This window comes from Chionomys nivalis, chromosome 9, assembly GCF_950005125.1.
Source record: "Chionomys nivalis chromosome 9, mChiNiv1.1, whole genome shotgun sequence".
NCBI classification, from domain to species: Eukaryota; Metazoa; Chordata; class Mammalia; order Rodentia; family Cricetidae; genus Chionomys; species Chionomys nivalis.
In genome coordinates, this window is record NC_080094.1 from 46,061,280 (window position 1) to 46,183,685 (window position 122,406).

The 122,406-nt window shown below is 44.9% G+C and overlaps 1 protein-coding gene across 1 annotated transcript; it reads right to left on the reverse strand.

Moving 5' to 3' along the window:
- Nucleotides 1–10,750: 10,750 nt before the first annotated feature.
- Nucleotides 10,751–112,528, reverse strand: Mertk (MER proto-oncogene, tyrosine kinase). The gene is made up of 19 exons (XM_057781866.1): nucleotides 112,347–112,528; nucleotides 89,038–89,425; nucleotides 82,671–82,771; nucleotides 80,756–80,929; nucleotides 65,701–65,787; nucleotides 64,011–64,126; nucleotides 55,879–56,062; nucleotides 49,459–49,610; nucleotides 40,844–40,997; nucleotides 38,225–38,378; nucleotides 35,929–36,014; nucleotides 34,238–34,333; nucleotides 33,445–33,525; nucleotides 30,913–31,005; nucleotides 29,256–29,374; nucleotides 23,722–23,831; nucleotides 21,145–21,304; nucleotides 19,609–19,745; nucleotides 10,751–12,943 (listed from the first exon to the last, which is right to left on the reverse strand). Exons 1-19 carry the CDS (start codon nucleotides 112,399–112,401, stop codon nucleotides 12,430–12,432), a joined length of 2,961 nt encoding a protein of 986 aa, XP_057637849.1. The 5' UTR covers nucleotides 112,402–112,528; the 3' UTR covers nucleotides 10,751–12,429.
- Nucleotides 112,529–122,406: the final 9,878 nt, after the last annotated feature.

Consider the following 122,406-nt stretch of genomic DNA (forward strand, 5'->3'; position numbering starts at 1 on the left):
CCACACCTGGTTTATTTAGCCCCGGGGTTTGAACCCGGGGCTTTACGTGTGCTAGGCAATCATTCTACCAACTGAGCTACATCCCGAATCTAATTTCTATGGTTTGGGTGGAATATTTTAATCTGTTCACATTTAGTGACGTGGACATCATTTGCTTTAAAAACAAAAAAGGAAATGTGTAAACTTTCTGGACTTGGAAAATGCATTTAGTAAGCCACAAACAGATCCATCCGCAAAGTGTGGAGCTCTCATTGGCTTAATAATTTAAGTTCATCGTCAACCAGTTGTCATCTCAGTGCTAAGCTATGCTGACCCAGTGCTGCCTTGTAGAACGCCTGGTGTCTGCCTGCCACCCCGCTCCATCCACCTACCCCCCTCCACCCCCTTCCAGGCCAGTGGAAGACAGGCACAGCCCCACCCGGTGTCCCCGAGGTCAGGGTGGGCTGTTGCTGCTATGACGAACAGGACTGTGGTGGAGAAATGAGAGAGAAGTGGAATGGTTTGTGCGCTGGGGAGAGAAGCGGAACTGAAGATGTGACCGGAGATGAGGAACAGGTTCATTTAGGTGACTATGCTGCTATCTGGAGCCGTGTGATGTCTGTGCTGCGGCCGAGGGTCATGTCTGGGTCCATGGCTCTACCGCAGCTGGGGTCTGTGTTGAAGTCCATGGCTCATGTTACCACAAAAGGTCATATTGACGCCCGTGGGCTGAGCCCCTCTCTGAGGCCACGTTGATGCCCGAGGGCCAAAGCTGCCACCAGGATCATACTAGTCTGGGTTGCCTATGCTGCTGACTGGGATCGTGGTGATGTCACAGCTCGAGCTACAGCTGAAGGCCGTATCTGGGTCCATGGTCCTACCACAGTGGGGTCTATGTTGAAGTCCGTGGCCTGTGTTACCACTGGGGCTCAAGGGAGAACTGACTCCAGTGGCTTGGGCACCAGAGAGCTGGTCCCATCACTGAATGGAAGAGCTGCCGCCCTCCCCTACCAGGAGAACGGCCGCTGAATTGGGAGAACTGACTCTGCGCCCCCACCCCTCACCATTTGTGGGGGGAGAGCTGACCCCAGACTCTCGCCTGAGGGTGGCCATCCCAGTGGCCCAGACTAACTCAACTCAGCTAACACCCAGGCCCACATTCAGGGTATCTCATCTATGACCTGATGGAGCACATGAAGGGCTGGGTCTTGCAGAACCGTAGCTACAGGATCTCATGACCCGGGGCAACAGCGGAATATCTGAGAAGAGTTTTGGTGAAGGCTCAGTGTTCGTGATGTGCCAGAGACCTCGGACCAGACCAATGACTCACTGCAATGAACGTTTGCAAGTAAAACTGTTTGAGCAAAAGGATATACTTAACTGTGTGACACACTGCAGCTCCCAAGGCCACATGACAAGTGACTACGTGATGGAGAGGCAGGAAAGAAAGAAGAGGAAAGTGGCTTTTAAAAAAAATTCTTTTTACTTATTATCTTTTTTGGGGAGGTTACAAGGGTGGAGGGCAGAAATGGAAGGACTGAGAAATAAGTGGGATTGGGGTGCATGATGTGAAATTCCCAAAGACTCAAAAAAAGTCAATAAATGTAAAGGCAAACATAATTTTTGAGCAGAGATATCAGTCCCACACTGCAGAAAACAAATAGCAAACAAGCAAAAAACAACAACAAAAAGCCAACAAGAATTGACCCAGGAAAGTCATCAAACAAACACCAATAATTCCCACCTCTAAAAGAAGGGCACACTGGAATCCAGAATTTCTGTAATAATATAATGAGAAACATTCAGTTAAAAAAAATACAAAACACAGGTAGGCAGTGGTAGTGTATGCCTTTAATCCCAGCACTTGGGAGACAGAGGCAGGCGGATCTCCATGGGCCCGAGGCCAGCCAGGTCTACAGAGTTAGTTCCAGGACAGCCAAAGCTACACAGAGAAACCCAATCTCGACACACACCCCAAACAAAACAAAACCCACAAGTAACTGATATTAACCTATACAGGAGAAAAAGGAAGTCAGTGGAATCTGTCTCCCCCCCCCCCGCCACACACACACACACACATTTGGCCTAGAAAGAAGAAATTAAACCTTTAAAAATGCCTTCAGCAAATTCAGGGGTGGGCAGTAGGCCACCTGCCTCTAAGCTGCTCAGGCTGCGGGTGCAGTGAAGCTAGTGTGCTTTCCAGACCTCAACTGATGATCCTTTCGCTGTAAGCCAAAGGGGCAAGACCTTAGAGCTTGCTTGGGAAGCTGATCTGTTTCTAGTTCAAAGGTTTCTTAATCGTTCAACAACACAAGTTGACCAGACCCCTTCGCTGTGAGCGCTGATGGATACAGTGAACCCTGCAAAGGAGAGCATTCTGAGGGACAGCCTGTAGGAACGGACTCTTCTGAAGCCGTCCGTTACTGTCTCTGGCTACTACACAGCAAGGTCTAGACCCAGTCCTAGAGCTGGGCTCCTCCTCTCTGTCTGTGACTAGATGAGTTCATTGTATGTGACCCATATCCACTGCATGAAAACACTTCCTTGGACAGACTTATGGTTGTGTTCTCTGAACAAAACAAGGGAAATTTATCACATCTTTAAGGAGTGGTAAGGGCTAATTCTTAAATTTAAGAATACTCTTAAATTTTAGATAATTCTAAAATCTAAAAAAAAATTAAATTTATTTCAGATAATTCTTTTTTAAAATTACTTCTATTTTATGTACAAGTGCTCTGCTTGTATGACTGCGGACCAGAAGAGGGCATCAGATGCTGTTGTGGATGGGTGTGAGTCACCATGTGGTTGCTGGAAATTGAACTCAGGGCCTCTGGAAGAAGAGTCAGTGCTCTGGACCACTGAGCCATCTCTTCAGCCCTAAGATCGTTCTTAAATTTCTCCTTTAAATATCTATATGTAGAATCCACATGACCTCTCCACGCTCTCTCTCTTTAAAACTTTTTAATTTTTGTTCATTTTGTTCATTAAGATTTTATTTTAATAATATTTCCATAATAAGTAATCATCAAGTTCTTCAATGTTAGGTCTCACGTAGCTCTTCTGCCTCTACTTCCCAAGAGTTGGGATGGCAGGTGTGTGGCACCTTGCTTATTCTATGGAGTGGTGGGGATGCACCATCCGCTTGTGAATCCTACGCAAACATGCTACCAACTGAGCTTCACCTCCAGCCCCTCAAGTCCCATTTTAACAAAATGTGCTGTCCATGAAAGAATTCTAAAGCAGTGGGTTACAGTTTCTAGAAATAATCACTGCATTAAATAGGCGAAATAAGTACTTGGACAAACTTTGTGTCAAACACAATAGTGGTTTTGCAGATTTTTTTTTTTTTTGCAAAAAGAGGAAATAAAATCTAAATCTAAATAAAATCTAAATCTAAGCATGTTCATTAGAGCCCCCCCCCCCCCCCCCCCCCCGGTTTCTCATTTATCCTCCGAAGTAAGGAAAGGTCTCTAGAGAAGTGGGAGCTGCTGTCGTGCAGGTTTTCTGCAAGGCTGGCTGCTTTTCCACTGAGTCAGCACAAGTCCCATTGCTTACGCCATTCATGGGGAGAAGTTACAACATCTTGACTTTGTGAATGAGGACGGCCAGACATTTCTAAGATAAGTAATGGTGCTGTGGTCATTTCCCACGGGGAACTTCTGCTTGGTCTGGTGGACTCAGACACACACACACACACACACACACACACACACACACAGACCTTACATTCTGATCCACCTTGTGTCCTATATCCTTTAGGTAAAGGGGAAGGGAGTTCAAGACTCACATGGTCAGTAACTAGTCAGGACCAGATTTGTGCAAAGGAAGCAACTTGTAGGCACCAGAGCCCAACACTTTGCTTGAGGTGAGAAGTGGAGTCATCCTTTATTCTGCACTTCCTCAATAATACAACAGTGCGTCTCTCTCTCTCTCAATTTAACACATTAAGGAAAATATTTCTTCTTAAAGACTATTTTTATTCACTCTTTAATAACTTCATGTATGTATACAATATATTATATCATACTCATCCCCTCCCCTTCCCATCCCATCCCTCCAGCACATCTTCCTTCCTTCTTGTCCTCTCCTTAAAAAAAAAAAAAAAAAAAAGAACAAGAGTCCCAGTTAGTGCTGCCTGTGCGTGCATTGGCATGGGGCCACCCACCAGAGTGTGGGCAACCTACTGATGGCCACATCGCTGAAGAAAAGTGGCGCCCCCTCCTCCAGCAGCCCAACTGCCAGCAGCTCCTCCTCAACAAGGGGCGGGGCCTCATGAGCCCCTCACCATCCATGCTGGAATGTTGACTGACTTGCTCCTGTGTAAGTGACCACAGCGGTTGGGGTTGGGAGTTTGCGAGGTCAGTAGCCACATCCTGTTTAGAAGACAGCATTTCACAGCAACCCCACCCCAATCCTCAGCTCTTGCACTTTTCCACCCTAGGGTGTTCCCTGAGTCTTCACGCAGCTGATAGAAATGTTCCCGTAGGAGCCAGCGTTCCACAGTCATTCTCAGCTCTTTAGCAGTCCCGTATCACTGCATTGATAGCTGGCTAGCGTGAAAAGAGTTTCCCTGAGCAAGGTCGAGAGCAGCGCTAATCTGTGGGTCTAAGTACTTAGAAGGCAACTTGACAGTATGTCAGGGGTGGGGTTTCTGCTATGACAAATGGCCACAAACTGTATGGTGAATGAAGCCTCAAATTAGGAAGAACCTCAAGCCAATTTGCAAGGATGGATGGAGTTCTTTCAAAGACTGCCGCATCCTCTTCCTATGCGGGGTCTGTAATAGGAGGTACTGGTGTCTTGCCCACGGAAACCTGACATGAATGGCCTTGAGACAGCCCTTTCTTCTGACCACATGGGCCAGCACTTTATCCAGCCCCCTCCCCAAAAAGGCTCTTACATCTCTCATTAAGAAAGGGAAGAGCTAGAGTAAGAAAAAAATGAAATGAAAAGAAAAGAAAAGAAAGAAAGAAAGAAAGAAAGAAAGAAAGAAAGAAAGAAAGAAAGAAAGCCAGCCAGACAAGCCTCACCCTACAGATCACAATGTTTCTGGTGTTTGTTTCCCTATCCTCTTGACCTCCCAGCCCTAATCTGAGCTAAGCAGAAGACAATGACCCGGCTTGTTTCCTCTCTAGGTTTTCACCATAGCAGCCACTTTGGAAAGGGACCTGAGCGTACACACAGACAACAGGAAAGCTCTGTGGTTGATGCAGAAGACAGTATGGGAGTTTGGGAAAGTTAGCGGTCTCTGCTAACGGTCAAGACTAGTGTTCAAGGCTATGGCTGAGAACCCCACAGACCCTGGGTTCTCAGGGAGGAGGTTTAAGTGTGCTGAGTTATGGTAGTGAAGGAGGAAGTATAATAACATTGATTACATACGCATTACTAACAAACTTACTTGGAAAATAATGTTGTTACATAGAAATAAGGAATTTAGCTAATGGGGTCTGCCTTAATTGTTACTCAGATATAACTTTGAACTGGTAGCTACTAACAGTCTTTGTCTAGAAAATTTAGAAAACTAAAATAAGTAGAGTTGTGTTTCTGATTTTATCAGAATTTATGTTTGCTGAGGCTGTATCTTTTGAAACCCTCTTATTAGGGCTCCTTACTCATTAAACCCCCTTTTCCTGATAGACTCCCTCTAGGAATGACCCTGGTTGCCAGCTTCCCAGAGAAAGAATCCTGTTTGCTTTAAGATAACTGAAAGTACATCTGTTTACTTCATAGAGTGTACCTTTAATTTTAAGATTTATTTATTTTATATGTTCAGTCTTCTTGTATGTCTATGTGCCAGATGTGTGCAGTCCCTGTGAAGGCCAGAAGAGGGCATCAGAGCCTGCGGAACTGGAATTACAGATAGTTGTGAGCCACCATGTGGATGCTGGGAATCCAGCTCTGGTCTTCTGGAAAAGCGACCAGTGCTCTTAATGCTGATCCCTTTTGCCAGCCCCAGAAGTGTAACCATTGCTGTAAACATAGTTCTTTGAGTCTATAAAACTCACTTGATTGCTCAGGAAATGTAATTTGGGAGTGTGTGTGTGTGTGGGGGGGGTACTTAACAGCCACGTGCATATTAAAGCTTACACAGGACTACGTAAACTGTGAGAGTTCTTTTTTTTTTTTTTTTTGTGAGAGGTTTTTGAACAGGGTCAAAACCTCCTTGAATAATAGCTAGCAATTAGGTCTGGGTGCTAAAATAGTTTTACCTTTTCAGTATATGGACTGACTTTTTTTTATTTTCTTTCCCAAGACGTATTTTCTCTGTGTGGTCCTGGCTGTCTGGAACTTACTCTGTAGACCGGGCTGGACTCAAACCCACAGAGATCTACCTGCCTCTGCCTCCCTGAGTGTTGGGATTAAAGGACTTCTTGCTGGAAGTGGTCCAGCTTCATCCACGACAACACATCACTTTGGAACACTACCAAGGCCTTGGCTGTGTAGCTGCATGGATCAAACATCTCTGCTGTGTTTGCTGATCTCTCAAGAAAAGCCAGAAGCCCTGGCTTGCTCACCCCTGACATCACTACGGCAGAACAGAGTCACCTGGGTAGATTTGGGGTGTGACAGGGCATTTGATTAACTACTCATTATATACGTTTTACAGCATACTGTTAAAAAATGTAAAATCCAAGGTATAATAGCTTAGATACTTAATATTAAATTTATAGGAAACTTTCCGACAGATATGTACATCCCTTTCTTAGTATGTTTTTGTTGTTTAAACTAGCCATTCTTTTTTTTTTTGGTTTTTCGAGACAGGGTTTCTCTGTGGTTTTTTGGAGCCTGTCCTGGAACTAGCTCTTGTAGACCAGGCTGGTCTCGAACTCACAGAGATCCGCCTGCCTCTGCCTCCCGAGTGCTGGGATTAAAGGCGTGCGCCACCACCGCCCGGCATAAACTAGCCATTCTTGATCCCGAATCAAGGCTTCAATAAAAAACTGTTTTAATGGTGTGTCTGATACCAGCAAAAACTTTGGATCCCTTGGAGCTGGGGTTGGCAATGGCTGTGAGCCACCATGTGGATGTAGGGGCTGAACTCAGGTCCTGTGCAAGGGCAGCCACTGTTCTCCACCGAGGACTCATCTTTCTAACGCTCTTCAAACTCTTTAACAGTGTTGATTACTATGTGTGTGTGCCTGGACATGCACACACATGTGTACAAATGTGTGCATGCGTGTTTGGATCTCTGTATGAGCATGTGCCACTGCCCTTATGCAGAGGTCAGGGGACAAGTCACAGGGTCAGTTCTTCCTTTGTACCCTGCAGATTTGGGGCCTTCGGATTGAACTCAGGTAGCCAGGTTTGGTGGCAAGCACCTTTGCCCCTGAACCATCTCACTGGCCCAAATTCGTCACACTCTATTGATACCATCAACAAGAGATTTTGCACAACTGTTAAAAGGTGTTTTTATTAGCTGGGCAGTGGTGGAGCACACCGTTAATCCCAGCACTCAGCAGGCAGAGGTAGGCAGATCTCTGTGAGTTTGAGGCAAAGGGAGTCCCAGGACAGCCAAGGCTATTAAACAGGTAAATGCTGTCTTGAAAAGCAAAACAAACAAAAATGTGTTTTATTCATTTTTAAAACCAGTCACAAAATTCCAGTAATACATATGTAAAAATATTTTTAAAACATGAACCTTTAAGATTTATTTATATTTTTTGGAGCCGGGCGGTGGTGGCGCACGCCTTTAATCCCAGCACTCGGGAGGCAGAGGCAGGCGGATCTCTGTGAGTTCGAGGCCAGCCTGGTCTACAAAGGGAGTTCCAGGACAGGCTCCAAAGCTACAGAGAAACTCTGTCTCGAAACAACCAAAAAAAAAAAAGATTTTTTTTTTGGGGGGGGGGTTCGAGACAGGGTTTCTTTGTAGCTTTGGTACCTGTCCCTGAACTAGCTCTTGTAGACCAGGCTGGCCTCGATAAGATTTATTTTTATTGGTGTGTGTGTATATGTGCGTAAAACTGCATTCAGATGCTACTGGAGGCCAGGGAGTTAGATTCCCCTAGAGCTGGAGTTGCAGGCAGTTATGAGATGCTTGGCATGGGTGCTGAGAATGGATCTCAGGTCTTCTGCAAGAGCAGCAAGCTCTCTAACTACTTAGCCAGCTCTTCATCTCTTAAATGATTCTAAAATATTTGTGTGTTTTCACTTATGTGTATGAGAATTGGGTTTTGTGTGTGTGTGTTTGTCTGCATATACCTATGCATACTATGTGTTTGTCTGGTGTTCACTCTCCATAGGAGAGTGTCAAGTCGGAAGCAGATGCAGAGATCCACAGCCAAGCACTGGGCTGAGCTCTGGGAGTCCCGCTGAAGAAAGGGAAGAGGGATTGAATCAGAGGGGGTTAGGGTCATGACAAGGAAACCACAGAGACAACTGACCTGAGCTATGATTTCCTGTTTTTCTTTTCACTAATAAAATGTGATGTTGTCATGTGACAAGGGTGCAGATTCATCTAAGCTCCTCAGAACCTTTGGAGAGTGGCAGAGGAGTCACACTGGAGATGGGGATCCTGGCCTGGCCGCTGGAGCCAGGACTCGGCTTTGGAAGACTGTAGCCCTGAACCCCGGGTACTCTGAAGGCTACTGCAGCCCTGAACCCTGTGTACTCTGAAGGCTGCTGCAGCCTGAGTGAGCTCACTCTCAAGTCTGAAGCCAACAGTTCTGATGATGCCAAGGGCCCTGAATCTGCCAGTGTTTTCATGGATGGCATTAGTTTACTGCCCCCAATCAGTCAGTTTCTTCTAGCCTCAGCCTGCTCACCTGTGGAGCAGGAATAGCGTAGTACCTACCATGAAATTAAATGAGTGCCATGCCTGGCATGCAGCGAATGACATTTGTATATATTAAATAAAATGTCTAAGCCAGGTGGTGGTGGTGCACACCTTTAATCCCAATACTCGGCAGGCAGAGGCAGGTGGATCTCTGCAAGTTTGAGGCCAGTCTGGTTTACAAGAGCTAGTTCCAGGACAGGCTCTAAAGCTATAGATTTGTGCTGTGATTTGGGTGAGTGTTCCCCAGGGGGTTCCTATAGTTTTTTGTTTTGTTTTGTTTTTCTCATCACCCAGCTCCCACATAAATACAGAGACTTACTCTTACTAAGAATGCCTGGCCTTCGCTTGGCATGTTTCTAGCCAGCTTTTCTAATTTAAATTATCCCATTTCACTTTAACTACATTTTGTCTCTGGACTGTTTAACCTTCCTTTATTCTAAATATCTTTTCTTACTCTGTGGCTGGCTGTGCGGTTGGGTGGATGACACCTGGCGTTTTCATCTTTTTTTCTCTCTCCTGCCTAGCTACTGGCTGTTCAGCTCTTTATTAGACCAATCAGGTGTTTTAGGCAGGCAAAGTAACACAGCTTCACAGAGTTAAACAAATGCAACTTAAAGAATGCAACACATCTTTACATCATTAAACAAATACTCCACTTCATAAATGAATGTAACACATCTTAAATATTTCGCAACAGTTCCCAGGGAGGTGGGATCTTGTGGAGGTCCTTCAGTGTTTGAAAGAGTACTCCCAAAGGTAATTGTGGGACCCTGACCTCTGCTTCCTGGCTAATGGTTAGCACACAGGCATGTGTTTCTTCAACCTTTACCATCCGCCATCCTCACCAAAGGCAGAGCCAAGGGGCTGCCTGTCTAGGATTGTAATTTTCAAATTGTGTGTTAATTAAACCTTTATCCTTTCTTTCTTTCTTTCTTTCTTTCTTTCTTTCTTTCTTTCTTTCTTTTCTTTCTCTCTCTCTCTCTTTCTTTCTTTCTTTTTTTTCTTTCTTTCTTATTTCTTAAAGTTAATTGCCTCTAGTGCAGTAATTCTCAACCTTCCTAATGCTGTAACTTTTTAATACAGTTCTTCATGTTGTGGTGACCTCCAACCATAAAATTGTTGTTGCTACCTCATAACTGTAATTTTGCTACTGTTATGAATCATTTTTTTTTGTTTATTTTCAGACAGGATTTCACTGTAGCTTTGAAGCCTGTCCTGGAACTAGCTCTTGTAGACCAGGCTGACCTTGAACTCACAGAGATCCGCCTGTCTCTGCCTCCCGAGTGCTGGGATTAAAGGCGTGCGCCACCACCGCCTGGCCCACCACTCGTTACGAATCATAATAGGTGACCCCTGTGAAAGGGTTGTTTGACCCCCAAAGGGGTCATGAGCCAAAGGTTGAGAACCACTGCCCCAGTGTTTTGTTGCAATATGAAACTTACTAGTACAGCCCCTAAACCATGTGCTCATTTGAATGTTCTAAATTCTGGTTCTCACAGTTTCTAGACATGGCCATAAGCAAGTTATTCAGTCTTCCCAAGCCTTGGTGCCCTGGTCTAGACGACTCTGGAACCCATGGTGTAAGGACACACAGGAAAGGGAGCGGACATACGCGGGGCTGGGAACAAGGCAAGTGCTCCACAAGTGATGGCGAAGGCAGAACTCTGCAGCCTGTGCCCTGGTCCTCCTGCCCACCTCCTGTGAGTGACACTCCCCAACCGAAACACGACTAACCTGTCAAACTCTTCCACAGGTGGTTTAAAATCTTCTCAAGATAAATCATCTTGAATCCTTTATTATTTTTCTCATTTATGTACTCTTTAAAAAAAAATCACATTTATTTATTTATTTATTTATTTAGTGGGTATATGTGTGGGTGTCTATGTGGAGGTCAGAAGACACCTTTGTTGGTTTTCTTTCCACTATGTCAGTCCTGGGGATCAAATTCAGGACATCAGCCTTGACAACAAGTACCTTTATCAACTGAGCCTTCTTGCCAGCCATTCATCTATAGACTTCTGAGATGGTTTTTCCATTTCTCTCAGAGGCAATACTAAGAATGGGCATAGGAACTGTGGTGAGGGACAGCCACTAAAGGAGCTCCTTTGCAGAGGTATCAGGACTGCTGCTGATGGCTGTCTTTCTGAGTCGGAAGCATCCTTCCTGATTTGTATTTTATTAGGAAGTCATATCAGATGATCAGTTATAAAACCTTAAACATTAAATAAATCATTTTATCAGACACACAATTCATGGAGGCATACCAGGTTTCTCATGAAGGTCAAATATGAAGTCAAGTCTGGCATTTCATTTTACAAACACTTTTACATTTAATACTGTGGAAAAGAAAACGACTTTTAAAAAGCATCATTGATTCTGTACAAAGGTTAACACTGAGGAATATAGTTTAAGATTTGCAAGGTCAGTGAAATAAGTCATCTTTTATTAAAATATAATACCCTTGTCTCTTTCCACCATATACATATATGTTCACTCTTTAAATAAATATATTATGATTTTATTTATATTTTCTTGTGTGTACATGCTTATGAATGTTCTGGTGTGTGTGTGTGTGTGTGTGTGTGTGTGTGTGTGTGTGGAGGTCAAAGGACAGCATCAAGTATCACTCCTCAGGTGCTGTCCACCGTTTTTCTTTGAGACAGGGTCTCACTTGGGCTGAAACTCACCTAGGCAGGCTGCCCTGTGAGTGTCAGAAATCCACCAGACCCCACTTTTTCCCAGCACTGAGATTACATGTATGTGCCACACACCCAACTTTTTTGTTCTGTGGGCTCTGGGGAACAAACTGACATCCTCGTGCTTATAAGTCAAGGCCTTTACCAACGCAGCTTTCCCCCCGCCTCTGTATTTTTATTTTGTACTGTTTGGAGGCCCTGGGATGGAACACAGGGCAGCCCACAGGTGGAGCACACACTTAGCTGCGGAGCCACACTCCAAGCCTTGCTGCTTATCTTTACGTTTATTTTGACTTACACGTGACTGTCGGTCTCATGTATGCAGGTGCCCTCAGAGGCCGGAAGCGAGCACGAGATCGGGAGTTACAGGTGGTCGTGAGCCACCTGATTTAGTTACTGGCAACTCAACTTAGGTCCTTTGCAAGAACAGCAGGCACTCTTAGCCCGTGAGCGGTCTCTCTAGGCCCTGGTTATGTGTTTATAGTGAAAACTGTCTTGACAGAATTCACCTGGTGCTGTGAGGCCATGGACTTTATGAGTAAGTAAGAAAAACAAATACCAAAACATCAGGTATAACCAGTGTGGCGTTTTGAATTGGAATGGCTCCATAGGTTTGCAGGTTTGAATAGAACTTGAATAAACAAGTTGGTAGACTTGTTTGGGAAGGATTAGGAGGAATGGCCTTATTGAAGGAGGTTTGTCACTGGCTTTGACGTTTCAAAAGAGCGGTGCCATTTCCCAGAGTACTTCCTATCTCTTGCTCGCCACTCAAGATGTAAGCACTTAGCTGTTTTCTGTCACCATGCCTTCCTTCTACAAGCATGGATTCAAACCTCTGAAACTGTAAACCTAATTAAACCCTTTCTCTTCTAGGTTGCCTTGGTCATGGTGTTTCATTACAGCAATAAGAAAGTAGCTAAGGCAACCAGGTCCCACGCAGCAGTATTTGCTTGGTCCTGTCACGCCTCCACCCAGTTGGCCTCACATTGGGACTTCAGAGTCGTCAGAGGACTCATCTGCAAACAGAAGTTCATCTGGTGGTGGGCTCCCCAAGGGGAGCGTGCTGCTGTGAGACCAGGAGATCCCATTTTTGCTGAGTTTGTCCTCTGGCGAGACAGCATCCTTTCCAGGGTGGACTGTAGCAAAAGGACCGGAGGCCACATCTTCCCATTCTTCACCGACCCCGTTCAAGATGTATCTTTCCTCCTGGAGGTTGTTCTCATGAACTTCGGCTGTGACCACGCTGATGGTGGCACTGGGAGTGCAAGAGGCAATGATGGAGTCAGGATCAATGTTCATGTCCAGCCCAGCGAGGGAGGGCCCGTTGGCCAGGCCCTCGCAGCTCTCTAGCAACTGGGTATTGATGTAGATGATGGACTCTTTGTCCTGCGCATCAGGCAGACTCTCGGAGAGCTTTTCCAGCTGCAGTCTCAACGTTGAGAAGGTGGGTCGGTCCAAGGGGTCGGCACTCCAACAAGCGTACATGATGTCATACCTGAAGATGACAGATGAGTGAGTGCCACCTGGGACAGACCCAGATCATCCCTTCCTCCTCACCTAGGCTTTAACTCCATTCTGTTTTAATCAGCATTCATTCCACCTTTTATGGAAATAAACGAGTTTTGGTTTGTGTGAAGAGAAATGGTGGGCTGGAGAGATGGCTCAGAGGTTAAGAGCACTGACTGCTCTTCCAGAGGTCCTGAGTTCAATTCCCAGCAACCACATGATGGCTCACAACCATCTGTAATGAGATCTGGCGCCCTCTTCTGGTGTGTGGGAAGCAGAATGTTGTACACATAATAAATTAAAAAAAAAAATTCCACACCCACCATTTATTAAAAAAAAAAAGAGAGAAATGGTTATTCAACTTTTTGAATGTTTCGTGTGTGTGTGGATATATTTGTGCATGTGTATATAGAGGCTGCTCTATCCCCTCTCTACTTCATTCCTTTCAGAGAGGGTCTTTCATTGAACCAGGAGCTTACTGTTTTGGCTAGACTGGCTGTCCAGCGAGCCCCAGGAATCCATGTGTCTCTACCCCTCACTGCTCTGAGGTTACAGGTGGACCATAGCCATACCATGCTTCTTACATGGGTGCTGGGCAAGTACTCTTCCCTACAAAGTCATCTCCTCAGCCCCTTGTCAAAAACTGATAATTCTGTTTCTAAAAATAGAAGATGCACCTCACAATTATACCTACTTTTGCAAATAAAAGGGCTAATGTCCATCAAACTAATCATCTTCTCTGTAAATAAAGTTTTATTAGAACACAGCTATGCCTAGTCATGTGCTGCTGTCTGTGACTGCTTTTGCTACAATTGTAGCACTGAGTGGGGGCTACAAAGGCCCTCAAAGCCACAATTATTTACTATTTGTATTTTACTATGGTGATTCAAATGAAAGTGGCCCCCACCCGCTTATCTATTTGAATGTTTTAGTCTGCAGCTGGTAGACTAAAGGGAAGGACTAGGAGGTGTGGCCTTGATAGAGGAAGTGTCCTTGGGGGTAGGCTTAGAGACTCAAAGTCCAGTTTCAAGTCTCTCTCTCTCTCTCTCTCTCTCTCTCTCTCTCTCTCTCTCTCTCTCTCTGCCTTATGCTTTTGGACGGTCATGGACTCATCTCTAAAACTGTAAGCAAGTCTCCAATTAAATGTTTTCTTTTGTAAGTTGCCTTCGTCATTGTGTCTCTTCACAGCAATAGAAAAGTAGCTAAGACACTTAACAAACAAGTTTGCTAATCCCCATCTATACCATTAAACTGGGTTGTGACCAAGAACACTGATTTAGTTGGAGCAGGGAACTAAGTAAGAAGACCCAGAGCTAGAGTGTGGCACACGAGTGGTAACTGAGTGGTGTGCAGTGTGTGTCACTCCCTTCTGATCTTCCTGACAGCTCTGCCACTGCACTTTATAAATGAAATCACTGGCCCGGGGCTCATAGGTAGCAGAGGGAAGCAGAAGAATAAGGATCGGATTAGGTGAGCCCATCACCCAAGTGTTCCTCAAGACCATTCTACTGAGTTCTCCAGGGGATGCTCCTCTCTGCCAGGCAACGTCACCCCCAAAGGTCTATTATTATTAAGGATTACAATCGAGGGACGTGGGAAGGATATGACAACTGGAAATTACTGGGCTGTGAAAGAGTCATGCCAGCACTTCATTTTGATCCTTCCTGCTTTGGGAAATTGATATTAATATCACTGAACAAGCAAACTGAGCTGAAGGCCCGAGGGATGGTTTAGAGGTTAAGAGCACTGTCTGCTCTTCCAGAGGTCCTGAGTTCAACTCCTAGCACCCAAATGGCAGCTCATAACCATCTGTAGTCCCATGGGATCTTATGCCCTCTTTTGAATACGTAAAATACACACATAAATAAATCTTTAAAAAGAAAAAAAGAAAACTGACCCAAATCTAAATTATCTAATTCATGCCGATTACTGGTTTCTCAGGAACAGAAACGTGCTATTCCCATTTTTACATTTACATATAATCTATAGATCTTGGGTTAATCCTAGAAAGTGTTAGTCCTCACACACAGCACACAGATCTCATCCGTGTACACATGACCTTTCATTGGTCTAGTTTAACCTTATTTACCAGGACTGTTACTTGCTTCTGGAATGTGGAAACTTCCAGAGTGGGACCTCGACCCAGAACTCCACCCTGACACCCGTCTCCCTCACAGTCCTGTTCCATCTTTGCCTCAGGAGTTCCTTTTAGTCTCCCTCTCAACCTTTGCTCCTGTGTTTGAGGTTTTCACACCATTGGTCAGTTTGCATGCCTCCAATTTTGCAGAGGGCCTTACTTGTTTGCTCAGCTGGGCTTTGAGAAATTCAGTCCTTAGGGACGTAACATCCTTTTCATTACTGTTCCCATGCTGGCTAATTCCTTTACTCTTACTCCATGCCTTAGAAGAAAGCTCTAAGTGACCTATCTTTATAGAGAAAAGTAGCAGTGCTATCTTGAAATTTGTTTTCCTTTTCACGTCTAATACTTTATGAGAATATAAGTGTGATATAGTACATATATATGTACATATGATCTATGAGAAGGACCTTGTTGTATAGCCAGGGCTGGCCTCAAACTTTTGACCTTCTTGCACAGCATACCTCACCATGCCCATCTTAAATATGACTTTCAAAGATATGATAAGGGGCTAGGAAACCACAGGAAGATGGTATCCAGAAGCAATCCATGACCAGATTATAATTGTAATTATCTGTCTGTGTACTTGAGATGGTACCAGGGCCTGTGCATACCAGGCAAGTTCTCTACCACAGAGGTACCCCAGCTTGTGATTATAATATTTGAGAATCTCTTTGGTTGCTGTCTAAGCAATGGAGGAGAACCCTTGGGGAAGGGGATGAAGGTTCTGCCCCGTACACTGTATTTATGTTATGATGTCATCATGATGGGACTGAAATCCCTGGTTTCTGTGATGTCGGTGTCAGCAATGGGAGAGGAAGGAGATGGGGATGCTTGTTTGTTTTTTAAAGTTTTATTTATTCTCACTTTATATGTATAACATTTGGGTGTTTTTTCCTAAATGAATGTCTGTGTACTGTATGCATGCACTGCCCACAAAAGCCAGAAAAGGGTGTCAGATGCCCTGAAACTGGAGTTACAGACTGTTGTTAACTGCCATGTGGGTGCTGGGAATTGAACCCAGGTCCCCTTGAAGAATAAACAGTTTTGTTCTGTAATAACCAGTGTAATTGGTGAGAGATACCTCTTCAGCCCTGCTTCGTTTCCTTCCTTCCTTCCTTCCTTCCTTCCTTCCTTCCTTCCTTCCTTCCTTCTTTTTTTTTGTTTCTTTCTTTTCCTCCCTCCCTCCCTCCCTCCCTCCCTCCCTCCCTCCCTCCCTCCCTCTTTCCTTCCTTCTTTTTTTTCCAAGACAGGTTCTTGTAATGTAGTACTTGGATCTTGAAACTTACTATATAGACCAGGCTCACCTCAAACTCAGAGACCAGCCTGCCTCTGCTAGGATTAAAAGTGTGAGCTACCATGCCCAGTGAGGAAAGGAATTCTAAATTCTGAAGAATAACTGCTGGCCAATGGGATCCTGTGGGGAACAAGACTGCCAGAGGATGAAGGAAGGTTCTCGTGCCATGGACCACTGTAGACAGCTGGTGAGGAAGGCTCTGAGGATGCCAGGGAGGTCATAAAAAGCTCAGCTTAGGGAAATGTCTACAGAAGTTGATCGAAGCATAACAGAAAGAGGCATCCTGGATAGCAGGAAGCAAGAGTGACAGTCTGGTCCTTCCATGATAGGAGTGATACTGTGAGGAGAGGCGACCCTCTGAGGAGCAGGCTTGGAGAGCAGGGACCAAGGGCTCTGTGACTGAGATCTGCCTACCCCCACGCCTGCTTCTCCTTCCTTTCCTGGATCTTTTCCTCACTCTCTTATCTCTTTATTTTACAGTACTGGAGACTGAGCATAAGAACTTGTGCAAGCTAGGCGAGCTCCCTCACCACTGAGCTACATTCCCAGTTGATGTAGCTACATTTCGGACAGCTCAAAGAAGCCAAAGAGTAGCTGCACACAGGAGTGCATTCATCCCAGCCAGGCTCAGACTCTGAGAAGTTCAGAATATTCATTTTGTGTTTTCTTTTTAAAAAAGAATGTCCCAGAACAGGAAGCACAGAGGCCTCTTTGGGAGTTGCTGTTGCTTGCCGGCATACACTTAAGACTCAGGAATAAAGCCTGCTTCACCAGACTGCTGACCACAGCTCATCTGCAAGCCCGGGGCATGCAGCCATCAGGAACATGGGGACTGTAGCCTGCCTACAACCACCTGGGTCCCCCCGCCATAGGAGGGGAGCTGACTCTGTCTCTGCCACCTAAAAGTGTTCTCAGAGAACACCAGCTCAGCAGTCTCTTGTTTTAGTCTGAAGTGAAACACTTAAAAACCACAGTGTGACACAGCTTAGACCTCACTCAGACCCAGACTGACCTTTGCTAATGTCAGCTTCTGCTGGTGCAGGGGGATGGCTCAGAAAGAAACCACAACAAAACTTCCTGGGCAGTGTGGCTACACAGGAAAGCTTCCTCATTTCCAGAAGCCAACATTTCATTAACACAGGCCTTTATAAACTACCGTGAAACCCTAGAACGAATCGAATCAGGACTTTAAGATGTTTTCAAGAGACTTACAGCCTTTGTTTCTGCTCAGTATTAGATTTCTTCAACCACAAAGCGGGCTGTGGCTGGGAACAAAACAATCTTCCTTGTGTTTGGTTTAGAGTCTGAGCCATAGATGGACCTAGGGTGTTGTGTATAAGGTGATCTAGCCCTGTGTGCAGAATGAGGCAGCAGGGACAGAGCTTGGGATGGGCCTGAGGGTCTTGCATATACGCGCTGGCACCAGCATCCCACATGCTGCTCCACGACAGAGCAACTTCAGGCCTATGTTTTTATAATGTTCTTACTAAATATGATGAGAATATCCCAAGGCGGTAGTGGTGCATGCCTTTAATCCCAGCACTCAGGAGGCAGAGGCAGGCCAATCTCTGTGAGTTTGAGGCCAGCCTGGTCTACAAGAGTTAGTTCCAGGACAGGCTCTAAAAGTACAGTGAAACCCTGTCTCGAAAAAACAAAACAAAACAACAAAAACAAAACAAAACAAAAACAACAACAACAACAACAACAACAAAATCTGTATGTCACCACTGCAAGACACTGTCTTGAAAAGCTCAGAGTGCTTGGGGAGATCAAACTGGAATGACGAGGCTAGGAAGACGGTTCAGTGGATAAAACACTTGCGTCACAGGCCTGAGGACCAGAATTTGGATCCTCAGCATGCATACAGTTAAAGTGGCTCACCTACATTCCCAGTCATCAGAATGTGAGAAGTCAGGATGCTTGGGGACAAGCCAGCTTGCTAGACAAGTCAAATCCATGAGCCCCAGGTTCAGCCAGAGACTCTGCCTCAGTAGATAAAAGTGGAGATCAATTGAGGAGGACACCAATCTCAGTCTCCACATATGCGCATGTGTATGACACACAGGTATACACCCCACACATGCAAACGCACCATGATGGTTAGTGTTATCAACTTGTCAGACTCCATATCATCTGGGAGATGAGCCTAGGAGCATGGCTGTGAGAGATGATATCGATTACCTTAACCTACATGGGATGATTCGTCTTAACTATGGGCGGAACTGTTCCCTAGGCTGGTGATCCTGGACTGTATGAGAAAGGGGGCTGAGGAACAGCAAGAATTCCCTACTCTCTGTTCCCTATTGTGGATGTGATGTGACCAGCTGTGTCAAGGTCCTGTCGCCTTGACCTCCCTGCCTCGATGGACAGTACCTTGAACTGTGAGCTGAGATAAACCCCTCCCCACTTTGGTTGCTTTTGTCAAGAGCCACAGTTCTCCGAAGAACATACATTATGTTGCTCATGATACAAGGGACAGAGAGGTTAAGCCAGTTTCCGTGGCCATACATGTGTGTCCGGCCAACACCTGGGTCTCCTTCTATGATGCATAGCACTGAAGATTGAGAGGTCTGTCTTGATCGGCTGTGCTTTGTGGTAGGAGTTGGGACAGTTCGCACCTGAACAAGCACAGGTCTCCAGGGAACATTTTAAACGTAGGATTTCTAGGTCCACTTTGTGCCAATAGCACCGCAGCCTCTAGGCACAGGGCTAAGCAATTGCATTGGCAGAATCCTTCCCAAGCCATTCCAAGAGCCAGTTTGCTCTCAAAGGCTCTGGTCCAGGTTCCTGAGTGTGATCAGTATGTTTGAAAGCACAGAGAAAAAGGAGGACTGGGTTCAAAGTGAGTAAGGGATAAAGGATCCCAGTACCTCATATACTATAAAGCAAGCCTACTTATTGGCAGCATCTACTTCCTTGTGGTTCTTAGGTTGTTGTTTGGAAACATATCCTGGTACCTTGTTTTGACTGTGCCCATTGATGGAGGTTGACTTCTGGATAAGTGAGCCACAGTGGGCTCACAGAGCTGGGCATACACTACCACCTGCATCAGTAATGCCTGCTGGCCCGAGGCTTCCGTGAGCGGCACTCTCTGTACAGGCTCTCCTGGCTAACAGCGGGCCCCACTCGCCCTAGCCATGCCTGTGGCTCCCAGGTCACTGCACAGTCAGGTAGCCGCCCCCCACGCAGAAAGCCCGGTGACACACGGATGCTCACTTACAGTTCATCCAGGCAGTCCTCCGGCTGCTTCAGCCTGTGGCCATGGAGAAGGTAATCATACATCTCGTGGTTCTGGACTCCAGGGTAGGGAGTCATTCCCCGTGTGGCTATTTCCCACATAGTCACGCCAAAAGCCCACTGAGAACAAAGCCACAAGAAGTTAGGACAGAAGTCTTTCCACAAAGGCTGAATAGATGTTTTCATGGGGAAAGGTCATTTCCTTAAAGCTCTGGTGACGAAGTACAAAGCTGGTAATTATGCCTGAGGTCCACTGTTCTCCCAACACAACACAGGGGGGTGAAGCCCCGTAGTTCCCCATTTGTACCAATGCTATTTGGGAAACTTGGCTAAAGGCAGATAGAACCCCATCCCTTATCAACACTGCTCGTTTTGCTGTTATCCTCTCGCTGAGGAGTGCTTTCTTCCCCCAAGCTTGGATCAAGGGAATAACTATACAGCATCTTCTATAGAGCAGATGGGTTCCAAAGGCCGCCAAATAAACTCATTCAATCTAATGTGACAATCTTAGTTATGGGCAACAAGTCATTCATTTGTAGGAAAGAAACAGGGCAATCTCTGCGGGTCATATGCGGAGCATAGGTTTCTGGATGTGGGCACTTCACCACAATCTATTGTGCTGGAATTAAAGCTTCTACAAGATCTAAGAGTCAGGTTTAATGGTGCACATTTGTAATCCCAGCTGCTGAGGAGGCTGAAGCAGGAGGATGGGGAGTTCAAGGACTTTCTAGGTTACATAGATAGATCCTGCTTTTAAAAAAAAAAAAAAAGGCATAGAGGACTGTAGAAGTGGCTCAGTGATTATGATCACTGTCTGCTCTTCTAGAGGACCTGGGTTCAATTTCCAGCACCCGCATGGGGGTTCACAACCATCGGTAATTCCAGTTCCAGGGGGTCCGGCAGTCTTCTGCCTCCATGGGCACTAGGCACACACATGATGCACAGGTATACACATAGGCCAAACATCCATACACATAAAAATTAGTAAAAAGGCAGGGAGGAGGTGGAAATTTTTAATAAAAAAATAAAATAAAATTTAAAAAAATTAATAAAAAGTAAAGGGGGCTGGAGAGATGGCTCGGTGGTTAAGAGCACTTTCTGCTCTTACAGAGGACCCAGGTTTGGTTCCTAGCATCCCTTTTGACTCATAATCACCTGTGATTGGCTCAGGCTCCAGGGGATCTGATACCTCTGGCCTCTGAGAACACCTGCATACATGTGGATATATCCATGTACAGATATACATACTTATACACATAATTAAAATAAAATTAAGTCTTAAAAGTATGGAAGAGCGAGGTTGAGAAATTATATTAGAAAGTTCTCGTAGCATGTGCGAGGTCCTAGGGTCAATTCCAGGGCCACAGAAAGCAAACAAATGAGTAAATGAGTTAAATTAAAGCATGGCCTGAGCATGTTGCCAACCCTCAATTTATCAGAGCGTCATTCTCTGCGTCATCACTCCCAGCCATTGCTTTCAGTGTGTCCCCACCTTTGTCAAATAAAGTTGTATACACACCACGTCACTTTTGCTTGTGTAGACTCGGTCAGCCAGGCTCTCTATGGCGATCCACTTCACAGGCATTTTGGCAATGCGGCCTTGGCGGTAATAATCACCACTGTAAATCTTCTTGGAGAGGCCAAAGTCTGCTACACAGACTGTCATGTCATCTCGTAACCTGTGACGAACGAATTCAGGTCCTCAGCAACCTCAGGAGGAGAGCACTTAATGCCAGGTCTGCATCAAATGCATGAAAAGCAACTAAAGACATAGGGAAGTTATAGATGCGGATCAGTTCTAACTGTGCTTGCTTTGCTTCCCAGCACAGCATAAATGGGAATGGTGGTGCATGCTTTTACTCCTAGCGCTTGGGAGGTGGAGGCAGGAAGAGAGAAGGCTCGATGTCATCCTCAGCTGCTTGGCAAGTTCAAGGCCTGCCTGGGATTCGTGAAGAGGAGAGGAAGGGAAGGAACAAGAAGAGAGAAGGAAAGGAGGGAGGGAGGGAGGGAGGGAGGGAGGGAGGGAGGGAGGGAGGGAAGGAGAAGAAGACATGAAGCCCATGAGTTTAGAGTAAGGGGCTGCTTTAAGATCAAAGACACAGCAAATAATAGGGACCAGGCATCTCTGTATTCCATCACTCTGGTCTGTGTGGGGCTGGTCCAGCAAAGGCACAGAGGCACAGAGGCTGGAAGCACTAGGGTGGGGACAGAGAAGTGGCAGAACAGTGGTAGAAGAAGCGTCATCTCCTCCTGGTCCTTTGGTGGATGGCATCATGCCATGGCCATCCTGCCTCGTGTCTGGAAGCAGCACTGGCCTTGTGGACTAAGCAAGGCTTCGTGGAGGGGAGGCACAAGAGGAGGTGAAGCCTGGGAGGTGTGGGAAGCACACAATGAAAGATGCGGCTGAAGGATTTCTTGCTAATGTGGCCAACTGTTGGAGGAACAAACTGGAAAACTGAAGGGAAATAAATTGCAACCATAACTCAAGCTAGTAAAACAGGTCCTAGACAAGCAGGAAGAGAAGGAAAGAGAGAAGACAGCGAGGAGACAGGGAAGGGAGGAGACTGAGCTGCTTGTTTGCCTGACATTAACTTTGTTATTTTTAATGACAGAGTATCATGTAGCCCAGGTTGGCCTGGATGTGTCGTGCAGTTGAGGATGACTGAACTGTGGATCTCCCATCTCCATCTTCTGAGTGTGGGGAGTGCAGGTATGCACACCCTAAAGTCCCACACTTTCAGTTCAGGGCAAACTAGACAAGCGGTCCTCCTGCGTGGCAGGAAAAACATGAAGGAAATATTAAAAGAAAACTAACATCTCATGATTCTCTAGCCACAGTTGAAAAGCAGTAACAACCTCCAAAATCCCCTGGAGTTTTCAAAACTGAAGTAAAAGGGGAAGGGGATGCGGTTGAGAAGTGTGAGTGGCCATCTCTACTGTCAAATCTATGACCAAGAAACACACACATGGGTCACTCCCTCTTCTCACAACGGGGAAGTTAAAATCAAGAAACAGTTATGGTGTTTAAAGATTGCCATCAGGTGATGGCTCTGTTGAAGCATAGTAAAGAAATGGAGAGAATTCAAGTCCAGAGTTCTTATGTAAATTCTTATTATCTGTCATCTGCTGTGACAGAAAAGCTGCTAGGTATCCAAGGCACCAATTTTATCACAGGTGTGGGGTAGATGTGACTGCAAGTTCCTGGAAAGAAACTGCGCCTCACGTCGACTCTTCTAGAAGGCTGATTATCTAGCTAGAAGCTCAGTGATTGCAGAGGGCTTGGAATGCTGCAGGGCAGGGTCTAGCTACAATATATCTCGAGCTATCTCTAGCTCACTAAATTGCCATTCTCTGCCCACCTCTGTGTCTGACCTAACGTCCTGCAATTATCAGACCAAACCTCTGGATGTATTAACTTAGCAAACAGCTTTCCACCAACCAACGCCAAAAATCTCATCTGATAGCATCCGAGGTCTATAGCAGAAGTTCATCTACGTGGCTGTAACCCACCTACCTGATGCTTCCAACGTGTCTGAAAGTGTGTTGATTTATGCTTCTCTTTGTCATGCTAATGTAAAAACCTGAAAACAGCTATCACTTTGGAATATGATATCGGAGGCAGTGGAATCTGTATTCTCAGGCCATGGTCACTCATATTTAGGTCTAGCATCTACTATCTCTTGCTCTCTGGGAGGAAAGAGCTTTGTGTGTCAGGAAAGGCTTGATGAAACAGCCTTTAGGATGTCCATTATTGTCACTCAAGTTAAACTATGGCTAGCTGGCTTAGATATTATTGTAGGTTCAAAGCCAGCTGATGGCCTTTGGAAAAGACCACAAAGATCATGCCTAGTGCACCAGGATGAATGACAAGAAGAAACACACTAATTATAAGACAGTTTTGAATGCTAGCCAGCTCTTCAAGACAGAGCCATAGAAAAACCCCAATGAAGAGCCCAGTCAAAATCAGAGTGATAGAAATTCCATCCAAAGTGAGGCACTCCATCCCATCCCCAAGTCGTCTGCCCTCCATAATCTATGAAACTCAAGGTCACGAAGTCTAATGACCCTGCCTCCCCAGGATGGTCTAGGTTCTTACATGCAGTTTCGAGCTGCTAAATCCCGATGAAGAAAATTCCTGTTGCTCAGATACTCCATCCCCTGAGCGATGTCCACCATGAACTTCAGCAGTGTCTGCAGGGGGATGTGCTAACGGGAGAAAACAAAAAGAGACATTATGGCTTAGAAGGAAAAGTGGGCAAGTTACTCTCACCCAGGTGGGAAACGGTGATGCATTTATTTTTATTTTATGTGTATAAGCATTTTTCCTGAATGCATATATGTGCACCATGTGTGTGCTTAGTACCCAAGGAGGTCAGAAGAGGGTGTCAGATCCTCTAGAACTGGAATTACAGCTGGTCGTTAGCTGTCATGTGGGTGCTGGGAACCCAACCTGGGTCTTCTGCAGGAACTGTCTCTGCAGTCCTGGAAATGGTGTTCTTATTCCCTAAGCTAGCATGGTGGTACAGGGAAAAAGATTTTTCCTCTCTGTAGCGTTAATTTTTAAAAATGGATATTCTGTTTTGAGAAAAGGTCTCTCTATATAGCTCAGGTAGGATTACAACTCAAGATCCTCCTGCCTCAGCGTCCCTAGTGTGGAAATGACAGACAGACACCAAACCTGGCTCAGAAATAGTGCAAGCAGTGCTTCAAAAGAGGGATAAAGAGGAAACCTTCTGAAACTTCTTGAAAAACACTACAATCTCTTGGCTATTAAAAGCATTTCAGATGGAAAACATTTTGTATCTTTTCACTGATCCTGAGGCCAAAGGGGAGCCAAAGAGGAGCCTTTACATCCTGAGAGGCACTGGGACAAAGGCCCAGGCCAGGAAGAGAGGAAGACGGCCTCATTGTTTGTTTTGAATTTTCTTTTACGTCTACCTATTTACTTTGTATGTGTGAAGGAGGGAGGGGTCACTTGTGCCACCACAGACATTTGGAGGCCAGAGGACAAGCTGTGACAGTCAGTTGTCTCCATCCACCATGTGGGTCCCAGGGAATGAACCCAGGTTGTCCTTGGTAGGAAGGAACTTCGCCTGCTGAGCCATCTCACTGGCTCAAGTGCCTGGATCTAACGAGGGAAGAGGAGATATTCTGGGAAAGGGTCAGATGTTTGAGAGGGAAAAAAAATCCAACTTAACAGGAACTGTTTTTAATTCTGTATTCTCGATATCATTTCTTATTCTTCCTTCCTCTCTCCCTCTCTTTTCCTTCTCCTCCTCTTTTTTCTATTTGTTGATCTCTGGGCCTCACACAGGCTAAGACAGCCCATTTTTCTTTGAGATGTTTTGAAACACAATATTATTCTTCTAGACAGCAACAATCAGGCAAGTCTTCACACCTTGTATTTGCAGAAAAATATAAGTATGCGTTCAGAAATTTTATTTATTTTATTTTTTCTCTAGAACCTTTCTAGAGTGTCAGCTGTCTAATGTTTCCTCTGTGGACGCTGCTCAGTGGTAGAGGATTCATGCAGCATACAACCCTACAACTCTGGGTTTACTCCCCAGCACTACCACCCCCACCACACACATGCAGAGAGAGAGAGAGAGAGAGATTTTTTTTTTTTTTTAAAAAAAAAACCATGTGTTGGTGCTCATTCCTTTTATACAGCACTTGAGAAGTCGAGACAGGAAAATTTCTAAGAATTCAAGGCCAGCCTGGGATACAAAATAAGATCCTGTCTCAAACAACAACAACAACAACAACAAAATTCCTAAAAGAAACCAAGGAAAGCAAGGAGACAGGGAGGAAAGCAGGGAAGAAGAGTGCCTTCCAGGCATTTAGATTGGTTATAAGGATGACCAATGAAGATCTCCAAGCAGTAATTTAATGCTTTATGCAGTCGCGGCAGTAAAGAAAGGCTGACTAAAAGTTCCTAGCAATCATGAATCATGAGTGGCTTGCCCGAGGTCCCCGCTTCCACCCCACCACCCCATCGCGTGGCATCAGATTTGTCACGGCTCCTTCTCCAGGGACCGTCAGTTTTCGAAAATGGTATTCACAAGGGCACTGCATTTTGTTTGGTTTGGTTTTGTTTTTCCAGTGGTACTGGGGGTGGAACTCGGGGCCTTGTGTTTGACAGGTTCTCTACTATTCAGCTACAAGCTTGAACATTATGCTTTTAAAGACCTGTTTCTTAGCCATGACATATGCCAATTATATAGCACACATGAAACCAAAATGCCATCCTCCCCACTGTAGTGTCTGTCCATCCTCCCTGCTGTAGTGTCTGTCCATCCTCCTCTGCTGTAGTGTCTGTCCATCTTCCCCTCCTGTAGTGTCTGTCCATCCTCCCCACTGTAGTGTCTGTCCATCCTCCCCACTGTAGTGTCTGTCCATCCTCCCCACTGTAGTGTCTGTCCATCCTCCTCTGCTGTAGTGTCTGTCCATCCTCCCCACTGTAGTGTCTGTCCATCCTCCTCTGCTGTAGTGTCTGTCCATCCTCCCCACTGTAGTGTCTGTCCATCCTCCCCACTGTAGTGTCTGTCCATCCTCCCCACTGTAGTGTCTGTCCATCCTCCCCACTGTAGTGTCTGTCCATCCTCCTCTGCTGTAGTGTCTGTCCATCTTCCCCACTGTAGTGTCTGTCCATCTTCCCCTCCTGTAGTGTCTGTCCATCCTCCCCTGCTGTAGTGTCTGTCCATCCTTCCCACTGTAGTGTCTGTCCATCTTCCCCACTGTAGTCTCTGTCCATCCTCCCCGCTGTAGTGTCTGTCCATCCTCCCCTGCTGTAGTCTCTCTGTCTTCCTCTGCTTTGCCCTTGCCCCTGGAGAAAACTTGCAGTCTCTATAATTGTCTCTAGAGAGAACCTGAGGTTCCAACATACGTGCTCCCTGGTCTCTCGCCCCCATCCTGGTTGCACGCTTCCCTGCCCTGTTTCATTTCCACCATGCCAGTGTGTTCTTCTCCGGTCAGAACTCCTTCCTTCCCCAAGGCTCTAGCAGATGCACATTTCTGCTTGATGCGTGTCATCCCAGCTGCCATCCTCTGGGAGATGCTGAGGTGGTGTTTATCATCTGCCTGTCTGTCCTGCCAACCTCCAGGGACACTGTCCATGCTGAGGACAGTGACACTTGGAGCCCAGAGTCCAGGCCCTGTTCAGAAGCTCACTGACAAGCCCTGAGACTTAATCTCGGATGACGGTAGTTGGAACAAAAGGTCTTTATGCCTCGGGAACTGACTGCGCAGGAAGCAAAGAAGCAGCCTGAATAAAAGCTCGGTGTTCCAGCTACTCTGTGAACTCTGTGTCTTCCATCGTTATCGCAGGCTACAAAATATCAAAATGTAAAAATATATTCCTGTTATCTCTGTGAGGCTGGGGAGTTATTCCCCACCACAGAGGGTACCCTTGTGCTTTTCAAAGGGAAATAACCAGTCAAGAAAATACTCTGCGCTTGCTTTCCTTGCCTGTTATTTCTCTTGTTTAAAAGATTAAAAGATTGTTACTGCAGAACTTTAGCCAGATGAAGTAAAACTGTTGTTGGTGTGGGGTGGGGGATGGGAGTGGGGGGGATTGCCGGGGTGGAAGAGAAAGCAGGATGGCAGGGAAGAAGCACACTCTACAGGGTTAAAACCTACAGAAAAGTTGCAGTATCCAAGACAATGTGGTGCAATAGAGGATCAACAGATAGGGTTTGTTTGTTTGTTTTTTGAGGCAAGGTTTCTTTGTGTAACAGCCCTGGCTGTCCTGGAACTCACTCTGTAGATCAGGCTGGTCTTGAACTCATAGAGATCTGCCTACCTTTGCCTCCTGAGTGCTGGGATTAAAAGAATGTGTGCCACCACCACCTGGCTTTGAACAGATAATTTAATAGAACCGATGGAGGACTCAGAAATAGACCCATAGTGTATAGCCTGTCAAGTTTTTGATAGAGGTGTCAAAGCAATTCAGCAGATTAAATGTGGCCTTTTCATAAATGTTAAACAGTTATATATAAAACCAATCAACCAAAAAGGAATCTTAGCGTAAGGATGTAGCTTGGTTGGTAGAGTGTTTATAAAGCATGCAAGTGGCCCTGGGCTCGATCCTCGGCACCACAGGAAGCGGACATGGTGGTAGGAGCCTGTAATCCAGAACTCCAGAGACAGAGACAGAGACAGGAGGCTCAGAAGTTAAAGGACATCCTTAGCTAGATAGTGAATTTGATGCCAGCGCTCAGGCTACAAGATTTTCTGGACGAAAGAGAGAGAGAGAGAGAGAGAGAAAGAGAGAGAGAGAGAGAGAGAGAGAGAGAGAGAGAGAGAGAGAGAAGCCTTGAACTGAATTTTCAGGCTTTCTATAGAAATTGACTCAAAATGGATTGAGATTCAAACAGATAGTGTAAAACTAAACAGGTTTAGAAAGTAACAGGAAAAAAAATTAAATCAGGGGTTAGTAAAGAGTTGTCACATACAACAGTCAAAACATGAAACACGAAAGAGAAAATTGACACACATGCCTATAATTGCACTCACCAGAATCCTGCTGTTAGTGGCAGCTAAGGGGACAGAGGTGCCTGTGTTAGAGAATGCCCAGGTATTTTAGTGATTGTTTCAGTTCCTTCCTGCAGCCTGCACTTTTTGGCAGCAATGACTTAGGGCATTGTTGGCCCACAGCAAATCCTGTCCTAACATAGGGTGATTCCTGACAGAAATCAGTCCCATGTTTTTCCACTGTGGGTGTCCTGCAGTAATGCTGCCATCTTAGACAGAGAAGTGATAGAGAGCAGCGAGGACCAGCCTGACAACGCCAGGAACACAAACCACAGCTCCGACTCCATAGGCACGGGTCTTCCCTGGGAGGGGACACGGTGCTCACTTCACAAGGAGGCCCACAGCAATGTCTCCATCATAGGATCCCCAAATCTACAATTTTGACGTCCAAAGTAAAAACTGACCCCAAAGAGGACAAGCTTTTAAATTCATATTTTCAAACCTCTGAGATGATTCATCACTAGCTTTCTGGGTATAACCCCAACTGCCAAGGCTGTGCAGTCAGTCAGTCCCCAGGGCATAAGGCAGTAATAAAGTATAAGGATGGTGGCTGAGCCTCTCACCTCACTCACCGTATCTTCCCACAACCCATCTTAGCGAGGATCACGAGATGATGCATTCACAATTGAATATTTCATACCTCAAAGGCTGAAACTCATGACTCCAAGGAGGGCTCTGGAAGATTTACTTCCAGATTTACACCAGCTGGAGCTGGGTATGGTGGCACAAATGTGTGATCCCTGCCCTCAGGAGGCTCACCCGGGTTATAATGTGAACTTATCTCAAATAAACAAAACACATCTTTTAGGATGTGTTCTTTACCAGCCTGCAATGAGTAAAGGCACACATAGGCTGCAGTCAAGGAGACTTTGGCCCAAGATTGTGGGACCACCTGGCCTCCTCCCACCATGAACAGGGATAAAAGACTCACTCATAGGCCTGGTGAGGGGATGGAAAGCATAGTTCACCCCTGGGTGCACACAGAACTTTGAAAACCAAGACCAGTGTCCTCCTCTGCATTTTCAGAGACTCATAGGTTGTCCCAGTTGTCATAAAAGCTTCAGGAACAGTTAAGAGGCAGCACAAGTGGCCTGTTACCTTTGGTCTTGATTCTATCCGGGAATATAGCAGGAACGTATGCAGGTCTCCGTATTTCATGAAGGGTAAAACCACCATGGGCTTTGGGATGCCTTGAGAGCTCATTTCTATACACACGCCTGAAATTGAAAACAGGACTGGTTACAAAGAGCCCTTGTTAGGTATGAACACGTAAGCCCTGGAGGCCACTGGCCAAATTGGAGCCATGTGCTACCAGGTCAAGAGGTGAAAAATCAAAAGTTCGGAACTCTCACAGTGGATTCTATCATATGGAACACCTGCAGGCTGCAGGACACTCTCTCTCTCTCTCTCTCTCTCTCTCTCTCTCTCTCTCTCTCTCTCTCTCTCCCTCCCTTCCTCCTTCCCTCCCCCCCTCTCTCCCCCTTTCCCTGTCTCTCTCTCTCTCCCTCCCTCCCTCCTTCCCCCCCCTCTCCCCCTTTCCCTGTCTCTCTCTCTCTCTCTCTCTCTCTCTCTCTCTCTCTCTCTCTCTCTCTCTCTCTCTCTCTTCTCTCCTTCCCTCCCTCCCCTTTTATCCTTCCTTTCTTTCAGGTTAGGCTAGCGTTTGCAAGAGAACTCTCAAAACTTGACCTGTTACAAGAACAGACAACTTGAAACCAAGGAATTTTGTGTTCTGCTTTTGTTAGACTAAATCACTGAGGGGTACAGGCCTCAGAGAATCTGAGGGCAAATTAGTTAAATACTCCTATGAAAAGGTCTACTGTAACCAGATGCTTAAAGTTATTAAGTACTTTTGAGGGCCTGTAGGTAAAACCCCTCTTTCTGAACTTTCGGTGATTGAAGCTACAATGCCTTAGCATGGAATTCTCGAATGAGCTGGTCACCTGATCCTAGGCTTACAAAATGTAGTGTATCAAGCAAAGTTTAATGTCTCTCCAAGTCTGTCTGGTAAAGCCACTAACTGCAAACAATAGCTACTTCTTTGACATTCGATTTTATCCAAACCTTAGCTTTCACATCTCTACAGTGTCAGCCATAGAGAACATTGAAAGATCACTAAGAGATTTATTATGAACCCGGGCAAAGGGCAGGGAAGAAAAAGGCCAGTATTTCTAGATTGTTTCTCTATTTCAGAATAGTGTCCCTTGCACATCATGTACTGATACCTATGTGTATTTTTTAACATTGATATAAAACCAAATTTCCTTAAATTGTGTCTATGAAATCGTCAATATGCCATATTCACAATTGGCTCATAAATTATTTCTCAAAGACTGAAATGTCTAGGTTCATAGCATTACTTCACTGGTTTTCAATTCACAGACAGCCTCCACCCCACAAAGACTATCACGTTACTAGCTCTGGTGTCTTGCCTTTGGGTCACCGGGGGTTATTTTAACTGACAGTCTTCTAATTCCTTGGATACTCTCGCTATCTCTAATTCTGCCAGCATCCAGAAAACACAAACCCATTTTTACTCTCAGCCTTAGGAGGCAGGATGAACCCAGGGTTGTGATTTTGATATAAACCTCTCTACACCAGAACTTTTCCTTTTCTTCTTCAGCATTCAGTGGGCCAGCAAAGCTCCTCCCAGCCTCGCTCTGGTATCCCCCTCCCCAGGCAAACCACTCCCAGCCTTGCTCTGCCAACCCCCTGAGGTAAACCCTCCCAACCTCGCTCTGGCATCTCCCTGAGGTACCTAGGAGACAGATGACGTTTGGGTGGTTGAAGTCTTTCATGCACGCTGCTTCACTGAGAAACTCCTCGATCTCCCGGTGAGAAAAGTTGTCCACTAGAGGAGCAAATGGAAAATGCAAGGCATGATCAACATTCCCAATTTAGAGGAGGGGCCAGAAACGGCACTTTTGTTCAGTAAAACCAAAATCCACACCTGGCTTCACGGTGCACTTTTTTTTTTTTTTTCGAGACAGGGTTTCTCTGTGGTTTTGGAGCCTATCCTGGAACTAGCTCTTGTAGACCAGGCTGGTCTCGAACTCACAGAGATCCGCCTGCCGCTGCCTCCCAAGTGCTGGGATTAAAGGCGTGCGCCACCACTCTTAACTCTGAGGGAAGCTGAGGTGGGAAGACTCAGAGGCCAGCCTGAGCTAGATAGCAAGACCCCCGTCTCTAAAAACAAAACAAAACAAATCCCCCCTCTCAAACAAAAATAAAAACTCCTAAAATCAGGAAAAGGCAAAACTATAGAGACAGGCAAGAGTCCTCGTAGTGTTTGGGGGCTGGGAGAAGAGAAGAGAGAAGCCAAAGGGAAAACCTGAGGGAATTTTAGGTCATGCAACTCTTCCGTATAATGTCATATGGGGATCATAGATCACTCATGCACTTGTCAGACCCATAGAACTATACAAGACCAGCAGTAAACACTAGCAAAAACAAAGAACTTCAGTCAATGATACGTCAGCTTGAGCCCAGCAATTGTACGATATGCTAATGAACTATGGTTGCTTATTACACTAAAGAGAAGTTGTGTGTGTGAGGGATGGGGACACAGGGTGACTGTACAGTTGTTCTGCAAACCTAAAACTGGTCTTAAAATGCTCATTTAGTAGACTTTTCATTTTAATATTAAAGGAAAAAAAATCTCCCCAAATCTAAAGTGATTTCCAACTGGTCTGTCCCAATTACCTTTGCCTTCTCCTTGCTATGGATATACGCCCAAGTTCATGATGACTAATTGTTAAATCACACCTGTGAGCCGGGTGCACGTCATACCAAAATTTTGAAATATAACCAATTTAAGAGAACTATTTACGATTTAATATTGGCCCATCAAGACAGCTTGGTGGATAAAGGGCTTGCCCCAGAAGTTTGATGACCTGAATTTGATCCCTGGGAATGTACAAGTTATTCTCTTGTCTCTGCTCATGTGCTGTGGTCCAAGTGTGTGTGTGCGTGCACACACACAAATAAATAATTTAAAATAAAATTTAAAAAAATAAAATTCAATATTAGGCTATATAAAACAAGCCAGTCCCGAGAGAATAAATCCTATTTGATTTTCGGGCAGTGCTTAGAGTGACAAAGCCAGACAGGAAGTAGAATGGCTATTTCCTGGGTAGGGCAGGGGAGTGGGGAGTATAGAATTTCTGTCTGAAAAGAGGGAAAGTTTAAGAACTGGATGGTGGTGCTGGGTCCATGGCAACATGAAGGTCCTACATGCCATTGGCCTACACATTTAAAAATGGTTAAGATGGCAAATTTTATTTTGTGTATATCTTACTATAATTAAGAACAGACAAAACATAAGGCCAGACATGTCTTGAGGGATTTCTTTACCAGGGTGTAACTAGTGACTTAAACGGCCTGAGAGTGCCTAGCCAGGGTCAGTCTGTGCAATTCTAAGGGTTTACTATATATTTATCTCATCCAGGTACAGAAAACTTAGAACCTTTACATTTATAAGAGATCTGTCACCTTCCTCATCTCCGCCTCCCTTTGCTACAGAGCTTCAGGGGACCCAACAGCGGGTGGGGACAGAGGTCTGCCTGTCAACCCTAGGCAAATGGCGACTCAGGAGTCTTGCTTTTTTTTTTTTTTGTAAGTTTGAACATATTTACTTTCCCACATCATCAAAATTATGTCCCCTCCAGAAAACAGTACTCGTGAGTGACTATGTCACCCCGTGGACAATGTCAATCTTTGGTCACAATGTCAAGAGCTCTTGGCTAAGAGTCTAATAAGCTCTCTTTAACATGCCCTGGTTTTTATTTTATCTTCCACAGTGCTTGAGATCGAACTCAGGGCCTAGTGCAGGCTAGCTGAATGAGTACTCTACCACTGAATTATATGGAGAATCTGAAGCCAGAGGCTAGCCTTATAATTTTAGATAACCAGCATGATATAATTCATGAGGGAGCTATTCTGAGAAGTGGCCCCACTTCAGACCAATCCCTAGAGTCAGATACTACCATCCCCCTGCCTCAGGAATTCACGCTTTTCTTGGGGATCATTAGCTGTACTAACTAATGGAGGAGGATGAGGGAGAGAAGTAATAGAGTTGGTGGAAGTGACAGTTGCTGCTTCGAGCATGAAGAGTACACCAGGCATGTGCACACAGAGAGCGCATCACGTGCTTCTGAGGTGACCATGCTCCCACATTGCCTGGTGGCCCATCAGCAACTGAGCCCAGAGCACAACCCCTGTTCTACCTGGGGCACCGGATATGGAGGTAACAGCCCACCCTGGAAGCATGGGTCCCATGCCGGAAACTCACACTTCATGGTCTTCACCGCCACCTTCTGAGACGTCCCATCTTCCTGCTTCAGATTGCCTTCCATTACAGACCCAAACTCTCCTGTGAAGTGAAGCAACGTCCATGTGATGCTGGGCAGACGCCCCTCCTGACCACAGGAATGCAGAGCTGTGTGGTCCTGGAGCGACTCAGCCGCAGACACCGGGCAGGGCCTGCTCAGACACTCGCACAGCAGGGTGAGCACTGGTGTCCTGAGTTTCAGTGGTCAGACTTCGCTTAGCTTGCCCCTTCACCAATCACCACAACTGACCCAGGAAACTTACAGGGAAACATGGCTAGAGACGGAGCTCTCAGGACTTTGTGCATGTTGGGGGCACCCTACCACAGAGCTACATTCCCAGCCCAAAGCATAGACTCTGTAAATAATACCATCATTCATGCTAAAAGCAGTTTTAAAATTTAGGTACATATTTTTCATCTACCAAAGAGGATCAGTACTTTAAAGTGTGTAGAACTCTGACCAATCAATAGATGATAATAATAAACAATAATTAATGAATCACACACTCTGCAACAAAAGAAGGGAATTCATACTTCCAAAGCTTACTCCGTGCCAGGGACTACAGGTGCCTCTTACATATTTCACATCTGAGTTTCAAAAATGCTCCCCTTTTAAGCTCCAAAGAAGAATTCTTTGTATTATAACTCCAAGTAATAAAATCAGTATCTTAGTCAATGAATACACATTAAAAAACAAAACCCTCAACTGCTCCTTGACTCAAATTTTAAAAAGAAACGCTTTGAAGTTGCTTACCTTCACCCAGAATTTTCCCAAGAATTAGAAGGTTTCTGTCAATCACGACATCTTCTAGTTTATTTTGCAGCTCCTCGCTCACCCCCAAGCTGTGCACTACAAACGAGCGATGGTGTAGAATCAGCAGGGTGCTCTCTTCATTAAAACAAGCAGACGTATATGCGAAGTCCTATACATAGCTACACATTTTCCCTGCTTTGTACTCATGTTAAAAAGTCTACACTCCGTTCTACTGTGATTGGGTGAATAAATTAATCCTTCAAGACGAGATCATCTACAAACAGCTATAAAAATGAGAGCCACACTTCCCTTCCCTTTTCGCAAGTCCACACTGAGATTTGTGCAGAAGTCCGCTTTTGACTTTAGAGAGGTTAGGGAAGCATACCGACAGGCACAGGCTGGTGGATAATGTATCCCTATTTATGATATAGAAAAGAGCCATCAGGACATCTCCCCTACCCTCGCATGCCAGCCAAGGAAGATTTAAAAAAAACACAGGAAATATCCAGAGAAAAAACTGTACTTGTATATGTGGTATGTGCCATCTCAATCTAAGAAACCAGGCTAAATTGAATACTTCAGGGGTTTGGTGAATAAGATCGTCTGCAGCAAGTAGGTAGAATATAATCAGGTGTGCAGTACCCGGGAGGGAGAACCATTTAATGACCACTGGCAGAATATTCAGCCTGGACTACAGCTGAGGCGTGAGCAACCTTTGAAAGAGATGAGCCTTAAGATTGGAAGGGAGATGTTCACTCTTATAAAAAAATTACTTAATTTGTTCTCCAATAGAAGGACAAACTGTCTAAATGAATAATTTTCAAATGCAAGAACAGGGACATCTAAAGATTGCAAAACGTTGGTTAAAAAGTAATTAATACTGCTGCACACCAAATAAGTTTTGATTCACAGTAGCCTGTATTCCGTCAGGCAATGTCCTGTTTTCCTTTGTATTATTTAGTTTTGCCAAGTAGCATGGATTTGACAATGTTTGCATTCTTTGTACATTGTTCCTGAAATTGTATCTGTTTACCCTCCCCCCTCAAAAAATCAGAACCCCCCACTCCCACTCATCAGAGGTCAAAACTTGCAATAGCTCGGCAGACTGTCCTTTGAGTTAGTGGCCAGGACAACAGGAAGTGAGGCTGAAAATTATATCCACTGTTTTGTGGCTTCCTTCAAACCTCTGCCTTCTGCCCCATCTCCCACCACCCACAAGGTTTTCCCTCTCCTTCTTGTTCCATGGGATTCTGGATCCTTAATTTGTTTCTTAATACCAGATTTACTTCTAATTTCCAGTAGCCTGATACGGCAACATTTGGTCATCTCCTTGCTAGTTTCTGAATGTTAAAACTATCCACCCCACCCAGTATAGTGACCAATGACTATAAACTCAGCACTCAGGATCCAGCTGAGGCAGGAGGATCATGAGTTTGAGGCCAGCGTGAACTACAAAGCAAGACCGTATCTCAGAAGAACAAAACAAAACAAAACAAAAAACCCATATATAACATATATATGTGCACACACAAATATGTACACACACATATATATCTATATCTTGGAAAATATATACATAAACATATTTTTTTCTTTCTTTCCCATTCTCTTCTCTTAGCTTTCATTAGAAACTTATCTTGGCTCTCCACTATTTTAACTTTTGCCAAAAAGTGAAAGGAAAGTCAGCTTACGGGTAAGCTCGATGGCTCGCCGACAGAAGGACTTCTTTGCTATGTAATTTACGACTAATTGGGAATCCTCCTCAGAGAATGCACCCCTGCACAAAAACAAAGATATCCAACCGTAAAGACAGGCAACGGACTCATGTGCCGCCACCGCAAGGTTGTCACGGTGTCGCCCGTGTGTATAGAGGGTTCTTCTGCTGTCAGAACATTTCCCTGCTGGGGATGCAGCTTGCATAGCTGGTGAGAGGCCTTGGGTTTGATTCCGAGTACTACAGGGGAAGAAGTCATAAAAACCATTTCCTACTGGGAAAAATAGACTGCTTTTCTCGAATCTATCTTAGCTCTACCAGGTAATAGCAAATTGTCTCTGACCAGATATCATGAAGGACATATAAAAGGGTTGGGTATCAATGCAAGTATGCTTGCCTACCATGGCCATGGCCCTGGATTCAAGCCCTATACCATACTTACATGCAGACATGATTATACATGTAAATATCTTATGAAAAAAGAATAACTAATACATTTTTAAAGATATTTACTTACTTTTCTGTGTATAATTGTTTTGCCTGCATGTGCACCATTGCTCCAGCCCCAGCAAGCCTTTGTCTTAAGGTTCATGTTTTGATTATTTAAAAAGTATTATGTAGATATGGTGTATCTATGTGAGTACCCGAGGATGTCAGAAGAGGACATAAGACCCTCTGGAGCTGTAGTTACAGGCGGTTGTCATGGCGCTTAGAACTGAACCCAGGTCCTCAGCAAGAGCAACAAGTGCTCGTAACTGTAGAGCCATCTCTTCATCCTGACTCAGCATCTCAGCTGACAGAACCTAATATTTTTAACTCAGGCTTACAACAGTTAGAATTGGTAATGACCTTGGAGTCCACTGAGAGACGGATAATAGCGAGGAAGTTGGGCGACGTTAAAAGGCTTGTCTAAAGTGACAGAACTGGGGCTGGAGAAGGAAAAGAGGGTTTTAAATTGGAATGTTCGGATACAAAATGGTTTCTATTTGAAATAGCCAAGGAAGGGAAAGGAGGGAGGGAAGGAAGAAGGATAAAACAGAAGACATGAAAAGCAAGAGTCAAGCCACCTTCAGCCACCCAGGGACGCCGATACCTCGGCAACTGTCCCTAAGTCCCCTCTACATACACGTCGGGCATCTTTCTCTGAAATGACTGGACCAGGAGTTTCAGGCCTTTTTCAGACTCTGGAATCTTGGAACCAAATCTAAACATGAAGCTCATTCCAATTTCACATCTACTTCACACACAGCATGAGGTAGATCATGCTTGTAATCACACAGCATGAAGGTAGATCATGCATGAAACAAAATTTCCAAATATGGCATCCTGTTGACACTGTTTCCAATTGAACCAGTTTGTAAAAGGTCATATTTTTCAGTTTATGGATGTCTGGGTTATACTGTAAAAAAAATAATAACTGGGGGCTGGGGAGATGGCTCAGTGGTAAAGTGCTAAGTGTGTAAGCATGATGATATGACCCCCAGATCCACATAAAAGTGTGGTGGTGTGTGCCTGTAGCCCCAACTGGAGGTAAAGAGAAAGACAGAACTTCTCCAGCTAGATGGTCAGCCTGTCTAGACAAAACAGTAAGACCTGGGTTTAATGAGAGAGCCTGTCTCAAAAAATATAATCGAGGGGCCTGTGAGATGGCTCAGTGGGTAAAGGTGCTTGCTGTGAAGTCTGCCAACCTGAGTTCAATGTCTGGAACCCATATGTGGAAGAAGAGAACTCTTGCAAGTTGTCCTCTGATCTCTTTATATGTACTGTGGCATTGAGTACACACACATACACAGACACACACACACCTGTACACATGTGCATATATCACACACACAATAACTGGGTCATTTTGAAAGCTTCTCATTCAACACCACCCAGTTAGCATAGCATGTCCTACTGAAGCTCGTCTCTGGAAAAGAGCTGGCTCTCGCAGTTGCTGACTTTCTAGGAACTGGTCTAAGTAGGGAAGTCACCTGACTCTGGGGCCTGCACGGGATAGGACAAGGCAGAAGCCCAGCCAGCCAGCTGCTATCATCTGTCATAACAACCTCACCAATACCACTATATATATATATATATATATATATATATATATATATAGAGAGAGAGAGAGAGAGAGAGAGAGAGAGGGTTTCATCCATCCCAGCTCTACATAGACCAGGTTGGTCTCAAACTCACAAAGATCTGCCTGCCTCTGCCTCTGGTTCTCCTGGGATTAAAGGCATGTTCCACCATGCCTGCTCAAGGTTAACATTTTTAAGTCACAAACTTACCCAAACTTTGTTTCCTGGACTCTTCTTCTGATGGCCAGAGAAATATACAAAATCAACCCGATTAAAACAAATCCACAAAAGCAGCCAAGAATGATGAGCATGGACTCCGTGTTGCCAGGTGCTGGAGTCGACGAGGGTGCGTAATCTACCCTACCTGGGACAGATCCAAAGACGTTAATTGGAACTAATCCTCGGGGATTCAGAATACATAGGATACACAGGCTTGCAATCCTTTAATGTTTTGTGATTGGTGGATGCAGGTCGTTCTCAATGCAAGGTGAAATGATGCAGAGTTACAGCTATCAATGCAGCTAGGAACGGGAGAGCCGGCTGCTCCTGAGGAAGACCCAGGTTCGGTTCCCAGTGCCTACACTGGTGCACAGCACGGCTTGACACTCCAGCCTGAAGGGTCCACTGCTCCCCCCTGGCCTCCATGGTCACTGCTCTCAGATGGTGCATATACAGACAAGCAGACACAAATCCACACAAATAAAAATAAAAAGGGCTGGAGAGATGGTTCAGCAGTTAAGAGCACTGTCTGTCCTTCCAGAGGACCTGGGTTTAATTCCCAGCATCCACATGGCAGCTCACAACTGTCTGTAACTCCAGTTCCAGGGGATCTGACACCCTCATGCCAATGCACATAAAATGAAATTAAATGTATTATTAAAAAATTTAAGAAAACAATGAGACTAGTTTTACTGTCTCACTCCACAGTATATGCCTGTCAAAACAACACATTGAACTCAGCAAACATATACACCTTTTTCTTGTCAATTAAAAAAAAACCCAAATGACAAACTTGTTTCATGTTGGTAATAAATGCAGAAGAAAATAAAAAATTAGTAAACCTAACATTTTCTTGGTGCACAGCATTTGGTGCACCATTTCCCTTCCAACCCAGCCGGTTCATCTCTTGCCACCTTTCATATTTTCTCATCGATTCCTTCTGTCAACTATCCATGTCTGTAAAAATCACTCGGATTCAGTACTGGGAGGCAAGGAAGTCACACGGACGCGTGTCTTGGCCAACTGTGTGAACTGGGTGACAGATGTGGGAGCCAGTCACCGGTAAGCTTGGAAACACGTGCTAAGACTACTGTGGAGAGGCTGCGCATCTGTCACTCAAGATGACGAGAGGCAACGTTAGGCTGCGTGCGATGACAGTTCTCAAAGGAGGGTAGCTGAAATTTGAAATGTATTGCTGGGAACTGGTGCTACTTAGACTGTAGTTGTGGGTGCTTTTACGGGTGATTCTGCCTATGAGGCAACCTTCTACAGTTTATGACACATGGAAATGAAAGTCCTACGGTCGTCATTTATGACCCTTAAGAAGGATGGGTCACTACTGATGTGTGTATTTGCCAACGTGTGCATGCATTAATGCACGCGTGTGGATATTCATGGAGACCAGAAAGGGGCATCAGATCCCCTGGAGCTAGAGTTATAGGTTGCTGTAAGTTGCCTGATGTGGGTACTGGAAACTAAGCTCCGGTCCTCTGTAAGAGCAATAAGTGATCTTAATTGCTGTTCTAAACCTTGGTTTGTGAAGCTGTAGCATGAGTTCTGACAGGTCTTAATAATAAAACACAAGTGGAGAGGTAAGGTGGCTGTGGTTTTGTTCCTTCGTCTCTCGGATCTCTCAGCATTTTCCCCAATATCTGACTCAGGCTTTTATTATTAAGACCTATTAGAACTCGGGCTACGTAAAGCTGTGCCTTTTGATGCTGAATCTCACTGTTTTGAGTTTCTTCCAGGTAGACACCCTTGGTCTCCCTAGCATCACAGAGTATGTTCCTCCAGAATGGAGTCTAGCTCCAATTTGTACGAAAAGGAGAGTTTGCCTGGGGATCACTGGGAAAGAGACAGACACAAATGAGTCATCTGTTCTCAAATCTCAACTGCTATTGGGTGCAAAGACTGTGTTTGGCATGAACTTGCTAGTGAGTAAGTCATGCTTGAAGAGATGGCTGGGCATGGAGCGTGCAGCAATGGTTTAATACTAAACAGCCTCGGGTAGGTTGGAGTCAGGACAAAGGTAGCTCCCCTGATTTACAGAAGCGTGAGCATCACGGTGGCTCCTTGACAAAGAACATTCCAGCAATAGGCAAGAGCTAATATGCATGGCTGGGCATTTAGCTCAACTAGTCAGGGCTGCATGAGGAGGGCATTTGGAGGAAACACTCGATGTTCTATGCAGACTAAGTCGCTGAGCGCATTACCCAAGGGTTGAGCAGGTAAAAACAAGGCAAGCAGTAGCCTCAAACAGAGCAGAAACAAATGTGGCAAACCAACCATGCCAGTCAGAGGCAACTAAGGACTAACAGCATTGCCTGTCCAGATTACAGTGCCGTGTGCCTTGGAGCAAATCTAACAGGTAAAGTCCAACTTAGTATTCTAAAAGGACGAAGCTTCCTCAGGAGTTATAAGTGTTAACAGTAAAGGCAGGAGTGTTGGGGTTCTGTGGATTGTATTCTAAAGTTCCTTATGATTGCCACAATGCATTTTGGTTCTTATTTTACACTTGTCAATCAGCCACCGTCGCACTGGTCCCACTTAGGCAGTCTGGGAGCTGCTCAGACTGCTACGTTCTGCAGCCAACAGGGGCCCCTGACTCACTGTATTCAGGAATGATTATTTTCATTGGCTCACTGAAAGGTCCAACACCCCCTTTAGTGATGGCTGCAATCCTCACTGTGCAGGTAGCATTGTAGATTTGGACAGGAATCTGAGCCAAGCTGCCATTCCGGCTGACTTCTTCAGAAAGTTCTTTCTGGTAACAGAGAGGAAAAAGAAAAAGGGAAATGAAACACTGGGGCAAGCGGGGACCTCACTAGACAGCTGCCCACATGCCCAAAGTTCCTTCTGAAGGAAGCCACCCATTTTCCATGCACAAAGGTCATGCTTCACATAGTTCCTTCTTCACAAGGGCCATTGCTGGTGCCACTATATGATGGATCATGGAGCTGGGAGTAGGGATGGGGGCTGCAGCAATCTCAAACCTTGGGAGCCTTGGGAAACTAAGATCCCGAAGGCATGACACCTACAGCTATCACCTAAGAAACTTCTGGCACAGAGGGAACACTTAGTGGATGTTTCTAGATCAGAGATTCGCAACCTTCCTACTGTTGCAACTCTTTAATATAGTTCCCAACAACAAGATCATTTTGTTGCTGCTTCACAACTGTAATTTTGCTACTGTTATGAACAGTAATGAAATGGAGTCTGGGTCCTATGGAAGAGCAACCAGTGCTCTTAACCACCCAGCTACCTCTCCAGCCCCAGCTGATATGTGCTGGATACCTGGTATGTTCCCCCAAGAGGTCACAACCCACAGGTGAGAACCACTGTTCTGGATGCTAAGAGCAGGACTGAACCCTTGTGATCCCACGTGCAAAATCTTCCCTTTGGCACAATGCCACAGACTTACATTGTCCCTGGGTACTAACACCTACCAACTATCCTTGGTTTAGCCAACCTTCTGTTCCCTGAAGTCCTGAGGATTCTCGGTAAACTCTCTAGATGGATGGAGAGGGGAAGTGGTTGCATTTCCCTCCTCTTCTTGTCAAATAGACAACTTGTACGATTTGAAATCGTTTCTTTTTATATTTGTTCATTTTATGTGCATGAGTGTTTGTTTTGCCTGCATGTATGCCTGTGTACCGCATACATGCCTAGTGCCCACGGAGGTCAGAAGAGGATGTTGGATCCCCTGGAACTGGAGTTACAGACCGTTGTAAGCCACTGTGTGAGGTGCTAGGAATGGAGTCTGGGTCCTCTGGAAGAGCAACCAGTGCTCTTAACCACCCAGCTACTTCTCCAGCCCCAATCGGTGCAATTTTTGAAGAATATTTGAAGCCTGGGTTTATTTTCACTGCTGCTGGTTTAAAGCCATTGTCATGCAACAGTGAGATGTGAAGACCCAGGGAGAGAAACAGCCTTAACCGACGTGTTCCTCAGGTTCTCCAAACCTCCACAGTCAAAACGCTCTCTGCTGTGGGAAATGTATTTGGACCTGGAGTTTTTATTTTTGTTATTTTTGAAATCATAATATCATCACATTTCTGCTTTCTCCTTCCTCCCTCTAAACCCTCTCATAGACCCCCACCTTGTTCTCTTTCTAATTCATAGCCTCTGTTTTTTATCACTGTTGCTACATGCTTATATGTATTGACATGCTGCTTGTATGTATGTTTTCAGGACCAATAGACATGCAGAAGTGAATGGGGAAAGCCCACGAGGCTCCAGCCCTACACAAAGAACTACAAGCTTAAGGGAGGGCAGAGTGGGAGAGACAGTCTTCCCCAGGGAAGAGCACAGCAATTGATAATCCAGTACCAAATGGGCAGCTTTTTGAAGGGAAAATCATGTGGTTGTCAGTCTGAAATGAGGCTCTGGGAACCTCTTCATCCCTGGATGGTGGACTTTTGATGTCAGAGGGTAATAGCAGGTTATGTGGGGTACAGGTACCACAAACCATCGTTGGACTGGAGGCATGGTTGCTGCTGGTAACTTCATCTCAGGTTCAATGGGTTTCAAGCCAGTCACTTCTAGAAATGGTACAGGATAGAGCTAGCTCAGCCTCAGGGCCGGTCATTCATGACCTAGAAGCCATTGGTTTGGCCTTCTAGAGCTATTTCCGAATCTAAACCAGAAGTGACCCTTAAGTCTCGGGAGGGAAAGAAACAAAAAGAGAGATATCACCTCCTGTCCTTCGGCCACAGGCCTGAGCTCATGGGATGTGCCAAAGATTTCTGTTGTTAAATAAACACAAGAACAGTTAGCCACGGTGGGGGCTGCATAGCCTAGGTTGGTCCTTTTTAGAAAGGAAGTGTTTTATTTCGATAGTGGGTGACTTTGTAATTCTGCCTTTAATTTGGGGGTAGATAGAACTGAAAATCATCAGTTAGTGTAACTCCAGTCCACACCCTGAGTCCCAGAGCCTGGTCTCATTGAGACAGAGTCTATGGTATAGCTCTCAGCCTGACTGCTCTTTTAGCTTAAGACTTCATGCTAAAAAGGAAACTGGCCCTGCATCTGGCTGTATACTGGTTTTTCCCACGAAGACTCAAATATGATACATTGTTTATAAGAGAAATTACCTATAAATCAAAAGGAAACACACAACTAGGAAAAGATTACATATCTAGACTAGTATAAATCCTAGCAAGAGTGAAATTAAAAAGAAATAAATGTAACAGTCATTTGTTCCTTGGGATCTACAGGGTTGGTACCCCACACAAAATGGCTAGGTCTGTGCTCAGCGGTGGGTACACGCTTAGCTGAAGTGATGCTTTGGGTTTCATCCTCAGTGAGCGAACACAGACACGGTATGATTTTATACAACTCATTGTAAATTCTTTTGTCAAAAACTAAAATATTTTGAGAATTTCACACAAGTATTTACCTCATTTTCCCCACTCCCTCTCAAATGGTAAGTTCTTCCTTAATTATTGTCAGGCACACCACACACACACACACACACACACACACACACACACATTTCTATATAAATACAACCCTCTGAATCCACGTAGTGTTGTTCATGTCATGTATTTAAAGCTGACCACTTGCAGTGGATAACCTATCATGGGGCTTGCCCCCAGAGAGAAAGGATTCTTCCCCCTTAGCAGCCAGGAATTGCTTGTAGCTCTTCATCTAGGAGTGGGGCTGTGTGAGAGCTCCCCAACCCATGTCGGCATGTATAACCTTTGATCATGTGCACTATCCAATAAACTGTTAACAGCTGCTCTCTTACTTATGGTTTTTAACAGTGTGATTATTCATGTAATATTGCTATTGTTGTTAGATGGTTTCGGGAATAATGATCCAAACAATTTTTTTTTTTTAAGACAGGGTTTCTCTGTATAGTTCTGGCTGTCTTGGAACTCACTCTGCAGACCAGGCTGGCCTCAAACTCACAGAGATCTACCTGCCTCTGTCTCCCAAGTGCTGGGATTAAAGGCGTGCACCAATCACTGCCTGATTCAAACAAAATTTTTAATGCTTTTTTTTTTTTGTCCTATGGAGCAAAGCCAGTGTTTGTGCATTCTGAACATATTTTCTAGCACTGAAACACATTCCTAGCCTCAAAAAACAATGGTTTGGTGATATCTATATGTATATTCTCTCAGCGATGGGGAGGTAGAGGGAGGAGGATTGCTAAAAATCCCAGGCCAGCTAGGGCTAAGGCTTACTTTGTAGCCCCTGGCTGGACACTCACTATGCAGACCAGGCTGGTTTTGAACTGCAGTTTTCATAACCACATTTTCTCTGTGCTAGGATTACAGAACAACCATGCCTGGTTAGGCAGATAAAATGCTTACTAACAGTCATGATTTATTTTCTGAATATTTTCAATCTGTGATTAATTGACTTCATAAATGTGCAAGTCACAGACATGGAAGACCAACTATGGTTTACAAAGCCTACTTACTTGGGGCCTTTAATTCATTATGAAAACTTAGAGAGATTATTTTTCATTTCCACCTTTTATTCCCAAGAGGAGTTAGCACAGGCAAAGAGCTAACCTGGAAACAGTGCATGGAGCAGTGTCCAGGCTGGCAAGTGTGACGCTTCTTTTCATTCTGATTTTGTATACTGCAGTTGACTTAAGACTGGAATACTAAGTATCTACCACATATATCCTGTCTTGGAATTGTCAGAGTGAAAATCAGAGCTGTTTCCCAGAATGCAGTGGTCTGCTCATGAGGTGTGTGCCATGGGCCACCTGCATATTTGTTTAGTGAGCTTTCACTGTTCACCAACATAAAGACTTGAAAATCTACTTTTTTTTTAAGGTAGTGAAGTCCAATTTATACTATGGCATTTGAATGTAATTTCCCATAATTACTTTTTAAAATGACATATAGACTTTTGGGGACAAGAAAGTAGCAACAGCATGTCTTTAGAAAGACAACTTTTTTCCTGGTGGTGTGGCTTAGATGGAGTTAAGACAGGGCAACTATGTATTTTGTTTTATGATTATCAAATGACTTTAACATCACCAAATATTCTATGAGAGATTCACACCCTGTAGCGGATAACTGTCTAAGAGCATGGCCCATTTCCAGCCCCATGAGCAATAACTTCAAGGAGGGAAGAAGTATCAGATAAAAGCTGTGTCACATGAGGTAACAAAGGTCACTTGTTAAAAGTGCTCAGATCCATAGCTACCAGTGACAAACCCGTATCTTCCTGTCATTACGTCTGAGGGTCAACACTGTGGCGCTAAGTGGGAAACTATGTGTTAGAAAGAGAGCCAATGGCTGCTGGGAAGTAACCCCTGGCTCTGAGAAGCTCTGACTTTACAGCCAGCCAGACCCTGATTCTTATCCCCAGATCTCCAGTTCCAAGCTTTGTGGCCCTGGGTGAGTCATTCGACACCTCTAGACCCCGATTCCTTGGTGAAAACTCAGATGACTGTCTTTTTCACAATGTATGTAGCAGAGTTAAACAAGTTCCTGACATAAAACAGTGTTCAGTTTGCCCAAACAACAAAAACAACAACAAAACAAAAGAATCAATGGTGGTTCTTAGTATATTGGGTTGTGTTCATCAAGGTGCTGGGCTCGGGTCTCCCTCCTCTGCAGCTGCAAGGCCCCCCTTCAGCAACATTCTCATGGTCTCTTGTGAGCTTTAGAGCACTGGAGGAAATTGAACCATCTGGCTTCCAAAGGCAGGACACCGAGGACCCACTCAGAGATTACCTTCATGGCAAGCTTCTTCTCTAGCCAAAGTGAACCATTCTTAATTGATTCCTGGGTTTCAGAAGTGCCGTAGAGCCCTGACCTGTCTCATAAGAACATTGACTATTTCTCAGGCCTAAAAATTAAACCCTCTTTAGTACCCTGCTCTTCAGGGCTGAGAGAGAGAGAAGAAAGGGAAGGGGCAGGGAGCAGGGAGCATGTCAACATGCAGACACATCTCCTCTGCCCTGGCAAACTCAGGAGGAGGCAGAGGTCTCTGTCCAAGGAATCTGCAAGTGTAGTGCAGCTCCCCTGTAACATTAAAGAAGCTGGTTCCACACTGTGTGTGTGTGTGTGTGTGTGTGTGTGTGGTGTGTGTATGTGTGCACTTGGTAGTTCTAAGGATCAAACCTGGATCCTGGTGCATGGAAGGGAAGCACCCTACACTAAGCTATATACCCTCAGCCCAACCACATTGTTTCTTGATCACAATAATCTCTGTTGAGACTTCCATCTGATCAAAAATCTCTACCCACTACAAACACAAATCAAACCAGCCTTAGAACTAAAAATCCTCATTCAGAGGCACATTCTCCAGCTGATTTAGATGGTGTAGCAGGTTCCACACATTGGGCCCATAGCACCTCTCATCCTTCCAAAGCAAGGGCAAGGGTCCGTGTTCAGACAGTACACAGATGAACAAGACTCTAGCCTGGACAAGAGCACACAAGTCCTTGCCCCTCACCTTTAGACTTTGAGCTCTGATCTGGAAGTCAAAAAAAAAAAACAAAAAAAAAAAAAACAAAAATGGTTTAAAAAAAATCTTCACTGAGGTATAAGACATATCAGCTAGTAAAGACCAGAAGCTTTTTTGTCTAATTGCCCATACCATTCTCATGGCAGAGGGCACCGGGAGCACAGAACACAGCTGAGCATTGCTGGTGTCCTATGTAACAGAACTCTTGACTACCGCCATTCACAGCATCTCCATCACCATCAGCCTTCCCACACCTCAGCTAAAAAGGGCCTCGCTAGAAGAGTGGCTTTCACCCATGCCGGAGGCAGAAGGGATGACCAGGTATTGGTTGGCTTTTAGAGCACCCAGAAGTCTGTGATTGGCAGCCACTATTATCTGCCAATAAAGAAACACGACATTTGAGTCAGGCCACGCCTTTAATCCCAGCACTTGGAGACAGAGGTAGGCGGATCTCTGTGAGTGTAAGGTCAGCCTGGTCTACAGAGTAAGTTCCAGGACAGCCAGAGCTACACAGAGAAATCTTGTCTTGAAAAACCAAATAAGAAGAAAGAAAGAAAGAAAGAAAGAAAGAAAGAAAGAAAGAAAAAACAAACATGAAATTCCTCCTGTTTGTCATAGTGATATAAAGGTTACTAATGACAAAGGTACAAGCTCATCTTCCGTGTCACTGAAACATACCACACAGAGAGCTCTTCCAAGAAAGTTCTGAAGTTACACAAATGCAAAACCCAACCTGTTACAGCCATCAGTCAGTCAGAAATTTCCGAAGTGTCTGGTTTCCTGCTTTACGTAAGAAGAAGTAGCTAAAAGTGCAAACAAGAGGAGAGTTGGGAGAGACTGACACCGTCTCCGCTGTGGCCTTACAAGATGAAGAGTCCTAGAAATGAAGCGACATGTGCCCAGGTCATTGCAAACATCACTTCAGCCTGGTGGGATCCCACCCCACCCCCCGGGCCTTTTTCAGGATTCCCTCTTTGTCTCCAGGTTCAAATCATGAGACAGAAGCGCAATGGCAGCAGAGAATGCTCTCAAAATAACGTGACTGACGCAGCCTGTTGTTGTCACAAGGCCCGAAGTACAGTGTGGGCGCAATGTAAATGACCTCATGACTGGATGGCTTGGCATCTGCAAGGAGGTGAGCTACTGAAAGGTCACAGCCTGAACTGTGCCCACATTGTTCTCACTGCGGAGGGGACGTCTGAACAAAGGGCACTGAGAACGTAGGGCATGGATGGGTGTGAGCTGCGCTTGGTGCATCAGGCTCTCAGGCCAAGTCATTCATAAAGGTTTCTCCGTTGCTCTTTGAATGCCACAGCTCAAGAAGTCCCCTTTAGGAAAGAGGCCTTCATCAAGACTAGAAGGAGTAGCTCCCTAAACAGGCTGGTTTGTTTCCGAGCGCATATGGCATCTTCTGCCAACAGAGAAAGATGAAGTTCCCACTGAATTGGACAATTGGCACTCTTCTGTCCTACACTAAGCATTCACCACTGTGGAAAGTGTTACACTGTCAGAACCAGGGACTCCCTGACTCAGCCCATGGAGAAATCCAGTCAACTTTGAGACACCTGGGACAAGACTAGGGAACGAGAGGTTTCTCATGTAGGGTGCTACAAATGCTGGATACTTGACTATTAGTCACATGATGCAGAACAACATGGATGTCCAAGCCCTTGTCTTTTCCTTCCATCCCATCACCTACTGTTCTCAACAGCCTGTTTTTTCATAAAAAAGAAAGAGAACAAATCCCAATTGTCCTTTTGGAAAAAGCAATTTTTATAAACATTGGATGGTATGACTTTGGAAATGACAGGAGCAAAGGTTGAACGGGGCTACAGCTGTCCCTCTCTCTTCTCAAAAAGCTTTCTGATGTCCCAGATACATCACATAAAACAAAGAGGCTTAACCTGGGATCTGCCAACAGGGTTTTATGGAGCAGGGATATGATGATTCAGGAGGCATAATTTCCATGACCACAGCTAAGAAAGGTAAGGAAGACTCAATTCTGTTAGTAACACCGGTGTATTCACCTTCTCTAGTCTGATTTCTGTTGCTGTGATAAACACTGGGGCCAAAATCAACTTGGGAAGAAAAGGTTTATTTGGTTTACACTTCCAGGTCACAAGCCATCATTGAGGGAAGCCAGGGCAGGAATTGAAGCAAAGACCACGGAGGTGGTACTCAGTGTCTTGTTTCCTGGCATATGCTCAGGTTGTTTTCTCATACAGTCTAGGACCACCTGCCTAGGGATGGCACTGCCCACAGTGGGCTAGGCCCTTCTGCAGATAAGAGGATTGCTGAACACCCCCCCCCCCAATTTTCTGCTTACTCTTTGCTATTCTCTAGAAAGTTAAGAAAGCTCCATGACAACTTTTTTCAGGAAAACATCTTCAGAATTTTCCACAAGGCTATGAATTGCCAGGACGTGAAGCTCTATAGCCCCATGACTGCAAGCTATGATCACTGGACAGCCCACAGTATACTCTTCCTATAACAGCCTAAGTTCCCTGAAGACAAGAGACACAACGATAACACAGGCTGATAAGTTCCTATTTGCTGCCAATAAATCAGTGAAGAGTAAGTGGGGGTGGTGAGAAAACACCCCCAAAGACTCCTTAGAATGTTCTGACTTTTTAGTCGTCTCTTATTTTTGCTACATTGTTTGTGTCCCATTGGAAGGTGCCTTGCCTTGCTCCATCATAAACAATCCCCACAAAAAGAAAGCTTCTGAAACAGAATGCAACTGGCAAGTTCAAAGGAAATGACTAGTGTGCTTTAGGGTGCAGACTTACGGAAGTCCCCGAACTCTCCCACACGTGAGAGATCCTGTAGCCCACCAGTTCCCCATCCTGTCGCTTAATTGGAGGCTTCATCCATCTGATATCCACGCTACTGTTAGATTCGTTCAGAAACACAGTGATGTTTAAAGGTGTGACGGACGGAGCTACAAAAGAAAGAGAGAAAGATGAAGAGCCACAAGGAAATACCATGTAGATTTATTTTCTTCCTGGTTTTCGAGTATTTGGGTTTCAAATGTTCTATGAAAGACCCAAACTCATAGTAAATTTACCTTTTGTTTTGTTTTGTTTTTTGTCAATTAAGGACCATTGAAATGCCACAGGAGTTTCATGTGCCCATTTTATGTGGTGATGCACTTAAAAATAGAGCTTTATGCCCACTGGGCAAGCGCCTTTACCAACTAAACTACATCCCCGGCTCTCATATGTTTTACAAATAAAGGTTTGGGGAAGCTAAATCCTCAAGATCCACTTGCTGTTATAGTAATGTTATAAACACCCAGGGTAGGCTACCAATGAGAAAGTCTGGAAAGGAGGAGGCTGGTGCTCATGGATTCCTTCCGTAGACACCAGGGGCACAGGAAGACACAGGCTGAATGAAGGTAAGCACTGTGGCTCTGGGACTGGCAGTAAGGTGAGCTGGTGAGCTCAGAATGAAAGTGCCATCATACGGTCCAGAGGCAGGCGACTGGTGGACAGAGGTACCCAGTCAGGAAGTCTGAGGTAATTGTATAGTCATTGCTCAGTATCTTCAAGGGATTCCTATAGGTACCAAAGTTCCAGGTGCTCACATCCCTAGATCCTCCCACATGCTTTAAGTCATCTTTGGATTATTTATAAAACCTAACACAATGTAAATATTATAAAAAAAAAAAAAGGCTCATATACGCCAGGCAGTGTTGGCTCACTAGGTAGGCAGAACAGAACAGGTGGAGCTCTGGGTTTGAGGCCAGCCTGGTCTACACAGTGAGTTCCAGGACAGCCAGGGCTATGCAGAGAAATCCTGTCTTGAAAAAAAAAGCAAAGCAAATAAACAAAAAAAGCTGTCATACTGCCTTGTTTAGAAAATAATGACAAGGAGGAGAAAGCCCTTCCGGTCTCAGTGTGGGTACAACTGATTTTCAAACATTTTTCATCCTCAGCTATATGAATTTTGAGGATGCTGATCCTGAAGATAAATAGAGCCAAGTATGCGTGGTGTGTGCATGTATAAAGTAATTTAGAAAATTTAGAAAAGACTACTACTGTGGTCTTTCAGGGGTGAGGATCCCACTAGGTAGACTAGACTGGCCTCAAACTCACCTGTCTCTGCCTTCCAAGTTCTGGGATTAAAAACATGTACCACCATAGTGCTACCACACCTAACTCCATAACTAAGTATTTTATTTCTAATAATCTAATCTACATATGGAATTATACTCATCATACTATAATAACAACAGAAAAGGAATACATGTAATATTCAGGGAGCAATTTTAACATAAACTTGGATACATTTCCCAATGGAAAACTTATATGGCCACTGAAGGAGTTAGGTACACTATGTATATTAATATGAAAAAACTCAACAACAACAGCAAAAAGCCAACATTACACCAATAGGGTAGAAGAAATGCCTAAACAGCACATATCAATCCATTTTAATATGTATGCATATGGTATATATATATGCATGTGTGCGTGCGTGTGTGTGTGTGTGTGTGTGTGCAGACAGAGGCAGAGGTCAACTTGGTGTCATCCTTCAGGAGCTGCCCATCTTGCTTTTCTCTATTTGAGACAGGATCTCTCGCTGGACTTGGGGTTCGCTGGTTCGGCTAGGCTGGATGGCCAAACCCAGGGATCAGTCGTTTCTACTTCCCACGATGGTAGGATGCTATGTGTGCATTACCATGTTCAGCTTTTCATGTGGGTGCTAGGGACTGAAGACAGCAAACTCTCTACCAAGATACTAGAGCTATCTTCCCAGCTCCCACATTAACCCATTTCATTAAAAAAAAAAAAAACAAAAAAAAACATGTTTTATGTATGGAATAAGTAGCATCAATAGGAATGATAAGTACCAAATCTTTGTAATAGAGATCAAATTATATTAATTTAAATTAATTAAACTGTATAGAGATTAAATTATATACTTGTGAACAGCACCCAGCTATCTCAGGCCCTCCAAGAAAGACTTTGATGCCCACAAATAAGCAGGAAGCAGTCTTGAGCACCCACCATCTCAATTCCTTCAACCTGCCATGCTTAACTCCCCACCTTTTTATTATAAGAAAAAGATAAAAATGTTGTAATCTGCTGACCTGGTCTGTCATCTGGGTACCTGGTTCCTTTAAGAGACAAGCCCCACCCATTCCCAACCACCCACTTCCCCCAAGGCAAGCAGATCTCCCACACACATTCTCTCTCTCTCACTCCCTCTCTCCCTCTCTGCCCTTCCAGAGAGGAAGCTTCTGTCTCTCTCTTTTCTCCCCAACTTCTCCCCTTCCCTTTTCCCTTTCCCCTCCATAACCCACTAAATAAACTCTATACCCAAACTCTGTGTGCAGGGTGTATCTGTCTGTCTCCCTTAGAGGCCTCAGGCCACCCCGAGGGGACCCACTGAGGCCTCAGGTGACCATGAGCTCATGGGGCCGGCCTTGGGTCACCAGCCTTAAGAATGATAACAATATGTACAAAGATAAGAAAAAGAAACTAAAGGAAAAGTAGCCAATGAAAAAGAAAACTCGAAATTAGAAACATGATTAGCAAAATAATACTTAATAAAAGAACTAGAAATAAATGAAGTAAATAAGCAAGAAGTTAGAATAAAAAAGATGAAGAATATAAGTCTATTTGAGAGAGAAAATCACGAAAGGAATCAAAGAAGCCCCCAAAATGTCTCATTCAGTTTCAAGGAAAACAAACAAAGCAGAAAATATTCAAAGAAAAAATATGCAAGGAAAAGCTTAGGGCCAGAGGACTTGGCCTTCTAAAGAGGTCACTAGATACCCACAGTGATGTCTGACACACATTCTTCATCATATCCTATCACAGCATCAGGATCAAAAACAAAAGATGTTCTAAAAGAACAGTCCATGCAGAAAATCTCCCACAGCAACCAAAACAACAGACAGACAAACAAACACCTCAGAAATAACTAATATTTTGAGGAAGGGAAGGTTTCTAATCTAATAGTTTACATTCAAAAAAACAACTAACCAATATTTTATGAAAAGGCATAGAAGTCCTCACAGTTTTTACCTCTGCAAATAAAAACTCCTGGGAAACTACTTAAGAATGTGCTCAGCCCAGAGAGACAGTTCAGTTCAGCACACAATGATGCTCTCTGTAACAGGTAAAGATGCTCTCAGCCACGCCTAATGACCTGAGTTTGAGTCTCAGAACACACAAGGTGGAAGGAAAGAACTTACTCCTGCAAGCTGACTTCTGACGTCAACACACATGCTACGGCACAGGCCTGCACATATGAATAAACGAACAAACAAATAAACAAGTGCCTTGAACACTGGGAAATAAATCAAGAAAGATAAATATGTAGGGTGAGGCAAGAGAGTCCCCGTGATGATGCCAAGGGAAGACAGAAAGAGTGATATGTAAGATCAAAGGCATCAGTGCTCAGGAATCATTTAAGCCTGAGGATAGTGGTAACTCCCTTCTAACAGACCCAACACCTTTATGACTCAAGGTTATTGGCCAGACCACACAGAATGGTCTTGTCTCCACAGTAGCTATTCATTGCTATTCTGGGCAATGCCGTGGTCTTGTTCAACAAATCTTTAAAGCAATACCCAACAAGAAGGAATTGTTTCCTGTAGTTGATTTTCCACTCTTTGGGGGCTCGCTGCCCAGCTCTCAAATAGATACACAGAGACTTATTCTTACTTATGAATGCCTGGTCTCAGTTTGGCTTGGTTCTAGCCAGCTTTTCTAACTTAAATTATCCCATTTCTAACTACATTTTGTCTCTGGGCTTTTTATCTTTCTTTAGTCTATATATCTTTCTTTCCTTCTTACTCTATGGCTGGCTGTGTGGTTGGGTGGCTGGCCCCTGGCATTCTCCTCTCCGCTTTTTCTTACTCGTGTCTAGATATTGGCTGTTCAGCTCTTTATTAGACCAATCAGGTGTTTGAGGCAGGCAAAGTAACACAGCTTCACAGAGTTAAACAGATGCAACATAAAAGAATGCAACACATCTTTGCATCATTAAACAAATATTGCACAGCATAAACAAATGTAACACATCTTAAACTAATATTCCACAAAAGTTTTCCATTGGCTCACCTGTGTCCTAAAATAAAGCACACTACTTATTGGAAATTCGTCCAACAAGGTGGTTGGTACTACCAACTCATGGCGCTACCAAACAGTTCTAGTCATGAAAAGATTATCCATGCTAGGTGTCTTATAGTCAGGGTTACTATTGCTGTGAGGAAGTGCCACGACCAAAAGCAAGTTTGGGGAAAAAGAGTTTATTTGGCTGACACTTCCACATCCATAATCTATCTCTGAAGGAAGTCAGGACAGGAACTCAAACAGGGTGGGAACCTGGAGGCTGGAGCTGATGCAGAGGTTATGGAAGGGGTGTTACTTACTGGCTTGCTTATCAGGGCTTGCTCAACCTGCTTTATTATAATACCCAGGTCCACCAGTTCAGGACTGTCACCACCCACAATGGGCTAGACCCCCCTCTTTGATAGCTAATTAGGCAAATACCCTACAGGCTTGCCTACAGCCTGATCTTATAGAGGCATTTTCTTAATTGATGTTTCCTCCTCTTAGATGACTTTAGCTTGTATCAAATTGACATAAAACAGGCCAGAACACTAGGAAACTAAGAAATTATCCCAGAATGATGCTAGAATAATCAACTAGCCTCGCTACATTTGATATGATCTAAAAGTTTAGGCATGAAATATATAAGAAGAAAAGAATCACAGCATGAGCGATAAAGACTAGTGAGAATTAGCAACAGGTTAGGTAAGATTACTAAAAACAAAGAAGATTACTGGATCAGAAGACATAAACAAAAGAAACTCTCCAAAGGAAAAATGAGGAGAGAAAAGTAGGGAGGGATTAGCAGGATATCATTGAATTATGGGACTTCTAATGGTCTGTTGTGCACATAGCTGAAGTCCTTAAAAGAGAGGAGAGGTAAAAGGGGTAAAATTATATGAGGAGTGGGAATGTGCAGCTCAGTGATAGAGCATTTGTATAATATACCAGGTCCAAGATTCGGTCTCCAAAACTGTGAGGGCAAGATGGTAGCCTGAAGTTTCCCAAACTACAAACACAGAAATGTAAGAAGTCTCTGACCTTCAAGCACAAGGAATATTAGTAAAATGAAGCTAAAGTTTCTAAGTGTTAAATTGTCTAAAATCGGCACTAAGGGGAGAACTGGAGACAAAATATGTATTATACACAGAAAACCAAAATCTCGTCTACCAACAAAATTACACTGGAAACAAAATAAGAAAGGAAACAGGGGAACACTGTAATACACTAAAGGAAAAACAGGAACTCCCCCTCTCTTAAAAAACAAAACCAAAATAAAACAAAAAACCTCCAAAAAACTCTGTACTATTTACTACTTTGCTCCTATAATAAACATCACTGCCAAAGCAACTTGGTAGAGGGAAGGGTTTATCTTATCTTATACTTCCAGGTCACAACCTATTGTTGAAGGACATAATTACTAAAAAACTTACGGCCGGGAACCTGCAGCAGAAACCATAAAGGGATGAACTGTTGCTTGCTATTTTGATCTCTGACTGAGGCAGAAGGTTCTCTAAGAGTTCGAGGCCAGCCAAGACCATATAGTGAGACCCTGTCTCAAGCAACCAAATAACCTAACTAGGAACCCTCTAGATAACTGTGAAGTTAGAATTTTATGTAATTAAAAAATGACTCCCCGCTTTGGGTTGCCTGCTATGAATAATAACTCTGTGCATTATATTTTAATTGAAAATAATACTGGCTTTAAAAATGGTGCCACAGGGCTGAAGAGATGGCTCAGTGGTTAAGAGAACTGACTGCTCTTCTAGAGGACCCGGGTTCAAATCCCAGCAACTATATGGCAGCTAACAGCTGTCTGAAACTCCAGTCTTGGAGAGCCACACCCTCACATAGTCACACAGACATACATGCAGGAAAAACACTGAAAAGAAAGAATGATACCCCTGTCTTTCCATGTAAAGGAAAATGTTATATACACATAGTACAGATAAGGTTTTGGGTGTTTTTTTTTTTTTAAACTAAGCCTCTTAAATGACAAAGAAACAATTTTCTTCCTATCTTATTGACCACCCCACTAAAAGCACCAAATGAGCAGAGTGCACACAACATCAGCTATTGGGGAAGGCTTGCCTGATTACACACCATTGGGAGGAAATGTTCATTGTATATCTCAGGAATTACCTCCTTCTGTTGTGCTGGCCAGAATCCAAGAGCTTACTGCAGACCAGCCAATTTCATTCCGGCAGGACACACCGATGCTGTAATTAGCCAGGGCTTGCAGCTGCTGGATTTCATACAGATGTGGCGAAGCCGAGGTATTAAAAATCATGACTGAGTCATTACTCAGCAGGTCAGCTTCCTTGACCTGAATGAACAGTGCAGATGTGGACCAGCATTAGTAAGGTGGAGGGAATGCCAGACTTGGGCACACAAGGGTTGGACGCATGTAGCCCTTCCTCTGTGCTGGAGGAAGGACTGTTTTCATTCAGGACACACACGGAATTTCCCATCAGCATTACTTGTGCTACTCATGTCACTCTGGCAACAACTGACGCCCCCAGGGAAATGTCTGCACTATAGAGCTTCACTGTGGCGGGCAACAGATAGTTACTGTGATAATTATATTATTAACACATTAATAATTATAACTCACACTGTACTCAAATGGAAAGTAGCCCCTCTCCTCCCAGATCCACTTGAGTTCTTTTTTCAAATTTTATGTATATACGTGTGTGTGTGTGCGTGTGTATGTATATAATTGTTTTGCTTGCATGTATATTTATGTGAGGATATCAGATCCCCTTGAACTGGAGTTACAGACAGCTGTGACCAGCCATGTGGGTGCTGGGAATTGAACTCAGTCGGTGCTCTTAACCTCTGAGCCATTTCTCCAGCCCCTACTTGAGTTCTTAATCTAGTCTTTTGTTTCATAATATGTAGTTTTTTTTCAATAATTTCCAGATCTCATTTTAGAAGATGGATTTCTTGACTTTTGTTATCATTATTGATTTATGATAATTTGAAAAGCAAGCACAAAATATCATCTAAGCACATTTTCAATACTTCCTAAGGAGTCACATGCTTGTGTTTTTTTTTCTTCCATACTCTGTGTTACCACTCCTTCTGACACAGTACCAATGGCTTTGCTGAGATTTGATTATTCCTGTGTAGTTTATCATGAATTTCAAAGCTCACAACGTAGGGTTGGGGAGATGGCTCAGCAGTTAAGAGCACTGGCTGCTCTTCCAGAGGACCTAGGTTCAATCCATGCTTGTGAGCTAGCAGATGTGGGTCCTGGGAAATGAATTGAGGTTCTCTGGAAGAGCAGAAAGCATTCTTAATCACTGAGCAATCTCTCCAGTCCCTCTTTAAAGCTTTTTATGAGCATATGCTAATTATACATAATAATTGGTTTCATCATAACATTTTCAGGCATGTATATAAATGTGTTTTAATTATATTCAATTCCCATTGCATTCTCTTGTTCCCTCTGCTCCCTTCCTCATCCTGGTCTCCCTTCTACTGTTATGTCATTTTTTTTAAAAAAATATTTTTTATTTTGTGTGTACAAATGTTTTGCCTGCATGAATGTGTGTGCACCATATACATGCCTAGTGTTGGCAGAGGTCAGAAAAAAAGGCACCAGATTCCCTGGAACTGAAGTTTCAGGCAGTCCAAAGCATTCTCGTGGAATGGCAAAAGTAAATAATGCTCCTAGCACCTGAGTCATCCTCCAGCACCGCCATGGCTTTGTGTATGTGTGTGTGTGTGTGTGTTTGTGTATGTATGTGTGAAATGAGTTTCCTTAGGATTGCTGACAGGAGCATGGGTGAGGGATTATTTCCAGAACCACAGATACTTTATCAGTGGCTATACTACTTCTTTTTTAGAATTCCCTCCCTCCCTCAGCAATCAGTAACTGCCCACAGAGCCTTAAGGAGGAGTAAAACCCCATGAGCTACTCCCTGTTAACAACTAGGAACTGCCTATTTATTCTAAGGAAGGAAGAAGGCCTCATAAGCACACACCCCCAGTCCATGACAGGATGTTGGCAGGGCCCGGCTTTGTACAGGTCTTGTGTAGGTGACCATAGCTGCAGAATTTGAGAGTGCAATGCCCTTGTCATGCTGGGAAGATTACTGAACCATGTTTAAAATTCCCAGCACTATTCCTTGTTCCAGAGAGAACCACCTGCACTAGCCAGGGTTCTCTAGAGGAACAGAACTGATAGAATATATACAAAGGGGATTTATTAGAATGGTTTACAGGTGGCTCAGCTAGTCCAACAATGGCTGTCTACCAACAGAAGGTCCAAGAACCCAGTAATTGTTCAGTTCACGAGGCTGAATGTTTCAGTTGGTCTTCAGGAGATGCGAGAATCCTGAAGAAGTCGGCTCCAAGGCCAGTGAAGGAACAGGCTCGCAGGTGAGAGCGAGTGTAACGAGGTAGACAGAGCAAGCTTCCTTCTTTAATGTCCTTTCTGTAGGCTGCCAGCAGGAGGTGTGGCCCAGATTAAAGGTGGATCGTCCAACCTCAGAAGATCTGGATTAAATGTGGTCTTCCCATTTCAAATAATTTAACTAAGAAAACAATCTCTCCCAGGTGTGCCCAGCTGCTTGAGTTTTAGATAGTTCCAGATCCAGTCACCTGACTTCTGACCCCAGTCACGCTGACTTCCAAAGTACTAGGTAGGAATTGAAGAAAGTCAAAGTCTTTCAAAGAGAACAAAGATTCTGAGGTAATCAGAAAATTCTTATCCGGCAATTTACATTTTAGGGGGAAACTGAGGTTATCTTGCCGGAAGAGCCTATCTCCTTTGAATTGCCACACTCCTTTTCTTCTGGGCGAGGCTGAGGTCCATAAACTTACACTTTAGATCCTGCTCTTCCGGCTTCCGGCTTCTGTGTCTACAATCTCATTCTCAGGCTGTTTCATGGAGGGATACACATCTTCTACAAACACGGCCTCCGGACTCTCCCCACGGAGACACAACCCTTTCCCAGTCTCTCTTGTTTTCATGCCATGCCTGTCCTTAGCATGCCTTGTTGACAGAGCTAGTGTGACTGTTGGCTTCACTTCCTTTTAAAGGCCTGTGATTTGTTGTCATCGGGCAGAGGTGGGGACTGAACTCCAGGCCTATGCACGTGCTAGGCAACTGCCTGCCACTGAGGTACACACACCTCTGAGCCTCCTCAAGTTTCTATTTTGAGAGTCTTGATAAGTAGCCCAGGCTGCTGGCAAACTTGCCTTCATTCCCCCTTCTCAGTCTCCAAGTAGCTGGGTTGATAACACACTGGATTTGCAGCCATCATGCCCAGCAAAAATCTGTCTGCTGTGGAATAATCTTTCTCTACACTGTGTGAATATGTGCCGCTACGACTGGTTTAATAAGCAAGCTGACTGGTCAGTAGTTGAACGGGATACAAACTGAGAATGATGGGATGAGGAAGGTTGGAGTGAGAGGGGACACTAGGCAGCCACCAAGGAAGCAGGACATATAGAAAATGAGGTAACAAGCCATGGACCATGTGGCAAAGCATAGAGAAGAAATATATGTTAATTTAAATGAACAGGTAGTAACAAGCCTGAGCTATTGGCCGAGCATTTGCAATTAATATTAAGTCTCTGAGTCGATTATTTGGGAGCAGGCGGTTGGGACAGGAAAACTCCACCTACATCTGTCCTTCTCATTCTGTAACATGAAGATCCCTGCTCTTGCCTGGAGTTGCTTTAGTATTGCCCAGTGGTCCTTTATGCTTATCTCTCTCCACTCCAACAGAAGCTCAGCCTGAAGAGCACGCACAGTTGGCAATGTTTGGGGGGCAGCTGGGAAGCACAGGAAAGGGTGGTTTCTATCTCATCCTGTACACCTTTCTCGAATCTCCTTAAAATGTTTATTTCTTTGCCTTTACCGCCACCAAAACCCCCGCAATTGCCTCCACATTGCCCACCAGATCTATGTTCACAGAGCGAGAGACCTGGGTTCTTAGCAAAAATCTAGTCCTTGGCCAAACTCCCCATCACCCCCCCCCCCGCCCCATCCCATTTTGCGTACTTCTTCCTGTTTGGGAATGGGGTTGGTTATGGGGGAGATTAGAAGTGGTATTTCCAGTACATGTATGTATATATATGCGTATATATGTATATACATGACAGAACAGTAGTGGGTAAAACAGAAGCAATTTTGGGGGGGGGATTATTTAATCCAAAGAATGAATTTCCTTAGTAAAGGAGGTGCAACTAAGGCCATGGGTGTAGTGTTCTTAGTCAGGATAAGTGTGCTTGTAGTTTAGCATAAGGACCATAAATAGACATTTTGGGACATTTTGGAATCCCCTGGGGGATACTATGAGGGTGGTGTGGAGGCCGAGTTCCACCTCTGACTCAGACCTTATGGGTGACAGGAAGGTACCAGCTGGCCTGAGAAGCCACCACTGTTCAAGAAACAGGGACCATGTGCTTATCTTGGGGGTGGCTTTTTGGCAGAAATTACTTTTTGTTCTTTCATATTAAACTATGCACTGACTTCCTGGTGACCAACCACTAAAACTAAGGTGGAAGAAACCTTTGGCTCTCTGCCCCAATCCCTTTTCCGGAACCCTGTGTGAGCATTTACAGGCAGGCTCTTGGGAAAATATAGAATTTCTAAAATGGTCCTCCTCTGTGGATCCAGGGGGAAAAGGGCACAAAATGGCAAGAAGCATGTGAAGGAGCTAAAAATAGAAACAGAGTGTGTGTTCCAAAAATGGACAAAGAAAGAAGACATAGCCAGGATCAAAGGAAGGGAAAGGGTGTGTCCGGACAGGTAGCAGCCAGTTTAAAAGGGCGATGAGCTACAATCCGTACTTGGTCCCTTCAGGAAAGGGGACACACTGCAGACAGCTTCTAGACTCCCTGCAGGGCTTCCATAGGAAACAAAGGACACTCTATTAAGTGTGAAGTTCAGAAAAATAAAAACCAGGTTTTAAGATAGGTAAACATCGAGAATCTCGTGTTGCTTAGCTGGCTTTCCTGTGTCATTGATTGTCTAACAATTCCACCAGAGATGGGAGCGAGAAAGACTGAAGGGAGGCTGAGCTAGCTGGTGATCTGAGCACAGAATGACATCTGAACCACGGGTTCCAAGGTGGGCGAGGGGAGCCTGTCGTTTGTCTGCCCTGGGATGCTTTTTCATTTAGGCCATGACTCTGCGAAGCCACAGCAAAGTCAGAGAGGACGGGTTAAGCTGGTGCTTGATTCTTCACCTTCCAAAGTGACCCGGAGCTTCCTGACATCCCGCTGTCTCACCTTACCTCATGTCTACTCTGAGGCTCACTCTCTCAAGGTGGGGGTGGCAGTAGCTGTTCTCTCTGTCTCCTGAAGTTTGCCACTCTCATGAGGGAAGGTCTGCCATACCCCCTCTGGCTCCTCCATTTAGCAGCTTAAACTTGTCACCTTTCAGAAGCCTGTCTGTCACTTCAGCTATGTCTGTAAGACTAAATGTCAACACCCATTCCCTTACTGTACTCTATAATAGAGTTCTGAACTCACATGATGTGGGGTGGCCTTTTGTATATGTGTTGCTTTATTGGTTGATGAGTTAGGCCAGGTAGGAAATCTGAACAGAGATATATAGAGAGAATAGGTAGAGTCAAAGAGATGCCATGTAGCTGCCAAAGGAGAAAGATACTGCTGTAGGAAGCTCTCTGGTAAGCCACAGCCTTATGGTGATACACAGATTTAAAAAAGGGTTAATTTAAGATATAAGAGCTAGGTAAGAATATACCTAAGCTATTGGCCAAGAAGTATTGTAATTGATATAGTTTCTGTGTGATCATTCAGGTCTGTGGGGCGGGCAGGAACAAAAGAACAGTCTCTGTTTACACTCACGCAGAGCAAAACTGATGGAATTAAAGGGAGAAAAGTTTAGGAAAAATAAGAGTTGAGACCCTAACCCCTCATTCCCAGTTACAGACAGATAGAAACCCTAGACAGAAGATCAACAGGGATACAGGATAGACTAAGACAATGAACTGACTCTGCTAAACCATTCCACACAGAACACTCCTGACAGCTGGTTTATGTCATCCTCAGTCCTTGGCAGTCTCCAGGACAGGGCATAACACTGTGTCATTCAACCAGCCTTAATAGATTTTAAATGACTGAAATGAATCTAAGCATCTTCTAATGGAACGTTAGAAATAAACAAAGAAGTTGAGGACCTGGCTCAATGGGTAAGAAAACTTGCTGCACAAGATTGGAAACCCAAGTTCAGATCAGCAGCACCCATGTAAAAAGCTGAATGCGACTGTGCACACAGACTCTTGTAGCCCCAGTGCTGTGGGCGCAGAGGCAGGAGAATCTCTGGGGCTTGCTGACTGCCAGCCTTGCTCCAGGTCTCAGCGAGAGATTCTGATAGAGAGTGATAGGGCAGGACACCAGATGGCCTCCTCTGGCTTCCACACATGCACCTGTATACACACAAGTGCGGATACCATATACACATAAAAGAATAATAAAAAAGTGTGGGATTTGAACACATTCCTAAATAATCAAGAAAACAAAAAAATCATAAGAAAAAGACAAAACAAAAACAAGCAAGAAACCCATTGAAATGAATGAAAACACAGCAAAACAAAAATCTCATGGGGCTATATCTCAAGCCATGCTTACAGGGAAATGGACGGCACAGATGTGCAGCATAAATGCCCATGTTAAATTTCTCTCAATGAGGCACGGTGGCACACGCCTGTAATGCTAAGTGCTTTGGAGGCAGAAACAGGAAGAGCAAGAGTTCATGGTTATTTATGGCAATAGTGAGTTGAAGGTCAGTATAGACTACACGAGGCTGACTCTGTCTTTAAAAAGTTCATTAATCAGTCAATTGGGGAGGATTTCCTGGTGAGAGATTGTAGACACAAGAAGGGCTACCACTTACAGTGCTTGGCAGATTCACAAATGAAATCAGGCAGGAATTAAGCAAGGCTGGGAGCGGTAGGGCGAAGACAGATACTATTTTAGAGATACTGCCTGTTTTTATTTTTCAGAGAAGGAACAGCTGTCAGATAAGAGGAGGAGGCACCAAAAGCAGAGAAATTAATTCCAGTTGGTATGAAAAACATCTGGTTATAAACACAAAATTCTCTGGAAGACACTTCCCCAAACTGATTAGGGTGATGTGCTTGTCTTTTTAAACATTAATTTTATGTATTATTATTATTATTATTATCATCATCATCATCATGGGGGGACACTTTGTGCCATGATACACACTGGAGGTCAAAACACAATTTTCAAGACTCAATTCTTTCCTTCTACTGAGGATTCCAGGAATCAAACTCAGGCTATCAAGTTTGTGTGGCATCTCGCTGGCCAGGTTAACAAAATTTTAATGAGAAAACCAGATATTCAGGAAACCAAGAACAATTCCGTCCCTATGCATGATAAAGGACAAGGCAGAATCACACTGTCAGCAGACAGTGCCCAGGTGACTGGTAACTAGCTCCTCTACACTATGTCTGACCTGATTGTGGAGTTAGTGGTTCTCTAGCTCTGATGTTGGCATCAGATCTTCACGGGCCTGAATTCTGGTCCGGTCACCCACAGACTAGGTGAGTGTGCTGAGCCCACAGTGCTAGTGTGTTCTAAGCAAGAGATACATATCCACAGAATGCCTTGGCTACAGTGGGGACTCAGTAAGTAATAATATTATTGCCCATTTCTGTTTTCACACAAGGAACACTCAAGAGCACAGCCTATCACATGACAAGGTATTATTTAGGGTGACTCACCCATATTTTTCCCAACCCAGTAACTTTAGGTACTGTTAAAAGGAACTGAAGATTCTACAAGACCAGCAATGCCCAGGTTTCTCGAGAGACAGTGGCTAAGGGGCTTCATTTATCAGCGCACATGACCCACCTTGAGCTGGTGCAACCGTCCTTAGTAACACCGGCCTAGGAAGAGCCATACTGGGAAGAAGGAGGTGTGTAGCCTCCTGGACCCTTGGTCACAAACCAGCTTTCATTCAGGGGGAATTTTTGGAATTTATACGAATCTTGGTAATTTATAAAGAATTATCCCCGGCCTCACGACCTTTGTCCTTGGAGACATGTTTCTCTCCTGTTTGGGTCCTAGGTCATAACACAGCACTGTGGCCAGAACATCAGAGACAGCTGCGATGGTGGACACTGAGTAGGGGAGTGGAAGAGGCTCTGAGCGGGAGTGGAAGAGGCTCTGAGCGGAAGTGGAGAAATACCAGCCATGCCCACCCTGGGGAGGAGGAGGAAAAGCCAGAACGCACCACACAGCACCTCTCCATTCTGGAGACTTACCTGGATGCTGCAGTTCTGAAATGGGGAGTATCCATCGAAACCTGGGACCCAGGAGACCAGGATGCTGTGTGCTGTGCTGCTGAGGATGTGGACTTCAGTTGGTGGGGAGGGGATTGCTATGGAAAAACAAACACACAGACACATATAATCACAACGGTAAGCCACAGGGCGCCACAAGTATCAAACCAGTGGGTCTTGACCTGCGGGTCTCAACTTCCTTGGGGGTCAACCACCCTTTCCCAGGGGTCATCTAAGACCATCAGAAAACAGATATTTACATTATGATTCATAACAGTAGCAAAAAAATAATTTTATGGCTGGGGTCACCACAACATGAAGAACTGTATTAAAGGGTCACAGAGTTAGAAAGGTTGTCTTGGTTACATACACAATAAGTTTTAAAATAAATGAAAGAAACACAAGTTTGGCCTCAATGCTGGGGAGACAAGGGAGAAGGACCAGAAGCTCAAGGTCACCTTGTCTTAAACACATAAAAATTCCACAAGCTTTGGAAACAGGATTGAATTTTTAAAGAAATTTTCAGTGAGATTCTGCATGACGCATAAACATCAATGCTTCCATTTTATACATGTTTAAACTCTACTAAGTTTAAACCTCAGTAAAAGGTTTTTACAAGTCTACACCCACTCGTGGATTTCTGAGATTCCCAACATGCCTTTGAAAACTGTAAGAGCGGAATTTGTAGAAAGGAAGGAAGTTATACACTTCCTCCGGGAGTCACTTTTAGTTTGCGTTTTGGTTTTTTTTTTTTGCTTTTTGTTTTTGCAATGGACTCTTACAAAATGCCATTTCCTATCCTTCATCCAGTTGATTTATTGAAACCGAAATCATGACTCTAGCTTTAGTTTTAAGTTCCCTTCTCTGCATGCCCAACCTTTAACTTATTCAATACAGTCCACCTTTTCCTTGTGCTTCTCTGATTTCCCAAGGATAAGAGAAAAGAACCACAAACCCAATCTTGATTCTCCACTATCTAAAGATCAGAGAGTAAAACATAAAACGTGCTTGCATTTCCTTGAGTAAGGATGATGATATAAAGGTAAAGTAGAATTTGCTTCTATGTTTTCCTTTCCTTCCAGGTTTTGGGTTTAATACTTGCTATTTCACAAGAGTAGAGGACAGGTGATGAGCTGCAGTGTCTCTGCTCATATCTGTGTCTGACTCTGTTACTGTCAATCAACTGCCCCGTGAGCTCCCATCTAGTGAAACGCAAGCGCACGGGAAGGTAGAGGAGGAGACAGATGGGCATCCCTCTCGTTCTAAGTCTCTCTTGTTAGACGCAGATCAGGCTCAGTTGATCCACTCTTCATAAGAGTCCCTGGCCAGCCCATCTCTAGGCTCTTCAAGGGCTAATAAGGACAAGTAAAAGGTGGAGGAGGGAAAAGTGAAAACAGGTAAAGCTTCCAGCTTATTTTCTCCCTGTGCTAAGCAGGACCACACTGGCTAATGCTTAGCAATGATTTATGTGCCAGGTACAGCTATGCATATTCTACTTATATTAAATCATCAAGCCTCACAATATGTAGGATTTATAATCGCCCCTAGATATTTTTTTCTCAAACAGCGCTGACACTGAAGAGGGGAAGGGACTTGTCTACTGTCACAAAGAAAGTCAGTGGGCATGCCAGACCCCCAGGAGATGGTGCAGAGCCCTGGCCTTCCTGCTCACCTTTGATGTTGATCTGCACACCCTTGGTCACCGTGAGTCCTTTGTCATTGTGGGCCTCACAGCTGAAGACGGCTGTCTCGGTCAGACCTGGGGTGGAAGGACACTTGTGAGTTTTGAAGCAGAGAAAGAGGTTGTGCTTTGCTAGAAAGCTGCGACTTGGCCACCTTTGAGTTCTTGGTTCATAGCTTCTAGGCTAAAATGCAAAATTAACCTAAAAATATGTATAAAATATATAAAAGATGTAAAAGATATAGTGCTAGCTACAGGAAAACAAACCTGAGAAGAAGCTACTGGTACCCAGAGCAGGGCAGCTGCTTTCATTCGTTCAATTTTTGAATGTCAAGGTAGTAAATTTAGACTTTTCTCCTTTCTTTTTTTTTCTTTAAGTAGGGGAGGGGTTGAGACATGGTCTCTCTATGTAGTTCCAGCTGTCCTGGAACTCATTCTGTAGACTAGCCTGAACTCTATAGACCAGTTTAAACTCACAGAGCTCCGCCTGTCTCTGTCACCTGAGTGCTGGGATTAAAGGTGTGCACGCCCACCTCCAGCCTTAGTTTAGTCGCAAACACAGCAAACACCACACAAGCACGTGCAGGCAACGATGGGGCTCATCAAAGAGGAGCAGGAACCAAGGGAAAGAGTTTCCAATGCCTAAGGCTGAGCAAGAAAGTCATGTGACGGTGAATTGCAACCCAAGGTATGCAATACAAAGGACCTGAAACTTTATTAGGTGTTATTAACTTTATTAGGTTTCAAGTCCTCTATTTTGATAAAAATAGCAGATTAAATAAATGCTCCGGTCGTCTATATATAGAGTCTCCTTCCTTAAGGAGGCGGGTGGAGCATGGCTTGGGAAAGGGGAGAAGGAGGGCAGCCTTAGGATACAGAAACGGACCATGCCCATCTCTGCCAGGCTGGCCGAAGTTCATGCCCGGAAGTGACTGCTCATGTTGACAGAATGTACCCTGAGATGTTGGAAATAGCAGCTTCGTTCTGTGACGGTCTTCTCGAAATGCAAAAGCTTGTTCTGTTCATATGAGAAATATCAGACAGGCCCAAATTGCGGGGCAGTCTATAAAACACCTGCCCAGCAATCTTCAAAACCACCAAGATGAGGGGAACAAGGAAAGTTTGACCACAAGGTAGCTAATCAGACAGGCACAGATGACTAAGTAGAGCGGAGTGTGACATCCTGACATCCGGGACAGGTGTTAAAAAATCTAAGAAAACCTGAATGTTAGCTAATAAAGATGTATCAGAATTGAGACATCAATGGTAACCAATTTATCACACTAATGTATGGTGTTAAAAATAGGAGAACACTCAGAAGGGGTCTATTGAGATTCTATGTTCTATCTTAACAGTTTTCTTCAAAGATACGTATATTTGTACCAGTGCAAGTATGGAAGTTTGAGAACAAAAAGGAATTGATTCGCTTCTTCTACCATGCTGAAACAGAGTTTCTCTTGCTTCTGCTACTGTGCAGCCCCTCCTGGCTAGCTGGTTCACGAACTCAGGCAATTCCCTAACTTTGAGTATCATCTCACCCGAGGGGGGCTGGGACCCGAGGGGGCTGGGACCCGAGGGGGGCTGTGATTACATATGCGTGCTACAGGACCCAGGAGGTTCTGGGGTGGGGAACTCGGGTTTTCAGACTCATGTGCCTGGTGCTTCACCCGCTGACCAGCTCCACAGTTTTACTGCACAATCTAAAACTATTTTAAAATGTAAAGTTTTTTTTTTTTTTTTTTTAAAACAAACCTATAATGCACCATGCAGTTGGTCTGGAAACTTCTATTTCTCTAGAACACAAAAGCAGTATTACCATAAACTGAAGATAGATACAGTGTTATTTTTTTTTTTAATATGCCACAACTTGCTTTTACCTAAAAAGCTTAATTTGGGTGCTGAGAGATAGCTCAGTGGTTAGGGCATGTATTACTCTTCAGAGGACCAGAGTTTGGGTCCCAGCGCCCATGTCAGGTAGCTCACCGAGGTCAGCCCTAGAGCATCCTTGAGCCTCTTCTGGCATTCGGCTCATCTGCACTCACAGGCCCACATACCCACATACAGGCATATACATAATAAAAAACAAACTTATATAGTTTTCTTCGGCCTACTGCATAAGGAATTTTCCATTCAGAGTTTTGAAAATTCCCAGCTAGTCACTAATAAACTGAACTTGAAAAATGAGAGGCAGAAAAACAAAACTGTCTACAAGAGAACAGCAGTCATTAAGGCTAGAAAGGTTGTCCAATATCGATGTCCACGTGGCCAGTACTGTGTCAGGGCTACGGCCAAGTGGTTCCCCACCCCGACACACACACACCCCGACACACACACACACACACACACACACACACACGCTGCTCACACGCATGCATGCACACACACACACACAGTGTGGGTAAATTCCTGTTACTTTCCACTCAGAGGAAGGCTCTCCCTGGTGCCTGAGTTTTCCTGACTAGGCATGGCCCCTCCAGGGAATAATCAACCCTGCATTTCTGCCCTCTGACTCTTACGGTGACTTTTCCTTTCTCTGAAAAACAGTATACAGTGAATGTATTTTACTTTTGTGAGACAAGGAGTTATTTCCCTCACTCTGAAGGGAACTCCTAAAGCGGATTGTTTAATTAAACGTTCTTGACCATCTAAAGCACCAAGGACTGTGGCATCGGTCAGGAGCCATGTCCTTGTGCGTTTGACCACTTCCTCTCAGGTGAAACCGCTCCTGTTTTGTATGGTGACTGACGCAAATAATCAGTTCTCTGGAACCAGACATTTTATCTCACACCCCTCACTTGAGTCTATAAAGGATGCTTGTGAATGAACACTCCGTGAGGGGTCATGGAGTGTCTGTAGATATTCTATTGACTCTCAGAAATTCTGATGTCTACAATGAATAAAATGTGATTGTAGAGACCTTGGAAACAGGCTAGAATCTAGGAACTCGAGCATACTTAATCCCCAAACCTACCTGTGATATTTTGATAGCAACCTCATCCACTGAAATCACTCTTCTTCCAAGAGTTGAAATTTTCCCCCATGATTTTCTACTTCTCTCAGGAAGTCTACTCTAAAAGCATTCATGTGTGTGCTTGAAAATCTTTGAATAATAACCTTATGATTTTCTTTCTTTGGGGTTGATTATACTTATAGTAATTATCAGGATGTAACTAATTTGTATGAAAAATTACATTTTTTTTTCTTTTGTCAGTGAGGAGGATGACACCCAAGACTTCATGTATGACTGACAAGCTACACTGTTCCCGCAGAAATGTATCTCCTTTGCCAGATCAAACTGAAAGGCTTTGTTTATGCTGTCTAGAAAGTCCTTAACCCCGAGACAGAGTACCACAGCAACTGTTCTCAGAGTCAGGCCCACAGATTTCTAGAGATCCCAGGGACACTTGCTCTCAAAAGTTAGCTTACTCTTATAATAACAGTGTTGTTTTCCTTTTCATGTTCATTATCTCACGAGTGTATGAAGGAATTTTCCAGAGGCTGATGTCATGCGGTGATATCATGTGGTCTACTCGTCTGTGGAACATGGGCTTGCATATCTCTATCTTAAATCTTTTCCATCTTACTTTCTAATTCAGTAACCAGAAAAGCAAGTCCAAAAGTTGTTTTAAGACTTAAAGGAACCCTGACACCAAATTCTTTGAGAGCTGATAATCCCGCTGGGATTCTGGGGGAGGGTGGGGGAGGGAGCACCAACTCCTGGCAAAGGGAGGGAGAAATGAGAGGCAAACGGCAGATGGCAAACAACAACAACAACAAACGAACAAACAAAAGCCACCTGCGTGGTACTGGTCATGCGCTGCGGTTAGGAAAGGGTAAATACACAGAATGGGGAGCAAGACAGGGCCCCTCTCAGTCACCATGTGGGGTGCATTCCGCCATTCTCCGTGTCACAGCCAGGCCTCTGACTGTCAGGCTACAACATTCCTCTTGACCTTCTGATTTCCCAGAGGAGACACACCCATCTTCCCAGCTCCCAAGAGCTTGCAAATACTTGGCTCTTATTTAGAAAAATTAAGTTTTGGCTCCATCAGAAAACACAGGGGTTCTATTTTCATTCATTCATTCATTCGTTCATTCATTCGTTCGTTTTGGGTTCAGCAGATGGCTGCAGACTAGCACCTATCCTTTGATTTCAATTACTCGTAACAAAACTTTCAGGAAACATACATGGAGTATGAACTACAAAAATCAATTCCAAGCTGAGCAAGAGAGGAGGGGTCGGCCCAACGGCAAAACAGGTGGATTTCACTGAAATCCAGTATGTCATTGTAGCTCCCTGAAGAGGGGCAACTGCCACAAGGTTCCCATCCTCAGAAGTGGATGAGTACTTAAAGTGGCTAATGCGGGACTTGATTTTAGATCAAGCAGGAAGTCATTTTTCCTCTTTGTATTTTTTTTTTCAAAGTGTACACAGGGTCAGAAAAACAGTTCACAGTAGATGCCTCAAGAGCACAAGCCACCGACACCATACTGGAACTCCCAGAGACGGCTCCAGCACTGCTCTGTATGGGCAGGGGGTTGACGCCCACAAGTCGAACTGATGCCAGCAGACAGAAATGGAAACCCATCCAAACAAAGGCAACTTTCTCTGAAACTACACAGGCACGTACAGCTCCAGAGGCACCCCCTTCACCACACAAGGTGTCCATTCTCCACGTGCCAGGGACAGAACCAGAACCTCCTTCTAGGCAAGAGCTCCACCACAGAGCCACACCCTTGCCCCGTGTAACTTTTCCCTTTAGCTTTTTTGGTTTAGTGGCACTAACTTCCCAAGTAGTCTCGTTGACACAGCCAGACTAGCTCTGCAGAGTGACGAGCATAAAAAACCAGCTCCTGCTCCCTTGCCTGGTTCCCTCTGCAGAGAAACAATAGTCACCAGGTTGGAATAAACCTGACTGTTTTATATCCCAAATCTTTGGGGCTTTCTGGGGAGAAAAGCATCAGTGAATCTCAGCTCTCCACCCTCCCTCCCGCAGATCCTGACAGCTCAGGGGTAGGTCTGCAGTGCCTGAGACGGCTTGCCCTGGATTCTGGTGAGTCTCCACCCCAAGCCCCAACGTGCATTCTACACCCCTCTTGTTCCCCCTCTCATCACCCCGTTTGAGAAATGGCAGTCTCTGACCCAGACCTGAGATATTTTAAGGAACTTTGAGGAACAATATGTTCCCTTGAGGGAAGGACAATCACAGTTGCTGAGGAAGCAACTTCCAGGAGCACAGTTAGGCCAAGTCTCTGAGTTCTGGATTAAGCAACCCTGAAATTTAATGAAATAAACAATCCTGCTTTTTCATTTTTTTTTCTTTCCTAATGTCTGTCTTTCTACCAGAGAAGGCAACACACAGAACACACTGCATGGGTAAAATGCTCGTGACTTTGGAACTCAGTCTGTCCTGGCTGCATGCACAAATACTGAGTACTCACGGCGTACCACACATTTTCCCCCAGGACCTTGGGATGTCTTTAAGAATAAAAACAAAGATTCCTGTCCCTTAGAATTCACATGCTCCCAGAGCAAAATGAAGCATATGACCTGACAGACAAGTTGAATGCTGTCAGAAGGTGACAGGTACTAGGGGCACCAAGAGGATTGGATGGTATCGGAGGGTGGGGGGATGTAGGCTCCATTTTCAACAGAGGGAGGGGTTTCAGGTGACTGAGAAATGGCCTCAGGGGAATTGCCTAGGGTAAGAGAATGAACCTTGCTATTACGAGTCAGCCTGTGGGATTCCTAGCAAATAAACAGGTGACAGGCTTTTATCAGAGAGGCACAGAGAGGTATGAGGACAGGGAAGAGGATGGAGTTGGGGGTGGAGTATGGGGAGTGTGGGAGGTGTGGCACACACTTTTTATCTCTGTACTCTGGAGGCAGAAATAGGTGGATCTCCTTGAGTTTGAGGCCAGCTTGGTCTACAGAGCGAGTTCCAGGACAACCAGGAATACACACAGAGAAACCTTATCTCTAAAAAATAAAAACAAACAAACAAGCAAACAAAACCATAGAGGCCTGGGAAGTCTGGAGCTCTCCAGGAGGACTGCGTGATTTGGCTTGTGCCAGAGCTGCTGCAGCTGTCCTCTAGAAAGACCAGCTTCCGAATAGTTCCAAATTGGCTCCCAATTACAAAATAGGCATTAAAAAGGCAAGAGGAGTGAAAGCGAACCTTCACAGCAAGCACTACAAGAACGAGGAACTCATTGGTATAAATTCTGACTGTCATGGCTACTACAATAAATATTCGTAACTATATCTAGCTAATGAAAACAAAAACTAGCTATCCGCTAGTTATGCATTTAAACACACAATTAATGGGGTTTCTTTTTAAGTTTTACTTTTATTTGCGTTTATGTGTCTGTGTGATTGTATGTCACCTGTGTGTGGTGCCCATGGAGTCTAGAAGAAGGCACTGAATCTCTTGGTGGTTGTGAGCCACCTGATACCAGTGCTGGGAACTGAACTCCAGTCCTCTATCAAAGCAACAAGCACTCTCAACCAACCGCAAACAAACTCTCCACTATAGGGGACCAACACCCTCTTTTGGCCACCATGGGTACTGTGCCCAAATTAAATTTTAAAAGCAGTTGTGTAAGTTGTTCCGGGACACATAACAAGAAGACGGATCAGTCCACATGTCAATGCCAGAGGCCACAGTCAGTTACCTACACTGTATCCTGATGGAGGAAGGTCATTGGCTAATAAAGAAACTGCCTTGGCCCATCTGATAGGGCAGAATTTAGATAGGCGGAGTAAACAGAACAGAATGCTGGGAGGAAGAGGAAGTGAGCTCAGAAATCATGCAGCTCCTCTCAGAGGCAGACACAATGAAGCAAGCCGCCAGGTCAGACATGCTGAATCTTTCCCGGTAAGACTGGTGCTACACAGATTATTAGAGATGGATTGATCGGGATATGAGAATTAGCCAGTAAGGCCTAGAGCTAATGGGCCAAGCAGTGTTTAAAAGAATACAGTTTGTGTGTTGTTATTTCGGGGCATAAGCTAGCCAGGTTATCAGGAGCTGGGGCGGCAGGAACACAGCCCGCAGCGCCCAGGGCGGCCCACAGCACCTTCTGCAGTATCCTGCCATAAACGTCAGGCAGGAAGGTTCTTTGTAGGCTCCATTATTTGGAATCGCCCAAGACAAAGTTATTTCTAGTTCTAGTGCTAAGGATTTTGTTTTCTGATTCTGAGATAGGGTCTCAGTAGCCCAGGATGGTCTTGAACTCATCACGTAGCTGATGATGACTTTGAATGTCTGATCTTCCTGTCTCACGCCACGAAGAATGGGATTACAGGCATGCACCTCCACAGCTGGTTTATTCCATGCTGGAGATCATCCTGGGGCCTCGCACATGCCAGACAAACACGCTACCTACTGAGCAACACCCTCAGCCCTGTGAAGGGCGTTTTCTTTATTTTATAGTGTGAAAGAAGAAGCCAGGCTTTATCTGTGGTAGGCAAACTCTCTACCACTGAACCCTACAAAATGTTTCTTTAAAAGGGAAAAAAATTCAGATCGAAGTAATTTTAGATTCACAAGTTGCAAAAATAGCACCAAGTTCCTGTGCCCTCCCCTCCCCCGTTTCTCCATGATAAAGATTTTATTCAGTCCTAGCACCAGGATGAAAACCAGGAAGGTGACTTTGGCACAATGCTAGTCACTAAAATTCAAACCTTACTCTGATTTTACCAGCCCCCACCCCGGTGGGGGAGGGAGTTGGTAGTGAAATTCTATGAAATTTTAATCACAGGTACAGATTTGTGGCTACAAAATTGTCCCACCATTGAAAAAAGACTCCCCCATGGGAACATCCTCGCCTAAGAGAAGGACAAAACTGATCTGTTCTCTACCATGGTAATTTTGCACTTTGAGAAGGTGATTTCAGTGGAATCAGACTCTATGCAACTTTCGAGGTTGGCTTTGTTCTCACAGAAGAATGGTCTCAGACACAGCATCTTCAGGACAGCTTTTACATTACAGAGCTAGGTGGGGAGGGATCATGTCAAGAGGAGAAAAGTGCCAGGAGTGGTACTTCCTTAACTCCGGCTCTTCTACAGAAATGAGACCAGCCTGAGAAGCAAATATGCCTGCTCAAAGCAGTCCCAACCGCCAGGGCCTTACAACCACTTTCTTATTGGCACTTTCTTAGTGGAATGGTAGGAAAAGTTTGTGTCCAACATTTCATTCTTTTTAAAGACAAGATCTCATGTAGTCCAGGCTACCTCCAACTTACTAGGTAGTCAAGAATGACCTTGATTTATGACCTTCCTACTTCCACCTCCTGAATGCTGGGGTTACAGGTATGTTCCACCATGTCCAGCTTGGGTGGCACTAAGGATCCAATGCAGGGCTTTATACATGGTCGGCAAGCATTTTACTAACTGAAATACATCTCCAGCCCTTGAGGTTAAACACTCATTTGTTCGGTGGTCCATTCATACATTCATCGAGGAGATGGAGCTACATTAGCTAATAATGCTCACATAATCATCACGTGGAATAATCGCCTCTTACAGACCTGACAAGAAGATGATTGTGGCTGCACGCAAAGCAGAGGCACAGAAGTAAGGGGGGCTGTGAATCCACAGATATGGGCAGAGTGACTAGGCGGGCATTCAGAGAGGAGCAGAGAGCTGGTCAAAAGGTGAAAGGGGGTTTACCAGAAAGACAGGAAGAAGAAAGTAGCTGGGATAGAATGGCCAACTTGGGAAGCCAGGCAAGATGGCACATTGTATTCGTGGACCTTCCAGAGGTTCGTGAGGTTCCATGAGAAGGTGGCACCACTTCAGGAAAGGTGGGGGATGAAGGTTAAAGTGGAGTCCTGAGGGATAAGAGACATCACCAGTAAAATGGTAGACTTTAACCGACTTGGACTGGAGGAGCCCGCCTGAAGTGAGCAGCTCTGTGTTGGGGAGAAGCTGACAAAGCAGAGAATGACTCACTGTGTAGGTGGCAGGCTGGGGGAGGGGGGCAGGGCGGAGGACGGAGAGACAGGAATGCAGGGTCACAGTTAGGATGCAACGGTAACAGTGCTGGCAAGGAACCAGGAAAATATGAATTAAGGGCACCACTGTGGAAAAGCACGGTGGGGAAGGGCTCACCTGACATCTGAGAACTGTGCAGGACTCGATGACTGACTGCTGGACAGCAAAGAGGAAAGAATTTGGGCAGATTTCAGACTTCTACTAGAATGTAGTATTACCTCAAGAGGTCATCACTGTTGGGCATCAGCTATGCCATCTCTGCTATCAGACATATTAAAATATTGTAGAAGGAGTCAGAGAGCAGGATTTTATTCTTCAGACCATTTGATGGCTCTCACAGAAGATCCAGATTAAGTTCCCAGCATCCCCATGGAGGCTTATAACCAACCATCTATAACTCCAGTGCCAGGGAATCAGAACCCTTCTATGACCTCCATGGGCACTAGGCACACACATGGAACACATATATACATGCAGGCAACATACTCATGCACGTAAGATAAATTAAATGAGTCTTAAAAATATTATAAGATTCTGAGATGATGAGGCACCTGATATTGCCCCTTCCTGCATAAGGAAGAACCAGGGTAGCAGGTAGATGGCTGCAATTTTGATGCAATTTTGAGTTGGTCAAATTGACTTAATGTAAGTCTTTTTTTTTTTTTTAATTTTTGGTTTTTCGAGACAGGGTTTCTCTGTGTTTTTGGAGCCTGTCCTGGAACTAGCTCTTGTAGACCAGGCTAGTCTTGAACTCACAGAGATCCGCCTGCTTCTGCCTCCCAAGTGCTGGGATTAAAGGCGTGCGCCATCACCGCCCGGCGACTTAATGTAATTCTGACATTTTATTTTGATATAATCAACATGAATCCTAAAAAAACTTTAAAAACAAGGGGTTGGAGCATTGCTCAATGATAAAGTATACAGTTAGCATGTACAAGAGTTTAATGGCTAGGATCACCCCCACCTCCCTAGAAAAAATTTTTCTCACCAAAAATAAAAGAGAAAGAGAGAAAGGTCAGAACCCACTCTTCCAACCTTTCACAACCAGGAGAATTGCTTGAGCAATGTAGCATACTGTAGTCATTTAGAAACTAGGTGGAAAATGCTGACTCAGCAGCTTAAAAAAAGGCCCTTCAGTTACAGACATCGGTCTCTGAAAAGCTGGTGAAAGCCATGCCATGTCTATAAAATGTTAGGGAGACTTCCCTTGATCATTGGCATTCTGGTCACTCAAGGACGGTGAGGCTATCAGATATTTACACCTTTGAGGTATAATACGGCATTGGACACTTTCCTGTCCATCACTTCTGGACTCCGAAGATACGACCGAAAGAACTTTTAAGTTCCTGCTCCTTGAGACTCTCACAGAGAGCCAAAGGAGTAAATCAGATAAAGTGCCCCCCCCCACACACACATAGTCTGTAGGAAGTATGTTCCCAGACTTCTAATGTAGGCCTGAAATCTCAGTGCCAGACTCCAGAAATATGCCATTTTCCTAGACACAGATGCCTCAGATAAAGTTTAGTTTATAAACTAGGTACATTAAAAGATCAACAATACGAGCTACTAATAAAATTGAACAGTCTCCAAAATATACTGTAATAAACTATGTGAATATATTTTTTCTCTTATTTCTGGCATTTTCTTTCAAATAGAATTTTTGGGTCATTGACAAACTGCCAATATAGGTGGAACTGTTTTTGAAACTTTCTGCTTCATGGAGAAGTCTGCTGGATACTATGGGCCTGTAGGCTGAAAATAGATGCCCCAATGTTACAGAAGAATTTTGGGTGACTGTTCAGGTAGCGAGATGTCTCTGTCAATTCTAGAGTTTTGGAAGTTGCTTACAATGTTCTTCCTGTTTCCTTAGGTAATATTATATCCTTCTGGAGTCTTTGATAGAGTTGAAGAATAGAGTTATAATTATAGTTTTCCTTAGTTATGATAAAAGATAAAGTAGATATAAATATTGTAACTATAATTTTTGCTTGATAACTTGTAGAGGGCTGGTTTTGAACTGCATAGAAACTCTGTGCAAGGGAGACTTGAGGAAACATTCTTGCTAATAGGCTTAACAAACCAAGTTGGGAGGAGGCAAACCTCTCCCATCAGTAGAGTGACTTGCCAATGGTCAGTCCTTGAGAACACAGATGTGCACTGTAGTTCAAAGGCTCTGATTAGGTTGTGGTTTGTCTTCTGATGAGGTGTTTTTACATATTATATTACAGCAAGAGTTATTCCCATAACACTGATCTTTTTGTTTAGATTAGCTAGGGCATGAAGCTCTTAAAGTTAGTTGCAACCAAGTGACTAGTCTATGAAACCATTTTCATGTATTATGGGAACCTAGTTTGAATCATGATTTGACTATTATAAAAAGAACACTGGCTTTGCAATAAAGTATGCAGTTGTATCTCCTACTCTGCATTTCCTGTGTCCTGATTTCTGCGGCACTACCCAGGGTCATCCATAACCGAGGAGGTTGAGAAAGGGTCCCCAGCAATAACTGTTTTGTTATATGTAATTTTTCTGTGTTAAAGTTAAAACCTTCCTTTTTATTTAAACAGAAAAGGGGAAATGATGTGGGAAGTCCTTTGTATATGTGTTGCTTTTATTGGTTAATGAATAAGGAAACTGCCTTGGCCTGTTGATAGGGCAGAACTTAGCTAGGCGGGGAAAACTAAACTGAATGCTGGAAGAAAGAAGGTGGAGTCAAGGAGAAGCCATGTAGCTACTCCGGAGACAGATGCTGGAACTTTACCCAGTAAGCCACAGTCACGTGGTGATACACAGATTAATGGAGATGGGCTAGTTTAGCATATATGTGGCATGGTCAGCAGGATTTGCTGAAGGAGGCAGAGGAAGCTGTGGGTCTTGCCTGGCTCTGGAATGGGTAACTCACACAAGGTGAAGGCACACAAATGAGAAATATCTTTCTCCTGGGAGGTGGTGGTGCACGCCTTTAATCCCAGCTGTCAGGAAGCAGAGGCAGGTGGATTTCTGTGTGTTCAAGGCCAGCCTGGTCTAACAAGAGCTAATTCCAGGACAGACCCCAAAGCTACAGAGAGATCCTGTCTCAAAAAAAAAAACAAAAACAAAAACAACAACAACAAAAAATCCCTCTGATGGCTAGCTCTTAAATCCTAAACTAGCCCATATCACTACGCAGCTGTGGCTTACCAGGTAAAGTTCTGGCATCTGTCTCTGGAGGGGCTACATGGCTTCTACTTGATTCCACCTTCTTTTTCCCAGCATTCAGTTTAATTTTCCCTGCCTAGCTAAGTTCTGCCCTATCAGCAGGCCAAGGCAGTTTCTTTATTCATTAACCAATAAAAGTAACAAATATACAAAGGACTTCCCACATCACATGTACGCTCATACACACACACAATAAAATAATAATTAAAACAGTACGTTTGAGGGAGTACATGTTAGTTACTAAAGTTGCTCCATAATGCACATATACATCTCAAAACACTACACTCTATGTTATAAATGAATATAATATTTTTACCAACTAAAAAATAAAATGTTGCCAGGTGTGGAGGCACATGCCTTTAATCCCAGCACTTGGGAGGTAGAGGCAGGCAGATATTTGTGAGTTCAAAGCTAGACTGGTCTATGGAGTGAGTTCCAGGACAGCCAGGGGTACACAGAGAGAAGCCCTGTCCCCCCCCAAAAAAAAAAGAAGAAAGAAAGAAAGAAAGAAAGAAAGAAAGAAAGAAAGAAAGAAAGAAAGAAAATGTTGAGGTCAGCAAGATGGCTTGGTGGGTTTCTAAGCCCAATGACCTAAATCCAATCCCTAAAACTTACATAGCAGAAGGAGAAAACAGACACCTACAAGTTGTCCTCTGACCCCTCTACATGTGTACATACAAACCTCCCACAAACACATGTAGAAATAATTTTAAATTAAATATACATATCCATTTTTTACAAAATTAATCTTAGTATTTCTGGGTGTGGCAGCCAGGCTTGTAATCCCAGCACTTGCTAGGAAAATGCAGGCGGATGATCAGGAGTTCAGGGACAGTCTGGGCTATACAGCAAGTGTGAGGTCAGCCTGAGTTACATGAAGCTATATCTCAAAATAATAACAATGCTAATATCTTTCTTTAGTGGCTTTTCCAGCAATTATCCCAGAGAGGGGGTATTCAAATTGATTTTGAATGAACACACACACCTACTTCAATTATCTATTCCTTGAAGAAACTTAAAACTTAGAGGAAGGTAGAGAACCCTGTATCACCTCCCCCACACCTGGTGATAGAGGAGCTTCAGAGACAATGCCTGGGGCTGGAATTCACCTGCCTCCCTGGCCTCAGCTCAAGAGATCACTGAGATCCTGCTTAGGATGGCATGCGACAGTGCAGGAAAACACCAAGTCCTGGCTCTCAGTGAGCACGCTAAGAAAGGAGGCTGAGAGTAAACAAGTCCAACCCCGATACGTGATGTGACGGGAAGTCAAGAAAAGAGTGAGGAGAATCTCTTAAGACGTGATACGTGAGTGTGTCCTAGGACAGAGGGCAGATGGAAGAACACTGTAAACGGGAGAGAGGAGCAAAGGTTCTGAGCAGGGAGAAACGATGTGTCAGAAGAAATGGAAGGAACTCGGTGTGAAAGGAGCTTAGTGAGCACAGACAGAGGGTTGGGGGTGGGGTAGAGAGCTGGGCAGGGGCCGGAGCATGCAGGACTGATGGACAAGGCCAGGAAGCTTCCTAAGTCTAGACCAGCGGGAAGCCACTGATGGGTTTCATCAGATGGGTGACATGAGCCACATGACAATGGAGAGATGCAGGGACAGGACAGGGGCTATGGCTTTGCCAAGACCTGATGGTGGTGTGAACCACAGTGACTGGAGCAGAGATGGACAGAGGCAGATTGTGCTGTGCCGTAGAAGGAGAATCCACAAAATTGCTAATGCTTTCAATGTGAAAAATGAAGAAAAATGAGTGTTCTTCCCATGATGTTATTTGGTAAGGGGAATTCTGGGGCAGAAGACTGAGAGGCATCTGGAGCTGTATTTTATATTTTGGTTATGAGCCTAGCCTTTAATGGCTGAGCCATCTCTCCAGCCCTAGAACTGCATTTTAAAATGCTTACATACTCAACAAATAGAAAAGCCAAGGAGGTGGCTGGTCACAGGAGCTGGAAGCTCAGTAGAGAGGGTAGGGCCTGAGATGTAAAGTTCCAGGCTGTCATCCCATAGATGGCATTGAAGCTGGCCAAGGAATTCAGCCAGGAGGGTGTGTCTCGGAGGGAAAAGAAGTTGGGCCAGGACTGAGCTGGGCACCCGATGTTCAGAGCTGGCCCAGCAACAAAGAAGATGCAATGAAAAGGGAAGCAAGCCAGGATCATGTGCTTTAAAAAAAGTCTACCACTGAGATCCCAAGCCTAGAACGGCCTTGGGCACACAGCTACCCTCCTGAACATTTGCTGAATGCATGAGGAAGGAAGAAGAGATGGAGTGTGGCCACATTGTCAGATGGAGCTCAAAGAGGCAATCAGAGGGGAGATAGAGGAGCCCATTGGCTTTAGCGGCACAGGAAGCTTCAGTAGCATTGCTGACAGGAGCCAGCCCAAGAGCAAGAACAAAGCCAAGACATTCTGGTTTGGATGGAGATCAAGATGGCCATGGAATGTCAATTCACCAACAATCCCACAGTGACTCACAAACTTCCTGCTACAGTGCCCCGTGAGCGATACACGTTCTTGGCATCCAACCTCGATTAGGACTTTACTTAAGTGCTTCCATAGGGGTAATTCCAGCCAGGCAGGCAAGGCCACAGTGCCCCAGAGATGCAAGCAGGGCTCTGGATGTCTGGGCTGGATCTGGCCAGGTAGGCATCTGTATATCCCGCCTCCATTCCAATGCATCCATTCCCCTATTGCTCCCACGCCTGTTTCTACCCTTCTTGATTGACCACTGTTGGGTTGTAACAAATATCACTAAAGTTTCATCTTCTTCTGTTGTTGCAGGGGTGGGAGAGTAGGGCAGTGAACAGATGAATAAATACATGCACACAGGAGCATAATGCTCAGACTTACCAGGTACGGTTAGGACAGATGGGGACCTTTCTGGTTTTTCATTAACGCGGCTGCTGTTTTGAAACCAGAAGATGTTGATGGGCTCAGGCGGGCCCACAGCATGGCAGGTGAGGTTGAAGGCTGTGTTTCGGGTGACATTCATACTATCGGGCTGCTTAATAAAGTAAGGAAGTCCTGCAGAGAAAGATTGGAGCAGAGTATGTCTTAACTGGAAGCAGAGCCTTCGGAGACAGAGACCGGAGGTTTCCTTGGGTCTGAAATAGCCAAATGTCACCTCCAAGCAGAGTGAGAAAGAGCACAGGGATTCTTGACTACCAGGCTTCCTCAGCCAGCTTTCTAGGACACTTTTTCTAGGGACTGTGTGGAGTGATTCATCTGCTTTGGCCAGAGGGGAATACACAGCCAGTTTTTAAATCAGGTGTTGCTCAAGCGCCTGGCACTGGCTGGTAGGTTGGCAGTATTTCTCGTCAAAACAAACAGAGTGAGGCAGGAAAGATGGCTAGCAGCTAAGGGTACTTGCTGCTATTCCAGAGGACCCAAGTTCACCCCAGGGCCCACAGCAGGCAGCTTGCTACCTGTAACTCCAGCACAAGGAGATCCAGCATCCTCTTCTGGCCTCCAAGATCCATTCCACACCACACACATACAGCATACACTCACATTAACACACACATACACATACATAAAAAATATAATAAATACCAGAGTGTATACAATATAGGTCTACCCAAGTTGGTGTGCGTAACTTTCAGATGGCTGAAGATGGATTTTAAAACCTGTGCAGTTGAGACTAGGACTCTACATGGGTCAACTGTAAGGCATGTGCTCAGCATACATAAGGCTCTAGGTTCAATGCTCTAAGCACTATGAGTGAGTGTGTGTGCGCGCGCACACACACACACACAATTTCACATATTTGTGTAAAACTAAAGAGTTTACAAGAGACAAAGAGTTTACTTGAAGACAAAAAGAGCACAGTTCTATAGTTATAATCCTTAAATCTACTGAAACTCCAAAATCTGGCCCACAAGGGAGCCTGGAAATGTTCAGAGAAAGCCAATGATTACTGGTTTGGATCATGTACCCACAGTTTTAGCAGGGCAAAGCTGGCTGGCCTTGACACTTAAATCATAGGCTTTATGAACTCACTTCTCACCAATCTGGTTGCCCATGGACTAATAGGATTCTTTTTTTCCCCATTTCAAAGCTTTTGAGATTCAGACTTTTCCCAACTTGTACATTTTTCCTGGGATCTTGACAAGTAAATTGTCTTCTAAAGATTGTCTTTTACAAGATAATTTCAAACATATGGGATGCCTTCCTGTCGACTGATGCTCACATAGCCCAGGTACCAGTCAGCTAGCCTGGGAAAGCAAAGGCCCCTATGAGATTCATCTGAGGGGTTTTCCTTGACTCTTCCCCTCCACACTCACCCATTCCCTGACTCCCTCCTTTCTCCCTTTCTTCTCCCTCGCTCACGCTTTCTGCAGTGCTACTGGGCATTAAGTTCATGTTCACAAGGGAATGGGCACCAGGGAAGCCTTTCATTAGGAGCGGAATGTAGAAGGTAGAGCAGACAGAAAAGAAAAGAGGTGATGAGATGGTGGTGCTGCTAAAGGCACCTTGGAAAGTAGAACCTCAGGGATGGAGATCAACACTCAGGTGGAGGATGCGCTTAGCATGTACAATGCTCTGGGCATACATATGCACACACACACACAGAGAACTGAATCAATTACATCATTATCTAAAGTTTCTAAAAGAGGATTGTCTTATAAAATTCCAACACTGATGAATTCATAAGGTTTCCAGAAGTATTAACAGGCAGACCACACCCTGCACATCACACAGGAAACACTTAAATGCAAGTTCTAAACAGCTCCCGGGCAGCAGGGTACTCTGGCTTTGGGCTCACCTTGAACTTCCACATATATGGGATCAGATACAATCTCTTTGTCGTTCACCTTCATCTTACAGATATATGATCCATTGTCTGAGCGCTGCACACTGGTTATGCTTCAAATAAAAACACAGAAAGAAATTTGCAGTGACTATTGAGCGCTGCACACTGGTTATGCTTCAAAGAAAAACACAGAAAGAAATTTGCAGTGACTGTCTTTGGAGTCCTTGTTACAGAAACAGAAAATCCTTCGAGACACTTATCAAGTGCTAAGAGGGTTAATGTGTCAACATCGCTGGGCCATAGTGCTGCCATGAGGGTATTTTTCAGACGTCATGAACATTTAACTTTTGAGTAAAACAGATTGTCCATTTCAACATGCATTACATATAATCAGTTGCAGACTGAGGGCCCCTGAGGAAGCTCAGTGTCAATTTTCCATGGGTCTCCAACCAACACTCTACTGCTCTACTGGTTTCAGATTTGTTAGTACTTATTACAGAGTGAATTCACCGAAACTCTCTCTCTCTCTCTCTCTCTCTCTCTCTCTCTCTCTCTCTCTCTCTCTCTCTCACACACACACACACACACACACACACACAGGCACTTGTGCACTCCTATATCTTACCTTCCTATCTCTTTGAACCCCTGCTGACACACACCACACACTATCAGGTGTCTTGCTTTCCTTGGTGGACTCTAAACCAGGGCTTTGGTGTTTCTCTGTCAAGACATTTGCAAATCTGAGGAATTTTTGGGTTACAATGCCTCTGGAGTTTCATAGATTTCAGGGTCCTGGGCAACTGTTCCCTACCCCCAAATAACCTTCTGAAACTAGTTCCTGATTCTAGTTTGCGTGGTTTCCAGGTATCTTACACAGTTTTAGTATTCACCTAATTGCCTAAAGTCGCAGCTACTGTGAAAATGGAGGGCTGGTATGCTCTTGTCTAGTTTGGAACTCTCTGGTGCCTGAGTCATCTTTTCTTTCCTTTTAGATCTCTCTCTCTCTCTCTCTCTCTCTCTCTCTCTCTCTCTCTCTCTCTGGGTGTGGGTGGGTGTAGTGTGCTCACATGTGTGCAAATGCCTACAGGGCCAAAACAGGTCATTGGACTCCATGGAGCTGGAGTTCCAGGTGGTTGTAAGGTACCTAACGCAAGTGCTGGGAGCCAAACTCAGTGCTCTAACCACTGACCCACCTCTCCTACCCCCACCTCAGTCATCGTTCTGGAAGATAGGCCTCTGACAGCCTCACTGTGTGTGCTTCCAGCACAAGTTCTGTGCTCAGGTTGGGGGAGAAGGGACACATGTGCCTTTTTGCCCTTCTCCTGGGAAGGTCAGGCCAGCACTGGCACATAGAAATTTGTCTTGTTTTGTTATCAGTTGTCCTAGCTTTGCTTTGCTTTGATCCATCTAGCACAATGCTGCGTGCCTGTGATCCCAGCACTCAGGAGCCTGAGACAGGAGGATTACAAGTTTGAGGTCAGCATGGGCTATACTTCAAAACCTTGTCACAAAACTAAATAAGCATCTTCGGCTACTGCTGCCTTCTTTTTACTTTTCAATGTGTTTACAAACATAAAGTTATACAACATACACACAAGTTCCATTGGGAGCAGGCAAAATGGCACAGGGGGTAAAAGGGCTTGCTGTCCAGCCTGAGGACCGGAGTTCAATTCCCAGGACCCATATTTTGGAATGAGAGAACTGAGTCCTGCAAAGTGTCTTTAGAGCAGCTGGCAAAATAATACTCAACTTGCACATTCAAGGACTGAAGCTAAAGGCTTCACAAAGACCAGGAAGCTGAGAGAGGAGGAGGGGCTCCATGCAGGCCTAAGCCCAAATAACAGTTCAGGCACTTGGACTGTAGAACCCAGACTGTGTAAAGTGTCCTGGAGTTCCCTGACTCAACAGGTCAGGAAAATCTAGCCTACAAATAAAAAAGAGACACTCAAAACACAAGCCATGACCCCAGCCTCACCTCCAACCACTCACGGCAGGAAGGAGTTAGCAGTATGTTCCTGGACAGTGTCTAGACCATTCACCGTTACTGGAAGGTCTAACTTAGACACTTATATCAAGGCTTCCTGGGAAAGGCAGGTTGGGAGAGGGGTAGGCCCAGGGAGAGGAGTGGCTATTCCCAATACTCTCCCCTCCCAGCTGAATCAGGAAGCTGGGGATCTGTGCAAGCAATATCAGAAAGACTGAACTGAAAACAACAAACCCAGGGGACTGGACAACTCAAGGGAGTTGAAGAAGGGACATGCAAAGAGGAAGAGGAGGGAATTTAATGGGCTCAGAGCTCTACGGCAGGCCTGTCATCACCAGGTCCCTGAACGGGCAGCCCAGATGGAGAGAAGAGCCACACCAAGGGGCTTCTACCAGAAATGCTCTATCTCTAAGTCAGAGTCAAGATCATAAAGGTTCCAGAGGGAAGGGTGAGATCACCTGTGATGACCTGGGTCCCCACCACACCAAGCAAGAGCAACTAGGAAATGTGTTCAAAGACTTCAAAACTAAGAGGAATTATTTTTCTTGTTTGATTCTGTATCTAAATAAAGCATCCCAAGGTCAGGGTGGGGGAAAAGGTCTTTTCAGGCATGAGAGTCTCAGAGGTTAACAGAGAAAGGACTGCGTGGCAAAGTGAGGGAGGAAAACCCACATGAAAGGGAGATATGGAGGGGTCTTCAGGATGACAGTGAAGGTGGGAGGTGATGCGGAAGGACCCGGATCTGGAGGACAATCTATCCAGATTGAGGTGGGAACCAGGACAGGAATCTCAAGAAGTGGGGGCACAGTCCTGAGTTTCATGGCCATGAGAGGAGGCAAGACGGGGCTTTCTTTCAGAGTTGAAGGAGGAATGGATAGTTGGAAAATTGAAAACTAAGCAAGCTAGCAAGAAAAAAAATTATGGGAACCTACAAAGTAGAATACACACAGCACAGTACATAATTCAGTTAGCTAGAAACGCAACTTCCATAACCCCCCCCCCCCACACACACACACACAAAAAAACCCCTACAAACCCTGGGCATTGATTTTTGCCACTGCCATAAATAAACACTTCATGGGCACACCTTCATGGGGACAGGCACACATGTAAACATGCATGGGATTGCATGTGGACTGAAGAGGTCTGCAAGATGCCTAAACACTCATCCCCCATGATGAGGGACTGGGGGCAGGGACTGAGGGAGAATGTCCTACACAGTTGAAATGCATTGCTTCAATTTTTTTCTTCCAATTTTATGTATTTATTTTGTATCCAAGTCTATGTGTGCATGAGTGTATGTGTGTATTTGTGTGTGTATGACACAGTGCATAAGTGCGAGTCAGAGGGCAGCTTTGGGGAGTTGGTTCTTTTCCTCAGTTATGTGGGTTCCTGGGATCAAGTTCAGGTCATCACACTTGGTGGCAAGTCCCTTACCCACCAAGCCATCTCTACCATACTTTTTTTTTTTCCTGTAGTATATTTAATGAGGCCATATGGAACATCAACTACACTTAAGGCTTGGCCAGATGATCAGTTAGCTACAAAATATTTCACACATGTTAATGAATATATGTAAAATTATGTACAATTTACTATATTATATATGCAGCAGCTTTATTAGTCATTACTTTTTCTCAGTTATGGCTTAGTGTATTTGCTATTTAGGTCTATGTTTTGTTAATCTTATTCCTCAATGTGTTTGTGGGTGTTAACATATTTTATTTTTTTAAATTATAACTGTTCATGACTACTTTTTTAAAATATGGTATGGAGGTGGTCAGATGTAGCTCTATTATAGAACATGAGCGCAGGAGAAGCCGAGACCTTGGGTTCTAGCTCTGGCAGAGTCTCCCAACAAAGGTATGAAAATCCCATCACCCTTTGAAATAGAAACGTTTGGACCAAGGAGGCAGAATGAAATGATACATACTGAGCCATAGTGTCTAGACAGGAACCACCTGGCCACAGCTGCAGGGCTGGCACTGGGGAAGCCCAGACCCCAGAGCAGTGGTGGCTGGGCTGGCCCCAGGATAAAGCATCCAGCATCTATAACCCTCAGCGTGCCAATGCTGGGCTGCATATAGGGAAATGTCTCATGAGTAGCAATTAAACTCTCAAGGTGTCTTCAAAGACACACAAAGTAGCAAAGGTACTATATGCTATGGAACAACCTTTTTGTACACTATGAATATGTATTACTCTCGTTGGCTAAAAAGAAGCTGATTGGTCAATAACTGGCCAAGAAGAGATTGAGCTCAAAAGCCAGATTAGGAGACTTCTGGGAAGAGGAAGGGCGGAGTCATATGGAGTGATCTAACAGCAGGGTTGTGCCCTCTTCAAGCGACATCTGACCTGTGTGACCCTTCTGTTTCTTTAGGCCAGTCAACACCCCACTATGTGCTTATTAAATGTAAAATCCTTTTCTCTTTGTAAGCTTTGTTTATGTAAGACATCTGCTTTCTGTAGTAGATGGAGAAAAAAAAATACAGTCAACTATCCTGTGTGGCCACAGTCTAGAAGAACATGATACACCTTGCCAGAATAAAATGAAGCGAGACAATCATGGAAGTCTGTCCTTTGCCCTGAAGCAAAGCGCACCTGGTGGAAATGTTGACAAATTAAATTATCAGGTCTGTGGGAAGTATGAGGTGGCTTGCTGGAAAGGAAACAAAAATGATTCACCTAAAGGCATGACACATATGGGATTGTGCCAAGTGTTAGGGCAGAGAAAGTGAAAACATCACGGATCAAAGAGAACGCCACTCCAGAGTGCAGGGCTCAGGAGACAAGGACTTGCTCTGACTCTGAGTGGCTGGCACCTCATCTTGAACTTTTGGGAACAACAGGCTAAGTCAGTTAGTCAATTGACAAAACCCCTCAGGTTAAAAGAAGGCGACTGGAATGTAGAATTCAGATTCGAAGTTAAGAAGTGGGGGAAAGTGGAAAAAAAGAGAGGCAGGAACCAAAGTTTGATGAAAGGAATACATACCCAAATGTGTTCCCGTGGAGCACCGAGCTCCGCAGCACAGTGGGATGGCTGCCATTTGCAACAACCTAAGAAGATCTAAACAACGAGGAGGAGGAAATGCTAATGACCCTGATTCCATCAGTGCATAGTGTACATACCACACACCACAAGTACCTCAGTAATATGCATGATTAATACATGTTAATAAAAACAAAAAGTGACCGACAGTCTGTCTCACTCCCTAGAACTTTCCTTCTGCCTCTCTGGGTGCAAGCTGCACTGGTGCCACGACTGGCAGCAGCAGAAAGAAGGCAGGAGATCAGGAGAGAGACACTGAGTGAACCAAAGGGCTGGGACCGACACACTGTTTTAAAGTTCCCATAACCAAGAAGATAACACTGATATTGTCGTGTGTGTGTGTGTGTGTGTGTGTGTGTGTGTGTGTGTGTGTGTGCGGCTGGTAGGCTAAGCTGGTTTGGTCAGTCACAGTAAAGCGGCCACCTGCCTCTGCCGCCCCAGAGCTGGAATACATCGTCTCCCACTGAGGACTCAACTCATCCTCGTGCTTGCAAGGCAAGCGCTTTACCAACTGAGCCTTCTCTGCAACAGATGGTTATCGTTTCATAATCCCTTAAAAACTGTTTTCCTGGGCTGGAAAGATGGCTTACCAGTTAAGAGAACATCTAGTGTTCGGTTCTATGGTCCACATGGTGTTTCACAATTGTCAGTAACTCCAGTTCCAGAGGATCTAACACCTCTTCTAGCCTGTGAGGGCGCCAGGCATATGCACAATGCACATCCATACACACAGGCAAATATACATTCACACACACACACACACATTAAATTAATAAATAATTTTAAAAACAAACAAAAAACACTAACCACTTTCTCAGTCCAGCACTGTAATCTTAGCATGTGGGTGGATCTGGAATTTAAGACCAGTCTTAGCTACATAATTAGTCTGAGGTCAGCCTGGACTGACCTCGTATATGAGAGCCTGTCTCCAAAAAGAGGCCCACTTTCTTTCAGGTTGGGGTATAGCTGAGATGTAGAATGTATGCTTAGCATGCTCGAGGCTTGGGGTTCTGTCCCCAGAACTGAAAATGAACACACACACACACACACACACCTCCATACACACTGTTTCCCACTTCCTGGAAGCTCTTGGGGCTTAGGTGGACTTAATACTGACCTTAAATGAGTTAGGAGCTGCCCTCTAAGCCCTCAGAGTATATATTAGCCGCAGTTACCGTGGGGCAAGCTCATTTAAAAGAAATCAACAACATAAACAGTCAGATCAGTATTTATTTATATTCTAAAGGGATCAAGATTTCTTAAAAAGAAAAGGCCGAGTTTTCCTTGAGGGTTCTGCTATTGGGGTGGCATTAGCACAATGACATTTAAAAAGAAAGGACACATACCTGAACAATGCAATTATTGACACCCCTTCCTCATCAGGATAAAACTGTGTGATTGAATGATGTGCTCCGAGCAATTCCTTTCCATCTTTCCACCACGAAATGCCAGCTGTTTCTTGGTACGTGTTAGGAATATTGATCGAGCAATTAAATTTGACATTTTTATGCTCCGAAAGAATTATGTGTCCAATCGTGTGATTAAATGCAACAGGAGGTAGGAGCTTTGATGATGCAGACGTCACCCGGGGAGCGGCTGTGTGTGCTGGTAGTGATCTTCCAGTCTGGGATGGTGACTGCTGGTACTCACTGGAGTGGTTAGCTGGTAGGTTCCCTGGTAAAGGTCCTGGGAAGAGCTGATCTGGCTTGGTTTCTTCTGCCTTTTCAGCAGTGGCTGCAAAACGGAATATTAGAGTTTTAGCCTTTAAAATAATGAAGAAGAATTTCAACTTCTCAGGTCATAATAAGCGAAGCGGAGCATCCTCAGTGGCCTCAGAAAAGATGAACAAGAAGTTGAGTGCAAAGGCGCATCCTTGTCATACAAGCATTTGTGAAGCTGAGGCAGGAGGGTTGGGAGCTCAAGGCTTACCTGGGTTACCACAGTGAAAGTCTGTCTTAAAAGAATCAAGGGCTAGGATGTAACTCGGTGGCAGATCGCCTGCCTGCCATGCACAAGTCTCCCCCCCCCACACACACACACCGTTCAATCCCTAGCACCTCAGCAGAAGATAAGAGACGGGGAGAACTTGCCTATATGCACATATGAAAACTATCCCCCGTTCACCAACTTGTGCACCTGTCTACTTGCCTCCTTCTAAAGAGTCCTTAAGGAGAAAGAGTCCTGGGCTGCTGAGATGGCTCAGTGGGTGAAGGTGCTCGCTGCCAAACCTGATGATCTGAGTTCCAGTCCCAGAAACCACAAAGTGGAAGGAGAGAATTGACTCCCACAAGTCGTCCTCTGACCCCCATGTATGTCAGGGTAAGCACCCCCTTCCATATACACACGCCAAGTATATAATTTTTTAAAAAAATGAAGTTTCTCTATTTTTTTCAAATGCTGACTCACTCCAAGTTCTATATACATAACTTAGCAGACAGTGAGAGTTACAGGAGGGTCTAAAATCGCCGTTCTTATTACCCATCTGCTCAGCGAGACGACCAGGCTAAAAACCCTGAAATGGCTACTGCAGGGCACAAAGAGATGGGTTTCGAAGTTTTGTGTCCAACAGGGAAAGTTCCCTTATGCTACCAGACTTGGAGAGTCCAGCAAATGCGTGTCTGACTGAATGAGGCAAGAAATGTTTTCATTTCAACTGGCCCGCAAGCATTTCTAAAAATAGAGGCTCATATTCCCTGTCCTTGCAGCGTCTTTAAGTTACATTTTGGGAACATACATTCTCTGTGGTTGCTATTCATTCAAATATGTTGACAGCGAATGGTTGAGGGAAAGTGAGAAAGCAGACACAGGCCCAAAATTTCATGCTATGTTAGGTTCTTGCAGTGTCCTGGAGTCCCCAGCCCTGCTTGCATGGAATGGTACTTAACTCACTGAGATGGCTCAGTGAGTTGTCACTTCCTGCCAAATTTGACAAGGTGAGTTCAATCTCAGTGACATATGTAGGCGGAGGAGAGAATTGATTTCTTCAAGTTGTCCTTTGACCTCCACATATACACACAAAAGAAATAGATGTAATTTAAAAATTTAAAGAAGAAAACAACAAAAAAAAAACCTTAGCCAGATTAATGATGCACACATTTAATTCCAGTACTCTGGAGGCAGAGGCAGGTAGATCTATGTGAATTTAAGGCCAGTCTAATCTATATAGCAAATTCCAGGCTATATGGTGAAACTCTGTCTTGAAAGAAAAAGAGAAACAGGTGCGGAAAGGGGAGGAGAGGAAGAGAGAAGAGGAGAAGAGAGGAGAGGAGAGGAGAGGAGAGGAGAGGAGAGGAGAGGAGAGGAGAGGAGAGGAGAGGAGAGGAGAGAAAGCAAAGAAGGGAGAAAGGAAGAACAGGGGATACTGTGTGGCTTGAATGAAAATGACCCCCATATGTTCGTCTACTTGACTAAGTGACTCCCAGTTGGGAGTATGGTTTGGAAAGTATTAGAGTGTGACCTTGTTGGAAGAGGTGTGTCACAGAAGTGGGGGGAGTCTCTGCCTCCTGCTTGTAGATCAAGATGTGAACTCTCAGTTACTGCTCTAGCTCCACGCCTGCCTGCAGCCATGCTCTCCATCTTTTTGGTTGTGGAATCGTCCTCTGAACTTTAAGCCTCAAATAAACTTCTTCTTCTATAAGTTGCCTTGGTCATGGTGTCTTACAGCATCAATAGAAAAGTAAGACAGACCCAGTTAAGCTTGAATTGTACAAATCATATTAAATACTCAGTCAGAATACACAAATTGGATATCCTATACTAAATGGTCAATCCTGATAACATATAGTAACATTATACAAACTGAGCAGGATGCATTTATGTATTTAGAAACAGATAAACACACACACACACACACACACACAAATAAAGTAACAAAGAAAAAAGTCCACGAGTTTGAGAGAGAGAGAAAGAAAAGATAAAAGGAAGGGAGGGTTTGGGGGAAAGGAAAGAGAAGGGGGAAAATTTCTTTAATCTCAAAAATTAAAGAAATAACTCTTAAAAATAATATGGTCAAAACATACATATAGAAAAAAAAAGTTAAGGCCGGGCGGTGGTGGCGCACGCCTTTAATCCCAGCACTTGGGAGGCAGAGGCAGGCGGATCTCTGTGAGTTCGAGACCAGCCTGGTCTATAGAGCTAGTTCCAGGACAGGCTCCACAGCCATAGAGAAACCCTGTCTCGAAAAACCAAAAAAAAAAAAAAAAAAAAAAAAAAAGAAAAAAAAGTTAATTAACCCCCACTTCTTCCCTTCCCCCCTCTGTCTCTCTGTTTCTCTCTCTGCCTCTCTCTCTGCTCTTTCCCCTTCTCCCCTTCCCCCATAACCCACTAAATAAATATCTAACTTCATTCTGCATGGTGTGCCTATCTATCTTGTACTCTCACCCACCACACAGCTTCCTGCCTGGTACCCAGCCGCCTTCATGGCTAGCCGTGGTCTCAGGACCCACTGTCCACTGACTGTCATCACTCAGGGACCTGTGCTGTGGTCTCATGGCCTGCTGCCCACTGCTGCCACTCGGGGACCTGAAGCATTTTACTTAAACCATTACATTGGTGCTGTCGGACTCAGTGGGCCCTCCCGTCCCTCTCCCAGGGTTGGGATCCGGAACCGGGTGTTTTTTCCACAACAACCACGTGTTTCATTTGCCTGAGCTCTGACCTCTATGCACACCAGCAGCTTCAGTGATATCTGCAGAGGCCAGAAGATAGGTTCGGATCCCCTGGAACTGGAGTTACAGGAGATTATGAGCTTGCTGACTTCAGTGCTGGGAACTGACCTGGAGTCACCTGAAAGAGCAGCAAGCATTCTCAAGATCTGAGTTATCTCTCCAGTTCCAATAAAGCATGTTTTTTTTTTTTTTTTTTTTTTTTTTTTTTTGGTTTTTTGAGACAGGGTTTCTCTGTGGCTTTGGAGCCTGTCCTGGAACTAGCTCTGTAGACCAGGTTGGTCTCAAACTCACAGAGATCCGCCTGCCTCTGCCTCCCGAGTGCTGGGATTAAAGGCGTGCGCCACCATCGCCCGGCTTACAAAGCATGTTTTTAAACTAGTGTTCTTAAATGAGTAATTTGAAAATAAAAAATAAAAAATGTGAAAAAAAATGAAAAAAATTAATTAAAAGGAAAAACGCCACACACACACACACACACACACACACAAAAAAGACATTTAAGATGCTGATGAGACACATGATGTGAAATTGTGTAGAACTGATACAGAAAAAAAATAAAATTATAGAATTGGTATTAGAAAAAATTACCAATAAATTTACCTAGGAGATATTAAGTCACACAAGTGGAATTTAGCTGCCTAAAAGAGTGTTGCCTTCAAAATACCCCAAGACACCCAAAGATAAGAAAACGGTCCTGTTAGAGATAAGTGAGATTCAGGACTCTAGGACGTAAATGCTTACTCACCAGGATTGACAGGACATTAGGCCCTGATTCCCAGGACAAGGGAGACAGTACTGGTTTATGACCAGCCATTAGGCCCTGACTCCCATACCAAAGACATACCTCTCACAGGCATGGGGGTGGGAGGGGCAGGTGTAGGGACACAACCATCATTAAGTTTCTTTTGCTCGTATCAGAAAATACATAATTCCATGAGGTGGGCAAGATAGCCCTGGGTATCAACTGTTTGAAAAAGAACAATACTGGTGCACTTAAAATAAGTCTGGGAACATGAGACATCCCTCATCTACCTCTGAGGCCAGACTTGCAGTCTCCTGATCCATTAAACTGTCTGGAGTAACCTGGGGCCTGGACCTGAGGAAGAGATTTAAGGATGACAAAGTCAGAAAGCATAAGCTTGAGGTGTATCTAAGTGAATGAGATCTTCAGTTGGGGGCCACTCTTACTGGGTATGAGCCCAGTTGGCCAGGCGCTTAAGTAAAGAGTCTTTCCTTAATTAATCGCTAAGTATATGAGCGATTCCTCACCGGGAAGATTCACTGGAGTGACTTCTCATTCCCACATTTTATTTTTATTTATTTTCTAAACTTTTATATGTATGGGTATTTTGCCTGCATGTACAGCTATGCATGTAGAGCCTGTGGAGGCCAGAAGAGGGCGTCAGATCCTCGGGCACCAGAGTTGCAGACCGTTGTGAGCCACCATGTGGGTGCTGGGAATGAACCCAGGTCCCCTGAAGAACAGCCAGTGCTCTCAGCCCCTCAGCCATCTCTCCAGGTCCTCATTTCTATAACAGAAATACATGTCACAATATGCTTGAGAAAGCCCACTCTCTGTAGACAGCCCCCAAAGCCTGAATCATGTGACATGAAAGCCCCCATCTTGTGTTTGATGTGGCCACGGCTGTGGTTACTTGAGCTTCTAAACCTTCTTCTTGCTCCAGCATTTCCAGCTCAGTTTCCTTTCTTGGAAATAAAATTATTTTCTAATAAACCGTCCCTGTTTTCTGCTGCCATCCAAGTATCTCCAATTCCTCATTCGAGGTCTTAATAACCTGGAACCCCTCAGGAGGTTCCCACAGAACCCTGATATCCACTAATATCGAAAGACTCTCTACTTTTTCTTAGCTTGAAATCTTCATGGGGGTAGAAGTGACACAGGGCGTCATGGCTCAGCTGGCCGCTAGCTGTGAGCCTATTCCTCTAGACAGATGAGATGTCACCATGACAGGGTTAATCGGTTTTAGGGGTGGTAATTCATGAGACCTTAGAGAAGGGGTCCTTCTTCTGTCATACAGACATGCCAAACAAGCTTCATTCACAAGTCAGGCCCCTATGGAGTCACTGGGTTCCATCCAGTCCTGCTCTGGTCTGTCTGCTCTCAGTGGCCATGCATTTCTGGGTGCTTAGCTCATGCCTACAACCTCCTCAAGAATACTGTTTTATCTCTGTAGCCTTTGAGGAAAAGATTTACAAAGCATCCATCTATTTTCTATCAAAAGAATGATGGCATGCCCATGGGTTCTTTGTGCAGTATCAGGGGGTCCTTGAGCCCCATCTTTTATTTCCAACAACTTGGGGGATCATCCAGGATTCTAATTCCATCTGCAAAGAAGTCCAGAATCATGTCACTGAAGAAACATGTCCCACGGCCCCATTGCAGTGGCCCGTTTAGCTTGGGCATTTGGTATTTCCTAGATTGGTAATGACCCTGAGACAGAAAAATCAGCAACAGCCGGGCGGTGGTGGCGCATGCCTTTAATCCCAGTACTCGGGAGGCAGAGGCAGGCGGATCTCTGTGAGTTCGAGACCAGCCTGCTCTACAAGAGCTAGTTCCAGAACAGGCTCCAAAACCACAGAGAAACCTTGTCTCGAAAAACAAAACAAAAACAAAAAAAAAAAAAAAAAGAAAGAAAAAGAAAAATAAGCAACAAAAGGGCCCATGCTCAAAGGCTACAGGCAACCCTGGTCACGAGTCAAAGGAAAAAAAATAGTCAAGTACTGACTTAGTGGTTGGGTCATTCTGGGGGTGTTTGAGAGTGAATGCAGTACACAACTGAACGTAGAGCCCCTCCATAGTTGTGTAACTGTTCATCGACCTCACGAGGCTTATCAGCAGCCAGGCCTCGGGATCCAGCCGTGGGATTAGAGCAGTCTGCCTGGTGCTGAGAGCTACTGATCTGTCCCGCAAGGGAATCCATTGGAGATGGGTGAAGCGGCAGACCATGAGGGCGAAACCCTGCCCCGTAGGCTTTTGGATAAGGAATGGGGTGCCAAGCCTCTCAGGGACTCTTGATTGAGGAGTCAGAATGGGGGAACAATCGGGCCAAACTGAGCTCCAAGAAAAGTAAAGAAATTGATTCTCCCAGACAGGCAATTAGGACTTAAGGAATGGAAAGGCAATAAAAATAAGCAGAAACAACAAGAAAAATGGAATGATCAAATATTGTTTTATTTGGACTAAGGAATCTATCCTTATACCCCAAACTGGGTCTGTTGGCTTTTTTTTCTAGAGATTTTTTTTATTTGTTTTAGATTTTTTTTAATGATTTATTTATTTATTATGTATACAACATTCTGCCTCCATGTATGCCTGCACACCAGAGGAGGGCGCCAGATCTCATTACAGATGGTTGTGAGCCACCATGTGGTTGCTGGGAATTGAACTCAGGACCTCTGGAAGAGCAGCCAGTGCTCTTAACCACTGTGCCATCTCTCCAGCCCCTGTTTTAGATTTATTTTTATTATTGTATGTGTCTGAGTGCTCTGCCTCCATGGTCACCTGTGCACCACAGGTGAACCTGGTACCTGAGAGGGCGAGGTGCCTCTGTGTGGGTACTGGAAATTGAACCTGGGCTCTTGGAAGAACAAGTGCTTCTAATCGCTGAGCTCACTCTCCAGCCCCTGGGACTGTCAGCTCCTAACCTAATACATTATTTGTAAGAGTCTGGTCTCTCAGGAAGAAACTGACCATACCCTTTGTTGGAGGAAAAGACCTGCGTCTTTATCCGATGAGAACCCAACACAAAGGAAAGGGACAGGAGGTTCCTAAACGGTTCCCCTCCGCTCTTGCTCCCACTTATACCTCAGACCAGCCCTGACCAAATCCAAACAGGGCTCGCTCACCAACAGCCCCTCGGGGGAAACTCCAGCCCCTCTGCTCAGACGGACTGAGCAGAAAGCAGAGGAACTGAGTCCTCTGACCAGGCCAGAAGCTCCCCCACTTTGCTCAGTGTAGCCCTCCCGGCCCCAGCTAAGGAGAGAAACTGAACAACGTGAAAGAAAACTCTAAAATTTCACCTTCTTCCTAGTCCTCCAGGAGAAACACTTAACTTTATTTCCCCATAGGGGAGGTCCCCCAGGAGAGGAACGAACTGGCTTGTTAATGTCTCACTAACTAGCACTGAGACCAGAACTCTAAAAAGTGAACCTAAGACCTTACTAGAGGACGCTTTGGGGTGGCAGGCCCGTCAGGCCATTCTTAGGGGCCCTGCTCTATACCTGGGCTGCTATCGGCTATTCTGAGCATTCTGTCCTCAGGGGACGAAGGGACAGAGATTACGGGGGGTTGCACTGGTTATTTGGGAATAGAACATCTAAAATCTTCCCTCGGGGCCATCCCAGGAGGGTACCAATGCAAAACAAGGGGACAGACGAGAAAATGCTCTGAAGCAAAATCGGAGGATCCCTGTAGCTGTCTGAATGAGCACTGGGCTCTCCTAGTCTTAAGCCAGAGGATCCCTGTGGCTGTCTGAATGAGCACTGGGCTCCCCTAGTCTTAGATAGTTGAGCACTTGGTCTCAGTTGGTGGCACCGTTTGGGGAGGGTTTAGAGTAGCCATGCGGAGGAAGTGTGTCACTGGGGGAGGGCTTTGAGAGCAATATGGTTCATCTCCTTTTTGTATGCTTTCTGTATTGTGCTTGTGGTTCAAGATGTGAGCTTTGGATAACTTGCGCCAGTCTCCGTGTCTGCCTGCCTCCTCTACTGTGCCAATATGAACTCTAAACCCTTGAAACCATAAACCAAAAGAACTCTTCCTCTATAACTTGCCTTGGCCGTGTAACTTGACTGCAGAAACAGAAAAGGAACTAATGTAATCCCCTTAGCCAGATAATACTTAAATTACATTTTGGGACTAGCAGTTGACTAGTTATTTCTAAAAATAATAATAATAACAACAAAAGATAGAGAACTGGAAATACAGAGGGCTAGAATGACTACTTGGGGAAGCCCAAAAGGTGAATATAAGAAAGGATAAAGAATCCCAGCACTCAGAAGACAGAGGCGGGCAGATCTCTGTGAATTCGAGGCTAGCCTAGTCTACAGAGCAAGCTCCAGGACAATCAGAGCTTTTTACAGAGAAACCCTGTTTCGAAAAACCAAGAGAAAAAATAGATAAATAAAGGAAGAAGGAACACAAAAGCAAAAGGATAAACTTAAGCTTTCAACAGTAGGATAATGTGTTCAGGGAAAGAACGAATCTCAATTCTACAGGCCCCGGATCTTTCCACCAGGCCATTCCAGGAAAGGATGAAAAAAAAAAAAAAAAACCAAATGTACCTTTAGGCTTGAAGTTTAGAGTACGTGGAGAAGAGTCAATACCAAGAAGGCATTCTTTATCTAACTAAAGAGATCTACAGGGAAGGACACACCTTCCCAATTCTTTTGATTGACTTTCATTAACCAAAGAAGAGTGAAATCATTTCACAGGGAAGGGTGTGGAGTCAGACCTCTCACTAGAGCCCAGAGGAAGTTTGTTGCAGGTCATCCATTGTTCTCCTCATTCATTTATTCATTCATTCATTCTCTCCCCTACAAACCTGAAGAACCTGCCTCCTTTCCTCTCTCCAAGAGGACAGGTGCACCTCACTCATGCATATTCATCAGTCCTGTGTTTATGAACATGGACATATACATGTATATTTTTGAGAGAGGGTCTCACGTAGCCCAGGCTGGCTTCAAACTCTCTACACATTCTAGGATGACCTTGAATTTCTGATTCTCCTATCTCCATTTTCTTGAGTGCTGGAATTATGTCAGGTTTTATGTGGTGCTGGGGATTGAGCCTGGGGCCTCAAGCATATGATGCAAGTACTTTACCATCTGAGCCATGTCCCCGGCCACTCATATACTTTTTCTGTTGCTCATATAATCTATTGGCAATTTGTTTTAGGGGCCTGGTCACCTGACCTTCACGGGGGAAGACTGAACTTCCTCACAATGGGCAAAGAGGCTGCCGTTCTATTTATTAGGCACCATGAGGCTGAGGGGCCAGAGGGTTTATCCAAGGAACTACTTACTGTCCTCCCTTTAGAGGTATGTCCTTTCTCAGAAGGCAAAACTCAAAAGTGGAAGAAATAGGTATTAACTTCTTTTTATGTAGTTTTATCCCTTAACACCAAGCTCTTCAAGCTTAAAGGTACCACAAGTTGTTAAAACAATCTTCACATATATTGAAGCATCTGACATAAAATGGAAACTACCTAGCAATACCAACCCTGGAAGAAAACTTCTTATTACCATGCTGTTGTAACTGAACAAGCTGCTCAGTGAGTTGGGGAAGACCCTGTCCCAGAATTCGACAGGGAAGCCCCACTGCCCAGTGCCTTTGTGTTTCCAGTCACCACTTAGCCCTTGACTAGAATCCATAGTCACCATCACTTTTTCCCAGTGCTCAGTACAGGGACAGACCTGTGGGATGTGATAAAGCCATAGCTAACGGTCCCATTGCTAAACTGGTTAGGTATGACGTCCACTTTCCATGTGGGTTAACTTTGCTTTTCTGAACACACTTGCCTGTGATTTTCTCAGAGGCTATAGGTGGCACCCTCAGAGTCCTGCATCATGTGCGATCTAGAGCTGATACACAGTGAACCTCTACGGAACATGGCCGTGAGACTGTACAGCATTCTAAAGAGTGGACAGGGAAGACAGGTAGCCAGGGGTTGGCACTGCCTTGGCTGGGAGGGCAGTGCTGGGACGGTTGCCATGCCTCTGGGACAGGCGTCTGCAGTGGCTCAGACACTCAGGGACTTTGTGAAGACTCAAGACAGACCTGGAATTGTGATAACAATAAACAATGTATATTCCGCATGATGAACTAACGGAACTCACAATTAAGACCAAGAATATTTGGTGAGCACAGTGCGTGAGGACTGGTGGGCAGGGATGCTTGCTCAGTCGGCAGCTCAGCACTCTAGTTCCAGCAGACTGAAGTCCACCTAGTCTGCCACTGCCTTGACATGCAGAATGGACTGATGTCTCTGAAACCCAGGGGAAGAGAGGACCACGGAGTCAAGAGTTGGGATGCACTCTCTGTATATAGCCTGATATGCTGGTCATTGGTTTTCCTCTGAATTCTGTCTTGGTGGCCCTCTGAAGTAGCAATTTCTGAAGTCTTGGGAAAACAAGTTCTAAGAACAATCAGTGAGATCCACTAGGGACAGTACATAGCAAAATGCTGCACCATGGCCAAGTACCTGACAGCCATGAATCATGTTTTACTTTAGACTCTTGGCTTCCAGGGGTCTTCATCTCCCCAGGGTGATAGGTTGTAGGTTCCTCTACAAGATTTTCCTAACAGGAACCTCATTTTGATTTTCTTGAAGCCCAGTGACCACAGTCTAAGGTGGAAGAAGGAAGCTGACCCTGAAGGCCCCAGGATAGTAGGTAGTGGGGGGCAGCAAGTAGACTTTCTGGATCTGGTCTCTCTAAGTTGTGGGCTGAGCAGGACAGCAGCCCTGTAAGGCAGAGCGTTCTGGTGAGTGAGCCTACTCTCTCTACCGTCGCCCTGGTGTGTTAGACACCATCAATCTGGTTCACAACCCAGGCAACCTGGGGTTTGGGAACGGCATTCCTGGCCCAGATGGTGGAGTAAGAATAAGCCTGAAGTACAAGCTGGGGAACCTGTGGCCTATTCTTTCTACTCTTTCTCAGCGGCAGGCTCTATAATTTAATCCCAACATCGGGAGGCCCAAAGGAGGTTTCACGAATGGCGGCTTACTCTCGAGCCCCTAGCTGTTCTTTGCTGTCCACTCCACAGATACGCAGGGTCAGATGTAGCATGACTGGACCATAGGATGCTTTACCTCAGCATGCTCTGTTTTCCTTCCAGCCGTGTGGCCCCCCCGTCATATGATCTGTTGTCCTGCTGTTCCCAGGAAGGCCTACATATCCAGGACTCCTGCCTTCCTCGGGAGAAGGGGCCAGAAACTGGATCACCAAGTTCCCATTCTGTGTGTACCACTAACTTGTGGACCTGGCGGATTCCATGTTTTTTCATTAAAAAACAAAGGCAAAAATTTTCCACTTGGTGTGGCTTGGCTTTATGCAAATACAAAGGATTCTGGACTAAAAAGACAAGAATAACCACATGGGGCTGGTGAGTTAGAGTGGTAGAGTGCTGGCCTCATGGGAGTTTGTTCCCTGGCCCTGCGCACGGCTGGACCTGGTAGCAGGCCTCCCCCAGCACTCAGCTGGAGGGGGAGTGGGAGGATCAGAAGTTCAAGGTCATCCTTGGCTAGATAGTGAAAGTCTGAGGCTGGCTGTGAGTTACCAGAGACATGGTCTCAAGAAAAGGAGCAGGAAAAATATAAGCTTCTATCAGCGATCACTTGACCTGATCAGTCCTAAACTGTACATAGTAAGCATTAACTGCACCAGAGAGACTGCCCTCAGATCACAGGAACAAGACGGTGTTCGAGAAACCAAAGAAAGGCTCGGGGGCTGTGCTTGTGTGTAAGTGTACAGCCCCTGGCCTTGAGTCGGCACTGGAGGGAATGGGAATGGGGATGCATAGCTTGAAGAGAGGGGAATGAGTGGCCAGTGGTCTGACGTGTTTGCAAGGGTTCACAGCTGTGGCACAGCAGGAGGCAAAAAGCCCCGGTGACAGTGAAAGTCCAGCGCTCCCCGCAGAGTGGGAAGAAAATGAGACAGGTTGGAGGCAGGGATAGATGTTCACACGGACCCAGTCGGCACAGCATGTCAGATGACAAACGGGCCACAGCTTTAACATTTAAACAATAGATAAACAACCACTATGTGGCATATGAGATTACTTGGAGCCAGAGCTCCATGGCATTTATTGACAGGTGACCTATTGCAACTACAGGTCAGCCTTCTGGGGTCACAGCGGGATGAAGAGTAGTATGTCTGGAAGAACAGGCAGGGACCCCAGTCCACCAGTCAAGCTACCTAGCCTCTGTCTCCTAGCTTGGAGGGTTGAAAGGGTCCCAAAGCCCTGACCCAAGTGTAAAGAACTTACCAGGGTGACATCCCACTGCCCTTGCTCCACACATTCCTTTGGGCTAAAGTGGATGGGGGAAAAAAGAAAAACATGTTTGCCCTTTGACCCAAAGGGCATGATGTTTCCCGCCTGCCTCTGGATATTTTGCTCCTTCTCAGCAGAAGTCCTTTGCAATACCAGCTTCCCAAGCAGACCCCCAACTCCTAGGCTCTCTCTGTAGAAGGATACCAATGCAGCCGGGAAGAACATTCCAGAATCTTACCGCAACCTTTCACCATCCTCCCCAATCTTCCTACCATGTTTTCAACCCTGACGGAACACCAGAGTCTTCCAGGGAAGGTTTTAAAACTTTTATGGCTGAGGTACAGTTTGGGTACCACGATTTTGAGAAATCTCTTCTGGTGACTTTTCTGATGAACTCACTGCGTTGGAGCAGCCATGAAGTGGAGCTATTCCATCCGTCTTCGGATGGCTGAGGGCAAACGTGGCAGTATCTGCCGTGAACAGACAAGCACTGAATGGCAGGGAGTCTTTCCATAACACCAACATCTGATCTGCCTTGTTTCAGAGATGCAACTACTCATGCCTGGCCTGGAGACGCTAAACATATGGAACCAATTCTGCTGACTAAGCCGCTTCAACTGCTCACAATGAAATGCGAACACAGAGTGTTTATTTAACCAAGGGTTTTCCGTCCTTTCCCCTCTGGCAGCCTGCCAACTGCCCCAGAAAGACTCTGAAGCAATTCTTTCTGGCCACAGGCATGAAGCCTGGTTCCCTCTCACCAAGGGAGGTCTGGAGTTGATTCCCTCAAAGGCCCAGAGGTGGGCTTCCAAAAGCTGCGAGAGACTCTCAGCCCCTGAGTTCAGTTCCTCTACCTTGCTATTCCTAAACCTATGCTGTACTCCAGACCACAGAAACCTGAACTCCTCTTTAAGAAACAAAACAAAAAAACGTTTAAGGAAAGTATTTCCTTATAAAATGAGACAATTGTGGAAGACTGAAACTTTTGCAAGAATAATTTGCTCAAGTCCTCTCTAGGTGACAGAGAGCAAAGCGTTCACTTAAATAACACCGTAGATGAACCTTTGCCTACTTTCTGTAGTAAGTTTAGTTAAGAATCCTGGCCATCACTTGTAAAGCAAACATGTAAAACAACAACAAACAACATGGAAGAGTTAAAGCGATCAAAATGAGAGGAACCAGAAAGCTGGATGATGGCAGCCGAGGAGGGGGAGGGGTCCTGAGCAGCAGGGAGCTACAGTTTATGATGGCTTAATCTGTTGTCAACTCGACCACATCTGGAATCAACTGAGACCCCAGCAGCTGGGCATACCTGTAAAGGATTTTCTTTACTGGCTCATTTGAGGGGAAAAGGCCCACTCTAAATCTGAGCCACACCTTCCTGAGGCAGTCTATATAAAAGGACACGGAAGACGAAAGCTTTTGCTCTTTGCCTGCTTGCCCTCACTGCATACAAATCTGCAAGCAAACACTCAAAACAGAAAAAATATTAAACCCAAAGTAAAAATAAGTATTTTTAAAATGTCATCCTCTCTTAATGGTGGGGCCCTTGTGACTGGGTCTGTACAGCCAGGAAGGATGGGTGGGGGCTTCTTATGGTCGTACCTCCTCTTCTTTCCTGGTATCCATCTATGGGCCCTCGCTGGAGAGCCTCTCACTGCAGCTGGCTGACCAGAAAGAGGGGTCCTGTATGTGAGAACCAAGGGCAAGGAGGAAGGTCCAAATGAGAATTCAGGAGGTCAGTGAATGAGGCCTCAGCCGTACTGACAAATCAGCACCATGTACCCTGAGGAGGGCAGACCTGTCTAGAGAAGACTGGGGAAGCAACAGCTGTGTCCAGATGTTCACCCACAGCACCCTAGGGAGCAGCCCCACAGAACTGGTACTCTGTGAGGGTGGACTGCTTTTAACCCACAACTCAGCCTTTGAACTTTTCATGTGTCTATGTTCACTGGGAAGCATATGAAAGTTGGGGGCTATCTTAACTCGGGTGGTGACTTTCTCATGAATATTTGTCAAAACTCATCAAGTTCCACACTTAGAAATTGGTGTATCTGGGGAAGGAAGAGATGGCTCACAGGTCAGAGGACTGACTGTCCTTGCAGGGGGTCTGAGAACCCACGCATGGGGGCTTATTAATCACCTGTAACTCCAGGGAGCGCTGATGCCTCTGGTCCCCACAGGCACCTGTACTCATATGCACACACCCATACTCAGGTACATACATGTGACTCTAATGCATTTTTAAAAGAAAAAAATTATTGTTTGGCATTAATACATCAATAAATGTATGGCACATTCACATATGTACCCATGAAGATGGGGCTCAGTTGGTAGAGTGCCTCCCTAGTATGCAGGAGGCCCTGGGTTTCAGCCTCAGCCAGCACTGCATAAGTACCAGACATGGTAGCAAACCCCTGTGATCCTAGCACAGAGGTATGAGGATCAGAAGTCCAAGGTTATTCTCAGGTCTATAATAACCTGAGCTGCATAAGAAGCTATCTGAAACCATGAAGCATAAAACCAGGCCTGCATTTCAACCCATCTGCCACTCATGTTCTTGACATGAAGGGAGACTAAAAGGGTTGAAACGAGTCACAACCTGTATAGCTAACATTTGACCTCTTACACTGGATGGTAAGTGTTGCAAGGAGAGCGGGGGCCCTTTGTTTGTCCTGGCCGCCCGGCTAGCTTACACCCAAAATAACCACACAGAAATTGTATTAATTAAAAATTGTATTAATTAAATCACTGCCTGGCCCATTATGTCTAACCTCTTATTGGCTAACTCTCACATCTTGATTTAACCCATTTTTAATAATCTGTATAATACCACGAGGTCATGGCTTACCAGAAAAGATTCAGCATGTCTGACCTGGCAGTTCCATGGTGGCTCTCTCTCTGCTTTTCTTCCCAGCATTCAGTTCTGTCTACTACGCCTACCTAAGTGCTGCCCTATCAAAAGGCCAAGGCATTTTCTTTATTCAACCAGTGAAAGCAACACATAGACAGAAGGACCTCCTACACCAGGTAAGGGCATGGGTGAATCTTACTTCCTGTGTTGCACTGAGATAAATCTTTAGTATGAAGACTAAAGAATAGATTAGAAAAGAAAAAAAAATGCAATGGTAAAAAGACAAAGTTTACTGTATTTATCGGTCCACCTAATTAGTCACAACATCCTTATGAGATGTGGCTTAGAGAGGAAACTTTGCCCTCATCCCTCCTCCTGCAGGTCTTAAAACCACAATAACAACTGGCTTGAAAATCCACCGCACTTCTCACTCTGGCTGAAGCCCTGCCCCTTTCCTTGGATAAACACAACTATTTCAATCCTAAATTCAAGGCTAGGTTCTAAAACATTCCCTCCTGGGCTCCCTAACCTTTCCCAAGGATCAGATTTCAGACACACTGGCTCTGTGGGGTACAATTAGAGAGGTGACTTAGACTGCCCAGACAGGGCAGGGCCACACCCACAAAGATCGAGTCCACAGGTCCTGGGCTGGCCTGGGCAGCTGAGTCTTGAAAGGACTTTTTAGATGGGTTTAAAGCTTACCTTCCTAGCTGGCCATGGTAGTGCACACCTTTAATCCAAGTACTCAAGAAACAGAAGCAGGAAGATCTCTGAGTTAAGACCAGCCTGTTCTATGGAGTTCCAGGACAGCCAGGGCTGTTACACAGAGAAACCTTGTCTCAACAAACAAACAAAAACAAAAACCAGAACAACAACAACAACAAAACCCCACCACGCCTCCCCTCCTGTTGACGGCCTCTGCCTCAGTTACCTTACGCTTATCCTTCAGTCAAGATACTTAGATGGCTTACATTTGATTGTACATAGTACATTTGTGGGTTTTTCCAAGTAAAAAAAAGTACACATAACACTAAATGAACAGACTTTTAAAACTGATGTCAGTCTCCCTCTGACCCTAAGGATTCTACTGTTCTCTCTAGAGGGCATGCCCCATCCCATCTACTCCAGGAAAATTTAGGATCCTTCATGTCACCCATCACCCAAGAGCGCATTCTCCCCGCATATTTATCAGGAAGACCTCATGATTTGTTCAGAGAAGTCTAGTATTCTCAGAAAGATGACTTTGCTTTTCTAGGCTATTCTATTTCTCTAGACAGAGCTGGAGGGGTTATTTCACTGGGGGGCACGGGCAGCATAGGCAGGCAGGAAGGTAGCTGGCAACACTGAAGAGCTAACTGAGCGCTTGGTGCTTTAAATCCTACTCCACCCTCTGTCCCCATTTCACCATCGCATAATGGAAACTGACTGCTGCTCACATCCAGAATACCAGCCAGGGCTAGAGCGCTGGGTCCAGTTGCAAGAAAGTGTCCCATCTCCTTTTTCCTCCTGGCAGAAATGTGTGCTACCCAGACTCACCTCTCCGCTCTGCCCACTGACAAAAGGACACCGCACTATAACCCAGGTTTCCCTGCAAAACAAAAATCTGACTCGAACTCACATGTTGGTCTCCCAGACTGGTTTTTATTGTTTTTAACTAAATCTAAATTCAACGAGCTTCCTTGTAATTTTGCTCTAAAACTTTCAAAAAAACAAAAAACACCGATTTCACCTACTTTTTCCAAGTCACGTGGAGAACTGTCAAAGTGCTTACAAGCTGGTTTCACTTCCTCTGTGCCAAAGGCCAAGGGCCATTCACAGCAAAACTGGAACAGCAGTCACCAGATCCATGCAGCAATGGGGGAATCCATGAATATTTATCAGCTCCCAGAGAGCTCCTTGAGCAGTGTGGGCACAGAAAGCAACTTCAGCTACTTTGAGTCCTGTTCTAATATCCTCCACAAAGACAGCCTGTTCTTACTCGTGAAACCCTTGCATCAAAGCCATAAGGAGGAAAGTATGCTGTTAGAAGCTTTGACTAGAAGCCCTGAAGGCTTAAGATAGCAAAACAACACTTTTTCCAAAACAAACAAGGCTTTCCTTTGTGTATCTAATGAGGAGAGAGTGTGGCTAAGGCAGATCCTACCACCACGGCTAGAGTCCCTGGATGCTGAGGTAATTAGAGCCTGCAAGGGCAAGCAGCTTCAGGGTATCCAACCCAGGGTCAGAGGGCGGAATGTGGCTCAAGCTACAAGTGAAGCCCAACACAAAATTGTAAACTTATGAGGTAAGTGTGTGTGTGTGCGCGCGTGTGCGCGTGCTTGTGTGCGTGTGTATGTGTGTGTGTGTAAGAGAGAGAGAGAGATTGTTTGATAACGCAACTGCATGTTTTCTGAGCGTGAGCGAATCATCTAGGTGTTGTAAGTCAACAGGAGGGACGTGTCTTCCAGAAAAGGGATCTCTATCAGAGTGTTTGCCTAATTACACATCTGAGGCCCGTGAGTTGCAGACAGTCTATCCAGAGGGCAACTGAATGGGACACCAACTCTGTACAGATCACATCATGCTGGGCTAGACAGCATTTTTGAAAAGACCAATTGAGAAAGGTTCTGAAGGTTCTGAGTACAAAGAGAAACACAGATGGAGCAAATGAATAACCAGAAAAATCCATTGCTGAGCTAATGAGATAAAATAGACTTCATCCCCTCAAAATCAATGGAACATCTTGGTTTTAGATATAAAACTTCTTGTGCATGACCTTGGCCAACATCTCTGCTTTTGCTTTTTCTCACCCCGGCCCCATCTGTCCCCGTGACACCTCAAGATTTACAGAAAATCCACTTGATCATTGAGTCAAACGATGACAGATAAATAGGCAAGAAGGAAAGAATAAGATACTTTGAGGTAACTGTAGATTTCCTGAAGGGTCTCCTCAAGGAGCAATCATCTTTCCTTGTCACTAAAACACCAGAGCCTGAGGAGGCGACCAGGACAAGGCTGTCTGGGACTTCAGGTACCCACACATCCACTGGGTCCCTCCAACTGACAGAGGCCAGGCGAAGGGAAGCAGCAGGCTTCCATCTGCCCAAAGTGCAGCTGGAGCCGAGTGTGGGGTCTCAACAAAACCAGGGTTCTTGCTATGGTAAAGAACTTCCCACCTATTACAAACCAAGGTATAGACCACAAAACCAAGCAAACAACTTGTGGTGACTGAGAACACCCTTGGGTGACAAGTTTCTTAGTATTCTTGTTCCCTAAAAGGAGCCCACAGATCGGAACCGAATGCTCCACTCTAGCAGACTGCATCTTCAGCATTTCAGCTACAGGCATGCAAGCAGGCACAGTGAAGAGGTAACCACAGGGTAACCTAAGGTCAGGGGTTGATGGACACCCAGCGTGAGATTGGAAGAGAGATTGGTTCTTCCTCCTGGCCAGCAAAGGTCTCTGACAGCGCTTGACACTGAGTCAAGCAAGAAGGCACATGGGACCTCCCTCCCTCCCCACTTCCCCCAGTCCAAGCTACCCACAAACCCTCATATCTGCATGGAATTAACAATGCTCATTTCTTCTGGAGGGACACCAAAGGAAAGACCTGGACGCAGTCACTTAAAAAGCCGGAACCAAAACAAACGAAACGAAACCCAAAACAAACCCCCACCCACTTTGGTGTAGAGCTATGTAGGAAAAGCAGAGCCAGAACTGGACCTCATTTTGATGCCTTCCTGTGAGGCAGATGACAGGAAGCTGTTCCTGTGCCAAGTTTGCACTTCACATGGAAGGTAGGGGGCAGGGGTAGGTAGTGCCAGTCTATCCTGAGAAAGTCTGCTCCTGGTAGGGTTTTGCTGGCAGAACTACTAAAGAGCTATAGCCAAGAACTTAGGCATGCAGAGTGACCACCTGGAGCCTCTTCACCAAACCACTCCAAGAGGGTAGCCCCAGATCTGCCTTGATAGCCTCTCTTTTTGTTGTTGTTGTTGCTTTTTTTGTTTTGTTTTTTTTGAAGATGGGTCTAATGTAGTCCAGGCTGTCAAACTTGCTGTGTAGCCAAGCATGACCTTGAACTTCTAACTCTCCTGCCTATACCTCGGAGTGCTGGAACTGTTGGTATAAGGCAGCACACTTTGTGTGTGTGTGCGTGTATAATTTTTAACTTTTTATTTGAGAATTCCATACATGTATATCATGTATTTTGATATCCACTACTCTACCCCCCCCCCCGGCTTAACTCTTCTTGGATCCCCCTCCCAACTTCATATCCCCTTTATATTTACTTTTTACAACTTGCTGAGTCTAATTAGTGCTGCAGGTATCACGCGGGTGTGGGACCATCCAACAGAGCATCGTTAACCAAGAACCACATTCAAAGAAAATTGACTGTCCCCAAGCAGCCATTATCTGTCAATCATTCTTCAGGTAGGCGTGAGGCCTGGTGAGCCACTCCCCTTCCCTGTTTTATGCTGTGCTGGGAATTGCACCCAGGGCATGGTAACTGCCAGACAAGAGCTCTAACAATTGTGCTACAGCTGAATCTTCTACCCTCATATTTCAAGGTTTTATCAAGGAAGCATTCCAGGAAAGGGGGGGGGAACCCTCAAAACGTTCCACTCAACACTTTTTGTCTAGGAAGAACAATTACCTACCCCAATTTTGAATATAGAAGCACAGAGGACCATTGCTAATCACTGCTATGGGTTCAGGATTTCCAGGGAGACAGGGACCTGAAGGCAGGAACTGAAGGAGAAACTACAGAGGAACGCTGTTTACTAACTTGTTCCCTAGGTCTTACTCAGCTTCCTGCATAGCCCAGGCCCACTTAGCCAGGGATGGTTCCACCCACAGTAGGCTGATTACCAATTAAGAAAATACCCCAACAGAGATACCCACAGGCCAATCTCTGTTTCTCAGCCGAGCTTCCTTGATCCCAGGTATGTTTAGGTTTGTGCCAAGCTGAAAAACTAACTATACCACAACAGCTCTCTGAAATAGTGCCCCACTGTCCCAAAAACAGTCTGAAGGTTCTGAGACTGAACCGCCTCCCCGAGGTTCCTAGAGTTCAGCCCTGTGTTGCCACCATGTAGATGCAGTCCAACCCAGAGTCATGTGTTCGGAGCTATGACAAAACTGCGGATCTTTATTCAAAGTCAAGGTACACGGAGCAATGTACTCCTGGTCAAGGAGCTGTTAAAATTGTGGTTTTATTTTTGGAGGACTGGAGAGATGGTTCAGTGGTTAGGTCCCTGCTCTTGCAGAGGACCACAGCTCCACTACCAGCACTCACTTGGGTGATTGCCAACTTCCTGAAACTCCAATCACAGGGGAGCAGACACTCTTCTTCTGGCCTCCCTGGGCCCTGGGCATGCATAGCGCACATGCAGACAAAACACACACAGACATGAAATAAAAATAAACACATCTCTTTTTAAAAGTTGTTCAGTGTGAGGAAGGTGATATAGAGGTTACCAGATCAGCAGGAACAGGGGGAAATGACTAGATATGAATCGGACAGGGAGGCAGAGGCTCTGGAAATCAGGCGAGGAAGAGGAAACCATTGAGGATGCTTCATTTGGGGACAGCGCAATTGGATGCAATGAAATGTCCAGTTCTGGCTGTTGTGTGGGAAGTTGCTGGGGTCCATGAGTATGCAATGTCCCAACTCATCTTTTCTACCTGGCAATCTCTTATGACTCACTAGTCCTCTTTCCAGAATTATCTAGAGACTCTTTCAAAAAGAAAGGCTTAAAAGCATAATTATAAGCTGGAGAAATAGCTCAGTGGTTAAGAGAACTGACTGCTCCTCTAATGGACCCATGTTCAATTCCCAGCACCCACATGGTGGTTCCATACCACCTGTAACTCCTATTCTAGGGGGTCCAATGCCCTCTTCCGGTCTCCTTGGGAACCAGACATGCACATGATACACAGACAAACATGCAAGCAAAACATCCATCCAGTTTAAATTTAAAATAATAATAATTCAAAACATAACATTGTAAATTTAAAAATAATTATGTCTTAGCCGGGCGGTGGTGGCGCACGCCTTTAATCCCAGCACTCGGGAGGCAGAGGCAGGCGGATCTCTGTGAGTTCGAGACCAGCCTGGTCTACAAGAGCTAGTTCCAGGACAGGCTCCAAAACCACAGAGAAACCCTGTCTTGAAAAACAAAACAAAACAAAACAAAAAAATTATGTCTTGCTCACCACCTTAAGGAACTTTACAAAAATCCATTCACTCATTTATTAAAATAAACACTGCTTATTTCCAAATAGCAATGGAAGTTGTTTTAAAAAAAATGGCTATAAACAACAGAACCGCTTAGAGTTCTCTTTGGGAAATGTTTAAAATTCATTGGAACATCTGTTTTCAGTGTCAATTTAAGAATTCAACTATTTGAAAAGCCCGGTTTGCTCTCAGGGCTTACAGTTCTCAGTCACGGACTAGGGCATCAGACTGGCTTCACTTTTATGCACCTTCAAGTCTCCTCCTCCTTGTTCTTTCCCTCCCCTGCTAGAGAAAGATGCCCCGCCAGCCCCACCTCCCACTCTGATCTGGGACAGAGCAGAGAGGAAGGATCGGAACATCTGAAATGCTCCTTCCTCAGCAACTCAATTCTGTTAGGAGAAAAATACGGAGAAACGTACATTCTTCCTTGGTGTGAATTTTAAGACTGTCTGTGGTTATCCGACTAAATCTATCAATTACAAAACTTCATCATCAAAACTTTTTCAAAATTCAGAAAATATAGCATAGCTTTTAAAGCATTCAACAAAAGCTTTGGTTCCTATTACTCCTCCGGTGCTCACCACATCACCACACAGAACGCGGTGTGGCTGGCCAGCACCAGCAGCGAGCACACCCGACTTGCAGCAGATTAGGAGTAGACCTGGCAGAAAGGCTGAGGAATTTTTGAGGATTTGGTGATGGCGAACAGAGCCCTCTCAGTTCTTTGCTTGCCTTTGGCTCTCGATATTTGTTTCAAATTGTCATGTTGCCTCAAACTACAAATCGCTTCTGTAATTTAGTGCGCAAGAAGAGAATTCTTCAAGAAATGTAGCACGAATAATAAAAACCGAGAGACAGAAATTGGGGTTCAACCTGCAAACTAGAAAAGCAGAGCAGCCAAGCCACTAGAGAAGTCTTACCTCTACCAAGGCTGGGGGACCGCTTTTCTGATTTTCAGGTTGAACCCCAATTTCTGTCTCTGGGTTTTTATTATTGTGCTATAAAGAAATGCTCACTTGAGCAAATGAACTTTGAAAGGAAGAACGAGGTTTGTAGCTAGACTGTAAACCGAACTTCACAGGTATTCTTAAAAGACAAACTTTAGTCAACCAGATTGGAGAGCAAAAGAGATAAAACCACATTTTGACTGCCCTTTTAGGGCAGGGGCAATATCTGAAACGTGCTGATTTAGTCATCCAACCCCCCCCCCCCAATTTCTTTTGGTAAAGCCTGGTTCATTTCTTTCCCAGCCTCTTCACAAAGTGTCATCTGTTGGAGAAACCTGCCGTACTTGTTTGTGCTAACCAATCCTTTGTGTCACGTTGAAACTCAAGTGTGAACACTTTAGCAGGTCCGAGATGAACGTAGAAGCTACCCAAACACAACAGATTCTGCTCCACAGTAGTAATGGTGAAAGGCTTGTGTGTCGTCCCCCTCTGATCTTTTCCAGGCCTCTACTCTCACAGGCTGTCCCTGCAGCTCACTAGAGCCCGGTGGAGAAGCCAAAACCAGTCTTTCCCTGGCGGGACAACCAGCCTCAGTCCAACGCCACCCGCTAACAGCGACACCCAACTTTCGCAGCCGCTCACTGGTTTGCGGCGTGAGATTGCCTTAGGCACCCTGGTCTGTGACTCGCAGAAATCCCGCCAAAGCGCGGCCAGGCCACTGGGCAGTGTTGAGGGGAAAGTTTTCGGCGCATGCCATACTAGACCTGAGTGTTGCGTTCCACACAGGTTCTAACTTAGTGCTCCCAAAGCGACTCGTTACCCTCTGTGGTAACGCGGAGCCCTTTGTGCCCACGGGTGCTGGTTCCACTAGGACGTGCACCCCGTTATCCGGCTGGGGATCCCCCAGGACCCTCGACGGCTAGCTGGAGTTGCAGCAGACCTTCGGGACCTCGCACTCACCTCTGCAGGGCGCGGGAAGCAGCAGCAGCCCAAGCAACAACGGGGCCAGAACCATCGCGGAGCCCGTGGATCTGGAAGTTCTCTCTGGACAGATGCACCGACCCACAAAGTCCCGAACTCGCCGGTGGCCGCCCGAGCGAGCGGGTGTAGCGCCGCAGTCCCGGCCGCCGAGGCAGCAGGCGCCGAAGTGGCAGCGCCGAGTTCTGGATCACTGGCGTTGTAGGTTGGAAAAGGGAGGCGGGCCCGGGGCTCAGGCCTGGGCGGGGCCAGCAGGTTACTGTGGGCAGGGGGCGGGAAGAAGGAAGGGCAAAGAAGGAAGGAGGGAACTAGAGAAGGGGGGTGGACCCAAGGCCTAGCCCTAGGGAGGGTGGAAGGGCGGGGCAGAAGCGAGTGAAGCTAGGGTCGATCCCAGCAGGTCACCCAGACCTGAGGGTGTGGAAGACTAGAGGGAGGTGCTGGAGAAGGAAAGGAAGCTAGTAGCGAGAAAAGGAGGGCCACTATCTTGGGCTACAAGGACTGAGAGACCGAGAGGAAGTAAAGGGTACTAAGAAAAAGCATGATCGAGAAGAGAGAGGGTCTCTGGCCACCCGGCAACCTCGGAGTCTCATTTTGCTCACTTTGTGGGGGTAGGAAGGGCTTGGAAACAGGAAAGGGAGAGTTTAGTGGCGTGCATAGGATGCAGACCCCACATCTTTAAGGGTTAGTGAGTCCAGCTGCCTTGGGACGACAGCAACCCTGCAGTCCAGGCTCTCCTGGCTTGGGAGGCGCTAGCAGCAGTGTTATAGAGTCTGTGGCCACAGTGGCAGTATACCCTGCTGAGCCGGATCCTCCTCCAGGCTTCTGAGGAGCAAGAGCGGACCCTGGCGTCAGAAGTTTGCAGCATCCACCAGAGAAGCTCGCTAGGGAGAACGAAGCCGAATCCCGAAAGAAGTCTAAGAGAAGCAGGGAGATGATGAGGTCTGATGAAAGTGTGCAAAGCAGGGGTGGAAAGGAACAGTGCTGGAGTGGGAAAGGATGGAAGGTCCCAGACAGCAGCAGCAAACTGAATTCTGTTGTAAATCGCAAAGAAATAAAAGGTACTTTTTCTAGCCACCACAGTGATACCTTACATTTTATACAATGCTTTCTTAAAGGAAATAGAACGATTTGTTTTGAGATGAGGTCGCTTTAGGGCCTAGAGTGAATCACCCTAATGAATTTAGAATATTTATTACTGAAACTAAGGGTAGGCAGACAAGCACTGTGATACAATCAGCTCCTGGTATCTCTATCCCGGGAAGACGCCAAACCAGAAATAAAGGATTAAAGTCCCATGATTGGTGATATAAGAGAGCCCAGTGTACTGGGGACAGTGCATCCCTACGTAGGTAGTCCTGGGATGTATAAGAAAGCAAACTAAGCAAGCCAGGAGGAACAAGCCAGAAAAGAGCATTCCTGCACGGTCTCTGCTTCAGTTCTTGCCTGTAGGTTCCCGCCTTGAATTCTGGCCCTGACTTCCCTGTAGCATGAATAATAAAAACTCAGAGACAGATATTGGGGTTCAACCTGAAGATCAGAAAAGCAAAACAGCCAGCCACTGGCTCTTACCTCTACCTCAGTCCGAAATGGCGATCCTTTTCCCAGGAATCTCAGAATGAGACTGTGCATGAGAGCTGTCTCCTCCTGTTTTATATTCCTCTCTAGTGCTGGAATTAAGGCATGCAACAATTACCACCCAGCCTCTATGGCTAACCAGTGTGGCTGCTGGGATTAAAGCTGTGTGCCACCACTTCACAGCCTGTGTGGCTGACTAGTGTGGGTGCTTTGCACTGACCTTCAGACAAGCTTTATTTATGAAAACACAAATGAAAAGCCACTACACTTCCCCACATGATGGACTTCAGCTGTAAGCTGAAATACATTTGCTTTTGGTCACGTTTATCACAGCAACAGAAACCTACCTAGGACAAACAGGGTCTTGCTATGTTACCCAGGTGGGATTTGAATTCCTGGCTCAAGCAAATACCCTGGCCTTCTGGGTACTAGAACTACATGTGCGTGCCACTATGTCGTGCTTAAATCTCACTTTATTTTCCTTTAAAGACAAGGTCTTGGGCTGGAGAGATGGCTCAGTGGTTGAGAGCACTGACTGCTCTTCCAGAGGTCCTGAGTTCAATTCCCAGGAACCACATGGTGGCTCACAACCATCTGTAACGGGATCTGGTGTCCTCTTCTGGCCTGCAGGCATACTTGCAGGCAGAACCCTGTATACATAATAAATACATAAATCTTAAAAAAAAAAAAAGTCAAGGTCTCACTATTTAGCCCTAGTTGGCATAGAATTCACTTTGTAAACCAGACTAGCCTCAGTTTCACAGAGATCCATTTGCTCTGTCTTCCAGTGTGCTAGAATTAAAGGTGTGTACCATCGTGTTCAGCATAGATCTGCCTTTCTTTTTTCAGTTTATCGTTTTTTATGTGTGTGGCTGTTTTGACTGCATGTTGTGTATGCCTGGTACCCTTGGAGGTTAGAAGAACATATTGGATCTCCTGGAATGTAGTAACAGGTAGTTGTGAGCCACCAGATGGTTTTCTGCAAGAGCAACAAATGCTTTTAACCACTGAGCCAACTTCCCAGCTCCAAATCTGACTTTGTTAATGAGACCTACCCTGTACAGTACTGTTTTACAGGCTACCATAGATGCAGTGGGAATGAAGCAGTGGCCAGTTCACTAGGTTCCTGGATTTGGACAGCAGAAATGGATTATCTTTTCTCTGTAGTCTCTGTCTTCAACCCTGGAGGGACTAGCACCTAGAGCGACCTCAGCGAGACAGAACCTGGGAATCTGTGGCCTGGCTTTGTGCACCAGCATTGCTGAAACACAGCTGTTCATGTGCATATCGTTTGTGTGATTTTGCACTGAAGCAGCAGGGTTGAGTAGTTGTACTGGAGATTATATGCTTCCAAAGCCGTATAATCCGGTCTTTTACAATGTCTGCCAACTCCTGGTCTAAAGGTTAGTCCATTTCCATAGCTGCTGCCTGCACCGGCATGCTTCGGAGACAAGGGCTTCGGATCAAAGGATCTAGAGAAGCTTAGAGAAAGTCTGGTATGGGAGCTCGCAGCTCCAAGAGTGAGCCATCTGGTGAGTAAGGTAGATGCTGATGGCCTGAGTGACCCAGCCTCAGAGTGGCTCTCGAGGTGAAAACAATGTCAAGTCTACCCTCCTGGGGAGGAGCCACAGGCCAAAAACTCTTCACAGTAGAAATGGCAAAGAGCTTGCACAAACATGCTAAACCAGCTAAGCCGGGCGGTGGTGGCGCACGCCTTTAAGCCCAGCACTTGGGAGGCAGAGACGAGTGGATCTCTGTGAGTTCGAAGCCAGCCTGGTCTACAGAGCAAGTTTCAGGACAGTCTCCAAAGCTACAGAGAAAACCTGTCTCGAAAAAAAATAAAATAAACAAGCTAAAATGCAAGATGTATTAATCTTACAGTATTAATTTCATACTTACCATACATCTGATTTGTTAACAAAATATGTGAAGAGGAATGTGAGACAAATGACACTATGTAGCCTAGAGCCTTAGCGCTACTGTTTATTAACCAACCGAAGGCGAGAATAGTCAGGGCTGTAGCATTGTTTATCCAGGACCAGAGAAGATCATTGCTACTGATTCAACTATAGAAAGCTATAACCGGCATAAAAGGTGATTGTGATTCTTAAGTATTAAGTATGTTTAACACATTGGTGACATGGCTGAAGACTTTCTTTTTTTAAAGATTTGTTTACTATGTATATGGTGTTCTGCCTATATTCCAGAAAAGAGCACCAGCTCTCATTACAGATGGTTGTGAGCCACCATGTGGTTGCTGAAGATTGAACTCAGGACCGCTGGAAGAACAGCCAGAGTTCCTAACTTCTGAGCGTTCTCTTCAGCCTGGCTGAAGATTTTCAGTTATAGGACCCAGTGGGATTATGCCAGGCCATTCATGAAAGGTTAAGACATCCTTCAACGAATGATAGCCCTCCCCGTTTTGAGACAGGGTCTCCTGCATCAAATTTGCTATATAGCTGAGGATGACCTTGAACTTTAGATCCTTCTGCCTCACTTCTCTAGTGCTAGGATTACAGACGTGTGCCACTATACTGGCTTTGTGTGGTGCTGAGGATCAAACCTAAGGCTTTTTGTTCTTATTGGGTAAGCACACTGAGCTCCATCCCTGGCCCCGCTGACCCTATTCTAAACCTGAATCCTGCTCTTTTTCCTCCTAACCCCTGCCTTCTGCTCTTTTCAGCAATGTTCTTATTTGTGACCTACAATCTACGCCTGCTTCTATCCACTATGTGTTCCTTACCCAGTGCTGCACACCCCTCAGCTAATCTCCTTAACCCCGTGACACAGTGCTTGACTATTTGCACTGATGGAGATCTAGACATCAGATTGACCCCAGGATACGCTCACATCACCGTGTGGCATGAAATGACCTTAATCTACGTTCAGTGCTAGAGGTCCATATGCTCATTTACATAAATGGACCATTACCAGCTTAACTTCGGGTATATAGATGCGTAGGAAGTGTTGCTGAGACAGTGCATGGCTCCTCCAGCAGGATGCTTTGTGTCATGGAATCTAGTATCAGTTAAAGCCTTCCAATTCTGTCACCAACCCCACATCAGACAGAGGTCTGATCTCCAAAATATACAAAGAACTCAAGAAATTGGTCATCAAATGAACAAATAAGCCAATAAAAAAAGGAGTACAGACCTAAATAGAGAACTCTCAACAGAGGAATCTAAAATGGCTGAAAGACTCTTAAGGAAATGCTCAACAACCTTAGTCATTAGAGAAATGCAAATCAAAACAACTCCTGAGATTCCATCTTACACCTGTAAGAATGGCCAAGATAAAAAACACTGGTGACAGCTTATGCTGGAGAGGATGTGGGGTAAGGACAACACTCTTCCATTGCTGGTATGAATGCAAACTCTTTTCAATGTTAGTGTGGCGATTTCTCAGAAAATTAGGAAACAACCTTCCTCAATACCCAACAATATCACTTTTGGGTATATATCTAAGGATGCTCAATTGTGCCACAAGGACACATGCTCAACTATGTTCATAGCAGTGTTGTTTGTCATAGCCAGAACCTGGAAACAACCTAAATGCTCCTCAACCAAAGAATGGACAAAGAAAATGTGGTACATTTACACAATGGAGTACTACACAGCAGAAAAAATTAATGACATTTTGAAATTGCAGGCAAGTGGATGGAGCTAAAAAACATCATATTGAGTGAGGTAACCCAGACCTAGAAAGACAATTATCATATGTACTCACCCATAAGTTGTTTTTAAACACAAAGCAAAGAAAACCAGCCTGCAATTCACAATCCCAGAGAACCTAGACAACAATGAGGACCTTAAGAGACATACATGGATCTAATCTACATGAGAAGTAGAAAAAGACAAGTTCTCATGAGTAAATTTGGAGCATGGGACCACGGGAGAGGGTTGAAGGGGAGGAGAGAGGAAGGGAGGGGAGCAGAGAAAAATGTCGAGCTCAATAAAATCAACTAAAATATTATTCAGTGTTCCAAGGTAGCATTAGAAAGAAAAAAAAAGCCTTCCCATCTGGTTGTCACTCATCTGGAACCCATACTTTTGTCCTTCAGTAACGACTTCCAGGATTTTCCTTGGTAAATCACACCGTAAGCTTACATTCCTACTGTCCTGGAGCCTGAAAGGACTTACTACCTCAAGATCATCCACTGTTCCTCTTCTCCAAAGTTCCTGACTTCCAACTTTATGTCAAGAGCTTGTTCTAAGGGGACTAGAAGAGGATAACAATGTGAATATGATACAAAAGTTTTATGTGCACATGTCACAGGTTCATAATACACCCTTATTGTATGTAATTAATATATGCTGATAACACATTAGAAAATTGATTAACCAAACCATACCAGCCCTGATTGCTACATTTATCTACAGATCTCTGGGTCTCCCCACATCCCTAGAAAGTTTCATTCCACGCATTATGGCTACTTCTTTCACACTACCTATAAATAACTCTTGGTGGTTTCAGTACCACCCTGGAAATGTAAATGACATGTTCTTGAAGTTTTCTGGGGAACTAGGATGATGCCAACAAGAGAGTCCACTCAGAATGCCAAAGGTCATAAGGGAAGGCTATTTTGGAGTTTCTTGGAAGGACCAAGTATTGTCTAGAAAAGACTATTCAATGTGCTCAACACCATGCTGAGAGTATAGTACACATGTCTTGGGGGAGTAGGGTTCAGCTAATTTCATTTGGAACTATCTTAGGGTTACTATTGCTGTGATGAAGCACCATGACCAAAGCAACTTGGGGAGGGACTAAATTAGCTTATACTTCCACATCACTGTTCATCATCAAAGGAAGTCAGGACGGGAACTCAAACAGGGCAGGAGCCTGGATGCAGAAGTTGATGCAGATACCATAGAGGAATACTGCTTACTGGCTTCCTCAACCTGCTACCTTATAAAACCCAGAGCCACCAGCCCAAGGATGAACCCACTCACAATGGGCTGGGCCCTCCTTCATCAATCACTAATTAAGAAAATGCCCTATAGACTTGCTTACGGCCTGAACTTATGGAGGTATTTTCTCCTTCAAGGTTTCCTCCTCACCGATGACTATAGTTTGTGTCAAGTTGACGTAAACCTAGCCAGCGCATAAGCTGGATTGAATAGTTGTATAACTGTTGAGTAGGTCTTAAAAGTGCCTTAGTCTTCAAGGTCTCATCAATTCCAAGATCTATCGCTTCCTACAGGAACTTATGGACCATTACCTGCTTAAGTGCAAGCATAAACAAATGTGTAGGAAGCACTGCTGAGACAATGCATGACTCCTCCAGCAGGGGGTCTCCATCTGACGGAGTCTGGTGCCAGGTAAGGCCTGGACCACTCTGGCTATCATCTACCCAGAACTCATGCTATAGTCCTTCAGTAACTGCATCCAGGTTTTCCCTTGGTGAATAATACCACCCACGCTTGCATCTCTGTCTTTGGGCAATAGTAGTAACAAAAAATGTGCCCATAATCAAAGGCTATCTGGGGCAAGAGACCCAGAGAGGTGAGGTGCCTTCTATAAGCACCTATCCAGATGCATCTTATCTTGGATCTCTGGTGGATGCAAGGTATACTTTGAACCCAGGGATCACAACATGGAGGTTCACCTGGGATTTTTCTGTTTACTGGCTGCACATACATATTTCTAAGGCAACAGCAGCCTATAGAGTCTAGGTGCAAACCATTTTCCTCACTATTTTCAATTAACATGCTGATAAGTTGGTAAGGAGCTCCCTGATCCTCCTCAGACCTATAATTAAAAAGCAACATTGTAAAAGACTGTGCTTCAAGCCCTCGGCTGGGGCTCAAGGCCATTCAGGGAGTTTTGCAAACAGCTCCAGCTAATTCCGTGCATCCTGGAAGGGATTCTCCCAGCACAGTTGCTGTCTGCAGTTGTTGCATAGTGAAATGGCGCTCGTAAAAGACTGCACGAGAGTGGGGTGAAGGTAATTTATTCTGTAGGTTATTGATGCTCCACCCTGCAAGATAATCCATCTGATAGGTTGAAGAACTTACTAGAAAGAAAGCTATCAGCCCCCTCCTATTGGAAACAATACAGTATCATGGAAAGTTGTGCCTTCGTGCACTGAACGACATATGGAAGAGAACAGTAAGCATGTAGAGTTTCTTGAGAAAGGGGATGTTCTGGATATAATTTTTTTTGGTTATTTATTTATTTTTGGTTTTTCGAGACAGGGTTTCTCTGTGTCACTTTGTTGCCTGCCCTGGAACTAGCTCTTGTAGACCAGGCTGGCCTCGAGCTCACAGAGATACTCCTGCCTCTGCCTCCCGAGTGCTGAGATTAAAGGCGTGTGCCACCACCACCTGGCTGGTTATTTATTTTAGATTTATTTCATTATTTTGATTTTTGTTTGTAAAATAGACTCTGGTGTAGCTCAGGCCAGCCTCAAACTCACTAGGCAGTGCTGACAATGACCTTAAACTTCTGATCTTCCTGCTCCCACTCCCTAAGTGCTGGGGGTCACGGGTGTGCATCACCGTGCAATAGAAGAATCCGTTTAGTGACCTAGAAAAAGTATAAGAAATGCAAATAGCTACACATTACAATTGGTTGTTGCGAAATGAGGTGTTTGTTGTGTGTATTCATGAAATCGAAATCAAAGTAGATATTCCATTGTCTGACACTTGTAATTTATCACACAACTTAGAGTGTGGTGGGGTGGGCCTGAGAGATAGCTCAGTAGTTAAGTAAATTATGTACTGTTCCTGCAAACGACTTGAGTTTGGTTCTCAGCGCCCACCTCACGACATCCTGTCTACAGGATGACTACATCTCTTCCTTTAATACCTTCCTCTGTCCTCCCCAGGCTCCCACTCACACATGCCCCGTCCCTATACACATAGTTAAAAATAAAACACCCCAAAGCAAAAAAAAAAAAGTGTTTGACTCATTGTTACATCATTAAACACAGTTGTACAGTACAAGGCCAGGTTCTTGCGACTGTTGGTGTGTGATGACTGCAGCATGTATCGTATACTTCACACCATGTACTGACAACCAGCCTGGAATACGAATATTCAGCTTGTGAAATGTGTGTGTGGTGGTGGGGAAGTGATATCAGATAGTATTTTCAAAAGTCTCTAATCAGGGGCTGGGGAGATGGCTTAGTTGGTAAAGTGCTTGTTGTACAAGCATGAGGACCCAAGTTCGAGCCTCAGCACCCACTTAAGAGGCCAGGTGTGGAGACTCCTGTTTGTAATCCCAGCCCCCAGGAGGGGAGACAGAGATAAGAGGGCTCCGGGGGGCTCACAGGTCCAGCCAACCTTGCCTAACCAGCACCCCAGGTCCTAAAGAGAGCCTGTTGCAAAATACAATGTGGATTGTACCTGAGAAATGACACACAAGCTGGCCTCTGCTCACCTACACATATGAACATACACAAGCCTTCGTCAGGTAATCATAGCTAACTGATGAAGCGAATACTAAAGCAGGTAAGAAGGTCCGTGGGAGAAGGACCAGTGTCTAGTCCACGCAGCTTTGGAAACCTGAGACAGGGAGTAGGTGAGCGACTCTCTTTTCTGTGATAAACAACATTTCATATCTAGTGTCTAGATATGAAAATATCTAGACACTAGAGTTCAGGGGCACCAAGATGGTACTTAGAGGAATCTCAATCACCAGAAAACCATACTGGAAGTGCATGTGTCTGACAACGAGGAGTAGAGGAAACTATGAAAACAGATGCGGGAGACTCCATCCAGCACGTGGATGACAGATGCGGAAAACTCCATCCAGCACGTGGATGACAGATGCGGGAGACTCCATCCAGCATGTGGATGAACATGCAGAAGCCCGTAAGTCTTGACTTTTGGATTTTATTGGGAAACCAAACCCTGTAATTTAACACAAAATTACACTTGACGGTAGTAGGCAACTCCATTTAGCTTCCAGAACAAAATAGTAGTCAGGTTGTTTTTTGTTTTTTGTTTTTTGTTTTTTTTTGCCTGTAGTTCTAGGAGAAGAGATGGTATATATGCCAACACACACACACACACACTTCTACTTGCCAAAATTATTTTGGGAACAAAATTTCTTCTTGTTGTAGTTTATTGGAAGGATTGAAATGGTATTGTAAAAGATTTCATCTGCTAAGTTATAAGCTGTAGCTAAGAGACACGCCTGTTACAGCTTCTCGGGACTGGCTGGCCAGTTTGGTCAGCTGCCAGGTGTCATACAACAAACCTTGATTAATAACAGTTTTTGGTCGTCTGTTGTGGGTACCTTCTATCTCTTGAAATTTTCTATTGTATTTGTCTTGTTAGTTCGAAAGTAGTGGCCCAAAAGAAAATGAATGTGTGTGCGTATGTGTGTGTGTGTGTGTGTGTGTGTGCACGCATGAGCCTCCACATTGTATGAAGGAGCTGTTGCAAAGGTCTGCTGCTAAGAGCTGGAGAAATGACTCAGCAGTGAAGCTGCTGCTCTTTCAGAAGACCTGAGCTAGGTTCCC

Coding starts and splice junctions, on each gene's coding strand:
- Mertk (XM_057781866.1), bottom strand. CDS start 112,401: ATGGTTCTGGCCCCGTTGTTGCTTGGGCTGCTGCTGCTTCCCGCGCCC. Junction 33,526..34,237: donor TGGGAAAATTCTGGGTGAAG/GTAAGCAACTTC, acceptor TTCACTTCACAG/GAGAGTTTGGGTCTGTAATG. Junction 12,944..19,608: donor GAGGACTGCCTGGATGAACT/GTAAGTGAGCAT, acceptor TGTCATCTTCAG/GTATGACATCATGTACGCTT.